This window comes from Mustela nigripes, chromosome 1, assembly GCF_022355385.1.
Source record: "Mustela nigripes isolate SB6536 chromosome 1, MUSNIG.SB6536, whole genome shotgun sequence".
NCBI lineage: Eukaryota > Metazoa > Chordata > Mammalia > Carnivora > Mustelidae > Mustela > Mustela nigripes.
This window is the reverse complement of record NC_081557.1, coordinates 4,138,118-4,278,814: the sequence shown is the minus strand read 5'-3', so window position 1 is coordinate 4,278,814 and position 140,697 is coordinate 4,138,118. Positions and strand designations below refer to the sequence as shown.

General features: G+C 54.8%; 3 protein-coding genes across 5 annotated transcripts; 1 reads left to right on the top strand and 2 right to left on the bottom strand.

Annotated features, from left to right (window-relative positions):
* The first annotated feature begins 26,167 nt into the window (after window positions 1–26,167).
* GAL (galanin and GMAP prepropeptide) lies at window positions 26,168–32,162 on the top strand. Its single transcript, XM_059381492.1, has 6 exons — window positions 26,168–26,414; window positions 26,680–26,760; window positions 27,415–27,469; window positions 30,211–30,297; window positions 30,650–30,727; window positions 31,944–32,162. The coding sequence occupies exons 2-6, from the start codon at window positions 26,680–26,682 to the stop codon at window positions 32,018–32,020; spliced, it is 378 nt and encodes a 125-aa protein (XP_059237475.1). The 5' UTR covers window positions 26,168–26,414; the 3' UTR covers window positions 32,021–32,162.
* Window positions 32,163–38,443: 6,281 nt separating this feature from the next.
* TESMIN (testis expressed metallothionein like protein) lies at window positions 38,444–76,132 on the bottom strand. Its single transcript, XM_059399561.1, has 10 exons — window positions 76,100–76,132; window positions 75,105–75,665; window positions 71,884–72,042; window positions 69,735–69,855; window positions 67,506–67,582; window positions 63,629–63,720; window positions 43,409–43,511; window positions 42,499–42,636; window positions 40,615–40,790; window positions 38,444–39,191 (listed from the first exon to the last, which is right to left on the bottom strand). Exons 2-10 carry the CDS (start codon window positions 75,588–75,590, stop codon window positions 38,999–39,001), a joined length of 1,545 nt encoding a protein of 514 aa, XP_059255544.1. The 5' UTR covers window positions 75,591–75,665; window positions 76,100–76,132; the 3' UTR covers window positions 38,444–38,998.
* Window positions 76,133–77,422: 1,290 nt separating this feature from the next.
* Window positions 77,423–126,803, bottom strand: CPT1A (carnitine palmitoyltransferase 1A). Of its 3 annotated transcripts, none has more exons than XM_059399414.1 (19): window positions 126,695–126,803; window positions 111,651–111,804; window positions 108,872–109,011; window positions 105,041–105,212; window positions 103,377–103,478; window positions 100,790–100,927; window positions 100,332–100,409; window positions 99,541–99,648; window positions 98,715–98,802; window positions 95,956–96,151; window positions 94,245–94,433; window positions 93,540–93,645; window positions 89,996–90,112; window positions 88,448–88,612; window positions 82,464–82,598; window positions 81,798–81,950; window positions 81,068–81,181; window positions 80,724–80,816; window positions 77,423–79,704 (listed from the first exon to the last, which is right to left on the bottom strand). In XM_059399414.1, exons 2-19 carry the CDS (start codon window positions 111,789–111,791, stop codon window positions 79,618–79,620), a joined length of 2,322 nt encoding a protein of 773 aa, XP_059255397.1. In that variant the 5' UTR covers window positions 111,792–111,804; window positions 126,695–126,803; the 3' UTR covers window positions 77,423–79,617. The 3 variants fall into 3 exon arrangements, with proteins under 3 accessions (XP_059255397.1, XP_059255406.1, XP_059255388.1); XM_059399423.1 differs by lacking the exon at window positions 126,695–126,803 and adding an exon at window positions 123,714–123,733; XM_059399405.1 differs by lacking the exon at window positions 126,695–126,803 and having other exon boundaries at window positions 105,041–105,209.
* Window positions 126,804–140,697: the final 13,894 nt, after the last annotated feature.

Sequence of the window (140,697 nt, the reverse complement as noted above, 5' to 3'; positions counted from 1 at the left end):
CTAGAAAGTATACAAAATATGGCCTCATGAAAGAAAATATGAATGACCAAAGAAAAGCATATATGCAATGATTATATGGCTGTGTGAGCATGGGGGAGCCACACCAGATATGATTTACCACATTAAGAGAACAAAGGGTAAAAATCATATGATCATAGATGCAGAAAAAACATTTGATAAAACTCAACATTTTTCATGCCTCTCAATAGGGGCGTCTGGGTGGCTCAGTCAGTGAAGTGTCCAATTCTTGATTTCAGCTCAGGTCATGATTTCAGGGTTGTGGGATCAAGCCCTGCATTGGGATCTGTGCTGGATGTGGAGCCTGCTTGAGATTCTTGATCTCCCTCTCCCTCTGAATCTCCCACTCCCCCATCTCTGTCTCTGTCTCTCTAAAAAAAAAAAAAAAAAAAACACCAAAAACCCAAACCCCAAAACTCTCAATAAATTGGTCATAGGAGGAATGTACCCTAACATAATAATGGCCATCTATGACAAGATAGGGTTTTCATTTCCTTTGGATTAATTCACCCAGAAGTGGGATTACTAGATCATAGGGTAGTTTTGTTTTTAATTTTTGAGAATCCTCCATACTGTTCTCCAGAGTGGTGCACCAGTGTGCATTCCCACCAATGGTGCAAGAGGACTCCCCTTCCTCTGCCTGCTCACCAACACTTGACGATCTCTTGTCTGCTTGGCGACAGCCATCAGAACAGGTGCAAGGTGACCTCTCACTGTGGATTTGGTTTGCATTTCCCTGATGATGAGTCATGCAGAACACATTTTTGCATCCTTCTTGGCCATTTGTATGTCTTTGGAGAAACATCTGTTCAAGTCCTTTGCCCACTGTCTAAGTGGGATTTAATTATTTTATTTTATTTTTGCTACTGAGTTATAGGAGATCCTTAAATGTGCTGGGGAGAACCCCTTCTCAGATATATGGGTTTTCAAATATTTTCTCCCATTTGTCAGTTGTCTTTTCATTTTGTTGGTTGTTTCCTTGGCTGGACAGAAGCTTTTTAGTTGTATGTAGCCCATTTTTTGTATTTGCTTTGGTCATTGATGCTTCTGGTGTCCTATCAAAAAATCCTTGCTGAAACCAATGTCAAGGAGCTTTTTTTTCTGTTCTCTTAACACTTTTTTTCTGTTCTCTTTAACACTAGAGTCTAACATTTAAATCTTTATTTCTAGGTGTGGCAGAAACACTTAAGACTCTCTGAATGTTCATGTGTTCCCCCCGCGCCCAGCATTTCTAGCCCTTTGGTGAAAGGTAAGACCATGTAACTTGCATCTAAGTTGTCATGTGCATGTCAAGTTAATGTCTGTGAGCAGCGTGAGGTAGGGACCCAACTCTGTTGTTTTACATGTGAATATCCAGGTTTCCCAACATGGTTCATGAGTGTTCTTGGTTGCCTTGTCAAATATTTGTTGACTGGATATGCATGAATTTCCACCATTGTTTTCAATCTATTTGTGTCTTTATATTTGAAATACATCTTTTGTATGTAGAGTATTGTCGCTTCTTATTCTTTAATTATTTTTTTAAGGATTTTGCTTTTGGGAGAGAGAGAGAGTGCACACAGAGGGAGAGGGGCAGAGGGAGAAGGAGACCCCCCCACACTGAGCTGAGAGTCCCATGTGGGACTCAATCCCAGAACCCTGGGATCATGACCTGAACCGAAGGCAGACGCTTAACCAACTGGACCACCCAGGCACCCTATTGTTTTTTAAAAAAATCTCATCCGGCAATGTCTGCCTTTTGATTAGAGCATTTAGTCCAGGAGCTGGCTAATTTCCTGTATTGGTTAACATTTCGGGATCGTTGGGCCAGTTTCTATCATAACCACTTAACGTTGCCTCTGGGACATGAAATCAGCCACAGACAGTAAGCGAATAAATGTGTGTGGCCGCGCTCCCATAATGCTTTATTTATAAAGATGGGCAGCAGGCAGTATGTGGCCTCCTGGCCACAGCTGGGGGACCTTTGGTTTCGTCCATTTATGTTGAACGTCATTACCGGTAGGATTAGATTTACTAACGTTATTCCTTTTGTCTCCCCTGTTTTTGGTTGGTGATGCTGTTCCTCTAACCCTTCTCCAAAGATCTGAGCAGAGGCTCACCCCCTGCAGCTCCCTTGTTGGGAAGGTCGATGCCTCATTTCCCAGCTGCTCTGCCTGTCCCGTACTCCGTCCCCCCGACACCCCAAGCCTCAAGGCTTCGGCCCTCTGCCACCCAGACTGTGCACGTGTTGGGAGAATGCGTAGACCCAAAAGAGTAGAAAACCCACACACAGCGCCTAGCACCGCTGTGTCCTTGAAGGGCAGGCTCCTCTCTCCTACCCACCTGCCCCTGGTCTCCTGCCGATGCGTGCCGTTTGGTTGACCACCCGGGAATTCGGGCCAAGCTTCCATCCATCCAGACTCTGCACTCCTCCTGCAGCGATCTTGTTTCCAGAATTTCTCTCCCCACACTTCCCGGTCCTCTGCCAACGCTGGGCTCTGGACTCTGCCTGCCCTGAGGTGGGCAGATGGAGGCTTTCCAGCACTGTAGCTGTGGGGCTGGGGGGAGTCCCAAGTCCGGGGTCGGGCTTTTATGCCCGTACCAGTCTGTTTCCACCAGCTGAGGGCACTTCTCCAGGAAAGGGGCCCCGGCAAGAGGTGAGCCACCAGCCGCTGGGGCCACCAGCCTAGGAGAGGGCATGCGCGCTGGGCACGTCGGGCCAGCACCCACGAGAGAGGCTGCGTTCTCCCTCTGCCTGGGAGATGGGTTGGGGCCGGTCTTCCAGGGATTCGATTGCTCCAAAGAAGCCCTGCTCTGCACGCCCCATCGCCTTCCTTTCTGCTTCTCTCTCAACAAATTCTTCTTAACCCCGGAGCGAGCCCATGATTTCTCTCTGCAAACGCTCCTGGGATTTCAGGCGCCCGAGCGGCAAGGACCGCCATGGGAAGATTTATTACGGAGGCTCTGACCTGCCAGCCTCATCTGTCCCCAGTGTTTACCTACGTCCTTTCTCAGGAAGGAAACCAAGTGCCAAGCTCTTGTTCCGCAGGAGCCAGCCAGAGCCTCGCACTGTCCCCAGGTCTCCTCCCTGCAGGGTGGGGGTGCGGGGGAATAGCCCCGGGCAAGGCTTCCTTGAAGGGGATTTTAAAGATTTGGCTTTCATAGAATTTCTGATGGTATAAAAATATATATTGATTGTTTTGCTTTCTTTAAAACACATACTAGAGGGGCGCCTGGGTGGCTCAGTCCCTTAAGTGTCTGCCTTTGGCTCAGGTCATGATCTCGGGGTCCTGGGATCGAGTCCCGTGTCGGGCTCCCTGCTCAGTAGGGAGTCTGCTTCTCCCTCTCCCTCTGCCCCTCCCCCTGCTTGTGCACTCGCTCTCTCTCTCTCAAATAAATAAAATCTTTTTTAAAAAAATTAGATTTTAGGGGGCATCTGGGTGGCTCAGTGGGTTAAAGCCTCTGCCTTCGGCTCAGGTCATGATCCCAGGGTCCTGGATTGAGCCCTACATCTGCCTCTCTGCCTACTTGTGATCTCTTTCTGTCAAATAAATAAATAAAATCTTTTTTAAAAATTAGATTTTAGGATATTTTTCTATCATATTTCTTGGGTAAATCTTGCCTCCAAGTTTAGAGCAGCTGACTCACCCCGACATTAGAGAATGTCCGTGTTCATAATCTCCAAATCTTAGAATGTGCTGGTGACTTTGGCGCTGACACTCTTTATTTTAAAAAACTAGCCAAATGGACTATTCGAGCCCAACCCTCTGTTCTCCACCTTTGAAAAGAGAACGTGGTTATTGAATATCAGGCAAATAGGGGATCCTTTGGAGAGAAATGGACAGCCTGGAGTCCAAATCCTGAAAGCAGACAGACTGAAAAGAGATGTAAAAACCCCTTTCATGGAGAAAATGACAGGCACCAGTGATGCTATTAGACGCCTGTGACTAATCACGGCTGGTGCTGGCTGTTGTCAATTAGCCTGATTAGCCGGATGGGGGGTGGCGGGGGGTGGTGGTGGCGGTGGGTGGTGGTGGCGGGGGGTGGTGGTGGCGCAGGATGGCCTTGCCGTCAGGCCTGCCAGCAGCTGTACATTTGCAAAGGGGGTGGAGTTTCCGAAATGTTACACTATCCGGAACTGAATCCTAACCTATACATTGTGAGAAATTTAGGAAAACGGGGCAAAAAAACCCATAAGCAAGCAGAGAAAAACACAAGGGCGATGAATGTTGCACTGTGATTTTCACGGTTATTTTTCTGTTTTGTTTTCTCCACTCAGTCCGAAGAGGACCATTGTATGATTTTTTTCCCCCTGAAATCTGTGAGTGGGAGGCAAGATTACTCACATTAGAATTCAGCCAAGACATTAAGTCCATTAGGGAGCCAGTGCGGCTCGTCTCCGGAGATCAGGAGAGGGGCCAGCCCGCCCGACCTGCCCCTGGGGCCCTGGGCCACCGCTTCCCCGTGGGGCTCCCTGCCTGAGAGCTCCGAGGCTCCAGGGACCGGTCCCCAGGCCTCCCCGGTGTGGATGGGGGTCCCTGCCGGAGAGCTGGAGGGGAACGGCAGGGGCTCACACACCCCCTGACCCTCCCCTGGAGCCCAGAGGGGAGAGAGCCGGGTCCTCCCCAGGGAGCTGCTGGGGGCCCAGAGTGCCCTGCTGAACAGGGTTGACTCAGACGGCCTGCCGCGCAGGGAGCAGGCTCCTGCCCTCTCCCCCCCCCCCCCCCCCCCCCCCCGGGGGGCGGCCCCCCCCCCCCCCCCCCCCCCCCCGCCCCTGCGCAGCGAAGCTCGACCCTGAACCCCCCTTGCTCACTCGGGCCCATTTCCCATCTCCCACCAGGGTGCATTAGGGGCCATTTCTGGGCCCCAGGCGTGGACCCGGCTCCGTCGCCACGTGCCTGCCCACCGAGGCAGGAGCCCCACAGCTGGATCCTGCATTTCCTCCTGGCACTTCTCTTGGGAGTGGCCTCGTGGATAAACATGGGGTTGGCAGTGCCTGGCGACCTTTGGCCTCACACCCCAGCTGTGGTCTGGCAGGGCTCTCGCAGCAGGCCCCGGGGACCCTTTGAGTCCCTGCACAGATGACCGTGCACGGGGTGATGGGTTGGAACACACGGAAGTCAGCATGAAACGCGGTGGGCTTGTCATCAGCTTGGAAGCACAGACCCGGATATTTGCAGCATAACCTAGAAACAACGAGGCTGTATTTTGTAAGAACACCCTCCACACTCCCGCGCCCCCACGGGGCCACACCCAGAGCGCCTCAGGTTCCCTTCCAGCCCACAGCCCTCCGGAGGGTAAACTGAGGCAGGGAAGATGGGAAGGGGTGCGGCCTGCTCACTCCCCTCGGGCTCATCCACCACCCCCGCGGCTGCGTGTGGTTCTCATTCGCGGGTTTCCGTGCCCCTGCAGTATTCCGTGAACGCAGGACCACAATGTATGTGGCGTTTGATGGTTATTTGTGTCACAGAAACAAAAAAATTGCCGCTTTCATACCGCGTATTTAGCCTGCTTCAGGATGCTGCGGTCTGATGTAAGGGTCCCCAAGGAAGACCCCCTTGATTTGAGAGCCCCAGCCAGAGTCACAGCCCACAGAGCTCTCCCTCCCCCCTGCTCAGCAGATCTCCACGCCTCCCTCCGGCTCCCTGCTAGGGTCCCATGTCCCAGGCCGGCTGCTTGGTCGGGTGGGGGGGTGCCCTGCAAGCGGGGATGCGGGAGACACGGCCCCCTGGGCACACTGACTGTCTTCCCCAGTAGCATTTATCCTACGAGGTGACATGTGAAGGCCCAGACACAATTTTTATCAAGTAAATGTCGTCGTGCTATACAGGAGTTTTGTGGTCTCCTGCCTCGTGCCTGCTGGGGACACCGAGTCCCAGAACAACTTGCTCTGTTCCTTCTGCTGCCTCATGTCACGGCCCGACCTCTGGAGAGGCTGCTCTGGAAACAAGGCTTAGTGGGGAGGCACTGGGAGGGATTTTGGGGGAGAGTCCCTGCCCCTGCTGCTGGGGCGGACTCAGCAGGTCTGCACCCTGTGCCTGCGGACCCCAAACCAGAGCTACCCAGGACCTTGGCAGCCCTGGTCACTGAGGGGCCTCTGCCCACCGACCTCTGACCTGGTCTGAAGTGTGTGTCCCCCAAGGCAGGAGCAGGCGACATTGATCCCTCTCCTGGGAGGAAGTCCCCACGCTGGGCCCCGAGGGTAGCTGGTCCATCCACCCTCCAGGGCATGTGGTCTCTGCCGAGGGTGCAGAGCCGTGTGGCAGCCCCTCCCGTCTCCAGGCCTGGCAGCAGGTGCCGTGACCGCCTCACGTCCCCGCAAGGGACCAGCGAGCCTGCGGTGTGAGCGCTGGTCCTGCGCACTGGCTTCGGGCTCCACGCTTCTGCCCCGCTCCCGTGTGCCCCCCACGGCTCTGGGGCCAGGGACCCCATCACCCCATCTCGGCTGGGCTGCGGCTGCCGAGTCGCTCCTGCATGGTGACGGCGGTGGGCACAGGGACAGCCACGTGCGTTTGCACGACCATGTCCCCCCATGGAGAGGTTCAAGCCCACAGCCTCACAGAGCTGAGTCCTGCCCGCGGCCTGAGTGAATGTGCGGCCGCTGCCCGTCGGGGCTGAGCCTGCATTTTGATCGTGGCCCTCGGGCCAGAGTTCCATAAAGTTTTACTGGCACACGGCGGCACCTCTCCGGGCACACTGGCGTCAGGCTTGCGCGATTGCGGCTGCCCCGGGCGCCCCACGACCCCGGAAACAGACCCTCCCTGACCCCGACGGAAGAGCTGGCGGGTGCTGGGCTTGGCTTGCGGTGCGCCCCCGGCCGGTCTCCCCGGGATTGGAGCCTGTGACCCCTCAGTGCCCTGAGCCCCTCTGTGCACAGAACTGCGTCAGGGCCTCCCGCGAGCTAGCCCTCGCTCCGAAGGATCAGTTCTCTAGAACATTCTCAGCTCAAGTTCTTAATTCTGGCAAATGGTCTTGAAATGTGTTTCTGATAGCTTCAGATGAAGCTCAGATCTTGTTAGGTGACGTCAAAGCAAATTCAAATATAAATCTCCATTTGCCTTAAATGTTTTCAGATATTAAAGTCACCAACAGAGTGGCAAGTAAAGGAATAAAAATGCAAACGAACGCGAGAGACTCGCTCCCAGGCGGTGGCGGTGGGGGGCCCTTCCCCGGAGTCTGGCCCCCGCGGCAGCCGGTTCACCGGGTCCGAGGGGAAGCGTCCCGGCTCTGCCCGAAGGAGCTCGCATCTCGTCTGCGAACACATTAAAGGAGGAAAAATCCAAAATATCACCACGGAAGCAGCTCCTCGGAAGAGCTCATCTTTAGTCAGTGTTCAGGAAAAGAAGTCATCTGCCCATGAGCTTCGATGGCCCAAATTGCTGATAATTTCAGCATAAATTAGGCCATTACGTGCTGCCCCAACTGTTCTCTTCCCTGCTGATGAAAAGTGAGGGCTGAGTCTTACTCTCCTTTCCAGGCATGAGGGGTGTGGGCTGGGGAGGGGGTGTCCCTGGCCGGGGCCCCCTGGCTCCTTCTTGCCCTGGTGAGACCCTGGGCCGACACCCCCCGTGGGCCCCAGGGGCCAGTTCCAAGACGCCTTCGAGGGACGACAGAGCAACTGGAGAGAGGCCCTGAGCCCCGACAGGACGGGTGGAGCCCGTGGCGGGGCCCCTGTCCTGTAGGGGCCTCTGGAGTGCCGGCCCCAACACACAGATGAGGCATCCGCTCGGGCTGCCTGGGCTTCTGGGGGCACAACACAGGGGCAGGAAGGGCGAGGGTGCCACAGGCCGAATCTGAGTGTCCCCCAAAACATGTGTCAAAGCCCTAACCCCCACCACAACCACGTGACAGTGTTCGGAGGCGGGTCTCTGAGAGGTGGTTAGGGTCAGTCGGGGTCCTGGGGTTGGGGCTGGGCTGAGATCCGTGTCCTTGGGGGAAGGGACCCCCCGTAGCTTGCCGGCGCTCTCTGCGGGCTGGCCTCGGGCGAACACATAGCGGGAGAAGAGGGCTCTGGCTGGACGTGTCCTGCCGCCCCCTTTCTCGGGGACTTCCAGCCTCGGGGACACAGGGACATAACTGTCATTGCGGCTGCCCTGGCTGACCTGGGCACTGAGCCTCAGGCCAACCACGGGAAGGGCATCGCCGGGAAGGAATGCATGGGCAAAGGCATGCGCGGCAGGACATGGGAAGCCCGGGTGTGGAGGCGGCCCCGGTGGGGGGGTGGGGGTCGCGGGGACCTGAAGCCCAGGCTAAGGGGCTCAGCTTTTAGTTTCTGGGTGGCGGCCAGCACCGAGCCATTTTTGGAGGAAACATGCAGGGGCTGGCGGTGCTGTAGCAACGGATTCCAGCGCCGCGTGGATCCGTTCTCGCCGCCTGCCTCTCCCCACAGTTTCCCACCCGCGTCTGGCATGTCAGCGGCAGGTACACCCCCTGAGCACCCCCGCCCGCTGGACAGGCTGCCCAACCACAGCCCGGCGAACGTGGGGGCCACTTCTGGTCCCCGCTTGATGGAGATCGGCTCACCCTCTCCACGACAGCCCGGGGAGCTGGGGACCCTGCTCACCCGCTTAGACAGCCGTGTTGGGCGAATGGGGTGAGGGCACCCGCTGGCCGCCCCGGGGAAGAGCCCAGAGTCCGAGGCCCACTTTGGCCACCAGGAGACAGAGGCTAGAGCTCCCGGAGACCGAGTCGGGGACAGCTGCCAACCGGGGACTGTCCCGAGAGCCCACCTGGCCCATCGAGGGTTCCCAGGTGGCCAGACCAGGCCCAGCCCTCCCGCGTGTGCGTGCGTGTATGTGCGTGTGTGTGTGCGCGTGTGCATGTGTGTCTGTGTGTGCCTGCAGAGGCGCTGGCTGTGGGCTGCCGGGAGGAGGCTTCCGGCCGCGTGGCTGCCCTGTGGTTCCGCCTCCGATTCCCTTCCCCTGTTTCCCAAGCTGGGGTTCAGGGCGGGCAGCTGGGAAGGAGCTGGGATCTGAGCTGACGGGGAGAGGTTCTCATCAGCCTCTCCCCTCGCTCGCTGCAGTGGCTGTCCCCGACCAGCAGCCCCGCCGGCCACCGCGGCCCAGAAACGCCCCAGATGCGTCCGGCCTTGCGTCGGGGGTGAGCGGGGCCCCTTCTGCCAGGAGAGCTGGCCCTTCGCAGCCAATGTGCCTCTAGCCACAGAGGGTCCTGCTGCTCTGAGTGACCAAGACCGTGACCAGGGAGCAGCCGGGCCCTGAGTGCCGGGGCGGTCTTCCCCGCTAAGGAAGGGGCTTGACCAGCCAGAGGAGAAGGCAGCAGGAGGCTCTCCACCTCAGAACACTTTCATGGGGTTGGTTGGCTTTTAAAGAAAAGTTCATTTACTATACATTATTCAATTAGGAAACTGCCAGGCTCGTTGAGGTTTTTTAGAAACACCAAAAATAACCCAATCAAGTCAAACTGGATCGGCGAACGGGACTGTATGATTGCCAGAGTGGACGCCGGCGCGGCTGACAGCAGGAGCAGGGACAGAAAGGCGGGGCGGGGCGTCCCCGAGGGCCTGGAGCAGGGGCGTGAGGCTGAGGCGGGAACAGGACTCCCGGCAGGGTGGGCAGATGCCCCTAGGCCGGGCAGGGACAGGAGAGGTGGGCCCTGTGTCACCAGCTGGGCTGAGGACAAGAGCCACTCAAGACGGCAGCCTCGTCCCTCCCTCGGCAGGTCCCTGCTCCGGGGCTGGAGCTCAGGAGGCGGACAGCGCGGCCGGTGGCACCTGCTTCCTTTGCCGTGAGGACAACCAGGGTCTGTCACCCAGAGGCAGCAGAGGGACGTCCGACAGCCAGGGGGAGGCAACCGTGACCCAGAGCTCAGGTCATGCTCAGAGACGTGTGCACACTCTCACAGACATGCCTGCATACTTGGACACTGGCGCACGCGTGTGTGCACACTCACGGGTGTGGACGCTCACACACGCGTCCGTAGCCGTCGGTGCAACAGTGTGTGTGTGTGCACACTTGCACACAGAGCAGGCACGTGCTGGTTCGTCTGAAATGACCTGCTCGCTGAGCAGACGCCTTGCCCCTGTCGCCGGGTTTTACTGGGCGGGGAGCTGCTGGGGCTTCAAACACACACACACGTTCCCAGAAACGACAGGAACTGCTCCTCCCCGAGGTCGGCCTGGAGGCAGCCTGGGACTCCGCGGGGGGAGGACTCCTGGGAGCTCCCGGTGAGGAGGTAGGGGTGGGGGATTGGTCTGAGGGAGAGGCAGGTGCGCGCGGAGTCCGGTGACCCCCAGCCGGGGCTGCTTCAGACCTCTGTGTCTCCGGGCCAGGGGTGGGGCCGGCCTCAGCTTCCCCACCTGTCACGCGGCCTCTAGCAGGCTCCCAGGGCCCTACAGCCTGGAACAGTCTAGAAGTTGGAGCAGATGTTCCTCCCACACTGGGGGCTACGGTGCCCCATGTCGGTGAATTGTCTGACATCGGTTCTGGGAGTGTCTGGTCCAAATCAGTGGCTGTTCCCAGGCGGAACAGAGTCTGCAGGGACTGTCACTTCCCCTGTGGCTCTGGCTTCTGGGGCGGGCGCGGGGTGGGGGGGGGGGCAGGCGGCCGGGGCTAAAGCAGTGGCTCCGGACAGGTGGGGGGTCAGCCTCGTCCCTGGGCCAAGAGGAGGGGAAGAGCAGGGCTCCGGCGGGAGGCCGACCCCTGACGGTGAGAGCCGGGAGAGAATGCTATGGGGCGGTCGCCCTGGCCTGTTCACGGGGGCCCAGCTGTCCTCGCGCTTGAGGGCCCAGCTCTGGAGTCCGGGGGACCCGGCTTCGGTGCAGGCTCTTCCCTTCCTGGCTGGAGGACTTACCCTTCTCTGAGGCTCTCTTTCCCCCCAGCTGAAGGAGGTTAACGATTTCAGCTCTGAGTCACTCAGGAGTTTTTGGTGAATGTAACGGAAATCAGCTTGAGATGAACGACAAAGGAGAATCCATTCAGGGGCAAGAGAGCCGCTGGGCGTCAGGCAGCCCTGCTGCGTGGGCCCGAGGACTAGCTGCCCTCGCGCTGCCCCTGGCCTCTTGCTTTCCCCCGCCTTGTGGCTCCGTTTCTGTCTCTCCTCCTGGCCTCCTGAAGGGCAGGAAGGGACATTCCTAGTAGGAAGCTTTCATTCTTCAGCCCTTGAGAGGACTCTTGCTTTGTCCCACATTCTGAGGGAGGAGGTCTGACTGACCCAATCTGAGTCAGGCGCCCGAGATACCCAGACTGTTCCCATAGTTCTTGCGGGGGGACCTCCTGGTACAAAAAGGCTGCCAGGAACCGGCCCAGACAGATAAGGAGGGAGGATATGGTTGCTGTGAGCTGGTGGGTGGCTCACACAAATGGTAAGATTCAGGACTTGAGCCCAGGTCTCAGTAACTCTAAGCCCTTGGTTTTAAACTCCTGCCCTAGGTTGGGTTCCCGTCAGCAGAGCCTGAGACGGGGTTGTTCTGTAAGTGGATTATTGAGGGAGGGACCCCAGGAGAGGCCTTTAAGGAAGGGAGGGAAGCAGGGCAAGGCCAGAGAGGGAGCGAGGAGAGTGCCAGCCTGGTCCTGTGGGAGCCCCGGGGCACTTCTGGCCTGAGCTGGGCAGGTCCCAGGGCAGAGGGCAATCCGGCAGGATGGGGGCAGTGGGGAACCCTGAGCGCTTGGAAGGGCTTGGGATGCCCAGGGGGCTCTGGGCACAGCACAAGGATAGCCACTACGCTCGCTCTGCTCCCCGATCTGGGTGCCGCAGACAGTGGCTGATGGGCAAGGGCCCGAGTGTGGTCAGGGACCACAGATGGATGGGTCGGTGCCAGAGCAGGAAGGCGAGAAGAGGGGAGGGGTCCCCGTGCACTCATGTCTGCCTGCCCCCCAATTCCACCTGCTCCCCAAATCCCTAGGGAGAGCCATCCCGGGGGAATGGCTCGTAACCGAGCCCACAAGGGCAAACCACCCCCAGAAAACAATGACCCACACCCCACGCCATGCGCCGTCCGTATCCCGCCGGATTTCCGACGCGCGAGAGGCACGCGTTCTGATCTCAACTGTGGTCCGCATTCACGAGCCCTTCCATTCTGTCACGATGACCCAGAAATGCGTCCCCCAGAAGTGGGGATAATGCCATCCAAGGGGTCACGCCGCCCTCATGGTTCTCTTGACAGACACAAATTTATATAATAATCAGAAAGCGTTTTCGACATTAAGGGGCCCAGCAGCCCAGCCGCAGACGTCTCGGCCGACCGTACCATTAGTCACGCCCGCCAGCCTGTCACCTTGTCAACGAGGCCTCCAGCCTCCCCGGGAACACAGCCCAGTCGGGAAGCTAGCGGCTGAAAACGCGTCTCCCAGATTATTCCTTCTCGGGGGAGTTTGTAAGGAATTACATTACTTTGAGGATAATCATGGTCTCTGGCCATTATTTTTTTCACATTTTCAAGACAGTGGTAAAATGTACGTGACATAACATTTGCCGTTTTCTACGTTCGGGGTGCAAGTCATCGGCATTCCCTATGTGCTGGGCAACCATCGCCACGGCGCATTTCTAGAAGTTTTTCCTCTTCCCAAACAGAAGCTCCATCCGCTGTTAAACACCAACTCCCTGCCCTTCCCCCGGCCCCCGGTGGCCTCAGACCCGCTTTCTGCATCAGTGGATCCGACCCACCTGCGTGGAATTGCGCAGTATTTGTGCTTTTGCGACGGGCGCCTTTCCCTCGGCCTCGTGTCCTCAAGGCCACGCACGTGGCTGCAGGTGTCGGAACGTTCTCTCTTTCTAAGGCTGGAGGGTATCCCGCGGCACGGACAGGCTGCAGCTGCTCACCCTCTCATCCACTGGTGGACACGTACATTGCCTCTTGTGAGTACTCCTGCTGTGGACACAAGTGCACACACCCGCTCATTTTGGCAATAGAAGGTACTAGAATGAAGTCGGCGGGGGGGGCTTGCCCCTACAATGGCTCAGCCTGTGTCTCCAGGCGGAGCCCCAGGAAGAGGCAGAGGCTTCGCAGAGCTTTGCACCACGAGATGAAGCCCCACAGGAGTGAGGACACGAGTCACAGCTTTCGAGAGTCTTAACAATACTCAGACTGTTTGATGGTAATTCTGTTGGGAATTTGTGCCAGGAGAATCAGGAGAGACTCCGAGAGGCGGCTCGGAGCTTATCGCCAGCAGAGGTGCTAGGGACATTAGTTAAGAGACAAAAAGAATTTCTTCTCTGCAAACCAAGCTGGAGGGTGGATTCAGTTTCCTCCCCACTGTGTCTGTAATGATATGATTTAGATCTTTCCTAATCTGACCTCTGTAAATCGAGTAAGAGAAAAGCATCAGCTAAAACCGATAAGCCTGAGGGAGAAGAGGGGAGGGTGAAAGCCATATGGGGCGGCAACAGTCAGATTCGGGGAGCCCCACCCTGTGCTTGCGCCCCTCCCGGCTTCCCCCTCCCCCATCTTCCCCTCCCCCCACGGCTGTGCCCCGCAGCGGGGGGTCATAGCCCAGCCATCTGCTCTGAACTCCGGTGAGTCAAGACCACCTCCCTAGGGGCTCGTCTTCATGGACCCCCACCTCCCAGCACCCCTCTCTGACCTGGAGCCCCCCGCATCCCGGAAGAGGCCTGCCCACCCTCTCTCCCGACCTGGAGGCACTCTGTCAACTGAGAAGAAACATTTCTCCAAAGCACTACAAATGGGAACCCCTCTCTGTGCCAGGAAGAAACACTTCCCGCATTTCTTGAAGATCCGCACGCTCACGTCCCCTGGGACCGGGAAGGGGGAGGCAGCCCCAGCCCACAAAAGCTCCCTCCCGGCCTGCAGGCTCCCAGCCTCCGTGTCCTCCGCGGGGCACCCGGCCCCCCAGCCCCACTCCACGGGGCAGGGCCAGCCAGCGGGGCCATGGAGGGGGGCTCAGAACCAGCAAGCGAGCCCCAGATGAAAGTCCCTGTAATGGACCCTGTCATGCTCCACGGAGGCGGGGAAAGTGACCAAAGGAAGCAAATTACTGTATTTCAGACACAGACACAGACACAGGCGAGAAGCGGCCTCTAATGCGACCGGGGAACAGCCCCCGAGCGGGAAGTGGGTCAGCCCTTCCCACTTCAAGCAGGACAGTGGCTTTCATCTGTCCCCAGGCTCAACTGTTCGCCTGGGGACTGCTGCTCTCCTAATGGGCCCCTGCAGGCCCCCTCCCCTCCTGTCCCCACCGCCACCCCCACCCCTGCTCCCACCCCTCGGAGGCTGCTGGCTGCCCTGGGAGGCAAGTTTCATTGTCATTCGTTCTGCTTTTAAGAACTTTCCTTTCTGGACATTTTATTCTTGGTGAAAGTACGTCTTTATTTCTCTATACTGTTCCTTGGGAAGGGAACATTTTAAAACAGTTTCCAAATACCTTCTCAGTGAACTGCCTGTAACACAAACAGTCATTTTCCCGGAGGAACGAGTTTCGAAAGGAAAGAATAAAGCTGCTTTCTCCCTTGTCACAGTAGGAGACTTGGTGACTGTCTTCGTTAACCAAATCAATCACCATCCTTAAGACATGTCCTTCCACTGATCAACACCGTAACAGCGAGGTGAGCGTAACGACCCCCCGTCCCGTGAACCTCGCCACGTTTGGACCAGATGGGCGCTCCGGAGCCGGCTGGGGCTGGGGGCTTCCGGGGGCCCCGCCATGCCCGGGGCCCGACATGGCCAGGCCTGGCTGCGCGGTCCCTCCTGTTCCACCCTCAGTGGCCCTGATCTGTGTGACTGCTGGCACTGTTGGCTTTCTCCCACAGCAGGTGCTGAGCCTCAAGAGGTCACTCGCTGCCCTGGGGGTGGCGTCACCTTGCCAGGCATCCGGAGGGGTCCAGCAGCACCAGCCCCATGGGAGTGGGGTCAAAGGGAGTTAGGAGCAAGCCTGGTCCCCTTGCCATGCCTTGACCCACACCAGCCTTCTGACCTGCTCAGGGCTGAGAGCGTGACATGTCACCCCTGCCCTGTCCACATGGCTCCATGGGATCAGCCCTGTACGTGTGTGTTGGGGGGTTGGGGATGACGGGGGATTTCGCTGAAGGTGCACCTTCAGCGACAGTCCAGATACACTCGCAAATTCGGGAGCTTGTGTGGTGATTCCTAAACAGATGGCACACGACGGACCACGGGAAGAGACCCGGGGAAAGCCCTGGGCGTTTCTGCACTTACAGATAAGGGCATCTCACCCCCCCACCGGGTCCTCAAGGCAAAGCATGGTTCCTTCCCTGAACCAACAGATGGAAACAAACACAGTCAACAACATAAACCAGGACAAAACCAAATGCCGCACAGCAAGACTCTTCAGCAGGGGATGTGGTATTTATTAACGTGTAAAACCGTAAGACTTCACGCCTTTAAACAACAACCAGGTAGAAAAGTTTACGGGAGAAGACCCCGTCACTGATGGAGCAGAGGAGGCGGAACAATCGGGATTACACGCAGCAAGAAATGGGTAAAAGCCGCGTGGGGAGAGCGTGCACGTCCACAGGGAAGTTCCCGCCACGACCCAGAGTGGCGGGATCCGTGTCAAGAAGACGTCGGCCACGTGCCTGGGTTAATTTACGTGTGTGTGAAATCCCGGTAAAATACCAAAAGGTTTTCTCCTGGAAAAGCTAAGTTAAAAGTTTATACGAACAAATAAACTGTGAAAACTCTAAAGGGAGCGGGAGAAATGAGCAGAACTTGGGGCAGTTCGCAGAAGACGTGACGGCGTACGGCAGCCTCGCGGCCAGGCTCAGAACCAGAGTCCGTGCCTTACCGAGGCTTGTACCGCGTCTACAGAAGTGAGCGGGAAATGACACGATGTCTGGAATTCTCTTCAAAATGTTCTTCAGAATGTCTTGGTGGGGAGGGGGAGGGGCAGAGGGGCTGGGCGTGGACAGTGATGGAAGTTGGGTGTTGGGGACTTCGGGGCTCATTGGACAGTTTTCTCCGCCGTGGCCGGGTAGAGTGGCCTCCAAAGATGCCCAAGGGCCTAATGCCCCAACCCAGGAATACGCTGTGTTGCCTGAGCAGTCGGACTTTGCTGATATGATAAAGTCACGGACCCTGAAGGGAGAGATGGTCCTGGCGTGTCCAGGTGGGCCTGGACAGCACAAGGGTCCTGCAAGACGGAGGCAGGGAGTGTGGCCGCGGAGGCAAAGGTGCGAGTGACATGCAGAAGGCACGCCTGTAGGGGCTGGAAAAGGCGAGCAACCGATCCTCCCCTAGGGCCTCCAGAAGGACCCAGGCCTGCCGACCACTGGCCTCCAGAGCCCCGGCCTCTGGAGCCGTGGGACTGTCCCTCCGCGGTAAACGGCTCAGTCTCAGGAAGTGGACGGCAGCCATGGGAAACTCACGCACTGCTTTTTGCAATATTTGGAAATTTTCCATAATACAAAACTTTGAAAAACACATTATTAGCTTCAATAATAAGAGCGCGGTTACTGGTCCACGAGCAGCCGGCCAGCCTGTAGCACAGGACTGAGCGTCTAGAAAAAAGCCCAGGTACACACAGAGAGCTAGTGGATGCGGCAGGTGCATCTCAGATGGTCGGGATAATCTGACCTTGTCAGAAAGAGGGAGACCACTATTAGATACAGTCAACTATAAAAAAAAAAAAAAACGAAAGAAAGAAAGCACAAAACGTTTTTAGAGGAAAACACGGAAAGTCTCCTTAACAGCCCTGGGGCGAGAAAGGACTTTCTAATGGATTCGGAATCTGAAAGTCATGAAAGATTGATAAATTCTACCACATGGAAGAAAACCAAGTCTCTGCATGCAAAACAGACAAGAGGAAGCTTCCATCAGCAGAGTCCGAAGACAGCCGGAAAACAGAAACCATCGTCACTCACAGCACGGGCCAGACTCCCCTTCCTCCTACAGAAAGAATTTCCCGAGGGAGAAAAATACCAGCATTAAAGCAAGAGGGAAACAGGCGGGCGAAGGACAGAGCAGAGTGGGAGCGGCCCGAGCGCGTGCAGACGCCCTTCCTCGCTCACAGTGAAGGAACGCTCGGGGCGCCCGGCTGGCTCGGCTGGAGCGGGAGACTCTCGATCTGGGGTCCCGGGATCGAGCCCCACATTGAGGGCAGAGATTATTTCAAAATGTTTAAAGGGGCGCTTGGGTGGCACAGTCGGTTAAGCGCCCGACTCTTGGTTTCGGCTCAGGTCGTGATCTCAGGGTCGCGGGATCGAGCCCCGTGAGGGCTCTGCACTCAGCGGGCGGCTGCGTGAGTTTCTCTTCCTCTCCGTCTGCCCCTCCTCCTGCTCTCTCCCTCTCCAATAAGTAAATAAATCTTAAATAAAATAAAATCTTTCAGAAGGAAGGAAGGAAAGCAAGCCAGCCAGAAAGCAAGCGCACCCCAAGCCTGTCCTGAGTTTGGCCTCTCGCCGGGCACTGGCTTGACCGCACTCCCCCGGGGAAACTGGGCGGGAGCAGATGGTGCGGCCCGGAGGAGGGTATTTTAGCAAAATCTATCAAAATGCCAAGGGTCCTCACCCGTGGACCCTGCCACTCCATTCCTGAGAATCTTCTACAAATTCCGCAGGGGTGTGTGGCGACCACGGGCCAGACCCGAGACGGATGCCGTCCACTGGGGGCGGGCCGGGTCCTCCCGACACGGCCAGAGCGAGGGAAGGACGAGCCGCCCTCCGCTCACCGCGAATGCCCCGGTCCTCCGGATGGGGACAGACGGCAGCGCACAGACCAACGTAGACAGGGTTTCCTTTCGTTTTTGCTCACAAATACACAGTCCTCTTTCTGTGTGTGCGTTCAGACTGTGCGTAGGCCGAGAACTAAAAACAGACAAACAAAACTAGAGTGGGGGAGCCCACAAACACCGGCATGTCATTTCCCGGACGTACACCGGAGAGCTGGCTGGGGCCGGGGGGAGAGGCCGGGAGGTTATTTTTGACCAAAACCTGAAAACAGAACGTGGTTCTTACGACCCAGCACTGCTAGCCTTAAGGAGCTGAGCCCAGCAAGAACGCATCCTGAGTGTCTAAAATGTCAGGTTCCCAGAACAAAGGACAACGTAATCCTGGAAAACATCGGACTCGGGCGTGTGCACCGGATGTTTGGGGAGGGATGCAGAGACGGTGCAGGTCAGACGTGGGAGAGCCCCAGGTGCAGGACAGAATGTTGGAACCTGACTCCTCCGTCAGGAAAGGGCCATCAGGTGCCCCCGAAGGAGAGAGCTGTGGTCGGATCGAAGCTCCCAGGGGCGGCGACAGAGCGGCCGGGACAGGGAAGGGCACACGTGGCGGTGGGCAGTGCACTGGGACCAGCCGTAGACACCCGGACCCTTGGCCCACGGAACGGCGGTCTGCGTCCCGCCCCACTCTTGCATCTGGGCCGATGCTGTGACTTCTCTGACCCCTGGGACGCGGCAGAAGGTCCAGGCCTCTCCTGCCTGTGGGAGCTCAGCTGCCACAGTGTCGGGGAGCCCAAGTAGCCACGTGGCCGGGCTCCGGGCTCCAACCGTGGGTGCGCAGCCCCAGGGAAGCCACTAGGTGGTGCTGTTCGCTGTTCGCACCAGAAATGAACTGTTTCCGCCAGATCCTGCCCCGACCGCAAGGCAGCGACCGGATGAGTGTTTTAGACCCCAAGCTTTGGAGGCAGTTTGGTACACGGTCAGGAATAGCTGAAACACGGGCCACTGGGAGGCTGGGATAAAGGGCTTGGCTGGACTCCATGGATGGACGCTTGGTGGGACTTGGCTGGGACCAGTGCAGTAGGCAGCAAAAGCCTGGGGCAGGTTCTACAACTGCTCCCGAGAGTCGTTTCCCGGGAAGATCACAGCCACCCCCTCCCCGGCCTCACCCCAGAGCCAGCAGTCCGTGGTCTTCCTGGCAATGCCGCCAGCAGGCTGGGGGGTCAGCTGTCAGGCAGGGGGGCTGCTCTCTGGGCACCTGGCAGGACAGCTGTGCTCCCCGGAAAACGATGGCCCTGGTGACGGTAATTGGCAATGTCCTTCCTTTGGTAAGTCAGCCTGACTCTTGAAATATAATAACAGGGTTTCAGAATTCAATTTTTTCCCCGTGCTCATGATCTGTTCCATTTTCAGGGCATGGCAGGGGAGGAAAGCTCTTCCCACGAAGGAACTGTCAACCTGATTTCCTCTTAATTACTGTTCATGCCTGCTATCCTATCCAATCTATGTCTTTTTAAAAAAATACAGAATTCGCAGAGGCCTTTTTGTTTTCCTCAGAGCCAAACGTGACCCCAAACTACTTGTCCGTGGAAATGAGGGAGCTGTCAGTCTTGAACAGCTCGTCCCGGTGACCGAGGGTCTCCGTTCTGAAGGACTAACCCCAGCCGCTAGGGAAGCCTGGTAAAATTTGAATTTCAGACAACAGCAAGTAACTTTTTAGCCTAACGTGTTCCACATAGCGCATAGGTCGGGCTAACACACAAAATATATTCGTTGCTCATCTAAAATTCAAGCTCAGCTGTGGGTCCTGGGTTTGTATCTGTTGGTCACACGTGAGTCAGTGAGGGGCCCCAGTACAGAGGCCGGGGGCTCAGTGTGGCTGGCGGGAGCCGGGACGGGGGAGGGGAGGCGTGACGGAAGACGCGCGGAATCCCGGCCAGCCAAGCCCGATTTTCAAGGAGGGAGAGGAAGCCGAGAAATGTGGGGATCGGGCGGCCAGTGGTCCCCCTTGGCCCAGGACTCCCCAGAAGCCCTTCAGGGTCATGCAAAGTGGGACGGTTGTTCGCTCTCAGCAGGACGCACGTCCTAGACCAAGGAAGCAGGACTTGCAAAATCATGGAGGTGGGTTTGCCTCCCGTCAATGGCTTCTGTCCACCCTCTTCCCCCGTCTGCCCCCACCCTGCAGGGCCAGCACGGGGACAAGGCGAGCCGTGGGGACAAAATGGCAGGGACACCACTAACACAACGGCCAAGATATTTATTTCTTTTTTAAGATTTTATTTATTTACTTGACAGAGATCACAAGTAGGCAGAGAGGCAGGCAGAGAGAGAGGGGGAAGCAGGCTCCCCGCTGAGCAGAGAGCCCAATGCGGGGCTCGATCCCAGGACCCTGAGATCATGACCTGAGCCGAAGGCAGAGGCCTAACACTGAGTCCCCCAGGCGCCCTGGAATACATATTTCCACGCAAAACTTAAACACAAAGTAAGTGTCAAAACACCCACGATGAACAAAATATCAAACATTCAAATAAAGTTCCTCAAAAAACTTCAATAATGAATTACCGTATGACCCGCCAGTGTTCACGGCCGCGTTGCTGGCAATTGCCAAAAAGGTGGGAACGACCCAGCGTCCATCCACGGACGAGTGGCTGAAAATGTGGGCTCGCCGTGGGATGAGAGAACACCTGGCCGTGAAGGGCCCGGGACGCTGACACCTGCTGCCCCGTGGAGGAAACTTACATTCTGTCAGTGAAAGAAGACAGACGGACAGACCGACAAGGCCGTGCATCACGGCGGCGTGATACGTGCAGACCAGGCACACGGGACGGTCTCCCCTCTCGGCTCTCAGAAGGAAGCAGCCCCCCCAGCACGTCGCCCTCGGGCCGCCAGCTTTTCCCAGCAGCGGCAGCAAATGGCTCCCTCTTGCCGGGCTGGCCAGCGCTCTGAAAAAAATTAACATCGGGAAATTCCATTTTGCTTTCTCTTTAAAAAAAAAAAAAAAGAAATCAAAATGGTTACAGGTGAGGGACCGGGGGCACCGGGATGGCTGGTGACAGAGTCAGAGCCACCAGCACTCGCGAATGTTGAGGAAGGATTTGAACCCGGCTGCCACCGGGTGACTGGAAGTGTTCCCAGCACCCCAGCCTCAAACCACTTGGGCCAGTGAGCCTCCCCAGGGTGGGGGCAGCTGACGCCGCCCGCAACAGGGACCCGCCCTCGGGGAGGGCGCCGTCCAGCCCTGAGTGACTGAATGAAGGCGGTGACGAGGCGATGCTGCCGACAGCCCGCTCTCCCAGGGACATACTTCGATAGTGACTCTCAGGGCCCAGTGCCTTTCAAGCGACCGAGTGGACTCCTATCCACCTATGAGCTGGCCACCAACTGGACTCTGTCACCCCCTGACCGGCTCAGGGCAGCGGCTGCCTCACGCCCCTGATTTGGGGTTTTCCGGGACACGAAGCAGCACAGGGCAAGAGCCCACAGACAGGCGGGGGGAGGAGGTAGAGCCCGCGGAGTCCACGGTCATCCAGGGAGTCCCTGCCGCTGGGAGTCTGGCGGGGGACCCCGGGGAGGAGGGTGGCGGGCGGCGGGCGGCGGCAGCAGGGGCTGGGCGGCCGGGGACCTGGGCTTGTCCCCCCTCAGCTGGGGGCTGTGACGCTGCAGGTTTGGGCTGACCCTCAGCCAGCTGGATACTCATTTGCGTCTCTTTTTGTAGGTGGTTTACAACTAAGGTTTTAAAAATAGTTACCGCTTCGAAGTCTCTTACAGTATTTGGGGTCCCGAGGCTGCTTATCTGCGTAGCTCAGGCCCCCGGGGGGAGATGCCTCCTCGCTTCCGAGGCCGGCCTCCCTTTAGCCCCCAGCTGCCTGCCGTCTCCCTCGGCATCCCCGTCCTGTGAGCCAGATGGGCTCCCACATGGCCCTAGGGGTGCTGCCCGGGGGCCAAAGGACCAGGAAACAGGTGCAGCTGCCTGGGGCTGAGTCACCAGGCTCCAGCCCCCCGAGGGCAGAAAACCAGCTCTCCCCTTCCTCCAGGGTGAGCACCCGAGGGAGTGAGTCACTCCGGGGCCCAGATGGATTCTCGGAGCCGAGCCTCTGACCAGCAGCTACATCCTGGGTACCAGAATCTCCCCAGATGGGCTGGCCGTGGACGAGCCACCAGGTGGCCGAGGCCAGGCGGGGGCCCCCAAGCCTGGAGAGGGGGGACCGGCCAGGGGAGCAAGGGCCTGCGCGTCCAGGGCAGTGGTGGAACCGGCCACAGGAGGGGAGGTGGAGGCCGGGAGATGCCGGGGGGGATTAGGGGAGAGGAAGTCTCTGCGTGGGGAGCCAAGGGTGGCTCCGGCCAAAGAGCCCAGGACTTGAGAGATGCGGGACCATCCAGACCAACCCCCAGCGGCAAGGTCGTGGTGGTGTCTGTAGGTGGTGACACCCTGTGTCCTTTTGCCATCTTGTCTTCCAAGCCCGTCCTTTTCAGGAGTCCCTCTTGCCAGTGTTTGCTCCCTACCAGCACTGGAGGGGGCACAGCCCTTCATTGTTTTGCGCTCATTAATTTATTCATCAAACATTTGTTGACTGCTTCGTGTAAGACACTGGGTTAGTGAGGAGTCATTCCAGCTGCCTATAAGAGAAAACCCCCAAATAACGTTGGCTTAAATAGGAGAGATGTTCATTTCTCCTTGTTGTGCAGTGGGCATGAAGGACAGTGGCCTGAGGACCTGTGCTCCTCCAGCCTCGCTGCTGTCCAAGGTCATCACCTCATGGTACAGAACGGCTGCTTGACGTTAGCCCTTGCGTCCACATTCCAGGCAACAGAAGGACCAAGGGAAAAGGACCTGAATGTGGGCTGACCCCGGGACCCCTCCACCTAGAATGGGCTGCGCCCTCCCTGGACAATCCTGCCAGCCCGTCAGGTCAGGCTCCCTGAGCCCACAGACCTCTTCCTTCTCACGATAATGGGGTGGTCACATATAGGACTGTTTTGCGCACGGGTCTCCACTGGACTGTGATCTCCAGGCGGGCAGGCCGGGCCCCCGGGTAGGCAGCTTCCCTTCCTGGGGGTGCAAGCGGGGCTCCGGTGCAGGCCACGGCCGAGGTTTTTCTGGACCCTTGCTCTTTTTGCTTGTCAGACTTGGGCCGGTTTTTGGTGGTGGTGGTGAGCAGGGCTTCTGGGGGAGGATGGGCCCGCTCACAAGGCGGGGGTAAAATTATGCTTTCGGCTGGATTTCCATTACCCTAATGGTGATCCATTTTGTCTGCCACACACTGGGCCGTCCTGAAGATGACAGGTTGACAACGACTCCCACTGGGTCACTGCTGAGCACACGGAGCCCATTACATCGCTGGCTGTGGGTTCCAGCACAGCCTGTGCCGGCGAGCAGGCACCTGTCCTCTCAGGGGTGCTGTGTCTCCGTCTGAACGCATCCGCCGGCCTCGGCCTCGGGAAGCCACAGCATCTTCACGCCACGGCCCTGCTCTGCCCGCAGCCTCCCTGGGCGCACCGAGGTCTCCCGGGCCAGGGTCCCCGGCCCCCTGCCAGGATGGGGGCAGAATCCCCTCCCCCAGGAGGGGTAAGGGAGGAGCAGCGACAGGGGGGTGTCCTCCCATGGGCCCTCTGGTCAAAGTCCTGACCGGCTTCGAGGAAGCTCATTTGCTCTGAGCTCACGTCTCCAAATGAGCCGTTGGTGAAGCCTGCTTACGTTCCCTGCTGAGTTTTCCAAGAGATCCAGGAAAAGTGGCCAAAGGACAGATTTTTTTTTTTTTTTTTTTTTGAATGTTCGTGTTCTCAATCAATGATCCGGTCAGCACCCCCTTGGGTGGGGGCCCGGCATCCCCGCTGCAGCCCCGGGCTTCCGCCTCCAGGAAGGTCCGGGGGCTGTTACGTGGATGCACATTCTGACGGCCCCCCGGGCACATGGCTTCACAAGGGTGACACGGGTGTCCCATGTGCCTGCAGGGCCGCCTTCTCCCCGCTTTGCGACCTGAGTGCTGGCTCCCTGGCCGGGGTGTTTTGGTCCCCAATTCGCCGGTGGCCACGTTTCCTTTAGGGTCTGGGCAGACGTACGAGTCGCGTGCCGGGGAGTTGCGAGAATGATGACTTAGAGGCGAAATGTCTTATTAATGAAGGCTTTCTTGTCGGGAAAACTACTGGAAAGTTGCTTTCAAAGTAAAAGCAGTGGGGGGCCTGGGTGGCTCAGTGGGTGAATCGTCTGCCTTTAGCTCAGGTCAGGACCCCAGGGTCCTGGGATCAAGTCCCCCGTCAGGCTTCCTGCTCAGCGGACGCCTGCTCCTTCCTCTCCCTCTGCCTGCTGCTCCCGCTGCTTGTGATTTCTCTCTCTCTCTCTCTGTCAAATAGATAAAATCTTTTTAAAAATTAAGTAAAAAAGGGACAAAAAGAGCACACCAGCCCAAAGGAAAGCAGTGGGAAGCTGAACCAAACAGGCCTCACCTGCCAGCCCGTGGGGGGATGGGCTTGGGGTCTGTTTTTTAATTAGGGCCCAGGACTTTGGTTTATAATTTCTGCTTCTTCAGACAGACAAAGCAAGTTGAGAACAGAAGGGCCCTCGAGCTCTCGTCACCAAAGGAAGATGCGGGAAGGCGGGAATCAGCCAACATGTACCATGCGCCGGGACGCGCTCCTCCGAAGCAGAGGGAGCGTTCCAGAAGGAAAGGGGTCTCTCCAGCAGTCGTCCGAAGGTGGTGGCACCTCTCAGGTACCCAGGCACACCCGTGGCCTGGCATGTGCCCACTCCCCAAGCCCTCAACTTCCGAGCGCACAGGGTGCATGAGGGTGTCTGACGACCACTGACCCAAGCAGCCAGGGCGGCAGCCGGCACCCCCTCGCCCCTCCCCGGGTCAGGCCTCCTGCCCCTTAATCTTCTTCTCACCCCAGTCTGCTGAAATAGGACTGACAGGAAGTCAGGTGTGCCCTTGAGACCCCCCTAAGACCCCCATCACAGCCAGGGGTCTGACAGGGGACCCCTCGCCAAGTCAGGTCTCCGAGACAGCGCCCCTCCTCGCCCTCCGGTCAACCAGGGCGGGCACTGAGCACCCCAGGTTAGGGCCCTGGTCCTTCCTTCCCAGCCAGCTGGCCTTGACCCCCGTCCTCCAACGCCCCTGCGTCCTTCCCCGTCCAGGCAGAGGCAAATGGCCCTCCCGCTGTGTGTAGGAAGGTTCTAAGACTAAAAGTAGGACACCCGCCGGGTGGGATCCTCACGGTCATCTGTCCTGTGTGTTGTTCACTCCAGGGTCCCCAGTGACGTCAACCAACCTAATGTCCTGCTTGGTGCGTGGGGAGAGGGTTGCGGCTCCCTGGTAAGTAACGGGGGCCTCCAGGCACCTACAGGCAGGGGGCCCCCCCGGGTCGGCCACTGCCCAGGATTTCAGTGGCCAGTGAGGTCCTGCCGGGTGGCAGGAGGAGCTCCGGCTGGTTTTCAGCAGGTGGCGTCATCCTTCCTTGGGAGCCTGGAGGTTCCTCTCTCGTGTGTGCGCCCCTTGATGTCTATGAGCAGGGAAAGGACAGTCTGGGCCTGGCGCAAGCTAAGGAAAGATTCACGGACTACGCCTCGAAGGTCCTGGCTCCTGCGTGCTTTCTGTGCCCCCTGCCACAGGACAGTCTCCTCCGGCTGCTCTGCCACCCGCCCGCCCCTCCGCTGCCTCTAGGGGCTGGGGCTTGTTCCCCAGACCAACACCCCGCCCCCCAAACAAGGGCTCCACCACTACCCGACCCTGCTCAAAACAGCTCTGTGTCCAGGACCAGGGAGACACGGGGAACATCGCCAGGGACTGTTTCTGAGATGGCATGTCGGGGAGGGGGACACCCTCCATTCCCAGGCTGGAAGTCAGTCAGCCCCCCCAGGAGACAGCCCATCGGCCCTGGCTGGTTTGCCGCTTCTTGGCAAAACAGGGCAGGCCACTGGGCCCCCGAGGCAGGGAAGCGAGGCCTGAATGGCTTCCGAGGCTGAACCCACGCTCCAGCCAGGGCGCACCTGTGAGGGCAGGGGGCGCCTGCTCCATACCCCTCCCCCCAGGACCACCCCAGGGGGCTCATGCTCCAGGGCGGTGTGGCAGGGGAGGACCCTGCTCTCAGCTTTTGCAGCAAGAGAATGCAGTGTGGGTGGGGGCCTCTCCCTGGCCAGGACCTGGGTTGGGGGTGATGGGCCTGGGGTTCACTGACTTAGTAATGACTTGGGCCATTGAACCCCCCCCCCAGCTTTTGGCATTTCCCTGTGTGGGCCGATGGGGGCTCCCTATTCAGTGTATGGGTGATGGAGGCCATCTGCGGGGTGATGGGGGCGGGGCCCTACCTGCAGGGGTGATGAGAATTCTCCACAGGGGTGACGAGCACTCTGCAGCGGTGATGGGGGTTCTGTGGGGTGACAGGCGCTCTCTGTGGGGTGGTGGGAGGCTATCTGCAGGGGTGATGAGAACTCTCTGCAGGGGTGCCGGGGGGCTCCCCCGCGGGGTTTGGGGTCTCTCCGCCGCCCCCGCCCCTCCCCCGGTGCTCACGACCACCGCGCAGCCGCCCCCGCCGGAGCCGCGCTACCGTCCCTCTCGGGGCTCTGCTCGGCGGGGGCGCGGGGGGCGGGCGCTGAGCCCGGGGACGGTGACGCGGCGCGCGCTCCCCGCGAGCCGCATAAATAGCGGCGGCAGCTCCGGGCCGCGGACACGTCGAGGGAGCCCCGCCGCCCCGCTTCCTCCCCGTGGTCCTGCGGCCGCGCCATGCGGTGAGCGCCCCGGCCCGGCCAGACCCGACGGACCCGACCGGACGCCCGGACCCGCCGCCACCTCGGGACCCCCCGCCGCCCCGCGACCCCCGCCGCCGCTCAAGGTACGGCGCGCCCCGGGGGGGGCCCCGGCGGGCGGCGGACCCCTTCCTCCCGCCGCTCCGCGCCTCGCCCGCCCCGGGACGTTCCCGGGGGTCCCTCACCCCCGTCCCGGCTCGGTCGCGGGGGCGTCGCACGGCGCTCGGTCGGCGTCGCCCCGGCCCCTGCCGCCGCTCCAGCCCCGGGCAGCGCCGGCGTCCGAGCCCCCGCCCGAGCGCGCCCCGGGGACGCCGCCGCCGCCCCACGGCCGCGCCCCGCCTTCCCCCGCAGATGTCCGGCGGCGGCGCCCTCCTGCTCGCCGGGCTGCTCCTCGCCGCGGCCCTTTCGGCCTCCCCCGGGCTCGGGTCACCGGTGAGTGCGCGGCGCGTGTCCCCGCTGGGGGGGGGGGGGGCGGAGGGGGGGGGCCGGGGGGGGGGGGGGGGGGGGGGGGGACGCGGGGGGCCGGGGTCCTGCAGCCCCGGGGGTGGGTCGCCCTTAGACGCTCCCGGATCCTCCTGGCCTGGCCCCTCTGCCGGCCCGTGACCGGCTCCGGATCTAAACCAGGAAAACCAGACGCATCCGCAGCGGGTCCGTGACCCCGGGAGGGAGCCCCGGTACCCGCCGGTGCCCTGAACGCCCCAGCGTCCTCACCAGGGCTCAGAAGCAAGTGGGCGCCCCACATGTTTGGGGGTTGAGTCTAGTGTGAATTCTTTGGGAAAGCAAGCGGTCCTGTTTTCCTGTGGAATATAGCTTATCTGGGGGCAAAGCTGAAATTCAAGTGGGCCGGGGCATGCGAATGCCCGTGTCATGCCTGGGAAGCCTGGTGAGCAGCCAGTCCTGTCCATCTTGCTCTCGGGGTTTACGTCACTTGCCCATTATGTGACAAGAGTATTAAAACTCTGTGATGTAAATTCTGTGAGGATCTGAGCTGGGCAGCAGCTTCCCAGACCACCGGGGTGGGCTATGCAGAGGCAGTCTTCGAGGCTTCTTGGAGCCCCGGGAAATGACCCTTTTCTCCCCTTTAAGGTGAAGGAGAAGAGAGGCTGGACCCTGAACAGTGCCGGCTACCTTCTCGGTCCACGTGAGTGACACACGGGCCCTCAGAGCCGCCCCTGCTCGTTGCGCTGAGCGTTTGTGTGAATCCTGCTCTTACGACATCTGCGCCGCCAGTCCCCACGCGGACACGCTGATAGTCCGGGTTCAGTTAGGTCAAGGGCGATGGGGTGGGGGGCATGAGACTCAGGCAGGATGGATTTCCATGGAAGTTGGGGATCAGTGAATTCAAAGCCTTGCCACATCGGTTGGTGGCGCCCTTTCCCGTGCCCTGCCCCCAGCCTCCCCTGAGCCCTTACCCCTCACTCGCAGCAAATGGGCAGATTCCTGGGTCCTACCCCCCCCCCCCCCGCCATCTGTCCCTCCCAGACTTGCTCTTTCTTGCTCAGGGATCTGTGTGGCAGAGAGCAGGACCCAAATGCCCAGGGCAGGAGGAGAGCAGCGAGAGGGAAAGGTCTGCGGGACGTGGATCAGTGGGGTCAGGTGACGAACATGGGACAGTCCCACTGGGCAGGACTGAGCCTGGGTCCGGGGCTAGGGGCAGGGACTCGCATCTGACCCCGCGGAGCATCAGGAGGAGCCCACACCCCTCACCAGGGCCTTATGCGGACACGGGTCAGATGGCCTGAGTCCTGGGATGTTTCCAGAAGGGACCTGTGTGCCACTGTCAGCCTCATTAGCACTTTCTCTGCTTCAGAAGTTCAGATGTGGGCGGTGTGGAATGGGAGGACACTGTCGCTGACTTGTCATAGTCCCACGGGGTCCCAGACCCCCCTGGGCCTTACCTCTGTGCCATGAATCTACCAGCTGGGAAGTATAGCTGGTGGGGGGGGGGGGGTGCGTGTGCACGTGCGTGTGTGCCAGCGTGCAGAACCGGAGTGTGGGGTTTCACCGCTGCCGTCAGTTCCCAGACCTTGCCAGCCTGTGGGTGGACTGGGACTTGGCGCCCTGTCCTTGATGTGACACTGTCCGGACACAGTGTGACTTTAGGGCTTTCACGGCGCGGAGAACCCCGTGGGCCGAGCGATCCCCAGGCTGGCGGCGGCCTGGAGACCAGCTGCAATTCTTAGTAAGGGCAGGAGGCAGCAGGAATTAGGGAGACGGTGTGTGCAGACAGGTTACGCCTCCAGGTGGCCCAGGCCCTGAAGGGGACAGTCGGGGGCCCCATGGGCTGTGTGTGGGCGCCTCCCCCTCCACGCTCCTTGCCGGCACTCGGCTTCCTGTTCGCTCTGTCCTGGCACCTGTAGAGTTTAATTGTGTTTAATTGTCCTAAAGGAGACCACTGGGGGGGGAGGGGGACCATTTACTTTCCCTTCCAATTGCTTTCACACTCGCAGCTTTCAAGCTTGCAGGCATGGCAGGTTTGGGGACAGTCATCCACCCTAAAAGGAAACACAACAAACCCTCCCCTGTGTATTTACTGCCTCCTGCACCAGGAAAGGAGGCATGTTCCCTTCCCACTAGCAGGGCGTCGGGGGCTCTGGTCTCAGGTCAAAGGCAAGGCGGGCCCCACGCAGGCTGTCACTGTGAGTGGAGTGGCCTCGCCTGCAGGAGGGACAGATGTGCTCCAAAGGCACACGTTTTCCCGAAGCCTTGGAACCCTGAGCTCTGTCCCTCGGAAGGCGTCTCCTCTCTGCTTCTGACCCCAAAGAAAGAAGGAACCTTTAGCAGAGACACTTCTGTGACTTCGGAATACTGAAGGCACACACAGTCCTCGGGAAGACAGGGACCCGAGTTAGAAAACAGGCTCTCGTTTAGTCTCAGCCTTCCGTCCGTCAGGCTGGGTCAGCAGAGGCTGTACGTGTAGACGAGCTCATGGCGCGCTTTGCGAGGTGCCGGGGTCCGTCGGTGCGGGATGCGGTCCGACGGCGGCTGCGGGAGTGTGACTGCACTCGAGCCATGGCAAGGACCGCGGTTCTCCCCGGGGGCCGTGCGTCCCCCCGAACTCCGGCTCTGGGGAGAGGGATCAGTGTTCTTTGGCTTAGCCTTGCAGATGCCAGTTCCCCAGGCGAGCGGCCACGAGCCCCGAGTCACCCTGACCCCGTCCTGTGGCCTCATCTGCTTCATCCCCGAAACACCCCAGATTGGCTGCTTCTCTCCCTGCCGGGCCCCTGGGTTAGGGCCTCATGCCTTCAGGCTGGGTTTCTCAAGGGACCGCTCGGCTAGCAGTCACGATTCCCTGCTTTCGCGCCAGCTGACACGCGCACGAGCACACGCACGCGCAGGTAGGTGCACACGCACTTAGCCCCCTGCTTGCCTTCCTCCCTGTCCCCCGCCGTCCCGCTGTCTTGGTCTGTCTCCGGCTGGCTCCAGGCCATCTCCCACACGGCTGCCAGAGGGGTCTTGGAAGAGGACGTCTGATTAACCCTAACCCCTGTGGTCTCCGGGAGAGGCCCCGCTCAGACGCCAGCACCTCTGGGACCTCAGTCCCCGGGGCCCGGGCTGCTCTGCTGAGCGCCGCGCTCCCTCTCGCTCACCTCCTTCCTCTGGCGGAGGCCCAGCAGCTGTGGGGATCCACGCCTCTGGCCCTGACACCAGTTCGTGGTTCCACGAAGAACGATCTGCTTCTCTGGTTTCCCTGTGGTGAAACTCTTATTCTTATCCTTATTATATTAATAATATAATAATAGTAATTATTATTCTTACAGTCCAATCGTGCGTGCGCTCTGTTTATCACCAGCCGGGGTGTCTCTCTTTGGGAGAGGGAGGGTGTCCCAGTAGGAGGAGGAGGACACTCAGGTGCTTCCCTCTCATTCCTTCTGCAAACAGATGCCATTGACAACCACAGATCGCTGCACGAGAAGCCCGGCCTCGCCGGCAAGCGGGAACTCCCTCCTGAAGACGAGACAAGGCCAGGTGAGCGTGCCTGGGTCACCTCCCTGCCCGTCACCTTCAGGGCACACACGGTGGTGGAGTATCAGGCCCCTGCACACCTCCCACCTCCCGGCCTGAGCCGGGCCCGGCCACGTCCGCCGTCTGCTGGAGGGCCCAGCGTCGGGGCCCAGGGCGGCCACAGAGGTAGAGTCACTAGGCTCAAGGCCTCAGAAGAGTCTGGTCTGACCAGGTACCCCCCAGCCCCCGCTGTGCTAAGCAGGGCCCTGGGGAGGGGTCCTGGCCAGTCCCCTGGCTTCCGGATGCCCCGGCCGCGGATGAGGCTGAGACCCAGAGCGCGGTGCGGCAGGCGACAGACACCGATTCTGTTTCCTAGGAGGCTTGGCCGGGTCGCCGGCGGAGAGCGCTGCCATGCGCACCATCATAGAGTTTCTGACTTTCCTGCATCTCAAAGGTACGTGACATGTTACCAATTTTCAATTCCACTTCTGAGAACCCTGCCCACGTAAAAAGCCTGTCGAAGAAGGATTCCGTAGAATTCTCCGGATTCTCCTGGGAAGTAACCAGCCTTCCACTCCAATTCCTCCAGTCACCACTGCTGCGTGGGGAGCGGCCGAGGGGCGGCGGTCGTAGCGGGCCCCAGCACTGGCCCTGGAAAGGGTCTTCAGAGCCGCAGGGGAACCAGGGAGAGAGAGGGCCTCCGTCCCACTCCGTCCGCTGGAGCCCTTCCTCCTGGCAGGGTAACATGTGCGGGGGTTTTCGGGCCACCGCTCCCCGTAGGTCCTCGTACGCCGTGACTCGAAAGCACGTCCGCTAGCCCGTACTACAGACGGGTCGCTGGAGCCCTCCTGGAGAGCGGGCCGCACGCCTGTTCCACAGCCTCTGTCCTAGACCTGGTGTCTTCCGTGGACACGCAGACGGGCGAGGCCACCCGCGGCCCGTTGCCACCCAGCACCTCTGCGCGGTGCTTGTCGTCTGGGCCACGGAGGGAGAGAGGTCGGACGGAGGCCGCAGTGCCTGGGAACCCTGGGAACGGAGCACGGGGAGACGGGGACCGGGGACGGCGGGGGAGGGGCGCTGGGATTCTCCAGGAGAGACCTCTGTTCGACAAGTTTTGCACTTTACAATTTTTGTGTGACTTTGGCAGAGCCGAGACTAATTCCCGGGTTCGGTTTTGATCCCCGCACTCTGCTGGCTGGACCTGCCGCCTTGGGGAAAGGAGCTGCGGGTGGTTGGGAGGGGGGAGGCCGGAGAGATCTCCGAACCCATACGCAGGTTCCCTGGGCCGGAGCCCTGCCCAGCCTGCGGCGAGCTCCCTGCTGGGGAGATCCACTGCGGACGCTTCCCGCGACGGGCAGACCGACTCCCCCGGTTCCTGCTCTTTGGTTAGCTCGGTGTTCTACTTTGTAACACGGAGCTTCTTTCACTCGGAGATTCTGATTTCTATCACTCCAGCAGGAATTACACTTCTGGTAGTTTCAAACGCGTCGTAAGTGGGAGACTTGAGTCATCAGGAGTGAGACACAGGAAGGGCTGCTCTCGATTTCGGGGCTGATCCTCGGGGAGACCCTCAGGGGGGCGAGCTCAGGGGCTCCGGCGTGTGTGCCGGGGGCTGTCACCGTCGCTGGTGCAAACGTCAGGGCTCTGCTAAGAGCATTCCTCCGTTGCAGAGGCCGGAGCCCTGGAGTACCTGCCCGACCTGCCCGAGCTGCTGCCCACGGCTTCTGCAGAGGACGAGCAGCCCTGACGACGCTCTCGGCTGGCTCCTCTGTTCCCCGGCGCCTACGGTCAAACTTGGACCTGATGGAAAATCTTGTGCCAACTTACGTAGAGTGACCAGTCCTGTCCCTTCTGCTCTGATGCTGTGTTGTTAGGGTTTTGTTGTTAAGACTTTCTCCCCCTTTGGTCATTCTTTTGAGCAGCAGAATAAAAAAATAGCAATGGCTTTCGGTTGTCCTTTCCTTCCATGTGTCTGTCTGTCCCCACTGTCCTCAGTGCGAGTTAGCAGGTGCAGCTTGATTAAAATCCTGTGCAGCAGCCGGAAGTCTTCAACCCGCATGCCATCCTCCAGAGCAGGTCCCAGCCACTGTCTGTGGGCGTAACTCAGTCCTCAGGGAGTCGGACGCAGCCACGGGCCTGTTTCCTCTCTGGGTCTTTGGGTGTGATCTCTGTTTTGCTTGTGTTGGTGACGGACTCCCCCTGTCGTGGCGGCGTTTGACCGGCGGTTTCTTTAAAAATGAAACATGTAGCTACCATTCAACCCAGCAATTACACTCCTGGGCATCTAACCCAGGTGAATGAAAACTCACCTTCACACAACATCCTGCGCATGAATGTTCACAGAAGCTTTATAAAAGCAAAACACTGGAAACAGCCAGATGCCCTTCAGTGGGGGAATGGCTAAGCGGCCACACATCCACACCACGCACCCACCACCCAGCAAGAAAGAGTGCCGGACTCCTGAGACGTGCACCAACCCAGGTGAATGGCTGGAGAATTCTTCTGAGTGTACAAAATCCTAGAAGGTTGCATACTATGAATCCATTTACACAGCATTCCGGGAATGACGGAGTACAGAAATGGAGACGAGGACAGTGGCTCCCAAGGCTAGAAAGGAATAGGGCGAGGAGGACAATGCGTGCGGCTCGGGGTTCCTCGAAGGGATAGAACTGCTCTGCCTCTTGACCATATCAATGTCAGGATCCTGGTCGCGATACTGTGCTAAAGTTTTGCAAGATGTTACCGTTCGGGGGAACCGGATGAAGGGTACGCAGCGTCCCTCTGTATCATTGATTACAAGTACTCGTGAATCTACAATTATCTCAAAATGAAAAGTTTAGTTATTTAAGCTATTAAAATATATTTTAGGGCTTTGATATGTACACAAGTGAATTCTACCAAATATTTAAGGAAAACATTATTCCAACTCTACAATCCCTTCCCAAAGATAGAAGCAGGGGGGACATACTAACTCATTCTAGGAGGCTAGCATTATCCTAATACCAAAACCAGAGACATTATAAGAAAATCACAGACCAATATCTCTCATAAACATAGACATAAAATATTAGCAAATCAAATCCAATAGCATATAAAAAGAATTACACACCATGACCAAGTGGAATTTAACCCAGGTATGCAAGTCTGGTTCAACATTCAAAAATCATTTAATGTAATCATCACATCAACAGGCTAAAGAGGAAAAATCACATAATCATATGAGTCAGTGTATCTAACTGAGCTCTTTCTGTATCCAGAAAAAGCATCTGGCAAAATCGAACATTGATGGTAATTTTCAGCAAACCAGGGGTAGAGGGCAGCTTCCTCAGCTTGAAATGGAACATCTACCAACAAACCCTACAGCTAACATCATACTTAATAATACAAAAACAAAAGCTTTCCTGCTAAGATCAGGAACAAAGCAAGGATGTCTTCTCTCGTCCTTGGGGACCTTGTAGTTGAAGTCCTAGCTAATGCCAGAAGACAAGGGAAAAAAAGGTGTATGAATTGGGAAGGAAGAAATAAAACTGTTTTTGTTTGCAGATGACATGACTGTCTGTAAGGAAACAGAAAATCAACAATAACAACAGTGCGCCTGGGAGGCTCAGTGGGTTAAAGCCTCTGCCTTCGGCTCGGCTCGGGTCATGATCTAAGGGTCCTGGGATCGAGTCCTGCATTGGGGGGGTCTCTGCCAGGCAGGGAGCCTGCTTTCCTGCCCCCTCTGCCTGCCTCTTTGCCTACTTGTGATCTCTGACTGTCAAATAGATAAATAAAATCTTTAAAAAAACAAAAAACAAAAAAAACCCTAATAACAACAACAATAAAAACTCCTGGAACCAAAAAGCAATCATAGTGAGGCTGCAGGATGGAAGGTCCATATACAAAAGCTAATTGCTTTATGGAGCCTGGGTGGCTCAGTTGGTTGGGTGACCGACCCCCCACTTTTTTTTTTTTAAGATCTTATTTATTTATTTGACAGAGAGAGATCACAAGTAGGCAGAGAGTCAGGCAGAGAGAGAGAGAGAGAGAGGGAAGCAGGCTCCCCACTGAGCCAGATGCTAGATGCTAGATGCTGCAGGGCTCGATCCCAGGACCCTGAGACCATGACCTGAGCCAAAGGCAGAGGCTTTAACCCACTGAGCTACCCAGACGCCCTGGGTGACCGACTCTTGGTTTCAGCTCAGGTCATGATCTCAAGTGTCCTGGGATGAAGCCCTGGGATGGGCTCCCTGCTCAGTGGGGAGCCTGCTTGAGAGTCTCTCCCCACGCCCATCGCAGCCCTTCCCCCCCTGCTCTCTCTCTCTCAAATAATAAGTCAATATTTTAAGAAAAACCCAAAAGTTGATTGAGTTCCTATACAACACCAAGGACAAGTGACATTTGAAATTAAAAATATATCATTTATGTTAGCACCCCCAAAAGTGAAATACATACAAAATCTATATAAGATCCACATGGGAAAACCACAAACTCTGATGAAAGAAATCAAAGAAGAGCTAAAAATAGAAATATCCCATGTTCATGGATATGAAAACTCAGTATTTTCAAAATGTCCATTCTTCCCAGCTTGATCTATAGAATCAATGCAACCCCAATTAAAGCCTCTAAGAGTTATTTTGTGGGTGAAACAGTTTCCAAGGCTTATATGGAGAGGCAAAAGACTTAGAATATCCAACACAATATTGCAAAAAAAAGAACAAAGCTGAGGGACCGACAGCTACCTGAGTTTAAGACTTACCGTAAAGCTCTAATCAGGGCAGCGTGGTCTTGGCAAAAGAAAAGATGAACAGATCAATGGAATGAAACACAGAGCCCAGAAACAGACCTACATATGACAAAGGAACAAAGGCACCACAATGGAGCAAAAATAGTTTTTTCCAAGAAAAGCTACTAGAACAGCTGGACATCCACATATGACCAAAAAAAAAAAAAAAAAAAAAAAAAGGAATCCCGACACAGACCTTACACACTTCACAAAAATTAACTCAAAATAGACCATCTACACAAATGTAAAATCCAACACTATAAAACTCCTATAACATAGAAAATCTAGACAACTGAGCACGGCAGTGACTTTTTAGATATACCAAAGTCACGATCCGTAAGAGGATGACGGATGACGTCATTAAAATGTGAGACTTCTGCTCCGCGAAACCACTATGGAGAGGATGAGAAGAAAAGGTCCTAAGAGAAAATATTTGCAAAATACAGATCTGATAAAGGACAGTTATCCAAAAGACACAAAGGACTCCTAAAGCTCAGCCACGGGAAAGTGAACAACCCAGTTAAAGATGGGCGAAGGCCTGGACAGACCCTCACTAGGAAGGGTGCACAGAAGGCGAGCCACCACCTGAAAATGACGTCGTACGCCGTCAGGGAAGGGCCAAGCTTCAGCCCACGGACAGCGTCACGCTGGTGTCCCACTCAACTCCGCCCACGGGCCTTTGTAGGGAGAGTGTCTGCAGAAGGCGCCGCCCCTTCATCCAGGGGTTCTTCTTTTCCCCAAACTGAAGCCCCCGCACCATCTTCATCTTCGAAGAAACTTCCATCTTCCGTTCCCTAAACCATGCTTGTCTGTTGCGATCTTCAGCCGTATCCCCACTGGGGCTGGGCAGGACTTGAGGTGACTAGCGCAGGGCTGTGTGAGGGAGGAAGAGCTTCGGCGCCAAGAGGAGGACCACAGACAGGCTCCTGCTGATGTTTGCCGGGCGGCAGAAGGTTCTGTCTTCAGGATGATTCACAGGTTCCCAGTTTTCTGCATTGTTTCCAAGCTCGTGGTTAACCGAGGAGAACACTTGCAGCTTGTGTAACATAGAAATACGGATTTGGTCTCCGCACTGGTTCCTGACGGGGCCCCTAAAACACTTGTAATTTCTTGGGTGGCCAGAGTGTCTTTTGTTCTAATGAGGGGACTCTGGGTGGGCTCCTGGCTGGGGGCTGGTCACCAGAAAGACCGAGGCACCTGCTCTGGGGAGGGGAAAGGGGCTGGAGATCGAGCTGGTACTTGTTTGTGCCTCTGGCGTGAAGCGACGACCGTGCACAGCCCGACAACACAGGGCTCCGAGTCTCCGGGCTGGCGACGACCACCTGCCAGGACGGTGGCACCCCAGCTTCCCAGGGACAGAGCGCGCTCCCGATCCTTGCCCTGTAGCCTTCTGCACCCCGCTCTTCCTCTCATCCCCTAACAGCCTTTACGATCCGTCGGTAATAGTAGGCCAAGTGTCCCCCTGAGCTCTGTGAGCGGTTAGAGCAAAGCGGCAGACTCGAAGGCGGGTCCTGGGGACCTCCAGTGGCAGCCAAGTCAGACGGAAGTGTGTGGGTTCCCCCGGGGGCCCAGTACTGGCAACTGGTGTGCGAGGTTGGGGGTGGTCTGGGGGGACTGAGCCCTCCCCTGGGGACTCCGACACTGACTCCAGACATTCGGTGTCGGGACTGACGGAAGGAGTAACAGGACATCCTGCCGGTGTCTGAGAAACGGAGAATGCTGGGCGGAAGGGAACTGCCACATGTGATGTCAAAGTGTCCGGAGGGAACAAGCAGTTTTCTTTCAGCACGTCATGTGTTAGGACTTTCTCTCAGATTCTTAAAAGGGCAAGGTTTAGGCTAAGCTGTGTTTGGGGAAAAACCAAACCAAACCCCAGCCCCAAAAACCCAACCGTCTCGCCCCGATCACAGAGGTGGTCGAGCACAGAGAGAGAGAGAGTCACTTTGCACAGCTACAGCCCGAGGTGGGGACACGCTGTGTTTAGTTTTATGTAGTTTTCAAATGGCATTGGCTCTTCACCAGCAACAGAAGAGCTGTTTTCTCTCTTTTTAGTCGTCTATGTAGCTGTCACCTCTGGGCAATACACACTGGCTTGATACACAGCCCTACTTGGCCTTCCCTTCTCATACTGAATTTCCTCCAAGCTGTATGGGCTGGCGAGAGACTCTCCAGGGGTCGTGCCCTTTCCCTAATTTTCAGGCTTCGGCTCAGTATCCCTGGCTGCAGCCAGAGTCTCCTGGCCCGGCCGTGCAGGTCCCTCGCCCCACGTGAGCCTGGGCTCCAGGCAGCTCCGGGGTCATGCCGGTCCCGACCCCAAGCAGATGCTCACCTTCCTCCTGGCCGGGACATTCTGCCCGTGGATCCGAATAGTTCCGGAGAATCCTGGCCGGGACATTCTGCGCGTGGATCCGAATAGTTCCGGAGAACAGCATTTCCTTTGCTCCCTCCACACCTGCGCCCTGCAGCTCCCGGTGTGTGCTGGGATGTGGGTGTAAAACGCGTGCTGGTTTCCAAAAATTTGGTGCATACCAAAGAACGCAGACGATCCATCGTGCTTATTTGATTGCATGTTGAAATGACAGTAGCTAAAGGATAATCAAAATAAATTTTGCCAACTCCTTCTCACTTTTTAAAATGTGGCTCCCAGAAAATGTTAAATTTCCGGCATGGTCTGCAGACATTGCCGCTGGCAGCTCTCAGGACAGACGCAGAGGGAAAGCCGCCTCCCAGGAAAGGGTCACGAAGCCCTGTTTCAGGACCCCCACCCCCCACCCCAGGGGTGATGTGGACGCGGCTCCTCTGGCAGGTGCACGTGGGTCCCAAAGCACAGCCTGGCAGACCCCCCCTCCCCATCCAGTGCAGGGCTCTGCCTCCGGCTTGCCGCCACGAATCTCTATCCAAAGGAGCCAAAGGGGGATTGAAATGGTGGAGAATTAAGTGTTTTTCTTCCCCTCCGTGGTTCCCCGTCAGAATTTGCTGTTCCAAACACAGCTCTAGGAAATGCCAGTGGCCGCGGGGCTCCGTGCTGACCCCGCTATGCTCCTGAGTGAGCGTTCTAAATGGGCTCTAAGGGGCGGGGGCGATTCATAAACACGGAAACATGACCGATACGTTTCAGCTACTAAGTTAATTACAACAATGGAAGACATTTGAAGCTTTTAATCCTCTTTGCTTTTCCAATAGAACCAAAAGAGAGCCAACTTAATAACTAATCTTACCTGCTGGTTTCTGCAAACTCGTTATTTTAACCATATTTTAACAAACAATAATAATATTAGAACAGTAATTAGGGAGAAATTAATTGGACAGTAGAGCTTTCCCACACTCAAATGAAAACACATAAGAACCGAGGTCACTGGCAGGCACAAGCATGAGCCCGCTGCCCGTGTTTCAGGGTGGCCTGAGGGGAGCGGAGAATTTGTGTGACTCTGGGAAAACGTCCGCACTTGGGAATTCCTCAAGGTTTTCTGTACTTTTCTGGAGATTTGAAGTTGTATCTTAGCAGCCCATCTGGAGAATTTATTTCAAAATTCTTTTAGTGAAAAATCATTATGCTTTTTAGGAGGAGAAGCCTCCAGAGGAAAATTTCCAAGACAGGGTGAAGGCGAGGGAACGGGCCGCTTCTTCCCCAGAGCCTGCCGGCACGGGCAGTGTGGACAGTGCTCCCAGAGTCGCCGGGAGCCGCTCTGTCCCCAGGGCCAGACGGCCACCGTAAGCTGCGTCCCGCACTTCCTCCAAAAGTGGGCCTGTGATCGCTGAGACCCTCACCGAGACCCTCACCGAGACCTCTGAGTAGATCCCCCCGGCCCCCGGATGCAGAGGGAAAGCCTGACCTTAGTGACACAGCTGCTGACCTGGCCCGGCCTCGTGTCCCTCCAACAACCTTTCTAAACTACGCATCCCTTTCTCTCAGAACATTGAAACGAGACCTGCGCGCATTCCACCGTCCCCACACTAACTCTACTCAAGCTTCAGGCCTTTGGACTTGAACTCGATGCGGAGAATCTGCGACAGGCACCTCCCGAACTCCTCCAGGATCATCTGCTCCGCCAGGCCATCGGGGCAGCGCGCCTTCTCCGCCTCTTCGCCCTGGGCCAGCAGGCAGGCGCACGCGGCCTCCACCACCTCCCGGGAGATGCACGAGGACGAGCGCCTGGCGGGAACAGAGCAGTTACAGGCCGGGCCCCCGTGCCACGCCTTAAGTACCTGATGGGTAAGGGGACGTCCTGGTCACGGGATTTACAGCGGGTCACCGGTGAAGTCTAATGCCAGCTTCCTCGTACCGGAAACCTTGACCATACGCAGCATTTTGCCTTTAGGAGTGACCCGTCCACCTCTCGACTCCCCCGTCACCGCAGGGTCTGAGGACGGTCCGGAGGAGATTACTTGCAACCTGCAGGGGCTCCGGGGTGACAGTATCCAGCTCGGGGTCCGGGCAGGGGTAGAGGCAGGTCTCTTGGGTAAGACAAGGTCCTAGAGAAGCGCCGGGCAGCCTGCTCCCAGCTCCGGCCCCGGGGGCACCTGAGCCCTCAGAGGCCAACCGCCCTGAGGACTCGTCCCCGTGGAGGGGTGCTGTCGGCACAGTCCCCCCCCCCCCCCCCCCCCGAAGGCCCCCCCGGGGAGCCCTGAACAGCAGGACTCTGTCGTGCAGGACTGGCCGAGGCCCCTCTGAGCTCGAGGGGCAACGTGGCTTCGCTCCACGGCTGCCCACATCGCGCTCAGACTGCAGGAATTCAGGAAAACTTCCCCAAGTGCTGGCAAGTGTTGGAGGACGAGAGCAGACACGGGGGTTGGGATGGGTTAGAACCTCTCTGTGCAGACACGAGAGAACATGTCCGCTCGCCCGTTCACAGACGGTGAGGCCGTGTCCGGTGGACTTTCACTGGTGAGGACCCTGCACGCCCAGGGACGAGTACCTCTGGTGTCTCTGACCAAATAAGCACGAACTCGGCTTGGCAAAATGATATGAATTCGAGACATCTGGTACTTTATCATGAGAGCACTCAAGGCATTGAATTGAAAGGAACTTTTTCAAGTGGATAAACCAAATCTAATACATAGTAAAATTATCGCCCAAGCTTTGAGATCCGCTGGGCTTATAACGTGGCCTCAGCCCAACTCAGTGGGGCGCTACCCACCCAGTGTGAGGCACTTCACCGCCCCCGTGGGAAGGAGCGCGGCGGGCAGGCTGTCTCCCCACACGGCCGGCAGCCGGTCAGGTGCCTGCGGTCCAGAGATCATGCCCTCGCTGCCCGGGAGCGCTGGCCCATCGGCGATCCCCACAGGGCCCCTCTGCTTGTCCACAACGTGGGTAGATCTGTCCGTGAGGACAGACAGCACAGAGCGGTCTCCGTGGTGGGGGCCCCCGTGGAAACAGCGAATAGAATCTCAGGCTGGTCCAGCAGGGGAGTTGTCACCTCGTCCCCACCGCTCCTCCCCTCACAGACAGGCAGACAGACAGACAGACACACACACACACACACACACACACACACACGCTCTTTCCAGTATATAGACTGACTTTCTCAAATTAACCTCTGTTTCCCCTCTTCGGAGGGTGGGTTCACAGTACCTACCTATCTTGTCTGAATTTTGCTGGTCCTGAGAATTCAGCTGGTGACAACTGATGGCTGCCTTCAGACCCTCCAACCTCCATAGAGTTGGGCATGTTCATTAGGGTTTTCCGTTCTGGGCTTTCTTCATAATTTTTGCAACCAATGCATTTGCAAATAGAAGAACACATAATTTTGGCCTGGTAACATAAAATGCTTCAATAAAATTAGACCGCCCTATAAGTCACTAAAAAACAACACATTCTATTTGGACCTTAAAAAACTCTGTGTGTGTGTGTGCGTGTGTGTGTGTGTTTAATCTGCAGTTTTCATACAGATGTGGGGAGGGGGTTTGGAAGGCTGGCGTGCGAGTGTGGGCGTGAGTCCCGAGCAGAGGGGGGTCAGCGCGCTGCCTGGACTGGAACACGGGTCCTAGGATCCCAGCAGACAGCTCTCAGCTCACCCCCTTTACCGCGTTTCGCAGATACTGTGTTTCCACACATGGGGGGCTTGTGCCCCCCGTGCCGCATCCAATAAGCCCGTTGGCACAGGTTTTCCAATGGTCTTTGCTCACTTCGTGGCTCTGTGTCTCATTTTGGTATCGCTCTCAATATTTCAAACTTTTCGTCACTCTTATGTTTGTTCTAAGATCTGTGCCCAGCGACGGCAACTAAGGTCATCAGAGGACGCTCAGTATTTCTGATGAGGGAACGTGTCTTGTCTCTTAGACTTTGTGCCACTGCACGCCCAGCGGAGTCCAGCGTCCACACACCTGCACTGGACCGGCTTGAATGCAGTGTTTGCTTTCTTGCGGTGCCCTGGACCCGAGCCCATGTCATGTCCCAAGGGGGGCCTGTGTCCTGCTGGCTCTGCTGTTGCAGGGGATGTGTGGCTGGGGAGAGTCTGAGACCCACCGAGGGCCTGCCTTGCGTGGCTGTCCTAAGGGAGGCCCTGGCCACTTGCTTGTGGGGGGAACTCGGCTTCTTGGCACAAGGCAGCGTGTCTGGAAGCTAGGGCCTCCCCCTGGCTCAGCTGCTGGGGGAGGGGTCCCTCAGGGATGCACATCAAAGGGTATCTCTTGTGTTTTACTCTGCCCCCTGGATTTTTTGAGCAAGAGGCCCTTCAGGATTTCCAGTGGACTCTCAAGAGCACAGGACACCCACCCCTCATGTGGGCTGCTGCCTGGCAGAGGCTCAGCCTCCGGAAAGTGGGTGAAGATCAGGCAGAGACGCTGCAAGACCATCCGAAGCCTGCTCCGTGGTGGGGGGGGGGGGGGGCACTCACAGCTTGAATCCTGTATCTTGGCATGACTTGGGCCGCATTTCCAAAACCCTAGCTGGGGGGAGGCTGGGCCTGCTCACTCAGAGCTTCCAGCACATGTCCCCAGAACCACGAGGACTCTTCTCAAGCCTGACCGTCTGGGACAACCTTGTCCAAATAAAATTCACAGATCGCCCTCGAAGACCGCAAGCACACCAAGGGAGAGCCTTTCAAGGAAGGGCCCTCCCGGCCCTTCACTGCTGGGGCCTGCGGGCTCTTTTCTCTGTCCGTCCCTCTCCTCCAACACCAGGAATGGAGAGGGAAGCTGAAGGGAGAGAGTGAGCCCCTGCACGGCCAGTGAGTGTCCGGGAAACTCCGGCCTGGGAACTGCCCTGCCCTGCTGTGTGCTCAGCCTGGAGGCCCTGCGGTCCACTGTGGTCTCGGAGCACCAGCCTGGGGATGAGGCTCCACACGGAGGAGGCAAGGCCCACCTCTGGGAGCCCCCGACCTGCTGCCACGGAGCGGGCCGGGCCACGGGGCAGGAGCCTCTGCTGGGCGCTCATGGTGGGCTTGAGGCAAGCAACGGGCTCCTGAAGGGGCCCCGGAGTTATCAGCAGGTGCCCCTGCGCCCGGGCCGGGGCATCTCACCTCGTAGCACTCACAGTAGTTCTTCAGGCAGCCGGAACGCCGGCAGTTACAGCCCTTGTTGTGCCGAGGCTTCACGTCTCCCAACCTCCCTTTCCCGATTTTTGGTTGGAAAGCTTCTGGATTCCTATCAAGACATGCCTATGAGACAGAAAACACAAAACTCCATCAAAATGTACTTTATTATGTAAAAATCTTGCTCAGTGAAAGGTATCTCCGTTGTCTGCTACGTTAATCCATCTGTAGCTTTAGGATTCGTCACAGGACACAAAGGACTAATACTCAGCCATCGAAAAGGACGACATCTCACCTTCTGCAACCATTTGGATGGAAAGAGAGGGTGTTATGCAAGCGAAATAAGTCAAATGCAATGATCATATGATCTCACTCCTATGTGGAATTTAAGAAATAGAACAGAGGTGCATAGGGGAAGAGAGGGAAAAATAAAATAAAATAAAATAAAATCAGAGGAGGAGGCAAACCCTAAGAGACTCTGAGCCCTAGGAGAGCGACTGAGCGCTGCTGGAGGGGAGGCGGGTGGGGGCTGGGGTCACTGGGTGACGGGCACGAGGGAGGACACGAGATGTCACAGAGCACCCAGATGAGCACTGGCTACTATACGCAACTGGCAAATCCCTGACCTCTACCTCTGAAACTAGTAATATATTATTTGTTGATTAAAGAAACAGAGGGAAAGCAAAAAGAGAGAGAGAAAGCATGAGTGGGGAGAAACTGTAGCAGACTCCCCACTGAGCACAGAGCCTGAGGTGGGGCTCGATCTCTCGACCCTCAGACTGTGACCTGAGCCGAAACCAAGACTTGGACACTTAGCCAACCGAGCTCCCAGGCACCCTGTATCTCAAGCACATTTAGACACTTTTAGAATGCATGTATTTAGTGGAAAAAATATTACCTTAATGGCCTTGAACCGCTGGATTTCATGACGTAGGTTGTTGCAACAATTGTTACAGTTGCAGTTGTTGCAGAAGTCCCCGCTGGCGAAGCAGTCACAGTACCTGGGAAACGACAGCACAGCGTGTCAGAGGCGCGGCGCGTGGGGACAGCAGCACGCGTGGGGACTCAGCCGGCCAGTGCGCTGGAGGCCGCCGCAACTCTTATTTAGAGACTCTGACTCCTTTCGTGTGAAAGCTAGAGCACCTGGGTAGATGCTGTCCTGGGACTGGCGGGGAGAATGAGAAACCAGTTCAAGCCCCAGCCGCGGCCGTCCACTGTCCCCTGCGCCTCGTGCCCACGGACACTCTCCCCAGAGCGCCCCGCCGGCCCTGGCCACCCACACACGCCCAGCCGAGCCCTCTTCTTGGCCAGACCGTGACTGTCCATGGAAACGAATGGGGCCTGGAGGCCGAACCTGGCTTGGGTTCGATCTTCCTTCCACTCCCTGTCGGCCTGCGGAGGAGGAGACGAATGGGGAGAAACCGCGTGCGAGGCCACTGCTCTCCGACTCTCTCATCGTGAAAGGGTTGTTTGTGAATTCGGAGTCTACAGAACAGCTTTTAGCCCAATCTCTCCCCAGACATGTCCACTGTGCCCTGGGATTCCGGAGGTCCTAAAGGCACAGAATGGGTTTTCCCGGAAGACCTGTCAGAGTCTGTGGCTACGACACCTGCCCTTGGACTGTCCAGGAGGGGTGCGTGGAGACCTGTGGCTTACGCGGGTTCAGCATGGGCGAGGATAAGACACTTTCCTCAACTCACGTGTAACTTCAACGTTGAGACAAGGACTCCCAGTACTTTCCCTATAACCTGCACCCCAGAGAGGCTTCCGGAGTTCATCGGCCACTCCGCACTCCCGCTTGTGACAGGACAAGACCCGCGCCGCTCTCTCGGGAGGGCATGAGTCCCTGAAGGGAGCTTCAAACCAGGCCCCCATGTTACCTGACAGAGGCGATGTGTCAGCGTCCTGAGCTGGAACATGGAAGTCGTGGCATCTAACCTGCCCGTCTCAAGGGTCGCCCAGGGGAGCTCGGGACATCACACGGATGTGTCTCCGGTACAAGTGTCGTGTGACGCCAGGAGGGCCCATGGCTGGCAACACGGTAGACTGCACGTTTGTAGAAACCTCACTGTTACAGAATTCCTAAACATTTTTCTTTCAATATTTATTGTCTGAATTCTTTTAAATAATAGAGTAAAATACATGTCAAGCCAAGAGGAAAGCAAAGGAGATTGTCAGAGATGAAATAAAGAAGAAACCGTGAATCCAAAGGGGAGAGTTCTGTAGCTGCCAGTGTCATCCTGGGGCGCCCGCCGTTCCCGGTGACCAGAGCCCGCTCCTGCGGGAGCAGAAGACCAAGTCTGGGCTACCGAAGGTGAGAGTTGCACCACATAAAGCAAGGATCCTCAAAAGACAACTTCCCCACAAATCCCCTTTGTAGAAGCACTGGGGATACATGCCCCTCCCAGGCACAGGGGGAAACAGGAGAGCAGCTCAGAGGGCTTCCGGAGCAGTAGGATGGACAGTGGGATGGGCAGAAGCGGGAAGAGACGACAGAGGTTCAGAGGCTGGAAAGCAGAGGGGAGAGTTATGGACAGCAGACTGAAGTGCCCCGAATCCTGGGCTAGTGGGAGAGAGCAAGGAAGCAGCTCGGAACACTCTGGACTCGGTGGTTCCAGGCTGCTCTGGAGTGGAGTGGGGGAGGGTGGGAGAAGAGAACTGGTTGAAATTCTAATGAGGAGGGAGCAAGCCCCCAGGTCCTCCCCTTGCCAGCACACTCCTCTCCACCAGCCCCTGCGGCAAGAGACTGAAATGACTCTCTGGGGCAAGAGGACTGAGGGCGGCGCTATCACAAGGAGCCCCAGGAGGAAAGGTGACTGTTGAGACCCACAGCTTTCTTCTACTTGGCCCCTGGAATCCTAAGGCTGCATTGCAAAAGCCTTCCCTGGGGATGCCGACCAGCCCAAGAGCGAATAGAGAGAGGAGTCCCACAGTGAGGTTTCCCAACAGATGGCTTAGTCTTACCACCAAGAGTCCGTGGGAAGCTTAAGTCTCGTTCTTAAATGTGAGCGGAGTGACAGCCAGAGATCCACAGACATTTCGGGAAACCTGACATAAAAGACAGAGGCCTAAAGAAACAGACTGTCCAGAGAAAGGAAACTGCTGGACAGATTAAGAAACAAGAAAATGGTACTTTACAAAACAGAGTATAAAAACGATGTTCTGGAAAATAAAAAAGTAATCACAGAAAGGATTATCTTAACAGAGGATGTGAAAACTGGAGGAAAGAAGGAGGTCCAGAAAGATACAATTTTGAGAAGTAAGGGCAGAAGATGATTGAGGAACATTTCTCAGAACTAAAGGGCATGAGTTTGCAGAGAAAAAGGACTGCCAAGCGGCGAGAGAGTCCCAAAGCAAGATACTACTGTCCAGTTTCAGAGCACGGGGAACCAAGACAGGCTCCTCCTATCGGTTCCAGATAGAATAAAACCTGCTTCACACAAGGAGCAAGAACAAGAATTATGTCAAAATTTCAATAGCAGGGGCGACTGGGTGGCTCAGTGGGTTAAAGCCTCTGCCTTCGGCTCAGGTCATGATCCCGGGGTCCTGGGATCGAGCCCCACATCGGGCTCTCTGCTCAGCGGGGAGCCTGCTTCCTCCTCCCCTCAAATAAATAAATAAATAAAATCTTTTTAAAAAAAATTCAATAGCAGCACTGGAAACTAGCAAACTCTTCAAATTTCTGAAGAAAAATTCAGCATTCAAAGCTGAACTGAAATTGGAAATCCAACTATGCAATCCAAAACAAATGGGATCCAGGCACCAGGCAATCGAACTTGGGAAGGAAGCAAAGGAAGCCCTTGGTGTGGTGGCAGAGGGAGAGTCCATGGTCGGGGCTGGTGTGACAGCGTCTAGACGGGGACAGGCGCGCAGCTCTGAGAAACACTTCCTCCATCAATACAACTGAGTATGTAGCAGGTCTGAGCGTGATGGAAAAACAGCTGTCTACCCAGAGGGCAGTTTAGGGTTAAATTAGCGTCATGCACAAAGGAAACCCAGTATCAACTATGACCTCCAGGGAAACGATGCAGGAAAGTGCAGGAAAGGAAATGAATCACGGTCCAGCAGGAACGGTCCAGCAGGAAGTAGCGTTTTCCCAGTTGTGATTTTCCCAGTTGTGAAACAGAAACACTTACTACTGATCTAACCACATGTGTCTGATGTCTGGGGTGGGAGATGCGTGGGGAAGGGACAGCAAAGCCCGCGTCTCCCACGGTACGAAACCAAGAGAAGATGCCCCCACTGAAAAGTCAAGAAGGTAGCAAAGCAGGCTTGTTATTTACATATGTGGAGACAAATATTAAAAGAGTCTGTTTAAGGGGCGCCTGGGTGGCTCAGTGGTTTGGGCTGCTGCCTTCGGCTCGGGTCATGATCTCAGGGTCCTGGGATCGAGCCCCGCATCGGGCTCCCTGCTCCGCAGGAAGCCTGCTTCTCTCTCTCTCTCTCTCTGCCTGCCTCTCTGCCTACTTGTGATCTCTGTCTGTCAAATAAATAAATAAAAAAAAAAAAACTTTAAAAAAAAAAAAAAAAAGAGTCTGTTTAAAGAGTTGAAAATTCCTGGAGATCAGAAAATAAGGGGCAGTTGTCAGGGAGCTACCATTCTTTGTGACAAGTCTTATATAATTCCTTGGCTTTTAAAACTGTGTGAGGAGGCGTGTGGCTGGCTCAGCTGGTGATGCATGTGACTCTTGACCTTGGGATTGAAATTTGAGTCCCACGTTGGGCGTAGAGATTATTTAATACTAAATTCTTTTAAAAAGATAAAAATTAAAAAACTCTTTGTGTGTATTATCTGGATAAGAATAACTAAATTAAAAGTGAGAAAGGATAAACTGAAAGACAGAGAAATCAGATCAAGGCACATCATAAAAAGATGAAGAGATTAAAAACACAGAAAAGAGGTTAAGAGGAGCGGTGCACAGCTGGAGGGGCTAGCACACGGCAGATCAGCATTACAGGACAGAAGAGAGAAAAGGGAAGAGGCTGTGGAATGAAGATACCTGTGAGTGTTGAAAGTTGTGGGCCCTCTGACTTCAGAAGCATAATGAGCCCCAAAAAGATAAATACAAGGAAAAAAGACAGAAGGAAAATCTTAAAAGCCCCAGAGAGGAAAGATAGCTTATCTAGACTGACAGCTTACTTCCTGCTAGAAATAATGGGAGGGATGCCTGGGTGGCTCAGTTGTTAAGTGTCTGCCTTTGGCTTTGTCATGATCCCAGAGTCCTGGGATCGAGCCCTGCATTGGACTCCTAGCTCAGTGGGGAGCCTGCTTCTAACTCTGCCTGCCTCTCTTCCTGCTTGTGCTCTTTCTCTCCCTCTCTCTCTGACAAATAAATAGATAAGATCTTTTTAAAAAGAAAGAAAGAGAAATAAAGGAAGAAAGGAAAAAAGAAAGAAAGAAAAAGAGAAAGAAAGAAAGGGATATAGTAAAAACAGTATCTTCAAAGCTCTGAGAGGAAAACCAACAATCTAGAATTTTATACCCAAACTATGCTTATTTACCGAGGTTCACTCCAGACACATTTCTTCTCTTGTTCTACATACTTTGGTGATTGGCTTGATTGATTCACACTTGCCCCTCTACTTTTTTAAATTTTATGTTGAAAATTTTTAAATTGCGTTTGCCAAACCTAGTCTGTCTTCTACCCTAAAATGCACATTTTCTTCTTCCACCAACGCCGGGAAAGATGATCTACATCGGCTGCTTATCCTTCCTCGTCACCCATCACCCTTCCTCCTACTGCACCCCGACCTTCTTCTCTGCCCCACCGGCTCTCAGAGGCGACCGATGACCTCCTTGCTGGAGATACAAGGACCTCCTCACTGCACGTCTGTCTCAGCAGCTGGGACTCTCTCCTGTTCCAGAACCACAGTCCCAGCTTCCCGTCAGACATTTCTACCCCCAACTCAGCATGTCTGGCCTTAACTTGTGATCTCCCACTCCACTCTGCTCAAGCCGGGCTCCCTCTCTGCGTCCGTGGTGCCGTCCACCACTAACAGAATCCCAAGTCCCTTCTGACTGTTACCACCATTCTCTCTTCCCCCATACCTGAGGAGCTATCAAGTTTACCAATTCTGGCTCAGAAATGTCTTTTTTTTTTTTTTTCAATTTTAGCTTTATATAAGTAAATCACATTTGTTGAATAAAAGTTTTAGATATAAATTAGCAAAAAGAAAAAAAAATTACAATCACTCAGAATCCCACTCCCTAGAAATGATCATTTGGTGAACGTACTTCAGATTTTTTCTCTAAAACTATACATACTGAAATAAACATATGTTGTTTGATTATATATTATATACAAACAAAAACAAGATCATATTCTAAACATTGTTTCAACGTGTTTTTATTACTTGTCAGTATTAGTAATCACTCTAACAACTGATTTTTATTACTTATCACTATTATGAGTGTTTCCCATGTACATAGATGCAGACACTGTTTCAGTGACTGCACAGTGTCCCCTTTTACAGAAGCAGCATAATTCAGTTAATAATTCTCTTCACACTGAACATTTAGATTATTTTATATATTTTGGAATGTAAACAATATTACGCCAGTGACATGGGCCTCCTTTCTGTTCCCAGAAGCCTGTACCTTCCCTCTCTTGCCACAGGGCCTTTGCATGGGCCGTTTCCCCTGTCTAGAACATCGTTAGCCACCCACTTTCAATCTACCTCCACCTGATTAACTCTCTGCATCCAAACACTCCTCCTTAGGAAGGTCTTCCCTGGCTTTCAGACTTGGTCCTCTACCCCTCCCCCTCCCCGACACCCACTATCACTCCTTTACCACATTTTCCATATCTCCACTCTGACCTTTACCTATATGATTGTTTTATTCATGTCCATGTCCCACTTAGACTGTGAGTGCCAAGAAGGCAGAGACCATGACTATCTTGTTCATCTCAGTCTTTCTCATTCCTGAAATCACAGAAATTAAGAAATATTTGTGGAATGAATGAGTAAATGTATATCTGAAATAATCTTAAGTCTCTGTTTTGGTCTACCATCCCTGCCTCAGTTCAGGTCTTTCTCGCCTCTTCTATACTCTTGTGATAGCCTCCTAATTCACCTCACTTTCAACTTCCTCTACCTTGCCATCATTGCTAAAACATATATTAGCAAAAAGAAGCAAAGAAAAAACTAGAAACAGAAAACACAAAATAGTGATTCCTGGGTGGCTCAGTGAGTTAAGTGTCTGCCTTTGGCTCAGGTCATGGTCACAGGGTCCTGGGATTGAGCCCTGCATTGGGCTCTCTGCTCAGTAGGGAGCCTGCTTCCCACCCCCGACCCCCACCTGCCTCTCTGTCTACTTGTGATCCCTTTCTCTGTCAAGTAAGTAAATAAATAATCTTTTTAAAAAAAATTTGAAAAAAAAAAAAAAGGAAAACACAAAATAAGACTGTGCATTCCTGGTGAGAATGAAAAATGGTATAGCTGCCATAGAAAACAGAGTGGAAGTTCCCCTAAAAGTTAAAACACGAGGGGCGCCTGGGTGGCTCGGTGTGTTGGGCTCTGCCTTCGGCTCAGGTCAGGATCTCAGGGTCCTGGGATCAAGCCCCACATCGGGCTCTCTGCTCGGCAGGGAGCCTGCTTCCCCTTCTCTCTCTGCCTGACTTTCTATCTGCGTGTGATCTCTCTGTCTGTCAAATAAAATAAATAAAATCTTTTAAAAATTTTATAAAAAAAACAAAACAAAACAAAACAAAAAAACACGAACTCACTATATGATCCAGGGATTCCATTTCTGGGCATCTCTAACCAAAAGGATTGAAAGCAGGGACTCGAAGAGATGCTTGTCCACCAGTGCTCATAGCAGCATTAGTCACAGGAACCAAAAGGTGGAAGCAACCCACAAGTCCATTACCAGAGAAAGGGCTAAATAAAATGTGGCCTGTATGTACCATGGCGTATATTCAGGCTTGAAAAGGAATGATATTTTGACACATTTTGCTACAGCAAGGAGCAACCAGGATGCTGGGTGAAAGATGCCAGACAAGAAAGGACACATGTTGTACAGGTTTTCTCATATCACGTCCCTAGAGTAGGCAAATTCAGAGACAGAAAGTAGGACAGAGGTTGCCAGGGATCGGAGAGAGGACAATCGCTACTTCCTGGGTACAGAGTTTCTAACTGGGATGGTGAGGAAGTCCTGGGAACGGTGGTGATGGCTGCGCAGCCTGGTGGGTGTAATTAATGCCCTGAATTGTACATTTAAAAACTGTTACAACGGTAAATTTTTTGTTATGTACATGTTACAAAAAAACCAAAAACAAACCAAACATGAGGTGTACAAAGTATGTACAGAATGCCACCATCTGACTGAAAAAAAAGTTATTAAGTTATTTATTAACTTAAATAAATTTTAAAACCTCAAAAAGATAAGGTGGTACAAACCAGTCCACATATATCAATAATGACAAAAGGTATGCAAAATGGATGAAAGAAGTCTATTAAAAGACCTGGATTATTAGATTTGCTTTTTAAAAAGCCCCCCACAGTCAGCTTACGGAGGACATACGGGAACTAAAAGCAGCACACAGAACGTGTGTGCAGAAAGAGGCGAGAGGGAGCGCGCCTGCTAACCCCAGCCCGAGAAAACACGGCGGCAGCGCGAGTATCAGCCAGGGAAGAACTCGAGGCCAAAAGCAACAGGAGACACAGGTGTGTCACGGCTGATGGAAGCGTTCACCACCAAGACACAACAAGCATGGGTCTGCGTGCCCTGCACCACAGACCCGATACATGTGAACCAAAACAGAAGTATAGGGAGACACAGGCAAATCCCAATGAGTCAGTGGTCTGAACACACTTTTGTCAAAAACAGATAAATCACACAACATCTAAAGAGCATTTATGAGATTTAAGAAACAAAATGAACAAATCTGACCTAACGCACAGTAAATACATCCAAGACATAGAGAATATACATGTTTAAGTTAATATATCTTAAAAATCTATTGAACATTAAGTCATAAAAAAGAAGACTTCATTAATTTCGAAGCATCCATATCCTATAGACCATATTGTCTAATCACGATGTAATCAAAGTAAAAAATTAACAATTAAAATGTCATTTCAAACATATATCTACATACATATCTGATACTGGGAAGTGTGACCTGAGCAACCCGTGGGTGAAGACTGAGTGACAGCAAAAGTGTCTCATACCAACACTTGTAGATGCATTAAAGCAGTGCATGGGGCTAATCTAAAGCTTTACAGGAATTTCCTAAAAAATAAAAAAGAGAATAAATAAGCATTAGCACAAAAAGCGAGCAAGACAATAGAGTAAAATAAAACAGGTGTGCTGGGGAAACAGTGAAGGGCAAACCTTAATATACCTCTGAAATGGGAACCAGAAATCTTAAGCAAGAAATCCAGAAAACCAAAAGCAGATGCCCTGAACAGACTGACAGAACAGACAGAAATCCCATGGAGAAGATCAAGAGAGAGGAAAGAGAGAAGCAATGACAACAGAAGCTTGGAAAGCGTGCACGGCTGTAACCGCTGAGAGAGACGATTTTTTAAAGCAACATACGAATATATAACAGGAATATACAAGTAGATTTAAAAACTTAAGAGAATTCAACAATCTTCAAGAGAAATGCAAAATATCAACATGGGGTGCACCTGGGTGGCTTAGCCAGTTAAGCGTGTGCCTTCGGCTCTTGTCATGATCTCAGGGTCCCCGGATCGAGCCCCGCGTTGGGCTCCCGGCTCAGCTGTTTGTTTCTCCCTCTCCCTTTGCCTCTTGCCCTGCTCGAGTCTGCTTCTCCCTCTGCTCCTAACCCTGCTTGTGCTCGCTCTCTCTCAAATAAATAAGGAGAATCTTAAAAAAATATACCAACATGGACTCCAGAATAAATAAAAACTTAGAAAAAGCAACAGCAAAGAGAGAAAGTGACTGGGTAGCTCATCCCCGTCTTCTCCAGCCCACAAAGACACCCGGCCCTGGTGGTTTTACAGGCAGTGGGCGATCACCCTTCAAAAAACAAACACGGGCTCCCCTGCCCAGACTTTCTCGGAAGCGCCACAGAAGAGGCTGGGGTGGGAGGAGGGAAGCCTGACAGCGCACTGGATTGGGCAACACAAAACGCTGGTATCGATACCACAACCACATTCTCGACATGTGGGAAAGGGAAATCGTAGCTCTACCCGGCTCCAGAAAAGTTGCAAAGTCCTAGGCAGAATATTAGAAATCTGGAACCAGATCTTGCAGTGTTTACAAGGTAAAATTGGTACATCGTGATCAATTTGGGTTCAATCCCTAGGCTACAGGGTGGATTAGCATTGGTATATTTATTGTAATAGAACATATTATAGGATTAAAAGGAAAATAACAGCGATCATTTCCATAAATGCAGGAAAAAGACTTTGATAAAATTGACCACTCACTTACATAAGGATAAAGCAGAATGCCTGATTAGGAACAGAAGGACGTGGAAGGAAGCCTCCTCAGCGGGAGGCAGGTTTGTGGCGGAGAAGCAGCCCTTCGGCAGGAGCTACTCTCCCCGGACTCCAGCCGAGCACGTGGGAGGCTCCACTCGGGGACATTCCCCAGCCTCCCACCCAGCCTGGTCTGAGCACAGCATGAGGTTCTGGCCTGGGCAGTGTGAGTGGAAGTGATTCGGGCAGGTTCTGGTTATGCCCTGGAAGGGGAGACGCAGGCCTGCACCCTCTTTTCTCTTCCTCCGTGGCTGGAACGGAGGCGAGGGCGGGGGCTGGGGAAGCATCGTCCCCCCGGGGGCGGTGGGGGACGGCAGAGCAGCCGACGGGACCGACACACGAAGGAGATGACTGTCGGTCACAGTCTTTGTCCAACAGCCTCTAAAAGCATTAAGCACAGAGGGTCTCTCAAAAACCTACTGCAAATTTCTCACTTCGGGCAGGGCAAGGGAAGGTTAGAAGTATTACCAGGAAAACCAGGAGCAGCCTGGCGAGCGCCCAGCATGGCAGAGGCTGCGGGAGGGGCCGTCACTCTCAGGACCAGGAAAAGAGGACAGAGATGCGGAAAGAAGTCCTGGCCCCCTTCGCAGTCAGGTTGTCAAATACGATGGTGCAGGACGTCCACACACGAACCACTGAGAAGTGGGGTCCATCGTGGAACAGCGTCAGTTCCCCAGAACCAGACCCACCCAGACATCAGACCCTGAGAGCCGACAGGGAACGCGCTGCACATCGCTGCGACGATACTGGTGTTCTGCGATCAACCGTGCCGGGAAATTAGTTGTGTATATGGGGGAGAAAATGAAATTCGATGCCTCCCTGACGCCATTCATAGAAATCAACCCCAGGTGCACAGAGGCCGCAAAGGAGAAAAGCAAACTCTAAGACTTCGGAACAAACTCGAACAGCACGACCGTTCAGACCCGGGAAGTGGCTGGATTTCCTGAGCGAGAAGCAGCAATAGTGAAGACAAGTGACCATTCTGGCTGCATTAAATTTGAAACTTCTGTCCACCGAGAGTCACGCTCCCCGTCAGCCGTGTGTACTGGGTGCCCAGCAGACATCAGATCTTGGGCGCGGTCCTCATCTTCGTGACAATTCCAGCTGTCTGTGCCCTTTCCTCGGGGGCAGAGCGCTGTCTAAGTCGAAAACCCCTGTGCTGGGGCAGGACATACAGCGTGGTCCCTGAGCGAACTCCCACTCCCTTTCTTACCACTACTGTGGACTTGCCCCACTCTGTAAAATGGCCTTCCTCTCCGAAAAGGCCCAAACTGCTCTGTTCATGTTGGCAGCAGCAAGAGAGCTCGCGGAGCACCGTCCTCTGTGGTCTCGGGCTCCCATACTCCACGGACTCGGTGGACACAGACCTCAGGGTTCCAGGTCTCTGGTGGCAGAAAGTCTGACTACCAACGAGCTGAGGGATCAGCATGGATGGTGACGTCTGGGAACACTCTACAGTCCACGCTTTGTTAGATCCACTGTACGCAGTCTACGTGTTCTTGCTCAAGGGACGTGCACTGTCCCCTTCCGCAGTCCACTCCTGCCATTGCCTAGGAGACCACTGCCACTGCCACCACATGAGGTCTGGTGGCCCCTCTTTTGTCTGGAAACACACTGAAGCAGCATGACTCTGCTAAAGGCGCTGTCCTCGAGGTAGAGCGCATTTCAGGGCTGGCAAGCTGGCAGCATTCCAACCTCTGGGTAATCGCACTCCAGGGCTCAGCAGGAAGGTGAATGTACTGTCCACTGTCCACGCGTATGCCGTGGGCCCAGGCACGCTGTGTCCTACAATTAAGTCTTACTGTGTTTGAAAAGACCTACGACGACGTGTGTTCTAATCTTAGTCTTAACTCATTGGCCATCATGACAACTTCTTTAAAACGCTTTAAAACATGGGTATTAAATATTTAAGACCTTTCGAGATGCATATTTGAGCCTGTAAAATATTTAAGGAAACCCCTTCAAGGCCAAGAAATAAAAGAGAAACAGAAGATCAGAGGAGTGAGCCACATCGAAGCTGAGGCCGACAGCCGTCTTCGGCATCTGCTGACCCCAGCGACCGTTGGCTTTGCTTTTAGCGGCTGCACGGGGGCGGTGGAGGGAGCGACACCCACAGGGATGGCAAACCCTTCTAACAAGTAGACTGTGCCAGCCATTGCTCTAAGTGCTTTCCGTGTACCCACCCGAAGCCTGGAGCCCGCCCAGGCAGGGGCTCGGCTCCAAGAGCTGCCCGTCAGGAAGAACAGTGGAAGGTCCTTACCCGATGGTAAGTGCTCTAGGAAAACCTGTCCTAGGTAAGCAAATGCATCCATCTGGGCACTGGCTGGGAGGAGGGGGCCCATTTGGGTTTGAGAGATCTGAATTCATGCTGTGGGTCCTAAAAAAATACCTTAGGGAAACTTTTGAGTTGTCCAGATTGGAAGTGCCATCAAGGCCAAGCAGTGGCAAACACAGTTTCTCTGCAGGAACGCACCCTCGGGTCAGCCTGGGAATTCCCGCATAGCAAGCCCCAGTGACTATAACTTACAATTTTTAAAAATTCACAAAATACATGAGGTAACAAACAAACATAATGAGTGAAAAATCAAGAGAAGAAAACACCAGAATCAGACAAGCAAAGACTTTAAATATTAGAATTACACGCTACTGGGTATGAATTAAGTATTTAATATTTTTAAACATCAAAGAAGGAATCGAAAGCAGAAGTAAGAATCAAGAGACTAGACAAAATGATCACCCAGCTTTGACCTTCTAGCCCCAGGATTCTGGTTAATTAACCTGTTTAATCAGAGACAAAAGGCCATTTGAAAAACCAGTATTAGAGACTGCCCGGTCTATGATTAAAATCTTGATTTAGACTTGATCAGAGTGAAGACACTGTGGGTAATATAAGCCTCCTGACAAGTCCCGCCCAGTATCTCAGCAAAAACGGAATTGGAACGAATACTTAAAGAACTTTGCTTGGATTTGCTAACATATTTCAGAACCAATTGAAACTGTCCTGGGAAACATCGCACTCGTAGAGCCGGTGCCTCCTCCCAGAGTCTCCCAGCGTGTGCCCATGGCACGGGAAGAGACCTCCCTCCGGCCCTAGAGCACTCCTCCGCACGCTGCGAAGTTATGCCCAGAGATCTGGCGAACCATACCTATGTCACGGCCTGTACAAGAAAATCCTGTTACGAAAGTGGCTGTCACAATCAGTGCTTTCATAAACTAATTACGAAGCAAATCCATGTTTAAAGTGTATAAAAAATGTTAAGACTCTCTCTCTCTGCCTGCCTCTCTGCCTACTTGTGATCTCTGTCAAATAAATAAACAAAATCTTAAAAAATAAATGTTAAGAAAGTCCTATGTAGTGGCAGCGGAAAGACAGAAGAGAACTGCTTGAAAAATCTTTAAAAACTTTTTAAATACTGGGCGCCTGGGTGGCTCAGTGGGTTAAGCCGCTGCCTTCGGCTCAGGTCATGATCTCGGGGTCCTGGGACCGAGTCCCGCATCGGGCTCTCTGCTCAGCAGGAGCCTGCTTCCTCCTCTCTCTCTCTCTCTGCCTGCCTCTCTGCCTAATCTCAAATAAATAAATAAAATCTTAAAAAAAAAAAAAACTTTTTAAATACTAAGTTTTCAATAAAAGATAACAAATGCTTATCTACTTTTTTATTAAGTTTACATCAATACCATTTTCATTACACAGACTAATTTCATTGCTTCAAAATAATTCCCAGCTTCTGCTGACTCAAGACACCACCAGAAAAGCTGCAGTCCGTTATCTAATGCTTTAGTGGGACGGGGGTGGGGGGGCGGGGAGCAGCCAACCAGGGCGGCTCCAGCTCTGCCTGGAGAGGGAGGGAGGGACACGGGTCAGAGCGAACACTCTCTCTACGGCAGTGACAAGCTGGGAGATGACCCCCCCGAAAGCCTGAAGACAGACGTCATTAAAACTGTCGCTTCGAGGGAGGAGTCCAGAGAATGGGAGGCAGGGGCCAGCGCTCGGACGTCCCACTCAATGTGGCTGCATCATTGGTGTTACCCGTGTGCACGTGTCACAATAATGAGTTTCTCTCTCCGTCGATGGTCAATTAATAGTCACCCCTCTTGACCTTTATCCTATAGATTCTCCCAATAAAGCAGGACAATTAACCCTAAGAAAACTATATTCCATCACTTTAAGAACACAATTTAGTTCTGGGGAGATGAAGAGTAAAGAAATCCGAAGGCTCCTCCTGGTCATCACGCACGTGCTCACGGAGCAAGCGATGGACAGTCCACTCCCGACACCTGCTCCCCGCCAAAGCTCCCAGGCACTCGCACACAGACGGCGGCCGTGTTGTCGCCAGCACACTCTGCCACCGAGAGACCTCGCGGCAGGCTCTGCTTGGGCGGGGGTGGGGTGCGGTGACATCACCCCCTCCTCAGCTTTTCCGCAAACAACTTTCCGGAGATCACTGGGTCCTCAGTGGTTGGCTGATGCCAACAAACCCCGACAGGCTGATCGGGACGCCCCGGGGGACTTTCTGGGAACACTCACATCCTTCCAGTGCCCACAGCGCTCCAGGCCCCTGGCTTCCCAGCACAGAGCTACCGAGGAAGCTAGAACTCTGGCCCGATGGTGCGGCGCTGAGCGTGCAGTCGGAGGTGCGGGTCCCCAGGTCTGCCGCGAGGGCACTAAGCCTCTACTGCGGCCCGGGCGCTTCTCTTGAGGCGGAGCCCGTGGCCCACAGAGACGGCGCCTCCTTCCTCCGGACAGCGCGGGCCGCACTCCGCACCTCCTTTTCCTTTGTTCCAACGCTGACCACGCCCGCCTGGGATGACTGAAGAGTGCGTCAGGCACCTGCTCACCTGGAAAGCGGCTCCTAGGCCAGTAGCGATCTCCGTGGCCTTCCATTGTGGGGTCATCAATAAGTGAGACCCTTCTTGGAGCCCCACCTTACTTCTGAGTCCTTGGGGGGACCTCTCTCCACCCCCCAGTGACTGTCTGTACCCTGCTCTAGGCCTCACCGGTCTTCTGGTCTCCCCAGTCCCAAAACACAGCTGCACCTCGGCAGCCCCGTTGGACAGGACCTGCTCCCCTCCTGGCTCCGTCCTCCCGACACGCAACCACCTTGTCCTCCGCCGCATCGGTCGTCCCCGGCTGGGCGGGCCACTCGGGCTCGGCAAGGTCACGCGGTCCAGGCTTCGCCCTCTGTCTTCCTTCCTCCTCACCGGAGCCGCGTGTTAGCGGAGCAGGCGCGCCCGGCGTTCAGAGAGGCGTGCGGCTCGCACTCACACACTAAGCCAGCGACCGCTCAAATGCTTTCACACAGCCAAGCCTAGTTTCCAGCATTGCTTTTTAAAAAATGAATGTGTCTTTACAGTGAACCGAGTTTCTCAGGTTTCTGGATTTGGACCCACTTGTGTACCCCCAAGTCCCTGTCCCATCAGTGGAGCCCTCAGTGACTTCAGCAGGACTCTGCAAGGGAAAAACCACGTGGAGACAGTGTTAGCCATCAGGACGGGGATGTGTGCCCCCTCCAACTGTCCCTCTAAAGCTAGGCAGGCCCTCAGGGCAGACACCTGGCAAAGCGGAGAGCCGGGCAGACGACACAAACAGCGCCCCCGTGTGGCAGGCCCGGAGGGGTACGGGGGCCACCTCCTGCGTCAGCCACACCGCCCACACCCCCGCCCACAGCTCTGCCACAAGGCCAGCCCCACCATCCCCCCACCGTCCCCCCACCGAGCCTCCTGCGAGCCGGCATCCCTGGGGGAGAACTTTTCTGAGAAAATTCACTGCTGAGTGAATATTACCAGTCCACCGAACTGGTACAAACTAGGATGCGGCAATGTCCCAGTGAACGCCCTGGAAGGGTGCCGCGGTTAGCACCCATCCCAGGGGCGGAGATGCAAACCCAAACCCAAGAAAGTCACACCACGCGAGGGGCAGGCAGGGTCCTTTGCTAAATTAGTCGGTCAAGAGAATCCCAGGAGACCCGAACCAGGCTTGGGCAGAGGGCGCAGCGTCTCGCTGCTCTGGCCGGCGGGTCTCAGCTGTGGCCCCGCGCTGCTAGCCGCTGATGCTCATCTCAACTGTGTACCACTTACTGACTTCTAAACAACCTTATTTCTATTTAATAATGAAGGATTTGTGATTACTTACAATTTCAGACACTGGGATTTGGTACAGTTACATGGCTTTTTAGACTTTGTGTCCCATGAACTAAGAGTTACTCTATAAAGATTAAAAAAGAAAATATTCAGATCGTTACTCTTTAAAAGGGGAATTAGCTAAGCATCTGGTGTTTTGAACAAATACTGAAAAATCTCAGCACCAGGCGCTCATAGGTACTACTTATCGGCGCCCAATCATGAAACGGACTTGCTGTGTGTATTACCACCCGGTGGGAGGCGCCCGGCCGAGCCCAGCTAGCACGCCCACAGTCCCCACAGGGTGCGCAACAGGACCCGACTGCTGTCCCCTCCCCAGGAAGCCTTCTGGACGTTCTTCCCTTGATCTGTTTAAACCCCTATTATGTGGGGACCCTCATGCCAAATAGCTCCTTTAGTTCAACCTTTTTGCATTTTCCCCAATCTGAACACTAACGGATAATAGAACTTAAATCGACCAATCGTCGTCTTATATCGTTCGGGCAGTGTCAGAGCTGTCCACGCTGCAGAGCTAGCAGCAACGTCAAAGCAAGTTTCCAGTGGAGGCCTAATTGCTCTTGGGATTAGCCCAGGAGCCATCATGGGGGCATCAGAGGGGGACAGATGAGCAAGTCATAGAGGCTGAACATGAGGGGCAGCTGGGGATTAAAGTCGGGGAAGGCTCCCAAGCGCCGCTTTCCAGTACTGCTTGCGGAGGGAACTCCGCATCCTCGTTTTGTGAGACGTTTACTACGCTACGGTGAAAAGAGGGGACAAGTGCCCAAAGACAATGACGGGACGGTGACAGGGCTCTGCTGGGCCCCAGGGATGCCGCTTGGTCTGGGGGGTCCCTACAGAAACCACAGGGGACCTTGGCACACAGGTAACGTTTGCCAACAGTCTCCTGTCGCCGCACAGAGCGCGGAAGCACTGCGTGCCACCTGTCCTGTGGTTCTGATACAAATGCCCCGAAGACGGTGTGCCAGGCGGGCCCCTTTGCCTGTGCACTGCACACTCACACATTCAGCTCCCTGGAGTCCAGACTGGGGGAACCCTAAGTCCCAGCTCGGCCCGTCGTCCTCTGTACGTGGACGGTGGGTTCCTCTTGCGTGGGCGTGCTTGCCTCAGCAGCCTCCAGCCCAGCCCCACTGTCTGCGCTTCTGTTTAGCGACATCTCCACCCCCGCCCCCAAACACACTTGGCACCTGACTCATGCACGAGCTGCTGACTCTTACTTTTGGAGATTCTCTCATTTTAAGATAATGTCCCCAAACGATGTCACTGAATGCTGTATTAATTTATTATTCGTCTAGTCTACTTTTCCCCTTTGTACCTAGCAGAGTGACAGCTTTATGTCCCCTCAGGTGCCCAGAGGTGTGCCTTGGAGCAGACGTGGGCTTTCAGAGGAGGGCGCGTCTCACCTACTTCTCTGCTCTTGTCCTTGGCCTCTCAGACCTCCCCCTACAGTGGGACACAGGGTGGCCTGGCACTGACTATCCAGAGGAACCAAAATTCTTTCCTCTAAAAAATGGGGGTGGGGTGCGTGGAGACATTCCAGGCGTGACCTGCCACGACTGTGGGAGGGCAGAGGACAGTTCAATGAATGTCCTGTGTCAGGAAGATACCAATCGGCATTTCCTGAGAGATCCTCAAGTGGTCAGGACGGTGATAAGAGCTTCAGGGGAAAATCAAAAAATACACATATAAAAATTTATAGTCAGTCCAGGAGGAATCCCGCAAAGAACTTGGGAATGAGATATATAAATATATAAATATGAATGAGATTGAAAAATTGGAGGACAGAAGATACGGTAAAATCAGCTGTCAGGTTATTTGATACTGATTGGTAATGATATAAAATCCAGAAATAGTAGTTTCATCTGGATGGAAGAAGCTAGACTACTTTCGAAGGAGCTAGAACTCGCCACCACCGGTTAGGGCTGTGAGACTCCCTGTCCACCCCAAGGCGGTTTCAGCTGAGGTAGCCGCATGAGCTAAGGCGCCATAGGGGCGAGCACAGGGCACCAGGGCGGGAAGAGACGGGAACTGAACCGGGGACAGTCCCACGGCTCTGCGGACACTGTCCACCGTCCTATGCCAGTCCGAAAACTAAGGGCTCGGGAGAGATCCTCACAATTCCGCCTCAGGAAAGCACGAGAAATAAACTCCACCGCACGAGGTATGACCTCATCTTTACGAAAAAAAAATGTTCAGAGAAGCAGGCTCGTGAGTGTCCTTTATTACGACGTTCATTGCGCTACAAAAGTCATAGCGTCAGCGCTGTGTCAGAACTCACATTAACACCTGACTGAGGACAGGATGACGAAAGCCATACGGACGGAGTGACAGGACACGAAGTTTTACTGAAAGGGCATTTTCAGGAGTATGATAAGCTAGTTAATAAGTTAGCCGGTTCCCCACCCAGCTCTGGAGAGCGAGGACACGGTGAGTGGCACCTGAGGGCTACGGGCCCCGAGGCTCCGCTGACCGTCACTGCGCTTCTTCTTCTTTTTTTTTTTTTTTTTTTAAAGATTGTATTTATTTATTTGACAGACAGAGATCACAAGTAGGCAGAGAGGCAGGCAGAGAGAGAGAGAGGAGGAAGCAGGCTCCCTGCTGAGCAGAGAGCCCGATGCGGGACTCGATCCCAGGACCCTGAGATCATGACCTGAGCCGAAGGCAACAGCTTAACCCACTGAGCCACCCAGGCGCCCCGTCACTCCGCTTCTGTGTCACCCGCGCGGTTAGAAACCTTTGAGCCATACTGAGCCGACAGAGCTTCCTTTCTGAGGTCTACAGACCTAATCTGACCTTGTTATCTCGTGGCAGTCAACAAGACAGCTAATGGAGCACCGAGGGAGGTGACGGGGGCGGCCAATCAGTCGCAGTGGGAGGTCACACAGGACGACCCAAGAGCGAACGGGCTTCTGCATGCGCCCTTGCCACGAGGCACACGCTGCCAGAGTCCGTTCACCGTCAGTGCTGCGGTGCCGAGATCAAACTCACGCGGCTGACTCAAGGCAGTGACATCAACTCAAGTGATTCTTTGCAGCAAAACCCCACAAACACAAGGCTCATGTTGTTCCTGGCGCTTCATTTAGAAGAGAAAAATGTTTTTTAAGACCCGCGTAATTACACCAAAATAAAGAAAACTGTGTGACCGAGAAAACCGAGGCGAGCCTGGGTTCAAGGCGGAGTGACACGACACGGCAATCCTTCCTACTGCTCGCCCACGAGGACCCGGGTCAGCCGTGCCACGGAGAAGCCGCAGGTCGCGCCGGGGCTCCGAGAGAGCGCACACTCGGAATGAAGCGTGAGAAGCGCCAGATTCCCGCGGCTGCTCCGGACGCTCACGCACACAGCGATCCCGCACTGCTGGCCCGATGCTCCCAGATCCCACGGAAGAAAAAGGGGTGTCTTCTGGATGGTGACATCTTCGGTCGCACAGTGTAACCAAAGACGGGGTCGGGGGAGGACCTGCCAGCAGGATCTAGCAGTGACTTATGTGGCGTCTGTTTGGTCCAGAAGTGGGAAGAGCCACGACGGCAGGACCGAGTCCAGTACCAGCAACGACCTGCCCTCCCTGATCCGTGCCCAAGAGAGTGGGCAGGATCCCGTTAAACGAACCGAAAGTCGCCTGCTGAGCCTCCGGGCGACAACCGCCGAAAGACGGACTGATAAAACAGCAGCAGCCGCAACCCACGCGAGCCCCGCGGCGCACCCCGCGGCCACGCAGCGGGGAGACATCAATGCCTGCCAAGTGGTCCTCGGGGCCTTTCGCGCGGCCCCCGGACAGCCCTCCTCCCCCTCACCGACGCCACAACCAGCACCGCGGGGGCCTGGCGCGCCCAGAGCCCACAGTGGACGTTTCACAGACGGCTGGAGCCGAGGGGGACGTCCGACCACTGCGTGCCGCAAACTCACGGAGGCGGGAGTGGACCGATCTCCATAACCACCTCAAGGACCCACGAGTGGAAAGGGCTGCCCCGTCCACCGTTCGCACGTGAAAGTCAACTCAACAAGGAGTTCCAACCAGCTTGGTTAGTTTAATTAGTTACAATTATAGATACGACTTTCAAATGTTAAGACAAGGCCCCAGCTAAGGGCAGCCCACATCCTCGTGGAGACCGCGAGCCTCGGCACCGGCCTCCGAATGCGGGCTGACCCAGCAGGGCGCGGCCCGTAAAGGCACACTCAGACCACAGTCAAGGTTAAGTGGCTGCCACATCATTACTCATGTTGATGATCGTGAGAAAGAATCAGAGCGTTTCTGTTTAAACTGATGTGAGACCAAGACAGAGCTCTGGATGGCAGTGAGCCTTCCACCGGCGCGGACAGCGGACAGTGTGGAAGCCCTTCCAGCCACAAACCAGACACACACAGCGACACGGCTGGTACCACTGCTTCATATAAAATACAGTTTTTAGAGGTCACGAAGGTTTACTGGTAAAGCTGATTCTAGAACTTAGAAAAAAACCACCACAGTACCCAAAAGCCTCTTAAACTCTTCTACTAAAGTAAGTGACAACTGATTGCTGTTAATCCTTACCCAGCCAAGGTTAGCTTCGGGGGTCCTGGAAGAGCAGATCCCGAAGGGAAAGCAGACCCGTTGACTAGGGATGGTAAGGCTCCGTTTTCAAGCTGTGGAAAGTCAAAGCAAACATATTTGTCATTAGAACGTGTTTCGTAAGTTCTGTCCAGCCAACATCTAGATCCAGACAGAAATGACTGGTTTTCTTCTGGAGGTTTATATCACAATGGCCTTGTCACCACGACGGTTCCCCTTGCCCTGGAGTGGGCTCTGGCCCAGGCTTCTCTGCAGCAGTGGGCGAGCCCAGCCCAGTGTGTCCCAGAATCACCTGGCCACTCCAGCCCAGGGAGGGGAGAGTCCTGCCTGTGTGGACCAGGGGTAGAGGGGTAAGGACTCGGGGCCCATCCGGCCACACACAGCTGTTGGGCACTGGCCGTGGACACTGGAATGGACAGTTTTTTCCATTTTATGACTACAAACTGTGAGTTAAATTAAATCACAAACTTCTGTACACGGAAACTGTTCTTTGATTATGATGACATTCCTGGTATAACGTAAGAGCCCTGGACATCTCAAGTCTTGTCAACCATTGGTGTCTCATCTAGTCAAAAAAAAAAAAAAAAAAAAAAAATTTGTCGTCAGTTTCAACAAGTCCAAAAGCCATGTCACAACCTCTGTCCCCTCCGTGTCCTTTGCTTTCCGGGCTCTCATTTATCTTTCTATTACTCGTTAGCTTGGCTCACAGATGATCGTCCCAAGAAAGGGAAAGTGCAGCACAGTCAACAACGACCTCCTGCTCTTCTGAGGGAAGCCTGGAGACACGCCAAGAGTCGCATAGCTTCAGGCTGGGAGATGATTTGCCGATATCACACTTCAGTTCCCTATCCTTGGCCCTCCCTCCCCCGAACACTTGAAATTTCAGTCCGTTTTATATAGAAAGTATGGTCTTGGCGGACGTCTGGCCTGCTGAGCCGGAAGGGCACCTGACTCTCTCAGAGTCATGAGTTTGAGCCCCACGTTGGGCGTAGAGATTACTTAAATAAGAAAAACTTAAAAAAAAAAAAAACCTACAGTTTTAGAAAAACAAACATTTTATTCATTCTATTTATTCTCTCTCTTCTGCCTCTTACTGTGTGTCATCACTGCCTGTGGGACTTGAAGACCCTGAGAAGCCACCCTGGGTCCACGTCCTTGAGCACTAGGCCCCATCCCTCCAGGGATCCCCATCCCTCTGGGGAGCCTCACCCAGGAGCCCCTCTCTTCTGCTGGGGGCTCTGTCCTCCTCACTCAATGTAAGGAGGCCAGTGTCCACAAGTTACTCGAAACCGTCTCTTCCCCATCACCCAGACATCAGTGGGGCCCATGTTCCCAGAGGCGGTCTGGAGTTTGGGATTCCTTTTGAGAAAGGATTTCACAGCTCTCAGGATTGAGGCAATCCTTCACATAAACCAGGGTACAATTTCTCCTTTCCCCTTTGCTTATTTAGTCCCAAAGTAAAGCCGAGAAAAAGGGAGGACCTCAGGACGGCATAGGTAGTTAATCTAGAGTGACTTTATGCTCGAACCCATGACCTTCTTCAGCAAGCCTGGCCTCTTAGGAGCAGGGGCGGAGACTCTCAGGCAGTCTCCTCAGTCACATCACCTGGGCTCTTGCTAAAACGAAGATTCTGGGTCGGTGAGTCTGGGGCAGGACCTGAGATCCTGCCTTCCTGCCATGGTCCCAGATAACGCCCAGGCTCCTAGTCCGTGCGCCACACTGTGAGTTGCAAAGTGCGACTCTTGATCTCACAGCTGTGAGTTCAAGCCCCATGTTGGGCGTAGAGATTACTTAAAAATAAAATCTTTAAAAATATACAGAATTGGGAGTTTGGCAAGGAAGCAGCAAACATATGGCTAAAGGGATTGCCTCAAGGTCACACCGGGTAGAGGTCGGGGCAGCCAACACCGGGACAAGAACAACACAGCCAAGACAAGACAGGGAGCAGGTGGAAAGCAAGGAAGCTGCGGTCCGAAACAGCACTTCGAGGGCACGGCCTTAGCGGAAGAGCGAGTCCAGTGTGCGCCTGCCTGGTTGGGGCTGACACGGTGGGGAAGGAAGCGGGGAGGAGTGGAGGCGGCCAGGAGGCCGGAGGCTTGTGTGCAGGACCCGCGAGAGTCTGCCTCGGGCGCCCGCAGGGTCACAGCTCGGGATCTCCCGCACTGACCGATGCAATATTGAGAAACAGTTACTGACGCACTGGACAAACATCCGACTCTGCTTACACCTGCTGCCTCACGGGTCTCCTCTGGTCTCAAGGCCTTAAATGCCATCTACGCCCTGGTGACTTCTTCCCTCCAGCCCGGACCTTCCTCACACTGATCTCCGGGCCCACATGTCCCACTCCTGCGGGCCACTGTCACTCAGATGTCTCAAACGTGACACGTCAAGGCCAGTGAACTCCTAGTCTCCCTCATAAGACGTGTACTACCCTCAGCTCTCTGGATGGAAGCACCATCTTTCTGTTCGTTCTGGCTGAAACTGTGGGGGCATCCATGCTTCCTCCCAATCTCTCTCTCTCCCCACACCCAGTCCGTCACAAGCCCTGCCAGCCTGTAGGGGATCTGGACAAGCTGTTTCTGCTCCGCTGGCCCCGCTTGGTCGGAGCTGCTGTCATCTCGGCCCTGCCCCCCCCCCCCCGCATTACGGGACTCTCCCGGTGGCAGGGCCCCCACACCCACTCGGCCCCACCCTTCCCCAGCCCCATGCCTGCTCCTCTGCCACCCCCTTCTGCTACCTTCCTCTTGCTCCCTCCATCCCCGCCCCCTGGCCGCCTCCTCACTGTCTCTACAGCAGGTTGACCCTGTATTGTGCTCTTCTGCTTGCCTGGAATGTTCTCCCCCGTGATGGTCACGCAGCTCACCCTCTCCTCTCAAGATTTTGCTCAACCGTCACCTTCTCAGTGGCACAACCCGTGGCTGGCTTCCTGCCTTGCCCCCGTGGAAGCTCTGTGCCCGATGCCTGTCCTCTGCTCTCCTGGCACACAATGTAATTACTACATTTGCCCAAGTTGTGTGTCTCCCACACTAAAATGTGGCTGCAGGGGGCAGAATCACATGTTTTCTTTTGTTTTGTTTGGGGACATCACTTAGCATTGGCTCCCTGATGTGGTCCGAGTGCTCAGACCGGCACCGGCCCTACAGAAAGTCACTCTGTGTGAGCGCCCTGTACGTGCCAGGCTTCGTTCCAGGTCTCAGTTTACAGCGACAAACTAGGCTCACAAGATCTCTACTCCTGCGGACCCGGCACACCCGTGGGGAGATGCAGACAAATAGACAAACCAGGAAAACGCAAGACCGTGACAGTGCTGGGCAGAGAAGCAGACAGGTGCAGTGACAGCGACTGGCTGTCCACACTGGGGAGTCACGGAAGTCTCTTCTGGGGTAGTGACCCTTCATATCAAGACTTAGGGAAAATAACACATTTGTCTTATATTTAGTATGTGCATATTGTGGTACAATCATAAAAGCATTTTAAACTCTAAAAAAGCATTTCCATTCTACTGAGGAAGGTAAGGAATGTTCTACACCAAATGGGTGGTGTGTCCTGCTAGATGGACAGCAGGACTGCAAAAAATGAGCTCAACAAATGGGGTTTCGGAAGGTTGGTTGGTCTGACGGCTGTAGGAAAGTGCAAGAAAGCCCAAAGGGTTGGCCCAGAATTGCCTTGAACCTGTGCCACTGCCTCCCAACCCCCAGTGTCTGACCCAGTAGTGAAGGTATGGAACACATGGTAAAGGTTTCACTGTAGATTTTAAAAGAGGATAAATTATATTTCCTGAGTAATTCCAACTTCAACAATTGAAATTTTAAGAGAAAATAGTGCCCAACTGTAATTTTTTATTAAAACAATGACTCACTTGTTGTGTAATGAGATTTAATTTTGCTGGTACTGGCAAAAATCTTCCTACTAAAGTAGTCATTGGTTTAGCGACATCTGTAAGGAAGACAATTAAAATTAATCGATACCATATATTGTTCCTTTTCTACCTGCACATGGAAGAAAGTACAAAAATGATCATGTGTCATGATTTATCATGTGCAAAATCATTTAAACTTACCTTGATCCTATTTTTTTAATTCTGTAAAAACTTTTGAGTCAATATTATTATTATTATTATTATTACATATTACATCTTTTTCTTGGTCTTAAAGCTGCTTAATTTAAGCTTCCAGGGTTAGTCTACTATGCTAAAAACGAAACGAAGCGAAACAAATCTGTGGCTAGTGGCCAAGTTCCCACGCTGTGGCTCCGTGCAGGGGCCCCTGGGAGCCCCAGCCAACTCGCCAGGGAGGCCCTGGATCCGCCCCACTTTCAAGGAAGGCACAGCGACATCTGTCGGACATCGGGTGAACTACTTTCAATTTATGTGTGTTCTTTTTTTCAAATGGTTACTAACTTGCTAGGATGTAAATACTTATTGGGCTCTTTGGACCAAACTATTTAACTAATGGAATGGATTTGTATATCTTTGGTGTAAGTGTGCTGTGGAAAACATTCCTGACACACGGAAGGCTCTGCAAACCTCAGTGCCGGTGAGCAGAGGCAGAGGGAGAAACGTGTCTTAGCGTCTTTAGTCACTGATCAGCTGAACACATTCCCTGCTCCCGGCTCACGCATCCTTTGAGCGATGATACCTTGACACTTCGGTAACCAGGATGTGTTCATCTCATACTGGTATTTCATACGTCCATGGTGACAGGGTTATGATTCTATGACAAGGAAGTATGTTTGAAGAACACCATATAAAGCCTTTCCTTCTGTGGATCTAAAGGCATTAGGATCGGGTCATGTTCCAGAAGGAGGGGAATTAGGAAAGAAGCCTTCCCTGCTTGTGCAGAGGATCAGAGGTCGCTCTGACTTACAGGAGATGGAGCCAGAAGACCGTGGTGGGCATGGACAGAGGGCTTCTGGAAGACTAAACTCCAACCCTGATTCCGTACCACAGAAAAGCAAATGTCTTGAAGGCATTTTATCTGTCCCTAAATAAAGAGACTATCAGTTTGGAACAGGAGTTACAGTATTTCCTCTAGCCCTGAACTCTGTAGTGCCACTGAAATGACATCTGTATTTAATATTGATTTAAATTACTGGCAAGTACAGCATGGGGAACCCAGTCAGTAATATCACATCAACTTCGTGTAGCAGCAGATGGTAACTAGACTTACTGTGCTGATCGGTTCCCGTGTACACAAACTTCAAATCACTGTTGTACAAACGAAACTAATACAATGTGGTAGGTAGATTACACTTCAACAACAACAAAAACAAAAATAAATAAACCATTGATAAGATCAATAAAACATCTGATAATTTAAATATTCTGATTAACTCGAGATTTAGATTAACATGATTATGTTAATCTAAAGAGATTAACACACAGAGATACCTAGTTTTCAAGAATTAGGGTCTAACTTTTCTAAATACAATCCTAAGGCTCTGTTACTTATTCTTTCTTTAGTCATTTAAAAGTAATTTGAAAATAACTAAGGACTTCTAGGCCATATATTATTATTATGTCAGTTTAAAGATGTTTCTGAGAGAATGGCAGAGAAAAACCAGCACTTGATACATTTTAAAACTCAGTGATGATTAAAGTGTACTCACAGTTCTCGCTGATTACATGAAAATGTCTCGTATATATTGTATATTAATATAATTAATATATAAATTAATAGTTAATTAATAATATATTAATTAATAATTAAGACTGTATATTAAACTGTATACAGTGTGACCACACCTGAACCGCCAACCCCCTGCCCAGCCTAGGAAAGGCTGACGGCCCAACCCAGTCTCCTTTCGACACATGCACATGTCGTAACAGCAGTCACCTGTTGCGGTCACACGCTCTCTGCAGCTAGCCAAGTAGAGGACAACTATCCAACAACACAATGTACGTAAATTAGTCTATAAAGATTTTTATTTCTATTCTTAGTTCACTTATAAGGGCAAACAGATTTAGCAAGTTGCCTAGTTAACAACCTAACCACCTACTTTACTTTTACTCTTTATACAAAGCCAAACATAATCACTTATCAGCTTACATATGATATATGACATAAGTTTTTATTAATGTACTCTGTACCTGACTGTAGATAATTATTTTGGTCTTGATACTGAGGAACCAAATGAAGTGCTTTTAGTTCTCTTGTGCCAGAATTGTCTATACACAGCATTTGTGTACCCCCTTTCAACTGACATATCACCTAAAATGAAAAATAATGATCAGGTTTCATTTTTAAAAGATATCCAGTAATACGAATCTAGATGAACTTAAATCTGAGAAAGTAACTTTAATCTAGAATTTCAGTTTTAACGCAAAACGGCAAGCTAAAATCTGTCCTCCATTTCTTACTCCACAGTAATATGTTCTCTGGAGGAACCACAGGGCAAACCCCCCCCAGGAATTGTTTTGTGAGATGTGTTCTGTGTGTGGATGCAAGTTCCTGCTCGTGCCTTCCTCTACCGGTGTCAGCCCGTGGAGGTTTAGGCCTCGGCGACCTTGCACTGGGCTGTCTTCACCATCCTTACGCCCCACTGTCTGCCTCAACGAAGAGTGCGGTGACCTGCCCCCCCAGCCCCACTAGATCCGGTCAACTGGAGGAAAAGGCTCCGTCCCCGACTCCACCTCTGGAGTTGGTCACATTCTTAGAATAGTCTTATATTTTATGAGGTATTTTTCCTGCTCCCACACATTATTATTTTACACGTGGGGTTCTTATTAAACATCCATTTATTATATTTCCTACAAGTACAGTTTAGAAAGGTTAATCCAAGAACTGGAAGGTTCTAGGAAGCCATGTCTGTCATCCTGGGCCTGACTGGCACTCTCAGATCACCTCATTGGATTCTGACCATAAACGATTCCTCAGTGAGCCAGGTGGGTCTGTGAGTCAAAGACACAAGTCAAGCAAAGCACAGATGGAACCTTCCCAGGGTGCAGTCCTGTCCCAGGCCACGCAGCATGCATGTGAAGGCAAGAGAAATCAGAGTTTCTGCCCAGACAGCTTCTAATTCTGATGGTCAAACCACGGATACCCAGAGAAACTGTGGTTTCCAACTCTAGGTTGCCTTTGGGTTTCCCAGACAGGAAACCCCAAGTAAGCACCCAGGATCGATGTTAGCAGAATGACACCTGTAGAACCTGTATTAACAAAGTCACTGGCTCAAACCTTCACATCACCCTGATGTTGGATAAGAGGCTAGTATTCATGTTTGGTTGGCATTTTATTTGAAGTCTGAGGATAAAGTTATAGTCACACACACACACACACAGAGGTACACAAAACTGGGAGAAAGAATGGGTTCTCCTGGGCTCTGCCATGCCCTCTCCGGCAGGAGCGTGTGCACGCTACTCAGTAGCCTGGTGTAACTACAGGAATTATCCTGCTCACCTGCTCCAGGCATCACGGACAAGCTCTGCTCTCCCAACCCACACACCCAAGCAGAAGCACAGACAGACAGGCAGTACTGGTACACGCCACAGCTAAGCCGAAGTTTGTGATGAGCTCATTTTTAAGTTAACTCCTAGTTAAAGGATGTGCCTTAGAGCTTAGGTCACCCTTCTTGGGATAAAGAGCTGCCAGGGAAAAGGCGGCCTCTGGTTCTTTGGACTGTTCGCTAGAGGAAGAGTCAGGGCTGCTTCTCCGGCTCGCCTCCTCCCTAGTCCTCACTCACCACACTCAGACCTGGGGTCCCAGATGCACCACCTACAAGCAGACCATGTAACATCTCTCTTTTCTTATCCATGAAATGTAGATAAAAATAATGGCTAGCCTACAGCGTTGACAGGAGGATTAAATGAACCACACAGGTTACAGACTATGTCACGCGAGTGTCACTTGGTATTATTAGGAATTTGGAGGCAGGCAGGCAGGGAAACAGCCACAGAACCCCAGCTCCCTCTACCTGCCCACCTGCCAAACCACATCGTTCTAAAGGCTGCCTCAGCCCAAGGGGACTTGGGGCTACCCTCCTTAGCAAGGACCGCAATGTCCTAATCTTTGTTTGGTTTGCTAAGACCCAGGAACTGGGAATTCCAGAGGTGAGTGGAGCATTACGGTTTTAATTATGTTCCTCTTTTGATAGATGAGGCACTCAGCACTGCAGACTCAACAAGGAAACAGAACGGAAAACCAGTGACCGAAATCGACGAGTCCTATTGAATTAGCAATGATCAGAATCAAACATTTAAGATAATGTCAGTCAAGACACATTTTCTTTGGCATCATTACCATTGGGTTAGAGTCCTTCTTTTGAGAGCAGCCAGAGGCGTCCTCGGCTTCTTGCGACGAGGGGAACTTGCAACAGGATTCTGGACCAAGAGGGTTCTGAAAAGTTGCTTCCTCAGGATTGTTACTTATAATATTACCACCTGCTTCCTTTATTTCCACCTTAAAAACAAAAAAGGAATTGTTATTTTAGAAACCACATTGTGGACACCGGTTTTCACGGATGCATACTGTTTGCAAAGGGAAGAGCCCCCTTAGCTTTACTTCTCTCCCTCTCGTTCTCCCTATGTGGGAGCAACGAGGAGTGAGCAGTTATCTGACCAGCCTCACAGGGAAGGAAGGACCCTGAGGACCAAACCCCTCTGCCCACGAAATATGCAGGTGAACCTTCCACGCGGTGCTCATGCTGCTTCCAGCACACGGCATAAGGACCTGAGGAGATGCCCCAGCTGGCCGCGTGCCCCTCAAGGGGCCCAACAGCCCTCCCTTCTCTAGGACCCGGCAGACTGGAGGGATCTTCCTTAACCTGGCCTCCAAGCTGGCCCTTTCTCACCGTTCTTAGTGTGCTCATTAAGTTGTATGAAACTTAATGTTGATTTGTTTTCTTTCAAGAAGCCTCCGATCCTTGCCGACATATCAGATTTAATATTGATCGTGTATTTATAGCAGAGCTCACCATTACAGAACAGCGGTGTCCTGACTGGACGGCAGGACTGTAACAAGTGCTAAGGGCATGGGGAACAGCCAGCTTTGTCTCTGAGCCATCTTCTGCAACAGCTGCCAACTCACCGACTCACGGCAAGGTCACCAGCAAGAGGGCAAAATGCCAGTGATGCTGCTGAAAACTGGTGAAATTTAAAAACTAAAGACTCGATGGTTAAAAAAATACCATCAGACTTGAGGGTTCCAAAATTGTGAGGATTCTTTCTACATTTGCTAAGAATGCAAGGAGGATTGGGATGGCATCGGCCGACCCCTCCTGAGCCTCCATCGGCCCTAGAATGCCCACTGCAGAGTGCAGGGGCGCTTGCCAGAGGCCAGGAGGCAGGTCCTTCCAAGAAGACGGTGATTCTAGGGTAACAATCTGAAGACCTCATTTAAAATCACAGCATGGGGGCGCCAGGCTGGCTCAGTGGGTTAAAGCCTCTGCCTTCGGCTCAGGTCATGATCTCAGGGTCTTGGGATCGAGCCCCACATCGGCTCTGCTCAGCAGGGAATCTGCTTCCTCCCTTCTCTCTCTGCCTGCCTCTCTGCCTACTTGTGACCTCTATCAAATAAATAAATAAAATCTTCAAAAAATAATAAAAACAATAAAATCACAGCACAGATCATGATCTTTCTAGGTGTGGCTGTGGACGCAAACTTGGAGATGTCCAACAAATAGTGAAATCAGCGACCTGCACAGATAATAATTACTGGCAGTTTCCTTATTAGCACAGCAGACTGTCATGAAGGTATCAATCTTTAAAAAGAAGAAGGTTTAGCTGTGTTTCAAGTTTGGCTTTATTTCAATAATTCACATTTTAAAGAAAGAGAAAATTTAAAATTTTCTTCTGCTTTCTGCTTTGAGGAACTTGCCAGGCAGGTGCCGTCAGAGTTTAGATTGAATTTCCCACCCTATGATTAACACGTACTTGCACAGCAAGTGCTGCAAGCGACTATGATCTGAACTACTTATACTCAGTGAATTCCCATTTTTACAGAAGAGATATGAACAAAGGTCAATGTGGGAATGAATTTCTAGAAAAAGGAAAGTAGCAATTCATCCTCAATATTTACTTTAAAATAATCCCATTCTGTTTAAACGATAAACATGTCCATGCTGGATCTTTTTCATTTTACTAGTTAACTAGGAAATAGGCAATAACATTTTCTAAAAGCAAAAAAATATCATCCAAATAGCCTCTCCTTTATTTTGTCCAACCTACATTTTGTTAAAATTGGATTACATTGGAAAAGAATGTTGGGCACCTGGGTGACTCAGTCGGTTAAACTGCTGCCTTCAGCTAGGTCACGATCCCGGAGTCCTGGAATCGAGCCCCGCATCAGGCTCCCAGCTCCACAGGGAGTCTGCTCCTCCCTCTGACCTCCTACCTTCTCATGTTTTTACCTGATCTCTCAAATAAATAAATAAAATCTTAAAAGAGATTGAGAGAGAGAATGTTATGATTTTGAGACGAGCCAGTTCTGTTCCTGTTCTGGTGAATTCTCACTGAGTCCACTTTGTAAAGCAGTCGTCCTAAGACGCCCAACAGGCAAAAGGTGCCAGGAACCCCAGTCTGGCCTGGAAGCCAAATGGAGTGGCTGACACTGCAAGCCATCCGAAGAAGAGTCAAGGAAGACCTCTACTGCGGGTGATGGCTGGTAGGACCGGGTGAGCTCTAGGGCTCCCGCGTGTAAGCGAGAGGGCGGTGGAGGCTCAGCCTCTCCTCCCCATCTTTCCTTTACACTAAGGAGCAGCAGCTGCGCCGAAGGGAAACCAGAAAGTCAGAAATCCAAGCTCTGGAGCTATGACTCCTGACACACGAAGTCAGGCCACCCTCATCCCAATACCAGCTCCAAACTGCTCCTCAGATGCTTAACAACTTACTACAGTGATTTAAGGGCTGAGTGCTCTAGCTTTTCAAACTCGATCCTCTTGGGCCAGTACCCATTTCCTTGGGATCCCGTTTCCTTTAAAAATTGATTTGTTTCATTCCGGCAAGAACAAAGCAGAAAAATCACCAGTGGCGACAGCAGAAGAGGGCCGTTAGTCCAGAATCAGCAGGAATTTATGGAGACTGAGTTATGTTGCTTATGCTGGAGGAACACGCCCTAACTACCAGCGAGAAGCTCCCGCGTCTTGATTTCAGGACTATGTGAAAACAATCACACTGCATCCCCCCCCCCCCCAGTACATTAGCGATTCTAACATAAAGGGGGCGGGGGACTCTCCTAAAGCCAGTGATAGCAACAGGCGAGGGCCACACACTTCCTTGCTCTTTCCCTCTTCTGCTGTCAGCCCCCCAGGATCTAATTCTCCTGCAGGGAGAATGGCCTGGCTGGGTGGGCGCAGGGGGCTTCCAAAGGGAGGTGCGCAGTTGGAATGAGAGACTCCAACCCAGGATGCTACTGACCCCGGGAAAAGGCTTGTGAGGGAAATCTTGGCCCGGGCCAGCGGTCTCACGTCTCTGCTCCGCACCGGGTGACCGAGGTCCGGCGCCTGTCTCCCACATGGATCTTACTGGAATCACCCGGACCCCCGGGTGGGCACCTCCTTCCCTGGCCCAGGCGCCCAGGGGCACGACAGCAGGACTCCGGTGCGAGGCCAGCAGCGAGGACAGGAAGTGCACGTTGTAGGCCTGCGGCTGCGGCTGCGGGGCCACCACCGGCAGCGCGGCGTCCTCCAGGGGGCTGAGCTCGGGGAGACTCGGGTACTCCGGGAGCATCTCCTCGGCGTCGCTGCCGTCCACCGCGAGCTCCACTTTCACTTGGCTGTCACAGTCCACGTGAAGCGGGGGGTTGAACGCGTGCAGGAGGGGCTCCTTGGGGTCCGCGGAGCTCAGATACGCGTCTTTAAACACGTGGAACTCGTCCTCCTCGTGCTTCACCACCACCGGGGTTTTCAGGGCAAGGTTCTCCGAAACGAACGGACTCTCTGCACTGAAAAGGTCGGTCACCATCTCCTCCTCGGGACCGGACATCCCTCCGAGCAGGGGCGCCTCTTCCATGTCCGCTGAGGGGACCTCGGGCCGGGCATCGCCACGCACCCCTCGCCACGCGGATTCCGGCCCAGAGCCGAGCACCTGCAAGGACGCGGCCAGGTGAGGCGGGCACGGCCCCGCCCCGGCCCCGCCCCGGCCCCGCCCCGGCCCCGCCCCGCCCCCGCCCCGCCCCGGCCCCGCCCCGCGCTCCACGGGGGGTCCCCGAGCCGGGGGGGGGGCGGGGGGCGTGTCCCTCCACTCCCGAGGGTCTCCCGGGGCCGGGGTCCCTCCCTTCCCGAGGGGCTGACCCGGGGAGGGAGGGGGGGTCCCGCTGCCCTCGAGGGCCTGACCGGGGCGGGGGTCCCTCCATTCCTGAGGGCGTGCCGGGGCGGGGGTCCCTCCACTCCCGAGGGTCCGACCGGGGGACCCACTGTCCCCCTCCCCGCCTGCAGATCCCTCGGCCGCGCCCGGAGACCGCGGGGACACCCGACGGCGGCCGGACGGACGCGGGGTCAGGCCTCCTCAGGGGCACACACCTGCGGCCGCCGCGGCTGCCGGAGCGCAGAGCCAGGAGGCGGAGCAGGGGGCGGAGCGAGGCGGCCCCTCACGTGCCCGCGGCCGTTGGCGGTTAGGGGCGGGGCGGCGGTGGGCGGGGCCGGTCTGGGGCGGGGCGGGGGCGGGGCTCGAGGAGAGCCAGGTGACCCGGGCGGGGGCGGGCTGCGGCGGGGAGAAGGTCCAGGAAGGACGCTCCCAGGGTCTTCTGCTCCAGCGTCACATGGGGCAACTGAGGCCCCCAGACCAGCCTGGCTTCTTCCGATGAAAATTAGAATAATGTTTTTCTTTCATTGGCTCATAAACTCTATAGCGGAATATTTAAACATTACAGATAGAGCCGAAGTTCCCTTAAGAAACAGGCCGTCCCCCGTCGTGCTGCCGGCCAAGGGGGACACTGCAGTCAGCTGTGATCACCCCAGCCCTCGCAGGGCCTCGCCTACAGATGCGCGCGTAGACGGCCTTTAAGCTTATGGCTGAAACAGTCTCATCAGGGTTGAAGTCCGTTGAGTTCAGGGCAGGGCGGAGCGAGCAGTTTGGGCTCCCCGAACTGCAGGCAGCCCACACACACTGAAGGGCCCTCAGGAAAAAACGTCTGACCAGCTTGAGCAGCCGGAGCAAGAACATCACCCGGGAAGACTCTCAGCATTCCCGCATTTTCAAGCGGCAGCTCCCATGCCATGGGAGGCGCAGCCACCTCACCTGGGCGAGTCACAACCTAGCCAGACTCGGTGGCTCAGGACCTCTGGGACACTCCAAAATGCTCTTCCAGCCAGGATCAGCTGACGCCAGCTGTGTCGTGACTGAGGCCTCCCCTCAAATCAGCCGCCCCTCGAGGCCAGCTACCTCGGCCCACACGTGATCCTCTCATCTGCCTTGGGACACTGGAGATCCTCAGAACGGCTGTCTTGGTTCTGTCCTCCTCCTCCCACCGGATTTGAGCTCCACCACAGCCAGAACCTCGTGGGGTCCCCGCTGTACCTAGCAGAGCTTAGCACACAGTAAGTGCTCCAAAGACTACCGAGAAAACGGAATTCACGCACCCACTTAGCAGATACTTGAGAACCTACTACGTGTCGGACACTGTTCCGGGCGTGGGAGCAGGGAGAGAATGCATAAACACAGAGTGGAAACCCACAGCCCATCTCGGCAGCTGCCCTTCTCAGCCAGGTCAGTGAGTCTTGTGAGGTCCACCCTGCCCAGGCTGGGCCTCCTGTGGTCTCTCTCCAAAGGTCTCCAGCTCCTGGACTTCCAGCCCTGACTTATAACCTCCTTATTCATATTACAAAAGAGCCAGGACCAAAGGCTGGGATTAATGTTTTATTAATGATAACATTCATACCGCAGTTCTCAGATTTACATCCAAAAGAGCATCTGTATTTACATGTAATGGACAGTCCAAGATAACAAATTCAAACCACAGCTCCTTTAAGACTATGGCTTATTCCACATTAAATTAAATACATAATACTCTTCCCTCCTCCTTTCAACATGTACAATAAAAACCACTCTTCCTTCCTTTACGAAATATAAAATTGCATTGATAACTGCACTGGTTAACAACAATTAATTACATTTGAAATATTTAAACCTGAGAGACGAGCCCAAATGTGTTTGAGTGCTACACGGTGACACTGGAATTCACATGGGAATGCTAAGGTCAGTGGTCAGTATTGCAGGGTTGGGGTGGCTCTGATGGCGACGGATGCCAGCTTTGACTGGAAGCCACGCCTGCCTACCCCGGGGGGAGGCAGAGTGGGTGATTGCCCCCCACACCTCCTTCACTATGAACCATGAAGGAAGGAGGGGGTAGGGCTTGTTACTGTAGATGTTGGTCTTCATTTTAGCTTTTTTGTGTGTGTTTTCATTTTTGCTTTTAAGAGGAAAAAAAAATCTTTGGCCCATTTAGGTGGAATTTTGACATCACATATACATAAACAAAACACGCATTCGCCCTGTAGCGAGCGCCCGTCTCCTCCGACAGTCCAGCCTGGTCATCGTATCCTGGCAGGGCACGGCTCTTACAGAGGCAAGCCCCACCAGAACAAAGTGGTCAGAAAAATAAATACAGTTTTAAAAATGGACAGCTAAGCTGGTCGTTATGGCCGTGGAGCTTTCCCATTCCATGATCCTTTATTTTTTACATTAAATCCTGGAGACGACTCAGTGCATAATTGCTTTTTGGTCGATCGGACGCTTCCAGATGAAGGCACGCCCACCGGAAGTGCAGGCTGTGTCAGACCCAGCACCCGCGACACTTCCGTCTGTCACGGAGATGACGCGGCCTACGGGTCTCTATCGCCCTCCATCTCCCCTGGAAAGGACAGTGGTTCTGTCTCTTGCCAGCTGGGACTGGAAAGCACTCCTGGGGCCTACTGGCCCTACACTCTCCTGACCATTTCGAGGTTATTCTTCCTGTCTCTCAAGCTTTGTTCCTTTGTCAGTGGTAAATGTCACGCCCTGCCTTTGTTGTCAGCTTGGGTGAGCAGCTACCCAGAGGCCCAGCTCACGCTTTCTTCTCCAGACACATCACACTTGATCGTGACATCTCTTGCTCCCCATTTCTCTCTCTCTCTCTCTTTCTCACACACACACACACACACACACACACACACACACCCTTTCTTTCATTGCTTAATGATGCAAGGAAGGCCGTCTGATGCGGGGGCATCCAGCCCAGCGGCCCACAGGAGGGAACTGGTCTTTCTAGGGGCAGGGAAACCACAGGAAACACTTAGGGTTTCAGTTGAGAATAGTAAGACACAATTCCCACCTGAAGACCGACCCGACCCAGGATATCTTTCCCGCGGTCTCCCTCTCGCTCTGGGCCTTCCACTTTTAAGGCACTGGGTTTTGAAGACTCGCGCGGTCAGTAAAAGTAGAGATGAGGTGGAGGGCATGCTTCCAACACGGAGAGGCCAATACGGGCTACCAGATGACGGACGGTGACGGAGCAACCCACAGTGACAAGAGCTATTTCCAGAAGCACAGTGTTTCCGTTAGTGCATTACACGCGCATCAGCTACAAACGGTTAACATCTCCAAAACTCGAACGCGTTCCTCTCTGAACAAAACGAGCTCCGGTAGGAGTAAACGCCCATGAGTACCAGGTGCCCGGTCGCCCCCCTCCCCACCGAGGAAACGTGCCATTTGCGCTCCCAATGCATGAAGTCACAAGCCCACCAGTCCCTTCAATAGCTCAACCACAATCTCATCCCTCAGTCACCACAGGCAGATGCAAACGCTTTTTGGGGGCGGGGGGCAGAGGGACACTTGATGAAAAGATCCCCAAAGTCGGGACCTGCCAGGAAGTAGTGGAGTCAGACTTCACGTGGTGGAGACCTGCTGTTCTATAAGAAGGAAAACACCAAACCCTTGGCGGAAGGAAAACTGAGTTTCGTGGGGCAATTCTGCATCCGGAGCTACACTCGGGATCGGACAGCTACTCTTCATTTGGTTTTGGCGGCTGAGCTCGTTCTGCTTCGCGGCGGCTCTAATGGAGTTACTTTTTGGAGTTGGCGCCCAACCCAAACAAACCGATGATGTCCGTCATCGCCCGTCTCAGGTGCTTCCCAAAGCGATGCGAGTCCTTCCGCGCAAAGACAAAAAACAAAAACGCACGTTACAATGTTGAAATCCCTACACTGGGGCCTTGAACCTGACTCGGGGGACAACGCGTTACACAAAGCGCGACAAATAAATGAATTCCAATCCTCTCTGCTAGCGGCGAACTTGGCCGTGCTCTCAGGGGATCCGCCATGCGGAAAGGCAGAAAAGAAACTAGGATTCAGTGTGCCACGCTGGGAAGGAGGTCACACGTTCCACTCCCACAGAACACCGCAGACCCTGCTTCATCTTATTATTATTATTTTTTAAAGATTTCATTAATTTACTTGAGAGAGAGAGACAGCAAGTGAGAGCGAGCTCAAGCAGGGGGACGGACGCAGGAAGAAGCAAGTTCCGCACCGAGCAGGGAGCCCGGTGTGGGACCCGATCCCGGGAGCCCAGGGTCATGACCCGAGCAGAAGGCAGCCGCTTCACCAACTGAGCCCCCCAGGCCCCCCCACCATCATCTTGTACTCGTCTTCCTTCATACACGCACGCTGACCTCCATCTACCCTCTGATATTAGGGTCAGAGTCACGCGAGCACTCCCAGAGTAGGATTTAAAGCCAGCACTATAGGCAAAGAAATATTTGCAACCAAAGAAGATCATTTCTTTAAAATTAAAAAGGGGCGCCTGGGTGTCTCGGTGGTTAAGTGTCAGCCTTCAGCTCAGGTCATGATCTCAGGGTCCTGGGATCGAGCCCCACGTCCGGCTCTCCGCTCAGTGGGGAGCCTGCTTCCCCCTCTCCCGCTGTCTCTCCATTCATGCATGCACATGGCCTCGCTCATTCTCTCTCAAATAAAATCTTAAAAATAATAATAATAAAATAAAATTAGGTGAAAGAGTTTAAAAATTCTTTTCTCTCAAAATGTCCAAACCGAGTAAAAAAGCATGTTGTTAATCTGCTACTTCCTGTCAAATTCAGGAAGAACATGTCTGTCAAGTTAAAAAGAAAATGGCAAAAATATGCCTTTAGGAAAGGCAACTTGGTTCTGTACTTACGGTCTCGGGGCTGGAGAACTTGGAAGATATGTGGAAATTGATGAGGTTCTCTCCCACGAGGATGTAGGACACGCCATAACCATCGTCAGCGACCTACAGGACCAGGTAAGCCGATGTTTAACCTCGGGGAAGGAGCCGATGAGGAAACAGGACTGTCTCACATTCCACATACAAGACAGCAAAAGCCCCTGCACTAATCATCTGCAGAATTCCTGGTGGGGCAGGGAGGGACCCACAAGGTACCAGGGAGTGCTCAGGGTCCAGGAAGACCCCAAGCGGAGGCGGGCGGGCACGGCCGGTCCCCGGGCACGCAGCTCCGTGCCCACCTACCCTCAGACACTTACCGGCCCGAAGCCCCCTCCGCTGGACACGTACTCCGGGTTCTTCTCCAAATCAAACAGCTCCACCTGCTGCTGCGGAGTCTGGCTGGTCGATAACCTCCACGGCTCAGATAAGACCTGCGGCGTCAAACACGGACATTCTCTAATGACACCCTTCCCCGCACCAACCTCTTCTGTCCCTGCACAGCAGCCCCGGGGGGCGACAGGGAAAGTCTCGCCGGGACTCGGGTAGCTCAGACGCAGGAGGTCTGCGTCCCGGAAGGCCTCTTGCTGACTCAGGCCAGTCCGTGTGCAGAGAGGGCATCTGGACCAGGGGGGCTGACACCCCCCAAAGGGGGCAGACATACGAACTAAGACTCAGGAAGGGGACCGTGCTGGGCTGAAGCTAATTTTCAGGAATTTTTTCAAGCTGCTTGATCAACACAGCATTATTATAAGTTAAATTTCACACCTTTAAAAGTAAATAAACTGTATTAAAAACAAGACTGATAAATACTCGGCTCCTCATGTCCTAGTCACCAGCGTGCACCTTACTATGGTCCGAGCTGGAGGTCGGGAGGGTATGTGTGACGCACGGCGTTCCCCAGAGGCTGAAGGGAGGCGGCACTAAGGCCACAGCTCGGATGGGACACGGTGATGACAGCGGAGCCCCAGGACCCATTTGGCGAGGCCCCGACTTCGTCCCGGCTTAGCCAGCGAGCCGGAAGAGCTGCCGCCGACCGTGGCAACTGACCTCCTTCAGGAAAGGGGACTCCACGGCCAGGTATTTGGACACCACGTAAAGACAGAAGAGGTGGCGGTCGATCCCGGAGCCAGTCATTGCCAGGCGGTACAGATGCTGGTGCTTCTCGGAGGCGATCTTGAACAACTTGAGCCTCTGCTCAACCTGAGTAAAGGGGCGGGACAGTCATGCCATGCAGGACGGACCCCACAGGCTCTGACACGCACGTGAGGGGCCCTTCTCCACAGGGGTCCAATGACACCATTAAAGCAAGCGGGAGGGACGTGCCAGAGCGGAAGCCCCCCTGAGGGGCTGCCCCCTCCCCAGATTCATGCTGCCGATGGGGCCACCCGAGGGAAACCCAGAGCCCCCAGCCTGTGCGGGCATCGTGGGTATGGGCAGCGGGCTCCGCTGACCCCAAGTAGAAGGTTCTATGGCACGGTTCCAGGCTTCTCACCCAGACCCCAGCTCCTTGGATTGTCCCACTGCACCAACTCCCGTGCCTCCCTGTGCTCTGTGAGGTTCTAGACTCCTAGGGAGTCCATGGGATTAACGCTAACCTCTCTGCACGTGTCCTGACCACGTTCAGCTCCCCTGAAAGGCAGCAGGGAGAGAAGCTGAATACGACGCCCCCGGAGAAGGCATGCGCGAGGTCTCCGCGGCCTGGCGCCTCCTTACCGTCTGGGTGGGGTCCACCATGGCGAGCACGAAGTTGCATGACTCCATGGTACAGGAACGCACGGTCTCTGTCCTCCCCTCTCGGAAGAGCCGGGTCATGGAGGCCTCGTATGTGAGGCAGAATTTGCCCATGTCCTGTAGAGGAAAAATACTTTAATACAAGGCACGGCCCGCTGATGGACTCTAACGCACAAGATGGGATGGGTTATGGTCAGCTTTAGCTTTTAGTCATTATCAGTCTTCACACGGGGTTGTGCAGCAGGCAGATGGAGACGTCATTAGCTTTGGAAAGGCCCGGGGGTGGGGGGTCAGTTTCTGGGTAGCCCAGGGTCCATTTCCAGATGCAACAGATGCCACGGCACAATTTCCTGAGCTTCACACACCTATCTGAGTGCAGACACACTTATGGAAGGAAGACATGACAAGGAGATGGCCATGCAACAGTTGGAAATTATTAAAAGACACAAGGTGTTGGCAGGAAATGTTCCACGGTATTTGGATGACAATGAGGATGGCCTGGGAGAGGAGAGACAGGTCAGGAGCAGTGTCCCCCGGCAGGAGGGCCGGTGGCCAGCTGCCCCACTGGACAGGAAGGGAAATGAAACAGAAGGGGTAGCCATGGGGGGAGCGGTCAGGAGGTCTCTTTGGAATGCTCTCGTATTCCCGCTGAACCAAGAAGGCGGCTTGGCCTGCTGAGGCTGGAGAAGCGGGGAGGGGCCGGGAGCTGGAGAGAAGCCAGAGAGAAGGCGTGGGGAACCGGCATGGAGGGGCACAGAGGGGGCTGCCCGAGCCAGAGCTCGGTATTTTGAAGTGGAGAAATCAGTCTGAATCCAGCCACTCCAGCCTCTTGGGTACGGGGCAGAGCAGTCCATGCCCAGTGAGGGGTGGGGAACCAGACAGGCAGCGGCCCCGTAGGGTCTAGGGACTGACTAGAAGGGGGACAGGAGGACAGAAGAGGCAGCACCTGAAGCTGAGACCCTGCAGGTGACAGGTCAGCGGGGGCTCCAGGGAGAAGCAGCAGGAGGAGCAGGACAGGGTCCGAGAAGCACACGGCGTCCCGTGCATGCGCTGTGAGAGGCAACACCTGCAGACGCCCCTGGCCGCCAGGCCGACCCCGAGATGCCAGGTTCCCCGTCTGGACGGGAAAGTGGCCACGGCAGTCTGTGGACCCCAGTCGTTCCTGTGGACAGTGCCTCTCGGCGTCCGGGCCCCACTGACCCCAAGGAGACAGAGGACACCCTGCCACCAGCGGACACCGTGAAGCAAAACCCAGCGCCAGAGTCAAGGCTGAAGTCCCTGGCGAGCGGGCCATGCCTGTGAGTGGCCTTCGGGGCTCTGTCCCTCCCCCAGTCCTGCCTGTAAAGTGACGAGGCGAGCAGGCCACGGGGTGAGGAACACAGGCCAGGAGGTCTGCGACCAGCCGCCGCTCCCTGCCGTCCACCTGCGGTGCCCCCGAGGGAGCCTCCACGCTGCCCCGACACCAGGCGCAGGAGCCGCCAACTCACCGCACTTCTTCCACACACCAGTCATTCCTTTTGCCTGGAGTGGGCTCCAAGAGGGGCTCTACCTCCCCATTCTGCTCTAAGCAGAGTAAGACTAAGAACAGAGCAGGTAAGCAAGGGCCCAGGTCGGTCATCAAATATGCCTGGGAGGAGTCACAGGGGCTCGTGACAAGGCGGGAGGGAGGGGAGAGGAGGAGCTACAGGAAGAAGGAGGAGTCTGGCATTTAGGCATTCCGTAAACGTTAGCTTGGGATCTCGGATGCACTGGTTTATGCGAGGTCCACTCTCCAACACCAAACTTTGTGTCAGCGGTCAGCACGGTCATGCAGGATACCCACGGTTTGTAAACGATCGTCTGGAAACCTCTCGGCAAATGCACTGCATGTTAGGGTGCTCGGCCCCCCGAGAGCCAAGCAGCCCCACTCCACCTGCTGCAACCAGCCGCCATCCGGAGATCACCTCCAGTGTCTAACGAGCTGGATCAAAAGACACGGTCGGTGGGGATACGGACATGCATGGTGTGAGAACACAAACCTGTCACACCCGGGGATGGCTGCCCCGGGGCTCGGGGTTCAGGCTGATGGTACCTGGGGGAGTTTTTCACCTCTAGCTTCTAAATGAAAAACAAACATGACCCAAAAGCAGGAAGCGAATGGCTGTGGACTAAAATTAAGACCTCTACCAAGTGTCTTCACTCAATTGGTCGTGGCTTATTTACCAATGCCTATCGACCCCTCTGTGGCTAGCACATTCCTGGCACTGGGGACCGATCATGTTTCTGCCCTCAAGGGGCAAAGGTTCTAACAGAAGAAGTGGGGATACAGGATATTACACAGTGACAGGGGCATCAAACAGGAACAAGGCAGGGTGACAGAAGAGCGAGGGGGCAGGAGCCCTTTTAAATAGGAGATGGGGGCCTTGAGCAGAGACCTAACCAACCACACCTCAATCTGGGACACAGCAACTACTGGCGGAGAACAAGTGCAAAGGTCCTGAGGTAGAAAAGAGCTGGACGTATCTGAGCACAGCGAAAAGGCCAGTGTGGCCAAAGCTGAGTGAATGAGACCAGGTGTGTTATGAGAGGAGTTTGGAGGGGCAGACAGGGATCAGACCAACAGTCACTAACCTTTGGAACATGTTAACTCGGAAGGGAAAAATAGATACATTTTAATTTCTACTAACCTCAAACTGAAATACAGCATGTAGAAGCACAGCCAACAAACCACAGTAATTACCAACAGTGCAGTGACTTTGAAGAGAAAATCATAGCTATTTGCACAACAAATTATGGTTGCTGCAGATGTCCCAAAATACCATCTATGCTTATCACGACTTCAAAATTACAGTAGTCATTTGCTCTGCCACCCCAAGTTTAGTGCATAATTACACTCACTGTGCTACAAATTTACATTTAATATTCTGGTGTGCATTTTTATTAACTGATTATCTCCGTAACCCCACGTAGTTCCTTTCATGCTTTATACACATTATGCTGAGATGGGATCCCCAAGGCTTTCCCAAACTTCCTGCAGGGTCCAGGGCACAGCGAAGGGTCAGAAGCCTGGAACGGAGACCTCCCCCCAGGACACACAGGACATCTGCATTTACACAGAGCCAAGGGAAGGCTCTGCAGCTCTGAGCTGAGCCAGGAAGGGTCAGAACCACAGCTCCACAGAGTCGTGTCCCTAACACAGCTGGTCCTCTACAGGGCCTGCACATAAGAACCTCTGCATGGAAAGATCTGCCTTATATTTTTCATTCGTTGTACGTGGCATCTGCTCAGTCCACTCGAAACACCCGTGGACCATTCGTCTGACTGAACACTAAGCAAACGGCCTCTGTGAACACTGAAATGACATGTGATATACAGATGTACGAGACAGCATTCTTCTGTTTTTTGTTTTTGGGGTTTTTTTTTTCAATTATTAACAATACAACAGCATTCTTAGCTCAAGGGCCACGTGAAAACAGGTGGAGGCCGGGAAGGGGGCCGTGGGCCACAGTCTGCAGATCACCATGGTAAAGAAATAAAACTTTCACATGATGCCGATGGCCAAGTGTGTTCACAAAACACACCACAGACACATTTAACGGACACACAATCGTCCGTTGTACAAAAATACGATAATCTAACATTTCACACTGATAACCTTTTTGACGGATTCAAACTTTTTTACTGAGGGGCCTGTTTCAGCTCATCTCTGCGAACCGGGCCTTAGAGAGTACGGTTCTCCAGGAAGAGTTTGCCAGGTCAGGGTCACACACGTTTCCCTCTGGAAGAGCCTCACGCTGGAAGAGCCTGCCGCACGCACGCTTCCCTCTCTAAACTGCCCCAGTACAAGCACGGACTTGAAAGGCCTTTGCAAATCACAAACATGCAGTCTTACTTACGCTGCATTTATGGGCTTCCTAGCAAGACTAAATTTTCCACGTACATTCCCCGACAACTTGTAGTTTTCTGCTCTCGTGAACCACTACCCTCTGCTGACTCGGTTAAATCCTGCACCTATCCCAGAGAAGTGCCCAGGAAGACACCTTACTCATTCCTAAACTCTTCCGATTTCTACATGTTAAAAGAAACAATGTCCACCTCGTTACTTTTATTTTTCAGAATGTTACTGGTTATTCTCAGATGTCACACCTCCTAAATGAACTTGAAAATCAATCGCTCGAGCTCCCTTCAGAAAATCACCTCCAGACCTCAGACTGTGTCGGCACTGGACGTGTGAACTGGGCACACTCGCCTCTGCGGGGTCGAGATTTTCCAGCCAAAACCACAGCCTTGTTCCTTTTGGAGACTGTCTCTGCCTTCCCAAAGTCCCAGCTGTTTTACCAACGTGAGCCTGGACCCCAGACTCCTGTCCCTGGTTCTCATTCCCCTGGCCTGTTGTACTTTCTACTTGGCCAAGCGCTGGACAAGGAAGATACTGGCCTTCGTAGAATTCTGCACCGGGCTCCTTCCTGAGCACACTCCTTCATCTCGAAAGCTTCTCTGCTGCCTCCATTCCCACCAGATGTACTGATCCCTCTCCCGCCCAGTCATCCCATGAGCTGTGCTCACTGTACTTATGGGAAAGCCTTTGAGGATGCTGGACCTGCTGGAGTGGGGGCAGCCTCATCCTCTCCTTAATGGGGCTACTCACCCATTCACCCTTCAAGCCACATGTCGGCTACTGATCTGTGACGCTACTTATCATGTTAGGGTAACAGCTCCGCTTACTTAGAGCCGTTATCGGGAATGCACGCCAAGATTTTAATGTCTTTCTAGCATTTGTCGAGAGGACTGTCCTTTTTCTTCTCTGATCTAAATAATAGTTTAATCTGTCTCCAGGTTTATTAATACCAAACCGTACCCCTGGCCGCTGGCTCCATAAGCTGCTGCTTTTACACGTTTCCCGCACTGCACTGCTGGATTCTCGTTGCTAATATCTTACTTAGGTTTTCTGCGCGTTTGTTCATGAGCAAAACTGGTCTACAGCTCTTTCTCGCCATCCCTCCAATTAAGACATGAGCTCCAGAACCAGCCTGCCTGGATACAAGCTCAGCCATGGGAGTTCTCCTGCTCCTGAGAGAGGCAGAGATCAGCAAGGCCTTCCCCAGGGGCTCTGAGGATTAACGAGTCCCCCCCTCCCCCGCCGAGGCACTCCGCACCCACTGGGCGGCTCTATCCAGCTCCGGATCGCACCCACTGGGCGGCTCTATCCAGCTCCGGATCACGCCCAGGGTGAAGCTGGTTGCGAGCGGCCTGCCCCTCTCAGGAGCCTCCGGAACCCTACGCTCGTCCAAGCAACGAAGCCACTTCGGAGCAGGGTCCCGCTGCTGGGCAGGTCTCCGACTTCTGACTTTCATCATGGGGACTGACCTCCTTCTGGCTTTTTACCTTGTCTCGGGTCAGCTTCACTAACTTCTGTCGCTGCAGAAAATCGTTTCGAGATCTGCACACGTATTACCGTGGAGCCTGGCGTCCCCTTACGAAACTCTGTGTTTGAGGCAGCGCCTCCCTTTATTGCCCAAACGCAGTACCTCTCTGTGCTCAGCAGTCTTTAAGGTCAAGCTTGCTAATTCCAAGATTCAGCTCCTCTATCTGGCTACTGGGTCTGTAAGTCCCTCGCTCCTTCAGACAAAGCGCCCCTTCCACGACGGCCCTTTCTGCCCGATGGCTCTGCGAGCACACACTTAAGTGAGTATGTCCCTCGGGGAAAGGAAGCTTCGTGACTTGATAGTCTTTGTGAACAACTACCGTAGAGTCAGCTGGAACTCTGACTCTGGCCTACCTTCTCCCGGTTTCTCTGATTTCAATGTTACCTCTTCTGCTGTCCTGCATCTGCGTCTTTTCTTGACCTGCCCCCACACCCACCGAGAGGGGTTCTGCTCACCGCATGCCACCACGCCTGCAAGGCGTCCGGCCTTCCCCACCCCCGGGGCCCGCGGCTCCCGGCAGGTGCGCAGACCGCGTGCTCACCACGGAGCCCCAGCCCGTACCTTGTAATGAGCCAGCTGCAGCGCGAGCTGGACGAAGGCGTCCGGGCTGGTCTTGCATTTCTTGATCAACCCTTTACCAAAGGTGTGGAACGGGAACGAGTGGAAATCCACGTCGTTTGCCAGAATGCTGGCGCTGTTCAGGGAAGTCTCAATCACCTCTTGACACTAGAGGAAAAAGGAGAAAGAGACGTGAGCCCGGGCTGCTGGCGTACCTCGCAGAGACGAGATGTCTGCGCAGCCAACAGAGCTGTTGCTTGAACAGACACACGTCCCATCCTCTTCCCGGTCCTCCCCGGAAGCGTCATCCTGGAGCTGCAGTCCGGGAGTGACAGGCCCCCCGCTCGCCCAGGAGTGCCGGGGGGACCCGAGCAGGAGGAAGGCCCGTGGGGGACTGCGGCTTCCTGGTCTGCACACGCCCCCACAGGGCATTCCGCACAGTCCAGAGTTTAGTTTTGTGAAATCCACTGTGGCGCCCCAGCTCCCAATTATAAAAAACGAATGGGCCATGTACGACCATGCCATGGAGATGAGCTCCCAGGCCACGGAAGGACGCGGGAGGAGCCCTAAATGCACGAGACCGAGGCAAAGAAGCCGTCTGCAGAGGCCAAGTTCAACAGGATTCCACAAACGGGACACTGTGGATGAGGCCAACTGTGGCGACCGTGACAAGACCTCTGGGTGCCAGGGGGGCGGGGGACAGGGAGGAACGGCAGTGCCCACATCTGGGCCGTGAAACCGCTCAGCGTGAGGCTGTGCGCGGACACTGGTCGTCGTACATCCGTGCAAAGGCCAAGAATGCACTAGGCCGACACTGACCCCGTGTCAGGGATGGGCGTGTGTGTGCTGGGTCGGGGGAGGTGGGCAGGAGGGATGTCTCTGGACTTCCTGATCCACTGTGCTGGGAAAACTAAAACTGCTCGAGAAAGTTAAACCTACAGAAACATTTTAAATACACGGGGACCGACTTGGTCAGGTACAAGGACCCCGAGCCCCTGCACCTCGGCAGCGGTGACACTGCTCTGAGGAGCTCACGCCGGCCCCTGGGGACGCAGGACGGAAGGCCTGGTGAGACGGCAGCCTCACGCGTGGCATTTTCTACTTCGAGAAGTGTTTCTCGGGCCCCAGGAATGCCTGCGTGGATCGGATGGGCAGAACTGCCCCAAACTTCCTTCCCCAAAACGCTTCCTTTTATCGAGTGGCCTCTGTATGAAAATCTTTGAGAAACAGAAATAGTTAAGTTAGTGATCTCAGAGTATTTCTACCCCAAAGGAAGTGACTTTGCTTTTTCCTTGTTCACTGCGCTGTCCAGCCAAATGGGAGCTGGAAATCTCGCCGACAATCTTTGCCAGAATGGGAAACAGAACCACTTCCCGGGGCCGGAGGCAGTAGGAGCTGTGGCGAGCAGCCCTCCGGCCCGTGTGTGGACACAAGTCTGTGTGTGTGGCCTCCAGCTGAGCCGGTGCCCACTCAGCAAGGACGCCGGGGGGGGGTGGTGGCCTGGGCTGTGGCCGCTTCCGTTCATCCCCATCCCAGGTCGCTGGGACTCACCTCCTCCGGGATGTCCCACTGCAGCCGGGTGGGGTACGGAATGTTCGGGTTGGTGTCGCCCTTGCAGTGCCCGTCCTCTGCGTAGCCCAGCTGAAAGCAGTCCGTGGCCAGGACATACTGTCGCAAACGAAAAGACAGACACGTCGGTCAGGGGAGAGGAGTCCGGTGAACCTTGTTACATAGAGCATCTTGGAGGTGACCCCCAGGGGAGACAGACCCTCGTCCTTCACGGAGATGTGATGAAGACAGCAGGGGCGCCTCCCAGGGTGTGCCGGCGGATGCACCCGACCCCCTCCGCGCAGCCACCCATCGGGAAAGCTATTTCCATTCCAGAGGGGAGAGAAATGGACGTGAGGAGGCTCCCCGGCTTGTGGGCTGCCAAGCAGCTCAGCCAGGACTCCGCACATGCAGAGCTCGCTTCCAGGTCCCAGGTGCCCGCTGGGGGCCACCCCCCATCCCCCGAATCTTTACAGAAAGCCCGGAAGGCAGGCCCCATTATTCCCAACGGCGTAAAAATGAGGAGGCCGAGCCACCCAGGGAGGAAGCCGTGCACCCCAGTCCACACTCCCCACGAGCCAGGCTCCGGGCCCAGCTGGGGCCTTCTCTTGCCCCTGGCGAGGACACGCACATTGATGAGTTCAGTTGTATTTACTGAGCAGCTACTATGAGCCAGCAACCCTCTGAGCACCAGTGAGAGGATGGGGAACAAAACAGACCAGAATTTCTGCTTTTCCTCAAGACGTTAAACCTGGCCATCTGACCTCCCCAGTCTCCTCCAGGGTGCACGCACGACAAATGAAAACACGCATTCGCCTAACACGTATGCGTGAACGTTTCCCAGGGCCGGTGCTTACAGTCGTTGGAGCATGGAAACAGCCCATGCAATGGCCAGAAAAGACAGCCCAAGAGATAGAAAGTAGATCTGTGGCTGCCTGGCGGGGGCGCGGAGAGAAGCAGGAGTTCCCTTTGTGGGGAAACATCTTAAAGTAGATGCCGGGGGGCGCCTGGTGGCTCAGGGGGTTAAGACTCTGCCTTCAGCTCAGGTCATGATCCCAGGGTCCTGGGATCGAGCCCCACATCGGGCTCTCTGCTCAGCAGGGAGCCTGCTTCCCCCTTCCTCTCTGCCTGCCTCTCTGCCTACTTGTGATCACTGTCTGTTAAATAAATTAAAAAAAAAAAAAAAAAAAAAAGTAGATGCTGGGGTTGGTGGTGTGACCACCGTGTAAATACCCGAAACCCAGCAGAATTGTGTACTTTAAGAAGATGAATTTTATGGTCAATTTTGTCTCCATAAACAGTAATAAAAAGATTTTGTAAAAAAAGGAATCCCTGCACTTGGGGAGCTTACATCCTAGTGGGGGAGACAAACACACACACACACACACACACATACCCCAAAACCCCCAACCCAGGTCTGGCTGGGGGCACTGCTGGGTGTGAGGGGTCGGGGCTCTAGCAGGGGGGTGGTGTGTGGAGGCGGCCACGTGTGTGCGTGTAGTCAGCGTCCACGCAGATCTGAGCAAGTGAAGGGGCCAGCCTACTTGTGCCTGAGCCGCTCCACATCTGAGACCCCAGAGAGCCCAACTAGCTTTAGAAATATATGGTTGGGAAGCAGGGTCCAGCTCTGACCAGATCTGCTCCTGACCGCCTCACCATGGGCAGACCGGTTCCCGGGCCTCCGGGACAAGAGAGTGCGTCGGTTCCCACCCCTGCGGGGAGCTTCTGGGGTCCACATCTGGCCCCTGGAGGCCCAGGCCATTCCGTCTGCTGGCAGGAACCCGAATGACTGCCTTGGGCTGTCCACGCAATCTCTTTACCTTTCTCTCCTCCAAAAGCACTTAAAATAGAAGATGGCCTTGTCAACACGCAGGTTTCTCCACCTGGCTAAGTCACCCTGTGCCATCCAGACTGCCCGCGGCTCGAGCGCGGTCTCCTTCACGGAGACCAGCTGTCACGCGCTCCCTACTCGGGGCGTCCCTGGAACAGGGGTCACAGGTCTGGACAGTCCGCTGTGTCGACGGACCCCTCTGGAGTCCGGCTGCTCCGTCCAGGGGCCGAAGATGGCTGAGTCTTCGTGCAGTTTCAATTGAAAGGATCGCTAAGCTTTTGTTGGCATCAGTAGACGGGCGGCGGCAAAGACCCTTCTGAGACTTGACTGCTTTTATCGTATGTTCGAGTCTTGGGGCCAGACCACTATCTGAGAGACTGTTCAGTAACACTGTTTCTTTCCCACACAGAGAACCTCACTTGGCTGAAGGAAGAGCGGGTTAGGTTTTGCCCAGACCCCAGCCAGGGGTAAGACGGTCAGGAGAAGTTTTGGAGGGGGCATCCGGGGCTCCTAACCCAGGCCCCGGAGAAGGCAGAGGGGCCTTGGGGGAGTGCAGTGAAGCTGAGGCCTGATGGGGCCAGGGGCCAGGGAAAGAGTGCTCGGGGCACAGGAGGGAGCACGTGCATAGGCCTTGCAAGAGACAGCACGACATGGCCTAGGATTTGTGACTCTGGGGAAAATATGGACAGATAAAATATTTTAAAAATAAAGATTGAGATTCAAAGCCTTCAGAGGAATTAAAAAAAGAAAAGAATGCGGTCATGCATTAAGATATCTTCACAAGTTCATGACGATTTCATCATGTCCGGTCCTCGAGTGAGCGCCACGGCCCATGAAGGACGGTGGGGTCCTCGGCCCGCTGTCCCGTCGTCCAGCTCCACCTGCCAGCGCAGCAGACTGCAGAGCACAGGCTGGGCTTTCAGGGTGACTTCAAAGGGCCTTGTTGCTTAACAAAAAACTACCTTGAGCTTCATCAAACCAGGATCATACAGAAATTTCTGGATCAGGTCCACTGTTGACAATCCTGGAGTTCAGAAATTTCTCCAAACAAGAACCGAGGAGGGTAAGTTAAGAAAGCAAAACCTTCTTCAATGGTTCGTGCCAAACGCAAAGAAGGTTCCAGCGCTTCAGGGAGAAATGAATTTTTTTTTAAGTTTAAAGCAGTGGCAGGGCCAATCCAACACCACATTTTAACAAGCTGGGCAGAGGGACCAGGTGGCAGGGGTTTGGCAGTTTTTAAATAACTTGGTAATTTTAAGAATTAAATGATGCGGCTGCGTTTTTATCAACCAGGATTTAATGCACTTGCTTCTAGTCGGCCTAATACCTGGCACATGGAAAGAGTCTCGAGAACACAGCAAAGAAGGGATGGTTTTGCTTCAGCTCTGCCCTGGAGTCCCTGCACGAGAGCCAGCCACCATCCCGTCACTTTGGTTCCACCAGAGACGGCATTAAATGTGCTTCTATTTAAGGAAAGTTAGTTCTAGGAAATGAAGACACGAAGGCCTTTGGTTTAGCTAAATCATGTTACACGAAGTGCCAATGTGTGTTACGAAGTCTTCTGTAAGCAGACGGGTACCGCACAATGAAACGTCGTCTGGGGTCGGGACTGGCAACAGTGCCATGCTCATGTCACAGCTGCACTCGCTCGCCTCCCACAGCTGCGTCACAGCTGCACTCACCCCCCACAGGTGCGCGACAGCTCTGCTCACTCACCTCCCACAGGTGCGCGACAATGGGCGCATCGGCCCAGGAGTGCTCGGCGTTCATGCCCATCTTCCCGTTCTTGTAGACAATGAACGTGAAAGACTTATCGAACCACCTACGTGAGAAAGGAAGGTTCCCGGGACTTAACTATTTCAAAAAGACCGAAAGCAACCGTAAATCACGTACTCCTTTTATTCGGGTTGGGCTCCTCTGCCCCCAGCCCCCAAAAGGCTGGCCCACACTCTTAAATCTCAGCAGAGTGTTGGGAGGGGCACACAGAGAACTTAGGTCAGTGGCTTCTCTGTTATCAGAGACAAAGATAAGCCCTTGTGAGCACACACCCTCCTCCTCCCCCCCACCCCCCCATCCCCCCGGGACTAGCCTCACCCCCACCTGCAAGGCAGGCAGGACAGATCCACAGATGAGGAAAAGGTGGCCACAGGAGTCCTGAGCTCGGGGAGCAGGCCGACCCCACACCCAGCTCAGCCCCGCCCACCGCCTTCTCCTGCCGGGTTCCAGGCATCCGCAGACACCCCTCGCCAGCACCTCCAGTCAGAGGTCGGCGGGAACAGAGAGGAAAGAAAGTCTTCCCCTGTGTGTGTGTGCGCATGTGTGCACATGTGTGCCATGCAAAAAGAGAACCAAAGCTGTGCTCTTATGCGAGCCTCATTCCTTCAGGGCAGAGACACCTGAGGCTGGGGGCAGCCACGTTACCTGTCGGAGCACTTGCCATGGAGGAGAGACTTGGCGTAGCTGTCCATGGACGCGTCCGGGTCTTCCTTCCTGTACCCCTGCTCGCTTTCGTCGAGCGTCACGAAGAACGCTGCCTTTTCCACGGCATCGAGGGACTGTTTGTTTTTCCCACGTCCAAAATAGGCCTGGCGACACTTGGCCCAGGGTACTCTGAAACAAGGCTTAGAGTCAAACCTACAGGAACGTGAGGACATCTCCTTACGTGCGGTTTTCAAAACGGCGGTTTTCAGTTTTGTAGGAATTTAAGGGAAACCGCACGTGTATGACTCTGTCTGCAGTGGACAGCACCATCGGCCGGCAGGCCTCCAGCCCGGCGCGCACCTCCACTCACTGGACGCTGGATGGGCCACGAGAATGCAGGCTCTGAGCTCAGCGACCGAGCCAGGGCTCCCCACGCCCGCGACCGTCCTGACGACGTTGTGGCAGGTGCTGTGAGCACGTCCCTCCTGCCCGGCTCCCCTCCAGCCCTTGTCCACGTATGAGCTCACTGACCAGCACTACATTCCCATCTTTCAGAGGGGGAACCTGAGGCATACCGACGTGATCACAGCTACTTTGTACAAAGAAGAACTTCCAACCCAAGCTGTCCTACTCAAGTCCAGGCTACTACAGCCAGAGGACACCTCGGGAAGAAGCGGCACCCCTGGGAATCCCAGGAATGGGATTCTTTTCATCCCACTTTTCGTGGGATACAAGGAGCTGACACGACACCCACTTCCTGAGAGTCACCGCAGCCACGGCTCCTTCGATGGCTGCTAGGACCGTCACGCAGGCCCTCCTCTGGTCCTTTACCCACCCACCGTTCCAGATCAGGGTCATCTGGCCTGTCTCCTGCCCTCTTCTCTCTCCGAGTGCTCGCCAAGGTAGCCTATGGTACCAACATCCCCAACAAACACCAGGTCCCCACACCCACCCAGCCGGGACCACTGTCTGCCAGGGCCACAGTGACAGCAAGGACGGTCACTAGTGCTGTGTGAAGGGACAAGAAGGTGACGGGGCCAGCACATATGCTCAGCGTCTATGGGAAGAGGAACCTCAGGGCCGGCCGCCCAAGGAGCCCCTCGGGGCAGGGGGTCCCAGGCAAGCCCACTCCTCAGCTGCAATTTGTGCCCACCTGCCCCCTGGGCCCCTGACGCTCGTGAGCACACGGGGAGGGAGCTCGTCCCCCAGACACACTACCCTCCGCGGTTCCTTCCAGCCCTGGTGAGGGCGCGGCGATGGCCTAACAGCCCCGGACTTCTGGGACGGGGCCTCCCCTCCAGCTCACGCTGCCTGTTCCAGCCTGCACTGCTCGAGGAGCCCCTGGACCAGAAGATTCTCATACACCTGCTCGGGGCTCTCAGGTGGGCCTTTTAAAGGGGTAGTCAAGCCCCAGTGTAGGCAGGCCCATGGGACCCTCTCTGCCGTTCCCAGCATGGAACATGCGGTCTACACCCCTGCGGCAGAGCCTGTGTCCTGAACTCAACAGGCCTGCAGCCCTGCCGCAGAGCCTCACTCCTGTCTGTCTTGAGCCCTGGCACTCTGGGCACCTGGATGGGCAGCCGGCCAGCAGGGGCAGGACTCGGACTCCACGCTCCAGCCCCGCCCCCCAGCACCGCTGCCCCACCCCCACGCACCCCTCTGGCCGTCCCAAGTCCACTGGCCAGACCCATGTCACGGAGGAGCCACACACCTTTCTCCAGCCGTGAGGGCCGCCAGCTTGGCCTCCCCCGGCTGAGGCTCAGAGGGGTCGTCCAAAATGCGCTGCATCTGCTGCTCGATCTCCCGGGGCTTCAGCAGCCTGCCGTCGTGGTACAGCCAGACCTTGAAGTAGCGCCCTTTGTGGAACACCACGATGTGCTTGCTGTCCCGGACGTGCTGGATGGTGTCTGCGGCGGGACGCGGAACCCAGAGGCGGGGGTTAGGGAGAGCTGAGCATGGCCCTGGCCCCCCGACCGTCCTGCGGCCCCAACCCCGCCCCCCGCGTCCCTCGGTGGGCCTCGACCGTCCAATTCCTCAAGAGTCTATAGACGGTTCGGTACAGATCAAAGCTGAGAGATTTGACCCCGTCTCAGCTCCGCTCAGCCACTCACTGCCCCTATGATCTCGGGCCAATGACTTCGGTCTGCTCAAGGCTTTCTACAGAAAACTACGGCAAACACGCCCTTCGAGCCTTCATTCAAAGTCAGATATAAGAAGCTGCACACTAGGATCACTTCCACTCAGACGCTACACCAGGTCCTGGCCAGCGCACGGTCAACTAAGAAAGAAGAATCAGGGATCCTCTGATCAGGGAAAGATACAGGGATGGGAACACAGGCCTCTTGCAGCCGCGATGAACCCCAGAAAACCCAACCGGCTGTTGAAATTACTGAGAGCACAGCTGGGTAGCCACTGGGGGTCCTCATTTGCCTTCCTCTCCCCTAGAGTTCTGGGCCTGGCTGAGTCCCTCCCACTCACATGCTTGGAACCCCAGCCCGCCGCCTTGGATGCGACTGTATTTGGAAACAGGACCTTTAAAGAGGTAATTCTATTAACACATTGTGATTAAGATGGACCTTAATCCCACATGACTGGGGCACTTGTAGGAAATGATCAGGACCCAGAGAGGCACGGAGGGATGACCCCGTGAGGACACAGGGAGAGGACGGCCGTCCACACCTGAGGTGAGAGGCCCCGGGGGACTCCCTGTCTGCACCTGCGTCTCGGGCTTCAGCCTCCAGGATGTGGGGACAGCGAATGTCTTTCAGCCCCGCAGGCTGCGAGGTTTTGTTACAACGGCCCCCAAAACTAATATATTCAGGAGCCAACAACTCAAAAATACACTTGAAACAAGAAAAACAGAAAAGGAGTTAGGAGTAACTAACGGATGAGGCACAAGACCTGGGCAGAGAAAAGTACAGAAGCACCCCGTGATCCGAGGGGAGGTGTTCAGAGACCCCGCAGATGCCGGAAGCCGGGGAGCACATGGACCCGCAGCCGCACGCCTGTTTTCTCCAGTCTACGGACCTGTGATCACGTCTGACTTACAAACAAGGTGCAGTACAAGGTTAACAACAGCAAACCCAGAGCGATTACATCCTGTGCTGACAGAGCTTATGTGGACGTGGTCTCTCTCTCAAAACACCTGTCCTGGCCCTTCTTCTCGTGATGACGGGAGACAAGTCGCACGGGTATGACACAGGGTTAGGCGGAGGTCATGGGGAATCACCAGGCTCCCACGCCGTGGCTGGTGGTGGGTAACTGAGACCACGGAACATGAAACCTTCAGTTCAGGTCATGATCAGGGTCCTGGGATCGAGCCCCACATTGGGTTCCCTTCTCTCTCTCTCTCTGACAAACAAAGTTAAATTAAAAAAAAAAAAATGTCTGCTTGAGATTCTCACCCCTTCTGCTCATCCCCCGCTCTCTCTCTCTAAGTACTTCTCTCTGAACTACTTTTAAAAACTTAAAAAAAAAAAGTTTTAAGCATGCTATTATGGTCCCAACTGTCCCCGAGCTGTTTTTTGCCAACTCATTTGCTTTTCACAAAAATCTGGCCACGGATCACTAGACCCCAGACTGAGAGAGACAAAGGTTGACTTTCGAGCCAGAAACACGCAGGCTGGAGTGAGTTTTCAGAAAGCCTCTGGGTCCCAGATCCTAGGAAAGCTGAATCCGCTTCCAGAAGCTCAGCCAGAGGCCGGTTCCGGTGTCTGAGGACCCCCACGCCTACCACCACAGGACAAGTTCCCACCTGGGGCTCATAGTCCAGAGGTACCCACTGTAATGAAACCCCCAAAAGCCAGATGAGCTCGGGACTCTATACAATCAGCTTCGAAAGTGGCAGTGGGTTAAAACAAATAAAAAAATAAAAAGCAGCTGTGAGTTCATTTTAACACCCACCATAAGGGCTCAGACAGCGTCTGTTTTGTCTCTTGGCGAGTGACCGGCGTTTGCCACCTACAGGGCGACCCGGAGGCTCACAGGTGGCTCAGCCTGAGCCCTGGCTGGCCCGGCACAGTCCCAGGCGGTGACATGTCTCTCCCTCTCGTTCTCCAGGGCGTCCTGGCTCAGATTACGTGGCCTCCTGGCGAGCGACCGCCGGGGGTGGGAATCAGCTGCCCCAGGCCAGGCCCGGCCTCCTGAGCACAGGCCAGCATGTGTTACACCAGAACCCTGACTGTGGGCCAGAGCGACACTCCCAAGGGAGCCAGATGAAGAAAAGAATATTCCTGGCCAGACCTGGGAGGAACACCCCAGGAGACAGCCTTCGGCCAAAGAGAAACTGATTCTGAAGATAAGTCACATGCCCGGGCCTAGGAAACACCGGGGAAATTCAACAGAAGGAACGTTCCTGAGCCTCAAACTTCACTCTCAGGAGGGGTCAGCGCGAAGCCGAGTGCTGCCTGTCCATGACCCCGTGGGCGGCGAGTACGGAGCGAACGGGCTTCTCCAAGGGTCCCCACTCACCCGTCTCCTCGCCTGGGATCCGCGATGTGTTAAACATTCGCTCCCACTGAGCGGAGCAGAGCGGAACCGTGGATCCCAACAGAAGGATCTACAACAAAAATGCATTTCAAACAAACAAGCATTCCTTGAGGGGGGCGGTGAGGGAGGAGCAAAAGAAACACTGATCTGTCTTCGGAGCACACAGTGCCTGACGCGTCTCCTCTGAACTGAACTTGCTGGGCCGCCGACCTTGGCCGCTAAGACCCGCCGGGCGCGGCTGGGGCTTGGGGCGCAGGCGGGGCTCTGAACCCCCCCTCCTGCCCAGAGGTCACACCTGCTAATGGATCATTTGTCACCTGACGCTTACACCACAGACCTCTTCCAAACCCACGCTTCAACCAAAGGGCTATCTAAAGAAAGAAATGTCTTGTTCTCCTTCACTAATTCACCAGCTCAATTGTTTTCTTCCAAAGGTAAACGAGAGCTTCTTCCGGCTGAGATCACGGGGTGACGTACAGCAGGAATTTAGAACACACCAGGAGCATTAAATCTCACGGTCATTATGGAGAGTGAAAGAAGCGAGACCAGAGAGAGCGAGAGAGAAAGCGCGCGCGCATACTGCACGGTTTCATTTGCATAAAGCTTTGAACAGTACAAGTGACCCAGAGACAGAAGGCACACGCGAACTTTTGGGGGTGACGGATGTGTTCACGCCCTGGACCGTGGAGACAATGTCGGGGGTATGTTATATAGATATGACAGGACCTATCGAAGGAGGCCTCGGGCACGTGCATGACGTCAACAAAGCCGTCAAAAAAGAAGTTTCTAGAGCAGGGAGCTGGCGTACCGGCTTGATCTCCTCCCGGTCCAGGCGTCGTCTGTAGAGCAGGATGGCGTGGATGGCGTTGCCCGCTCTCGCGGCCTGGATCTGGGTCGGCAGGATGTACAGCAAGTCCTGAGAAGGTAAACCCGTGTCGGCACAGAGGACGTCCGTGGGCAAAGCCACGGTCACTTACATACACCGGAGGGCGTTTCCGCACTGCTAAAATGTTTCCGTCGGTGTGAGATCACCCCCGCCCTGACAGAAAAGAAATTGGAACTGCACTTCCTACACTTGGACAGTTTTGTCCTTTACAAGCAAATAAAAGTGACAAACAGGAAGAAACAGGACAAAGCATGAGGCTGCCCCGTTATTAAAGCTAGTAAATGCCGGTGACCAGAACCCCAGCCATGAGGCTTCCAACGAGACAACGGGAAGAGCCCTCCCAGGCCATCAGTGCCGCGGAAGACAAGAACCTCCTGGCGTCCCAGGGCTGGGGGAGCCACGGCCACCTGTCGCCACGCTCTGTGGAGTGGCGCAGACACAGCCCACATGTCACCGCGGCATCACAACGCAGCGGCCAGCTGTGATGACAGGCGGAGAGACCCCTGATGGCCTCGGGAGTATTTCTGTGGCCCTAATCTCTCGGCAGTGGCTCGGGGCCAACACAAAGGGACAGCCACAGGCAGGCTTTCAGGCGAGGCAGGCAGGGGCTGGGCCCGGGCAGAAAGCCTGAGTCAGCGGGAGCCAGGGCAGGAGCTTCCGGGGTGGCCCGCGGCCCCGTGGGGACGCCCGCTACGCCCGCCCGGGGCACTCACCATGGCATAGTAGTTGCTGTTCACCATCAGCGGCCCCCGTCCTCGCAGGTAGATGTACTCCTCCCACCAGTCGCTCACCTGCAAGGGGCCCAGGGGACAGAGCACCGGCGAGCTCAGCGGGAGCCCCACGGGCTGGCGGGGCCCCTGGGATGCAGGACAGCTCACAAGTGTGAGTGTGTATGTGCGACACGCGCCACAGCCCACGTGGGAGCTGAAGCCCAAGTGCGAGCTCAGCACACCCCTGCAGCCGGCGCCTGATTTAAACGGCACGCGCACCAGCCCACCTCCAGCGCCGGCTTCTGGCTCCCTCTAGTCACACTGAACACCTCCTCCTGCACCCCACCTCCTACGGCCCACCAAGGGGCTCCTCTCGCCCGCCCCACGCGGAGAGGCCCGGCGGGTTCGTGGCACAAACTGGCATGCGAACACATCAACGGACGGCGAGCAGGTGCACTTACGTAGTTAGTGGCCCACCAGGATTTTAACTTCAGGTACCACTGCAGTTTGGGCCCAAGGGTGACCGCAAATTCTTCTGCCAGAACCGTCATCCGTTTGAAGTCGGAATCCTTCATCAGAGGCTTCACGGACTCCAGATACTAGGGTTGACACAGAGCACACCCGCCAAGTTCAAACACAGGCCCCTTATCTGTGTCTTAGGAAGAATGTAAACATCTTTACAAGATTTAAAGATCTTCCCCAAGTAGGGATGCCTGGCCGGCTCAGTCGGAGGAACACACAACTCTCGATCTCAGGGTCGTGAGTTCAAGTCCCACATTGGGAAAGGAGATTAATCAAAAATAATTTAAAAAAAATTTTTTTGATTTATTTTACACAGAGAGAGACAGCAAGAAAGGGAACACAGCAGGGGAAGTGGGAGAGGGAGAAGCAGGCTTCCCCCTGAGCAGGGAGCCCGATGCAGGGGCTAGATCCCAGGACCTGGAATCCTGATCTGAGCCAAAGGCAACCGCTTAATGACTGAGCCACCCAGGCGCCCCTAAAAATAATTTTTTTAAAAGGTTGATTTATTTATTTTAGAGAGAGAGGATGAGTAATTGGAGGGTTGCATAGAGGGAGAGAGAGAATGCCAAGCAGGCTCCACGCTCGGGGGGAGCATGATACGGGGCTTGATCTCACGATTCTGAGCCAAAACTGAGAGTCAGTCATTTAGCAGACGGAGCCACCCAGGCTCCCCTTAAAAATAAAGTCTTAAAAAAAAAAAAAAAAAAGGAACAACTCCACCAAGCTGGTTTTGCAGGTCCTTAAACTAAGTTAACCAGACGGCTTTACATCAGCAGCAAAGACACAAACACACTCCTTTGTCCCTCACTGACCTTCCAGCTCTCCAGACAAGCATCCCCAGGATCCCCGGAGTGACAAGATCACGGCTCGTCCAGCAAGGATGTCTCCCTCGGCTTTACCCATCATTTGGCCCTTAATGAAAGCCCTGTTCCCACCTACTCAACAGTGACTCAAGACAGGGCTGGGAAGGTGTGTGGGGCGAGGCCGGGATACCAGGGCAGGAATGAGGAGCCAGAGACCGGGAAGGCCAAGCCCCGGGTCAAGGCCAGGTCTTCAGGGACAGGGCTGGGGGGGCCCCTGACTTTGACCAGCCCTGCCCTGAAGTCAGAGAGCCTAGGTGGCAGGTCACAGATAGGGAGGTGGGCTTTTGAGACCATCGTCAACAACTGCTGCCACGCACACAAGCAATCTAGAAAGTAAGGCCACCGGCTTATCAGGAAATGCATACACAGCCAAGTCTGTCTGCTATGAACACAGCTTTGGGGTGGCAGGGAGCTCTCCAGGACCCCTCCCTGAATGTTTAAAAGTAGCCGCCATTCCTGAAACAGAGCAACTGCTCAGGTTTTCAAGTTGACTCAAAGTGAGACGCACAGGAGTAGGACTGGACATCACATTCCGAAGCACGTCAAGCCGGGTGCTGGGCTCCGGCAGGCAGAGCGGCAGGTGGCTTGGCCGCCCTCCCACGGGATGGGGCTCGTGGCCGTGGGGCCACAGGTGAGGAGGGCACAGGAGAGCAGACATGAGAGGGAACTTGAAAAGGTCAAGAGGGAGGAAATAACAAGGCTGGGATTCAAAAGCCAAGACATGTCCCACTTAGGTTTTAAAATGGGGCCACAGGACAGGCAGAAACGGCCGCCCTCGCCAGCTGCAGTGGAACGTGTGTGCTGTGGGGCTCAGCCTGGCGGGTCCTCCCACGCATGAAGCACAGGTCCCGTCAGACCCCAGGGCTGCGCGTTCCAGGCTCACACCCAGCACAACGGCAAGCAGGTCTTGAACAAAAGCATTCGCAACAGCCCGAGAGTGGAAACAACTGCAGTGTCCAGCAACAGGTGACTGCATGAATGCGGTGGGGTCCGACCGCCCAGTCGGGTATCACTCGGTCGTTAAAAGGCAAGATACACGGACAGACACTACGGCAGAGACACAGCCTCAAAACAGTCTAAGAGCCACATGTCGCGGGATTCCAGGTACTGGAAACATCCAGGAGAGGCAAACCCCCAGAGACAGAGAGCAGGCTGTGGGTGCCGAGGCTGAGGGGGGGTGAAGTGGGGCGTGATGCTGACGGGGGTGGGGTTCGGGTGATGGAAAGTTCTAGAACTAGACGGTGGTGGAGATGGCACTATGAGACTGAATTCAGTGCCACACAATGGCACCATTTAAAGTGGTTAAAACGGTCATATTCGTGTTACATAGGTATACACCGCAATTTTAAACTAGTCACGTGACATACCAAAGACTGTTGAATCGGATGCTTCCAGGAACTGTATGATACGTGAATTATATTACAATGAAGCTGTGTAAAAAAATTGTGCAGAACTATCAAATGTGATGCTTTTAAAGAGAAAAAACAGCTCATGTGTGCCGATATGTCCGAAAGGAAGAGATCTCTAACAACGGCCAGACGAGTCCACTGTTGAGACCTAACACAGCCAACGGACAACCGGCCGCCATCGGGTCAGCAACCCTAAACCCCGGACACCTGGTGGCTTGGAGGGGGCGTCCCAGGGAGCTCGAGGCCACACCTACCCTGCTCACGGTGTCCTTGACGGCTGGGACCGGCAGGCGTGGCAGCGACGTCTGGAAGCTGTACAACATGGGTTTTCGGCCCGAAAAGATCTTGACCATACTCTTAAAAAAAAAGCACGTTTGAAAAGGAGAGACCATGTTAAAGACGTAGAGCCCGTTCCCGACCTGCTGACTCTTTCCCGATTATCTGTGCTTCGCGTCTCCCTCTCCGGTCCGCTCTCCACCCCGTACCTCACAGGCCTTTGCCAACAACCAGGTGACCCCACCCAAAACCACCCCAAGGCTGGCGGAAGCTTTGAGATGCCCCGGCCAGGGTGGGCCCCTAGAGGTTGCCGGCTGACTGTGCTCCCGCACTCGGGCCAAGATCCCCCCCGCACCTCTGCCAGGCTCCGGGTTTGAGGACCGGCTCCAAGCCCTGGCCAGGGGGCAGCGCAGGGGCCGAGCTGGGAGGCTGCACCTCAAGCCAACCCCAGGAGCAGCAGCCGTGGGGCCCGTCCCGCCTAGGGGACAGCGCACATGTGTCTACTCTCGGCCCTTGCTTTCACCCCAAAGGATGGAGACTTGGTGCTAACCACGGGTCATCTCTTGCTGACCAGACCTCCGGGAAATTCCCCGGGCTCGCAGGGGGCAGCGGGGGACTCAGCCAGGAATATGCCCTCTAGGGGAACGTGTTAGCACATTCTGTAGAAGGGGTCTGGGCGCCCCCGCAGACCCCCCTGGGGACTGATTCTGCTTCTCTGGAAACCAGCCGTCTGACACCCAGAGGAGCGCGGGGAGTCTGCCTGGGGGTGAGCGAAGCCCACGGGTGTGTGTGGGCCCCAGGCGTGCGGGTGCCTCTCACAAGCAGCCCCCAGGAATGGTGGTCAGCCCGGAGGAGGAGTGGTCACTGGGGGACAGTGGGACAAGCCTCCACGCACACGGCAACCAAGGGACCCTGAGGCTGCAGTGGAGCCGAGCCCGCAGAACAGCGAGGGACACCACGGAAGCCCCGCCTTGGGGCCAGTCAGAAAAGCTGCGGCACGAGTGGCGCCGCCTTCCTTCGATGGAGAACCTGGACAGCAAGCCCAGCAGGCTCCCATATGCCGCGTTCAAAACACCCCAGTGGCGTGGAAGGAAAACACTCCTCGGCCTGCAGTCACGGTGACTCAACCCCCCCCCCCCCGCAGCTCTCAGGTCAACCAACCCCGTGTGCAAGGGGAGAAAAGTCCCTGAGGATCCCCCTTTCAAAGTAAAAGCCACCCACATAAGAGCCGGTGCTGAGCGAGACGAGCCAGACCGGGAAGGGCGAATACGGTGGCGAGGGGGTTGGCGGCTGTCGGGGGCACGGGGCTGCTCGGTGGCGAGGGGGTTGGCGGCTGTCGGGGGCACGGGGCTGCTCTGGCGCACTTAAGCCTCTGCTAAGGTGGCACATCTGACTTACGAGCCCTCACCACAAAGGAAAGGCGGGGTGGGACACGAGGAAGCTCTGGGGGAGGGCGGGGAGCTAAGTGTGCAGCGCTGATAATGGCCGTGGCTCCCCATGTGCGTACTGACCCCCAGGCCCAACCCGCCGTGCACGCCACTACCAGCTGGGCGGCCTGGCGCGCACCAGGCGTACCCCCAAAAAAGCACTCAGAAACCATCCACAGCAGCTGGGTGCCACGAGCACAGCGGGGATCCCTTACCATCCAGATCTTGGTGGCCCGGCTCATCTTGCCGTGCTGGGCGAACATCCAGCCGTGGTAGGACAGCAGCACCTTGAGGGAGTAGCGCATGGTGACGATGAGGGCCACCCACAGGCCCGTGCCGAAGAGGAGGCCACTGACCACGTTCTTCGTCTGGCTGGACATGCAGCTGCTGGGGAGACAACACGAACCGAGCCCACGTTAGTGGGGCCACCCCACGCCGCCAACCGGAACAGCCTTCCCTCCACACGAGGGGGACCGAGGGCTCCGAGTCCAAGACAGGACGCCACAACCCCTGAGTGCCAACCCGGCTCTCAAAGGCTCAGGCACTGCTCTCCCGTCCTTGGGGCAAACCAAGCGTCCTGCATCCTCGGGGGGAAACGCGCAACTTCCTCCAGCGTCTGGGGACGGGGACGGGGACAGGGGACGTGTGAGGTGGTGGGCTGTCCGCGGTGAAACCCACGGCCCGGGTCCACCGGCACGGCCCAGGTCCACCAGCACACTGCCTTAGCTGGGTGTCCACCGCACCTCTGGGCTGTTCCCTTCCTGCCCCTCCTTCCTCCAGCATCACTTCGGATATGGCCAGGACTCACAGATGCTCTGGTCACTCGGGAAAACCAGTGCGGCTGCTTCTACCAAAAGAGCCTGATTTGGATCCAGGCGGGAAAGAAACTGATGCTACAAAATGACCATTTATTTTATAATAAAAATCAATAAAATCAAGATTTTATTGATTTGGGGTGCCTGGGTGGCTCAGTGGGTTAAAGCCTCTGCCTTCGGCTCAGGTCATGATCCCAGGGTCCTGGGATGGAGCCCTGCATCGGGCTCTCTGCTCGGCAGGGAACCTGCTTCCCCCTCTCTCTCTCTCTCTGCCTGCCTCTCTGCCTACTTGTGATCTCTGCCTGTCAAATAAATAATAAATAAAATCTTTTTAAAAAAAGATTTTATTGATTTATTGAGAGAGAGAGCGTGAGCAGGGGTTGGGGGAGAAGGAGAGAGAGAGAGAGAATCTCAAGCAGGTCCCTGTTCAACACAGAGCCCCATTTGGGGCTCGATCCCAGGACCTTGAGATCACAACCTGAGCTGAAATCGAGAGTCGGACACCAACCGCAAAATGGTCATGTAAGTAATAAACTTCAAGAGAGACAATCCTTCACTTGCTAAGGAAAGAGACACGCCGTATGGGAAAGACGGGACCGTACAAAGCTCTGTGGTCTTGTTTTTCGTTCCAGTTGTTTTAGAAACCACAAGCTAGTTATAAAATAAAAGGGATTTAAACACCAAATGTTGGCAAAATAGGGAACCTTCAGGCACCGCTGGGGCAGCCGCCATGGAGAACAAGATAGAGCTTCCTCAAAAAAACTAAAAACAGAACTGCCCTATGATCCAGCAACTCTACTTCTGAGTATTTATCGGAAATCAGTCTCTCTCTTCTTTTTTTTGAAAATTGATTTGTTTAATTTATTTGACAGAGAGAGAGATCACAAGTAGGCAGAGAGGCAGGCAGGATTCGGGGGAAGCAGGTTCCCTGCTGAGTAGAGAGCCCAATGCGGGACTCGATCCCAGGACCCTGAGGTCATGACCTGAGCCGAAGGCAGAGGCTTTACCCCACTGAGCCACCCAGGTGCCCCAGGAAATCAGTCCCTTGAAAACACACCCGCATCCCCAAGTCCATCTGGCAACGTCCACAACAGCTGAGACACGAAAACCACCTACGTGCCCACTGATGGGCGCACGGACTAAAGGGCATTACACCAAGCGAAGTAAGTCCGACGGAGACAGACGGATCCTGTAGGATCTCACTTATATGTCGAATCTGAAACAAAAATCTAAATTCCTAGATCCAGAGAGTGGGGGATGGGCAAAACGAGGCAGGTGGTCCAAAGGCACAAACTTCCAGGCCCGGCCGGCTGGCTCCGTTAGGACTGTGCGCGACACTTGATCTCAGGGCTGTGAGTTCACGCCCCAGGGTGATTACTGAAAACATAAAATCTTGAGAAAAATAAAAGGGTATAAACTTCCCATTATAAGACCAAAAAAAAAAAAGATTTAGGGATCATGCTAACTATAGTTAGCAATAACATAATGCATATTTAAAACTGCTAGGAGAGGGGCGCCTGGGTGGCTCAGTGGGTTAAGCCGCTGCCTTCGGCTCAGGTCATGGTCTCAGGGTCCTGGGATCGAGCCCCACATCGGGCTCTCTGCTCAGCAGGGAGCCTGCTTCCTCCTCTCTCTCTGCCTGCCTCTGCCTGCTTGTGATCTCCGTCTGTCAAATAAATAAATAAAATCTTAAAAAAAAAAATAAATAAAACTGCTAGGAGAGGAGATCCTAAAAGTTCTCATCACAAGAAAAATAAATCTGTATGTACATGTGGTGACATCACTTAATTACTTGTGGTAATCAGTGTGAGCTCCGTACATCTACCAGATCACTATGTTATATGCCTAAAACTAATATAATGTGGTATGTCAATTACAGCTCGTTTTTAAAAATTATTTTGGCGTGCTTCAAATTATGAAAACGACCAACAGACGTAGCCTAGAGATACCTCCCATATTTAAAAACCACCAAGTTAATACCTTCCGATAGTTAAGTAACACTGAAACAAATGGTCTTCAAAGTAAAATACTTTTGCTCCAGAACTTACTTGTCAAATCCCGTGTTGTGACTTTTTTTGGTAATAGACACATGGGCGCATCAATGAACAGTATTAGCACAAAAAAGAAAAAAGAAAAAGAAAAAGAAAAAGCTTTCTTTTAAAGAACACGTTCCTTCTGAGGCTGCAGAGCCTGGACGGACGCAGAGCAAACCCAGCCAAGTACGTCTGCATTCGTGAAAACAGCCACCTGGGGCAGTCGGCAGGTGCTCTCCAGAGAGACGGTTCCAGAATGACCCTTGAGCCTGGGAAGACGCTGACCCCTAACCTGGTCTTTCTAAATTTGGGCCAGGCATGGCCCAGTTCACCTCAGTTGGTTTAGAGGGACAAAGAAACAAATCGTATAAAGACCCAGATTATAAAGGGCTTTAAATAGCCAATACTTCTAAGCATAATCCAGGGCTAAGAGCCCATGGTGGACAGTAAATTAAAACTGTGTTAGATGCACCAGAGTCTGAAAAGCACGCAGAAACACCACGACCGAACGCACGGCCACCCAGCTGTCTGCGGGGCTCACAAGGACAGGAGGAGCAGGGTTTCCCCGGAGTGTCAGGGTCCCTGCCTCGGCCTCCCTGGCCTCCAGGCAGAGCAGGGAATCTGGCAGGGGTCCAGCCCAGACACGCTTCCCCTACAATGATGGAATTTTTATTCGAGGCCTTGCAGACGCTCATAAAGCCACAAGCCAGTGCTCTCAAGGCAGCATGGAGGCCACGAGCAACTCAGCCGGACTGGAAATTCTCAGGAGCACAGGGGTTCCCACTGGGGTTCTCAGCCACTCTGACAGGGAGCTAAGGGGCTGAGGTCCCCCAGAGCAGTCAGTTCTCAGGGTCACAGACGCCAGTGCAAAGAGCTGATCATGTCCAGGACCAGCTCCTAGAGCAGAAATTCCTTTTGAGGATTCCCCAGCCAGGCAAAGTGCACTGACCACAACCGTGGGTCCTGACACGACGTCCCAGAGCAGCCAGGACCAAGGCCATCTTCGGGGAAAGGGCCAGGAGGGACCCCAAACTCCCTGAGGGCCTTATACACAGAAGAAAGCCTACAGGAGAACAGCCAAGCAAGCTTCAAATGGAATCAGCACAGTAACGGTCCTTATATTTGAAAAGACATAAAAATACCAGCAACAAAAATCGCTAAATTCCTAGACAATTGGAGATTTGAAAAGAGTACTTACGTCGTGTCCAGGGTCCGATTGATTTTTGCAATTATCCCCAGCGAGGGGTCGACCTTGACATACATGGTTGACATCACCCCCACCACCACGATAAGCCAGCTGGAGGGGCTCGCCGGGTACACACCAGTGATGATGCCATTCTAGAAACAGAACACAGACTGTGAGTACTGTCCCACCCATGAAGTCCTCGGGCCCTGGTGATGGGGGCAGTGGCATGACGGCAGTGGCTGGGAGGCCTTTGTAGCTCACCATGACTAAGTGACCACTGTAGAAGGTCTTCCCCACAGCCTCCAGCCCCTTCTCTTCCTCTACTTCTGAGCCAAATCCCTCCCTGAAGCAGATACCCTGAGAGTGACCCCAGGACATTTGAATCATCTGATGTATGAGTTTAACATAGATTCCTGAGCTCCACCCAGACTAATTCATGACACCTTTGAGTTAAGGATGTCACTAAACCAACCATGAAGTCCTCTCCCCAGTCAGCTACACTTGGGATGCCCCAAGACCCCCAGCCTCCAAATACCCCTCCTGCCACTCCTGAATCAAGAGGCTTCTCAACACCCAAGTATTTTCAGGAGACCGCTCTCCACATTAAGAATTTGCTGTTTGGGGGTGCTTGGATGCCTCAGTGGGTTAAGCTTCTGCCTTCGGCTCAGGTCATGATCTCAGGGTTCTGGGATCGAGCCCCACATCAGGCTCTCTGCTCAGCGGAAAGCCTGCTTCCCCCTCTCTCTGCCTCCTGCTCTGCCTACTTTTGATCTCTCTCTGTCAAGTAAATAAATAAAATCTTTAAAAAAAGAAAAAAAAAAAGAATTTGCTGTACGATCCCTCAGCCAAACCCCCCTACTTCCCAACCCTAAAAACCACAAAGAAGTGGCAGGAGCAGAAGGCAGACATGAAACAAAATTCTGGAACCCAGGTGAGCCTTGGGGCTCCTTATTCTCTTCATTTCTGTGTTTTAAAACCTCTAATTTAAAAAAATTCTTTTTTTTAAAAAAGATTTTTATTTATTTGAGAGAGAGAGAGCATGAGAAGGGGGAGGGTCCGAGGCAGAAGCAGGGATGCTGAGCAGGGAACCCAATGAGGGACTCGATCCTAGGACTCCAGGACCATGATCTGAGCCAAAGGCAGTCGCTTAATCGACTGAGCCACCCAGGCACCCCCCCAAAATATATCTTACTAAAGCCATCTTAACAAGCAATCAATTTGACCAAGACAATGGATTTTAAAACTCTCAAAGTTTATTTGAATTCTTTTAGGAGCTACGGGGACCCTCACGTGTCATTTCCCTGGATTTCCTATTGCCTAGAAGTGTAAGAAAGACATCTTCTAAAAAGTCGGAGTTCTCCTGGTTTCTCTGATAGACACATACACCTACTCTGTGATGTTACATTAAAGTGGAGGCAGGAAGGGCCCAGATAAAAGGTCTCCCGCTCCCCCCAGCCTCCCCCTGCAGCCGCTCTGAGCTATGAGCCACGCAGTGCTCTGTAACCACTCGGTCAGGCGTGGCTGTGAACGGTTTATCTTTTCTCTTCCAGCCTACTGGTCTTGCCCCCTCAGCCTACCAACGGATTTTTTTCTTTTTAAAGGAAAGTTGCTAAGAGTGTAGATTTAAAAAAAAAATTTTTTTAAAGATTTTATTTATGTATTTGATAGAGATAGAGATCACAAGCAGGCAGAGAGGCAGGCAGAGAGGGAAGGGGAAGCAGGTTCCCTGCTGAGCAGAGAGCCCGATGCGGGGCTCGATCCCAGGACCCAAGGATCATGACCTGAGCCTAAGGCAGAGGCTTTAACCCACTGAGCCACCCAGGCACCCCACAACGACAACATCTTTAAATGAGCATTTCCAGTGGCTTACAGGGATTGACGCCACAGCTCTGTACCGAAGTCTCCCTTTTCCAGGATCGGAGGGTAAAAAGGATTTGCTCTGGGCAAGGTCAGGTGGCAATGCGGGCTTCCTCCTGTAGGTGGCGACTCCTCCACCGCGGGGGCCGCTGTGGGGGCCACCAGCTGCGCGGGCAGCGCCTGTCCAGCCGGCCGGTTGCCCAGGGCCTGTCCCCCTTCTCTGACTCACTGTTCCCACCTATTCTGGCTCCTCCTCGTAGCCACGAGGAAACTGGAGAACAATTGTAGTTTGCTGTTTTCCTCATTCCCCGGGCAGGTAACGCTGAACTCTCTCCCCCACTGAATTCCTTCTAAACCCGCCTCTTCCTCCTTCTGCGATTTTCAAAGTCAATTCAACGACGAACAAGTGGAAAAAACGAGACTCGTGCTTGATTAAAAACTGTGAAAACAGCCTTTCAGGGAAACAGAACTGAGAACTGAGAACAGGGGAAAGACTTTTCAGTCTTTCAGGGAAATAGAACTGAGAACAGGGGAAGTTGCCTCTGCTTGGATGGACGCCGGGATTTCGCCATCCGGCGGTGTTATCAGCGAGGCACCTGTTAGATAAGGTCCCGCCTTCCCCCGGCTGGGAGATCGTCCTCTTTCTAGAAGGCCTCAAGAGTTCTGGACCCAGAGTCATGGGTTCTAGTCCTTCCTGCGCTTCTCTGAGCAGGTCACTTGCCCTTTCTGTGCCCTCACTCACCCCCAGAGCATGCCGACGCCCCGGCCCGCCTTACAGCACTTCTTCCAGAACTCGGGCCGCGGGCATGTAAGCGGAAGCGTGTCCTAAGTGCCCTGGGAGTATCGCCCGCAGGACCGGCTCTCCGAAACACGCCCACCGCGCCAGCGCCTGCCCCCGTGAGCCCCGCACAGACTGAGACAAGCGCTGGCCCACCTTGAACCTGATGAACTTCTTCTTCCAGGAATGCAGTCCGGACAGATAGATCTGCTTGAGGGCTTCGTGGCTCAGCCGCAGGTCGATCCCGTCCGGGGTGACCGTGAACTGGAAGGCCACGGCTTGGTGGGCTTCTGCCATCTTCGGCAACGTCCTAGGAGGAAGAGGAGGGGCGGAGAGTGTGACGGGGCCGGCACATGACGGGACACTAGGAAACCCCTCGCCGGGACCTGAGGTTCGTCCCGCGTGACGTCTTTCCCGGCCGTTTCCCAAACCTAATGTTCCACTCACAGACCCAGGTCCGGTACGATGGGCCCCGCCGCCCCCTCCCCGTCCTGTCCAGCACTACACAGCCCACTGTCGCCTCTGCTGGGAGGCCGGGGGTGGCCAGCAGAGTCCAGGAGTGGAAACCCCCCCCACCGCCACCACAGGGCTCCAGGCCCCAGGCCCACGCAAACCCCCATGCCCGGCCCCAGCCGTCCTACCGAACGATCCCCCCAGGACAGCAACCCTGGCCACACCCAGCCGACGCTGGGAGCTGGTGGCCATTTCACTGGTGGCCAATCTCATCCCCACCCACCAGCCATCTGGAGGCTGGCGCAGAAGAAACCCAGAGGGTCCCCAGATGAGTCCACGATGGCTCTGAGCCCCTTATCTCCAGGCAGGAGCACTGGGGTGCGTGTGGGGCTCTCTGGACACCATCTCAGGCACCACAAGACTCCATGGAAAGGAGACACGTGGAATCCTCAGGAATAGGTGTTTAAGGGTGTCTCCGGACGGAGCCAAGTCCCCTTCCTCCTCCTCCTCCTCGGAGGCTGTGACGGACTTGGGTCAACAACCCATAGGGTGGAACCTTAACTAGGGGGGCATTAACCCCCTGTAAGCAGGCCCACTTGGGCTACCTGTCCCGCCCCAACGACTAGAAACGCGTTTCCTTTCAACAGCTTCAGAGCCGGGTCTATCCCCGTGCCCCTCCTCAGGGCTCCCGTCTTCTTCCTTGGGGACTCCCGAACACCTCATGGCCTCCCTCCCGTGAAGCCGGCCCCTCTGCCACCTTCTGGAGCCGTGGGACCGAGCCGTCTCTTGCTAAACTGTGCCGGAGCGACCCACCATTCGAAGGAAGCGAGCAGAGTGGGTAGAAGCTTCCAAGAACCCTAACAAAAGTCCACCATCGTGTGTGTGTTTTCTGATCTCCAGCTATGCCTCCCGTTCTCACCTGCCGACGCCTGCTGGGCGCGGGCGGAGGACCCCCCCCACACCAGCAGGTGCCGCGTGGTCAGACACGCCCAGTAAAAAAGCCAAACTTGCTTCGGCCATTGGAACAAACGCCCCATCAGAGCCCCGACGGGCACACAGCCTACATTCATTTGCTCCTTCCGCAAGCGAAAGCTCAGAGGCAGCCGGGGAGGCTGCTGGGTTTTACACCAAAGGTAAAGGAGAAATGTCCAAGGGCTTTAAGTTACTATTTCTGCTCTCATCATGTCCACTCTGGGGGCGCCTGGGGGGCTCCGTCGGTGACACGTCCCGCTCTTGGTGGCGGGGCTGTGAGATCAGGCACCGGGCTCCGTGCTCAGTGGGGAGTCTGCCTGGATTCTCCCTCTCGCCTTCCCTCCTGCCCGTGCGCGCTCTCTCTCTCTCTCTCTCTCTCTCTCTCAAATAGATAAATCTTTAAGAAGAGAAGAGCTCTCTGGCTGCAGCACGGCTGATGCCAGGGCAGGGAAGCAAGACAGTAAGAAGCAGAGGCCGCCGGTCCTCCAGGAGACGGTGGCCCAGAGTGACATGAGTGGGGACATGAGGAGGACAAGCCACACCAGACAGGCTTTAGCAGCACCCTGGGGCTTCTGGCTAGAACCGTCCGCTCAGGGGAGCCCCTCCCCGACACAGGAGAGTCGCTGCGTGGGGAGGACAGGTGGGGTGTGAGAGGGGAGAAGTGTCGTGTGGACCCACCACATCTGACATTGTTGGGGGCAGAAGGAGAGGCTGGGGTGGGCAGCCCTGGGCAGCGTCCGCACACAAACCTAGGAATCCACTTTGATCATTACGAAGGGAAGAAGCAAGTCAGCCAAACCGCAATCCGCTGGGAATAACCTCAGCTGAACGGGACCAGCAGTGTGTCCCCGGTGACCCAGGTGTGACTCCGCAGACGTGGGGCCCGTCGCTGTAGCCCGGCCAGCGTCGTGGAAATGGATCCCAAGCCTGAAAGCAGCGAGACCTCCAAGCAAATGCCTCCTGCGGAGAGTTCAGGATGTAGAAGAGGGCACCCCAACAGCTCTGAATCCTTTTCTCGAAAAGCTACCCAAGTGGCTCAAGGATCATGCCGGGGCCTCTAGGTCCACCCTGGACCCCTCTCCACATGCTGCAGGAGCTGGGCATCACAGGGATGATTCTGCCGAAGAGGAAGCCGAGCAAAGTTATGGACTGGCCACCCTTTTGATGGTCCTTAAGATCTTGCAAGGGCTTTATATGAACACGAGGGATTATTAGCGGCAGGAGAGAGAACTTAAACAGAGCGTCTGCAGCGATTCGATCCGAAGGCACGGGTCCGGTACTTGCTCACGGGTCCAGTACTCGCTCACGGATCTACGCTCTGCTGGGGACCGTGGGCGGGCGGGGGATGTGTAGCCTCCCTTCCGGGAGTCAGTGGCCTTATCAGAACCCTGACTTTACTAAGGATTTGCTCGTTTGGATTGGTTCACAGTAAAAACCAAAGATAAGAGTCCTAGATGGACAATCTTCCTCTAGTTCTGCAGTAGGCAAGCCACTGCCCTGCGCCGGCCTCCGCTTCGAGGCATCGCGGTCACTAGTGAACCGGCTGACAAAGGTTTGAAAAACTCCCCCTGCAAATCTAGCAGAGGGAAAATCCCACCCCTTTCCCAGCATCCACAGCCCACGTTTAAAAACATTAGTGGTTATAGGGGCACCTGGATGGCTCAGCCGGTTAAGCATCTGACACTTGATCTCAGCGGGGGTCTAGATCTCAGGGTCACACCTTCACGCCCCACGCCAGGCTCCGTGCTGGGCATGGAGCCTACTTAAAAAAAAAAAAGAAACAATCTATGCTTATGATGCGCCCTCCTGTAGCCGTTGGAGAAATGCAAATCAAAACCAAGGCCAAATGCCACCACTAGCCCACCAGGACGGCCAGAACCCATGAGACTGAGAGTAACAGGTGCTGGCGAGGCCGCGGAGAACCCGGAACCCCCACGCACCATGGGTGGGGATGTGCGATGGGCCGGCCACGCTGGAGACTGGTCTGGCAGTTTCTCAAATGGTTCTGTTAGCACACAGCCCCGCGCTTCCACTCCCGGCTGCCCAACACGTATCCGCTCAAAATCCCACATGCAGAGGTCCATGAGATGCCATGACACACAATAGCCAAAACACAGACAGCCAAAACGTCCTTCCCCTGACAAGCAGCTGATAAAACGTAACAATCCACCACCGGACAGAGCAACAGAGTGTTCTTTGACTGTAACTAAGGAACAAAGCATGTCACAGGAGACTTGAGCCTCAAGAACCTTCTAGTACGGACAGGCCGCCTGCTGCACGCGTCCATGTACACGGAGTGTCCAGAACAGGGGGGCTGGGGCCCACAGGGCGGGGAGGGGTGTGGGCACCGTGATGGACAGATGGCTGAGGGGAGGGATGGCTTCTTTCCCGACCACAGTGCTGGGTGCCCGTCTGAGAACAGACTCACGACCTCGCATGCGTGCACTTAAGATGGGCGTTGGATGGCCCGGTAAGTCGCATCGCCATAAGAGCTGTTACTGAAAAAGAAAGCTGCCTCCTGAAACTGAAGTATTGTCTATTGAACAGTAACACACCTTAACCTTCTCTCTGCAAATACATAAGGCAGGTGGGCGGGGCCGCCGGTGTCCCAGGCAGTGAGGACTCCCTGCTCCCAGCCACTGTCAGCTCGCGGCGGCGTCCGAGGAAGACGTTAAAAATTTTTAGGGGGTGTGGGTGCCTGGGTGGCTCAGTGGTTAAGCCGCTGCCTTCGGCTCAGGTCATGATCTCAGGGTCCTGGGATCGAGTCCCGCATCGGGCTCTCTGCTCAGCAGGGAGCCTGCTTCCTCCTCTCTCTCTCTGCCTGCCTCTCTGCCTACTTGTGATCTCTGTCTGTCAAATAAATAAATAAATAAATCTTTTAAAAAAAAAAAATTTTTAGGGGGTGTAGGATATGGTGGTTATTTGCTAAAAGACCTGCACATAAAGGGGCGCCTGGGTGTCTCAGTCGGTTGGGCGTCTGCCTTCGGCTCAGGTCATGACCCCAGGGTCTTGGGATCGAGCCCCGTGTGTCGTGTGTCGTGTCGGGCTCCCTGCTCAGCGGGAGTCTGCTTCTCCCTCTCCCTCTGCCCGCCCCCTGCTCGTGGTCTCTCTCACTCACTCGCTCTGTCTCGCTCGCTCAGTCTCTCTCAAATAAGTAAATAAAATATTTAATAAAATAAAAGAGCCACCATCTTTTAGCAATGCACACCGAAATACGTATCAACACAATTTCATCCTTCGTCCCGTGCAGGGTCTGCTTCCAAACCCCTGGGTGTGGAGGGACAGAGGCACGGACTGGCCACGCGTGGGAACTGGTTAAGTCGGGCAGTGGCCATATGGGGGAGGGTTGTCTGTTAGGCTGGTCTCTTTTCTTCTGTAGGTTTGTGATCCTCTCATAATCATTTCTTTCTAACATTTTTTATTCATTTGCAGGCAGAGAAGAAGGCAGAGAAGGGGGGGCGGAGGAAGCAGGCTCCCTGCTGAGCAGAAAGCCCGCTATGGGGCTTGATTCCAGGACCCTGGGATCATGACCTGAGCCGAAGGCAGAGGCTTAAACCACTGAGCCACCCAGGTGCCCCCCTCATAATCATTTCTTAAAATATGTTGAACAAAATAAAACAGCTGTCCGCTGTAGCTCAGTGCTCCAACCGACACTCGGGAGACTCACTTCCAAAGCTTCCAGACCCTTTCAGGGCTTGGCAGTGGCCGCCTTTCTGGGCACATCTGCCCCCGGCGAGCCCCACAAGCCACACAGCTAAGTACAGAACCGCCGCTGTGGACAGGCCACGCGGACTGGACGCTGCCTGGTCTCCAGCTCTCTGTTCCCGGGTGGAGTCCCTGGCCAGGCCCGGCTGTCCCGCCATTCTGTCAGCGCCGCTGGGAAACCCAGCGCCCTGAGGACGAAGAGGAAGGGCCCTGGGCCAGCTGGCAGGCCAGGCCTGCGTCTGGATGCAGGCCGCTTACACGGGACGGCCTCTTCTCTGTAACCCTTCAACCTTGCAGGACACAGCGAAGGCCATGGCACAGCAGTGCCCTGGGGGGGGGCCCTGGCGAGCAGGCAGCACCCCCTCCCTGCCTCCTGGGGCTGTCAGGGGGCTCCGCCACGTCCCACCTGACACCTGCGGGGCAGAGCTGAACCGTTAGTCTCTGTCCTCTTCCTCCTGGATAAGGTGACCCGGCACGGCACGTAGAGTCTCATAGTTTCTCGGCTCCGGCCGCTCCCCCCACGCCAGGATTCTCAGGATTCTGAGCAGGGGGTCACCAGCTCCTCTTCCAGCCCCTCTGCACCCCAGGAGTCAGCCCCCCGCCAGAGGCCCCTGCTGGGGCTTTCACCTCCACCGACACACACGGCATGCGCGTCTCCACTGACACCAAAGCGAACGGACTGCTGAATCCTGCCTGCTTCACACCCCTCCCCGCCGCGGCTTCTCCTGCTGGGACACCGCCACCAGCTGCCAGGCCCAGACACACACAGGCTGGAATGTCCTCGCTCCACACCTCTCCCCCGTGCTGGGCGTAAGCAGCAGCAGAACCCGGTCATCTGGAAAGGTACGCTGTCCCCGCACCACCCCACCCCTGCAGAGCACCCAGCTACCTAGGCGGACAGAAGCGGCTTCTCCGGGGACCAAGTGTACACGGCACCCCCGCTGGGAGCCACCTGTGCCCCGAGTTCTCAGACGGCTGCAGAGAACATGGGTAAGAGAAGCAGAGAAGACAAGCGGGAGGCAGAGGCGGCAAAGAAAACATTTGCAAGGGGAGCTTAAGTCCCCTTTCGGTCACTCATTTCTTCCCTCGAATCATCACCGAGGAGCAACTATCGCTGCATCAGAGGCTTTCGGACAAGAAATCTGAGTGGGAGGGAACAGACTGCCGGCAGAAGCACGTTCCGGGAGCGCAGGCTGGCTGCTGGGGGAAGGCCCCTGGGGGACTTCTGGATGGAAGGCCACCGCTTACTCTGCACCTGCCAGTCACGCTGAGGGGTAAACTGGAAGTGGCTGGTTGAGGCAGCAAAGCCAGGACGTAGGGAAGAAGACAAAAAACCCCCCCGTCTGCATGGTCTGGCAGGCCGTGAACCTGCTGCTTTTCAGGGGTCCTGCAGACATCCCCTCGGGCCGCGTCAGGTGCTGCGTGCCCCCCTGGAGTCCCGGCCGAAGGGGGCCTCCACAGATCTCCTTGCCGGCAACACCCCTGGGCGACCCACCCCCAGGCTGAGCACAGCGATCTGTGATCTTGCGACTCTAGGAATCACGAAGGCCACTACAGGGGAGAGGTTCCCCAAGGTCTGCCCCAGAAGGTTTAAGCACCTTACCCTAATCCGCTCTCGGACAGACACCAAGATCCAGCACAAGGCGCTCTGGTTCAGAGCAACGACCTATTTATCGCAAGCTTCATGCATTCACATGGCTGGTCTATTCTGTGGCTGTTCCTACGGCTTCCCAAGCCCATTCCCCGCCTTGGGCCAGCCCCACACCCCACCCCTCCCCCACCCTGACCATGACCAAAGGGCCTGCTAACTCCAGCCCAGGGCAGGGATGCCTTCTGCTCTTTTTCCATCCCCCTCCCCCGGCTTCACACCTAGCTCCAAACTCCTCTCCCGCTGGAGCCCCTGTGCCCGGAGAACGGATTTCCACCAGCTTCATGGGGTGATTCTCCCGGCCCTGGCTGGCAGGTGACTTGCAATCCATCCTTCATTGAATCTCCCAGCGGAAGTGGGGGGCGTCTCCAGGACACGACGCCTTCTTCCACCCTGAATCCAGTGAGGAGCACGGACAGTCAGTCTCCAACACCAGATGCTGTGTGAAGGATCTGGAAGGGGCGACGTTACACCACCTTGTTGCATTTCAGTAAGATGAATTTTGAGGACTCTGACCAATGCCACTCACAGGATCTTTGGCCAATAAATTGGTCTGTTTTCCAGAGGAGCCTGCTTTGTCCTTCCGTTCTCCTCCTCAAACAACTCTTTTTCACCATGACTCTTTGCCGACGAGGTCAGCGGCCTGCCAGTCGGAACACCAGCCTTCCCTGAGCCGGGTCCCCTGCCCCTCCAGGAGACGACTGGCCCGGCGCCACCCCCACCCCTCGGATCCTGCCACAGGCAGCAGGCTAAGGAATGGGGTAAAAGGTTGGCATGATGCAAAGTGCTTAGCCAGCTTCTAGAACAGGCCCGGGGAAAATTCAGATGTGGAAATCACCCCCGGAATAAACAAACAATAAAACCCGCATGTGACACCCAAGTGAAATATGTAATTATGGGCAGTCCCAGGTCTTTCAAACCGGCCTTAAAACCAACAGATAAGGAGAGAGGAAGGTAGGCAGGCAGATAGACAGATAACGGCACACAGGTGGTGTTCTGTGCTTTGAACCAGGAAGGTAAAAATACACTCCTCCTACCAAACTGTTTGGCACAGGCTGGACGAGGTGACCAAGGTGACAGGCGTCTCACCCCCGTGACCCACGTCACTCCCGCTAGAAGCCAGGGGATGCGCACTCGTTTACCAAGGAGCAGACCAGCGTGAGGGTGTCAAACACCTGCTCAAGGTCGTAGTCGGCACACCGCCGAGCTGGGGATCGGACCCGCGTCCAGCTCTAAACCCCACGTGCTCAACCCGCCGAGTTCAATGGTAGGGACTCTGGTAAAAATTCCACGCAGGAGTCCGAAAGCTACACAAATACAAAATTAGGTCACTCTCTTGTAACCGACACGATGTGACTGCAGTCAGCAATAAAACTACAGTAACTACAAACACGACGGGTGCCAATGCTAAAATTATTCACAGGCACCAGCCTCGCCACGAGAATTGCACAATTTACTCGCACGCGGGAGTGGGCCCTGCCTGCTACCAGAACCCGGGGAAGAGCGGCCCATCTCCTCTAGCAGGCGGCAGCTGCCGCGTGGGGACTGTGCTGAGGAAAGGTTCCCCACAGGAAGCAACGGCTTAGCACAGCATCAACACCAGGCAGGGTCTCCCGGAGCAGAACCTGGATCCCTCAGCCAGGGAGGAAGCTGGACGGGAGGATGCTGAGGCCACGGCCCCCGGAAGAACTCTCGGGAGGAGACACGGCGGGCAGAGCCTGCAGCCAGGTCCTTCCTGGAGGACAGAGACGTTGTCCTCGACACCCTATTCTTCGGCAGTCCAGCAACCGGGGCCTGGGACGGTTCTGCCCAACCGCACAGAGCCGCTTCTGCCTCCAGGATGGCTAACGTTCCTGCCAAGTAAGGCTACCGAGGTGGCACCCACGCCAACCTCAGTGTTGTTCCCCACGGCACTTCAAGGGAAATACCTGGAAGGTTCTAGAAGCTTATCGCAGAGCCCAGGGGTCTCCCCAGACCTGCATGTGGAGCAGGGCTCATGACTTTGCTCAGGTTCCTTCTTGCTCCTTTGGTATTCAGCATTCCTGCTATCGTGTTCACAGTTAGGGTGAGAAGTTAGGTACAGGCACAAATTAGCACTAACAGAAAGATACAAAAAAAGAGGCCCTCTCCACCTATATGTGGGCATATACACGCCCTAAGCTGTGTCCACACGGGATTCTCTGTAACTGTGCTCTTGTGTTTTCTCAGTAAGTGCTATACAGATACCCGTCATTTCCCTAACCTGACGGAGGCATCTTAGAACCAAGAATGTGAGACTCAAAACTCACTTGATGTCTCTGGGAAGGTTTCATGGACAAGAAAGGTACAGGAACGGTCTTTAAGGAAATGCTGTCTCTCTATATATATATTTTTTAAGATTTTGCTTATTTATTTGAGAGAGAACACAAGCAGGGGGAGTGGGAGAGGGAGAAGCAGGCTTCCTGCTGAGCAGGGAGCCCGATGCGGGGGCTCAATCCCAGGTCCCTGGGATCATGACCTGAGCTAAAGGCAGACACTTAACGACTGAGCTACCAGGTGCCTGTGAAATGCTGTCTCTTGAATATGTGACAGAGCATTCAATATTTGCATTAATTAACTGGGCATACAGTTCATGCATTGCGGTGAACTCTATCATAACACACCATTCACGTTTATGGGGCAAATATGCTGAGTCAAGGCAGGTTATAGAGGGAATTCTGATTCATTATACTCCGTTTTACAGCTCCAGGTAAAACGCAGCTTCTGCCCACTGAGCTACTATAAAAATACAGCAAGTTCAAATTTTCTTTTTTTTTTTTTTAAATTTATTTGACACAGAGAGATCACAAGTAGGCGAGAGGCAGGCAGAGAGAGAGAGAGGAGGAAGCAGGCTCCCCGCTGAGCAGAGAGCCCGATGCGGGGCTCCATCCCAAGACCCTGGGATCATGACCTGAGCCGAAGGCAGAGGCTTTAACCCACTGAGCCCCCCAGGCGCCCCCAGCAAGTTCAAATTTTCATGTGCTATTGCCCCACTTCAGTAAGTCAGGGCTGATCAGATAAATACTGAGAAACAGGAGCTGAGCCAGAACAAAGTATTCATGAAATGTTACTGGAGGTCACAGTTTTTTAAAACATTTTTATTTGAGAGAGAGAAAACACAGATGGGGGGGCAGAGGAAAAGGAGAAGCAGACTCCCCGCAAAGCCCCGACGTGGCTCGATCCTAGGACCCTGAGATCAGGACCGGAGACAAAGGCAGATGCTCAACCGACCGAGCCACCCAGGAGCCCTGCCAAGGGTACATTTTTATAAAGAACATACAGGACGTCTCGGCAGGCCCATTTCCTGCACTACATGTTCAGATCTTTTTCTCCAGTTGCATACTGGAGAAACACCTGCCTCCAGCCACACCAGTGGCTGTCGTCCCACGGCCAGGAGAGACCCCTGAACCGCACCTCGCACGAGGACATCATTCCCACAAATGTTCCTAAAACCAGGGGCAGGGTGGATGGCCCATGTGTGCCCTTCACCTCTGCACCCAGAAGTGCAGCTGAACTTGTCAAGCCCCAGGTCCAGTCCAGGGACTGCTGGGCTCAGTCGGGTCCCTAAAACCTGCCTGGGGCCACAGTATTATTTGCTAGAACCCACGACCATTTTGTATGCTAGAACCCACGACCGGATCTTTCCTCCTGTGAGACAGAATGACGGGGTCAGAGGCACCACTGGACAGATGAGGAACTGAAAATCGAGAAACACACATGGCTGATTCAGTGTCACATCCAGCCTGCTTGAGGGCCAGGGTGGGGCTGGGGGGGTGAGGGCTTGGCCTGCACCAGGGTCTGGGGAGGAAGCCTGTTAGAGGGACGGAGCACAAGCTTGGGAGAACGCAGATCTGGATGCAAATTCCAGCTCTGCCACTTACTCAGGCCTGTGTGTGTATGAGAGAGAGACCTTGAGCAAATGTCATCACCTTATCGTAAGACTGTTTCCTGGCACATAAAGCATGCAGAATGCCCACCCCTCGTAAAGTGATGGGCCCAACGCCACATGAGGCCTTTAAGGCAGGAACACACTGTACCTTCCCAAAGGCAGTCCCATGCTCCAGGAACGTGGGTTTCCGTGGGGATCTGCCCCCTCCTTTCCACCAGACACCACCCCCCCGCACCCCGCTCACTCTCCTGGCTCCCCCCACGCCCTCCGGATCTGATACCTCCCGGAGCATCTAACTTTGGCATTCAGCTTGTAGCAGTGCTCCTGGTTCATCTCTGGGATACCTTATTGTACCTCCCATGATGCAACAGGGCACTTTTGAAAGAGCAGAAAGAAACCAAAACTCTTCATGTTAAATCTTTTTAAGGGCAGTAGAGGAGCTGACATTTAGAAAAATTAGAGGCAGATGCATTATCTCATAAATGAGGAAGGCTTTCATAAAAAGTAGAGTTTGGGTTCTAGCCTAAGACAATTTCTTAAAGGCAATTCTGTGTTTGCTTTTAATATAAGCATGTGTTGCTTTTTAGTGGGGCAGTGGGAGCAGGAGGGAGGAACTTCTATATTAAAGGAATTAACCCCTAGCTTGACTCCTCAGAAACTGGATATCCCCGGTCCTCATGGGACTGATTTCCCACCAGGACATCCTAACAGAGCAGAGGTGTGTGCGCTGGAGATCAAGAACCCTGAACCCCAGAGGAAGCCAGTATACTGGTGGGTGGGAGGGTGTCACTGGTCCCTTGATGTGGGAAGGAGCGAGCTTTCAGGCCTCCGCCAAGAAACCCCCAGCCATGGTAACACCGTAGAGCAAGGGTCCCGAGTAGAAGAACCCAAAGGCTTCCTTCCTCTGTTCCTCGCTTCCCTTGAACAGCCCGAAGGACCCCACCGCTGCAGCAATGCCTCCGAGAAAGGGTCTCACACCTTCTTCCCTTAGATAAAATCTGAATACCCACTTTGGCTCCCAGGAATCAGGACAAAGGTGAGTTTAAGAGCCACATGGGAAGCAAAGGTAACAGGTGGGACTTGGGGACAGTCAGAAAGAATCGAGGGTGACACTCGGGTTCCTGGGACGGGTGGGTGGACCCCCATCCTGGGACTGTGGAGTCCTTTTTTACCTAAGTAACCTGGTGTCTGACAACTACTGGATAATCTCTCCCAGGGAGAGCAGCGGCCACCCTACATCCCAGCCCCAGTCCCCCACGTGCAAACACCACCAGAGCCTGGCCTACTGCAGCAGCAACATTTCTTTCAATGATTAACTTCCAAAAACATTCCTCAGCAGAAAAACAACCCAGACAACATTAAAGGTGGACATTCCCGAACACTGAGGGTCCAAATCACTTTCACACGAAAAGGTCAGTTGGCTTCCGCCCAGGGTCTGCTGAGAACCCAAGGTCCTCCCAGTATTTGCAGGGGGTAAAAGGTGAAGTTCAGAAGAGGCAACAGAAAGTCTGAAATCAACAGAACATACTCTCACCTGCGTTAATTAACAGACTTTGAAAAACAAACACCCGGCCCTGTACAGCCTAGAGTCCTCCTACGGGCATCAAAAGGGCTGTCAGGGCGGTGGGGTAGTTTGGGGAGCGGGGGCCGGGGCGGGGAGGCCACCTCTGCGCCTTGATGTCACTTCGGACCTGGCCTTGTGTTACTTCTCTTTTAAAACAGCCAAGTCTCCGCCGCAGAAGCCCAGGGGAGGCTCAGGCCATTCGGAAAAGAATTCCACCAGCAGCCCAACGCCGGCCCGGAGCCCCAGCCACGCAGAACGACGAGCGCTTTGGGCCGACAAAGGAAACACCGCGCGGATCCAAGTGCAGAAGCAGCCCCGGGCCGCCGCGCGCGCGCGCTTCCGCCCCCCGCCGCCCCCGGAGCTCGGGCTGCGTCTTTAACTGCTCGCCTGGAACGCGTCCTCGAGGGCACGGCCGGCAGCTGCGGCGGGCGCGCCCCGCCCCGCCCCCACCGCGGGCGTCACGTGACGGCTGCGAAAAGTAGGGGAAAGGTTACCGCGAGCCCCGCCCCCGGCCTGGTGCGTCCCAGGCGCTCAGATCCTGTTCCACCCGCCCGGCTCGGAGAGACCTTCCGGAGCGAGCTGGCGCGCATCGCCGGCGCTGCCGGCCTCCTCCCCCGGCGACACGCAGCGCCTCTCCGTGGGAAGGCCGAGCCCCGCGCGGCCAACCCTGGGGACAGGGAAGGGCTGAGCGCGCCCGAGGCCGTCCCACGGAGGCACCGCGGCACCGCGCCCCCCGCGCGCCCCAAGCGTGTCCGGAAGGGACTCGCAGGGAAGCCCAAGGAAACATTAACAGTGTTTCTATGAATGAGCACGAGGGGCCGGGGTTGCATAAGCGCGGGCCCTCCCCCGGGGCTCCCTGGAGGCCCAGGCTTGACCGCCGGTTCACCACGGGTCCAGGGTCAGGCCAAGGGCGGCAGCAGCAGGGACGCCAGGTTTATTCCCTTGGCCTCGGGCTTGGGCCACTTGTTTTCAGTACAAACTCGAAAGGTTATTTCGGCCTGTGCGTGAGGCCAGTTCTGCCACTCTGATCCAAAGTGTGTGCACGCCCAAAGATGGCCCTTTTCTGGGTTTCCAACAGACGGAGTTCAGCGCGCAAGGTCAGGTCCAACCGTGCATCACCGGAAGGAAACCGGTCGTTTCTGGCTGAAGAGGAGCCCCGAGGCGCGCGGAGGCACAACCCCCCCAAAACCCGCGGTCTGAGGGCTGCATCCAGCTCGGGAGAGACACGATGGCCCCACAGGACTTCCTACCGCGCACTGCCTCGCCTCCCGGTCTGCATTACCGTCCCCCTCCGCACGCCGCGCTTCCCCGGAGTCACCTTCAGTGCTCCGGGGAGGGGGTGAGATGCTTGCTGGCACAAAACGACCGGGGAGCTCGGCCATGTTTTAGTCACTGGGTTGGAGGTTCGGAAGAGAAGAAACGCGCCTGAATATCTGGAATGACCAGAAACCGGACGCCGGTGCCCGAAGGTGGTGTAACACGATACACGTCTCAAAAGGTTCAACGGATTTTCATTTTGCCCGGTAACTTACAAAGTTACCAGTTTCCCACAACAATCTGCCCTTAAAATAGTTTTCCAGCACAGGGAGCACGAGAGGGACCGAGAGCCTGGTGCAGAGTCCGGGGTGCCGAGGCTGTTCCGTACGGAACCCGGCCGATTCCTCGGGGCGCAGCTCGGCGTGGAAGGAGTAAGGCCGGCCCCCACCTGCGTTCCCGCAGCGGAACGCACGCCAACCACCAATTTACATCACAAAGACGCTGACCCACGGCCTTTCCCAGCAAAACGAAAGGAAGTGGCCCGGCCGTAGGCTCGCGGCGGGAGTGGAGGCTAGGGGCTGCGTCCGTCGGAGCCGGGGAGAGCCCGGGTCGCTCCGGCGCCCTGACCGCGCCGTCCGGGCTCGCGAGCAGAGAGGTAGCCCAGGCCTGGTCACGTGACGCCCCTCCCCCAGCCCCGCGCGGCGGCTCGGGGGCCCGGCGCGACCTTGGGCGGAGTGTCCGCGCCCACCTGCCCCGCACCCAGCGCCGGACCAGGGGACGGGGAGGGCGCTCGCAAGCGGAAACTCCGGCCGGGCGCCCCTACCTCGTTCCCGGCGGGCTCTCGGACCGCGCCGGGAGCCCCGCATCAAGGGCGTGTCCCGACGGCTGCAATGCGGGGGCAGCCCCGGGGAAGTGGGTGGACGGCGCACCTGGCAGTCCCGAGGCTCGAGAGTCCCTCTGGCTCCCGCCTGGGACCAGTCCGCGACCCCAGCACGGTCCCCCAGCCCCCATCCACCCCAGAGGGGGAAGGGATGCGGAGGGATCGAAAGGGGGTTGGTGGCGCCCCGCCAAGTCCGGGAGGCCGAGCATCCCCCTTGCAGCCTCAGCGACCCTTGGACGGACCCCCAGCCACAATCCATTCCGAAGACAGGGGTGGGATGAGAGGAAAAGGGAGCGGGCGTCCCTAGTAGCCCCAGGCCGAAGGCATCCTGCCAAATCCAGGGACCCAAGCATCCCTCCAGCTCCTGCACTGTGCCGGCGGGCGGGCCGACCGACCCTTGGACGTACCCTAGACCCAATCCACTCCTGGGGAGTGGGAGTCCCGAACTTGGCGCATCCTGCCAAGTCCGGAGAGCTGAGCATCCCTCCCGCTGCCGCACCAGACCCGCACGGGAGGCCCGCGAGCAGATCGGCTCCCGGGCGGACCCCACCCCACCCCCACGACCCAATCCACGGCGGAAGGTGGGGAGTTCCTGCCGCGCTCCCATTTCGGGCTCCTGACGAACCCAGCCGTCCGGGGAGGGGGGTATGCTAGGGGTTCCCTCTCCGCGCCGCGGCCCGCGGCCCCCGCTCCCGCCTGGGTCCGGGCCCTGGCAGTCCCCGGCCGCCCCACCCGGGAGCCCGCCGCAGCCCGCAGGCCCGCGCCCGCTCGCCCGCCCTCCCCGCGCGCGCCGCCAGCCCCGGCCCAGCCTTACCAAGTCAGCGAGCGGAGGCGCGGCGCCGGCGGCGGAGGCTGCGGCGGACTGAGCGCGCAGCGAGCGAGAGCCGGGGGCTGGAGGGCCGCGGGCGAGGCCGAGTGCACCCGACGCCGGTCGCCGCCGATTGGCTGGAGCGTGCGGGGCCGCGGTGCGGGCGGGGCTGAGACTCCCGGCGCTGGGCGGGCGGGCGGGCGGGGGGCGGGACCCGGGCGGGGCGGGGCCTCGGCGGCTCCTAGGGGAGCCTGTCAGGTGAGGAAACTGAGGCTGCGGAGGAGCAAGCCACCTCCGCCCCCTGCCAATACGGGGCCCCGGGCGAGATTCCTCACCCTGGAGACTCTGTTTTCTCATCTGAAAAATGGGCCAACTCATGTGGGCCAAGCCCATAAAAGCGCTCAGCACCGTGTCTGGATCCGTCTAGCCCTTCACAGCCATTGCCACCTGTAATCCTCAAAGCACCCCCTATAAAAAGTTGATCCCAGCCCGCGCTAGCGCACGACCACACAGCTAAGAGAATGGATCCAACGTTGGGGCCAGATCTGACTCCAGAGCCCACGCCGCAAATCGGACCCGATCCCCAGAGTGACCACTGAGGCGATCCCGAGGCCGCGTGGCGGGCAGAGCCAACACGCCACTGCGAATTCCGACGGTTCCGGGCCTCCTCCTCATCTAACTGGGAGAAAAATACCTCCCTCCAGGGCTTTGATGAGATTTGGTAGATTAATTATTCAGGCGCCTGGAGCATTCTACCTGCTGAGGAAAGACATGCCTGAAGGTGGGGACAGAATGACAGAGAGGCCCTTGTATGCGACACTGAACTCAGGAGAGGGGCCAGGAGTGGACACTGCTCACTGGCAGATCCCAGGAGTCTAGGCCGGGGGCACCGGCCACATGGCGCTCAGAGAAGAGCCGGCGGTGCTTCCCCTCCAACCTCACCCTCTCCCCATTTGTCTGAAATGTTCCCAGGCTCTAGCTGGTGGTCCTGCATACAGCAGGCGCTCCATAAATGCACCAGTTTTAGGAACAGAGACCCGGCTTTCCTAAAGGTCAGTGACTCCTTCTGGCGATTAAAAACCCAAGCTTGCCTCCATCTTTCGGTCTGCATTATTTAGTGGCTACCAGTGAAAGGTTTAGAAGAGAAAATGAAAGTTCTTTCTTGTTCCCGCCCCCCTCACTGCCACGGCCACGGTTAACTATTGGTGCACTGTCCCGGCTGTTCTAAATGAAGTCTCAGGATAGGTGCTGTTTGTAACACTCTTGTTTTCACTTGGCTTATGTCGTGCAGAGTTCCCTGTGGAGACAGAGATGATTTCCTCTTTCGCAGGGTTTAGCCCGCCCCATGGACGCTTAAACCCCCGGTTTCACCCTTGCAGGTATCAATAAAGCGGCACCGGATCGTCGCGAGCCCTTCTGAGCTCTGCTTTCTCTCTGTAGGTCCCTAGAGGCGACGCAACCAAGTCAGAGAGCAGGCTCCTGTGACATTTGGGTGACATACTGGTGTCCCTTGCTGAGCCACCCTCAGAAAAGCTAACTAACATCTACTCCCACGCAGGCGTGGGAATGCAGCCGGCTCCGGGAGTTGGTCCGCGCTGTCCGTCGCTCTCAGTTCCTTACATCTCTGCCCATCTTCTAGGAGAGGGCGGGAGATAACGCTCCTTATTTTAACTTGCGTTTCTTTGAAGTTAGAAATTGGAGATTTCCTGCCGCGGCGGCCTTGGGTCCGTTCCCCACCCCCGACCCCCAGCGGTCCCAGGCCTCCCCTCCTCTCCAGATTTCACCGCCCAAGAAAGCAGGTGGGCTGGGCCTGGGCCCACCTGCTCAGAGCGCGCGGCAGCCTGCACCTGCGTCCTCCGCTTCGCGATCCTAACACGGAGGCCTTCCTGGCTTGTGCCTTGGACTCTCACCCTCACCTCAAATGCCCTTCCCTCCTTTCCCCGGAACCCCGGCCATCAGCCTGCAGGTCCCGGCCCAAGGTCACTCTCTTCCTCACTGGAGTCTCGCCGTGCTCCCCTCTGGGATTAGTCCCGTGCCCTGTAGTTTCCCAGGGCTCTGCGGCCTTGACTGTGCACCCCTCCCCGCGCGCCGCCTCGGTGCCACCTGCAGGCCGGGTGAGGCAGGGACAAGGGCGGGACCGTGGTCCTGGGGGCCACCGGGTCTCCGGATCACCTGGCGAGCCCATCCTCGCCTGGCAGCAGCAAGTTACTTCCAGCCGGAGCCTAGAGGCTTCATTCGCCTGCCCGGGCTCGGCTCCCCATGGCATGCAGCTCTCCAGGGCGGCTTAGCAGTGGCTATTAATAAAAACCCCAGGAACTAGGCCTCTGGGGAGCTCCAGGCCTGTCGGATCCTGTGTTCCCTTTGGGCCAAAAATATCCCAGAGTTGGCCTCAGAAACTGGAGTAATCTTTCTCAAGCTCCGTTTCTGTTTGTTTGTTTGTTTGTTTGTTTCAATTCTTCCCCAGTTTGAATGGAACATAGTGTAGCAGCTGCCTAGCCTGACGATAGGGAAACTTTTTTTTTTTTTTTTTTAATGCACCTACTGTTGGGGCGCCTGGGGGGCTCAGCCAGTTCAATGTCTGCCTTCAGCTCAGGTCATGATCCCCCGATGGGGCATGGAGCCCTACAAAGGGCACCCTGCTCAGCAGGGAGGCCACTTCTCCCTCTCCCTCTGCCTCTCCCTGCTTATGTGCTCTCTCTCACTCACTCTCTCTCCAATGAATAAATAAAATCTAAAAAAAAATAAAGGCACCTACTGTCTTCATTATCATTAAGAAATCTCCTGCTTTTTTTTTTAAACTCTATAAATATCCTTTTTTGGAAAAAAGCAAGCATATAAATATTAACGAGATCAGTATCATGCAGTCTTGGATACTTGAATAAAACAGCTTCAACAATAACCAAGTGAGGATCAAACTTGTTTGTTTCTACCCCAGCCACTGCCTCTGGATTTCTTTAAAGCAAATCCAGAAATCCTACTGTTCTGTCCTTGCAATTTTTTTTAAATTTTCTTTTTTTGTTAAGATTATTTATTTATTTATTTGACAGAGAGAGAGAGAGATCACAAGTAGGCCGAGAGGCAGGCAGAGAGAGAGGGGGAAGCAGGCTCCCTGCTGAGCAGAGAGCCTGATGCTGGTCTTGATCCCAGGACCCAGAAACCATGACCTGAGCCAAAGGCAGAGGCCTAACCCACTGAGCCACCCAGGCACCCCTGTCCTCACATTCTTGAGTAAAGATGTCTAAAAGTTAAAGGTTTCTTTTAAAAAAATAACCCCCCCCACACACACACACAAAATATACCCTCAATGCTATTGTCCAACCTAAAATAGCAGAACAATTCCAATACAGAACTTGTAAGGCCCTCTTGGGCTGCCAAGGGCACAGCTGAGTCCCACTCTCTTGCCAGCCCCGTCACTTGCTGGCAGCTTCCAGCAGATTCTGATTTCAAAGCATGTAAGACCTCCTGGAACTCAGCTCTCGCTTCCCATAGGAAGCAATTTTGTAATCTCAGAGTTCTGTGCTTCTTGCTCCTCTCCAGAGCTTTGAACCCCTCTGAACTTGAACCTTGAGCTGCTGTAGGTACGGGGACAAATAGCAGCGTCCCGTGTCCAGTGGTGACAATATTTGCTCAGCCAGCGTCACTGGGGCTTGATGAGAACAGAATGAGGTCACGCAGATGCAAGCAAACTGGGCCAAGGTAGCTCGACCATGCACCAGCGATAGGAACTCCTAGCAACAGCCAAAGGGTACTCTTAATTCAATAGCTTGCCCTATGACCCAGTAATCCTGTCCCTGAGTATCCCCTGGGAAGAAATGAGAGCATTATGTCTGTGCAAAGACCCTGGTACAGGAATGTTTACAGAAGATTCGCTCGAAGGGACAAAAATCCAGAAACAACCCAAATGGCCATCAACATCGAACGGATAAATACCTTGCGGTTTTTCCATAGAGCAGGATTATAAGCGGCAAGAAAAAAGAGAAAGCCACTAACAGCCCTAGGGGACTGATCCTACAGATCTCAGGTTGTGGGAAAGCAAGCCAAACGCACACATGACATTTTCGTGCTGTATGATTTCTGTAACAAGAGGTGCCTCCTAACTGCCATGATGGGTCCTGACTGAGAGACACAGGAAGGAGCTCACAGGGGGCTCTCACCGGGGTAATGGGAAATGCCAAGGCTCCATATGCCTAAGCACGTGATCCCCCCTGCTATCTGTGTGTTAGGCCTCAATTTTAAAAATTAAAAATCTCAGGGCACCTGGATGGCTCAGTGGGTTAAGCCTCTGTCTTCGGCTCAGGTCATGGTCTCAGGGTCCTGAGATCGAGCTCTCTGCTCATCGTGCTCTCTGTTCAGCGGGGAGCCTGCTTCCCCCTCTCTCTCTGCCTGCCTCTCTGCCTACTTGTGATCTCTCTCTCTCTCTCTGTCAAATAAATAAATAAAATCTTTTTTTAAAAAATTAAAAATCTCGGGGCGCCTGGGTGGCTCAGTTGGTTAAGTGTCTGCCTTTGGCTGAGGTCATGCATGATCCTGGGGTCCTGAGATCGAGTCCCATATGGGGCTTCCTGCTCGGTGAGGAGCCTCTTCTCTCTCTCCCTCTGGACTTCCCCACCCCTGCACCAGCTCTCTCTCTCCCTCTCACTCTCTCTTTCTCAAATAACTAAATAAAATCTTTTTTTTTAAATAAAAAAATTTAAAAAGCTTTCAAGGTCAATGGGGCACTGGCCCTTGCTGGCAAGGGTGAAGCTATCCCGGGGTCGTGAAATGAAGAGGACTGACGAAGTTGTGTCACCCGGGGAGAAGACAGCGTTCGGGGGGAGTGGAGGAGAGGCTGGCTGCCAGCCTCTTGCTGGTGCAGGGGAGCAGTGGGGAGAGCACCGGGGACAGCATCCAGAGCCCGGGAGGCGACAGCGCTGTGTGCAGGAGTGCCAAAGGAGGCCTGCACACCCCAGGCCTTGCCTCCCTCCCCACTCCTCCTCCTGCTCCAGCTGCCTGGGCCTCCCCTCCAAGGCCAGGACTGCACCCTGTTCCCTCTGCACCTGGAAGGAGCCAGTGCCCTGATGGGCCTGTCGGGGGCACCAGGAAGGCCGGCCAAAGTTTGCCTTCCTGGGGAGTCATCTCAGTAAAGAAGAGCGGGGGTGCGGGAGTGGGCACAGCTGGCCACCAGCCTGGGTCTGGGTGTCCGTTCCCTCACCTACACGAGGACATGGCTCTCGGGCCCTAACACACACCCTTCTCAGTACGGCTTGGAGAAGCAGGAATTCTAATGGCTTAGGGGGGGTGAAGTCCAGAACCAGACATGGCCTGGGTTCAAACACTGACTCTGCCGCTCGCCTGGCTGAGTGATCTTAAGCTCTCTGTGTCCTCATCTGTAAAGTGAGGAGAGTGTTGATTACTCTCCTTGGAGAGTCTTAGTGAAAATGACGCGAGTAACTGATGGGAGAAGGGCTTAAGCGTCCCCAGAACTTGGTAGGTGCCATGAACGCGTTAGCCATGAGTATTAGTTTCCCTCCGTGGAGCCTCTGTTTTAAAAGCCTTTGTTTATAAACAGTAAAATGTGATCAATGAATAACTCATTTCCTGGTTTATTAATCAGAAATGCAGATGCGATCGCCAGCCAGAGCTCGCCATCAACCTGAGTTCCGGCCACACTTTCAACAGATGTTTATTCCAAAGTCCAGATTGCCAACACCTGATGCGTCGCCAACCATGAGCAAAAAAAAAAAAAAAAAAAATTGGGCCTTTTGAACCACACGGTTTCATTTCAAATAAATGAAACCTCTTCAGGTAAATGGACCCTCCGGAAACCATTTTATAAAGGTCAGAATAGTTCAAGGGCCACCACTGTGACAGCTCCCAGTCATCTCTGAGGTCCCCGCTAGCCCAGCCTGCCCGGAGAGTATGCACTAGAGGGACTGGGGTCTGAGCTTCTAGGTGTGACCAGAGCAGTGTGCTGGGCACACAGCAGGTGACAGCTCAGAGGGTACTCTGGGGAGTCGGCGGCTCGACGCGTCCCCAGCTGGAGCCGGGCCAGCCTGGACACCGGGACCTCAAGGGTGCCGAAGCGGTGAACATCCCACAGTACCTGTTAACAGCTGCCTGAGCATCCGGTTGGGAGCGCTGGCTGAAGACTTTGGTGTCAAGAAGCAAACCCCCTTCCCCAGCATCTTGCGTCAGTGGCTTTTATGCTCCCTGGGGAGGGTTCCTAATGAACATCTGCCCACAGCTGCAAATCTTTCCCCAGAAAAGTGCACGCACACAAGCAGCGGGAAATAATTTGTCTTCGACCTTCCCAAGCCCACTGACAAACGCCCAGCTCAGACGGGTGAAGAAAAATTGTCTGAAACTCAGAAATAAAGCCAAAGGATACTTGACCGTTCCTTCACGGGCTCATTATGTAACTGGGGTAGCGTATCTCGACCGGGCCCTGGACTCTAAGAAGTTACATGTTAACCAGTGGACTTTTGTCCAACAGAAATGTAAAGAATTTCTGTTGGTAGGGGGAAAAAAGTATTCCCCCAAATTATGATTTCATTGCCCTAAAGGATGTTAAGCGGTTTGGGACCTATTTAGGAAAAACTCGGATTTGTGTCCACCTTCCTCTGTAGGGGAAATGCAATTCTCCCTACAGTGTGTACTTTCCCCGTGCATCCCCTTTACTGCCCAGCAGAGCTCTTTGCTTCTGATACTTCCAGTCACCAAACCGCCACTGCCCAGAGAGCATCAGATCCTCCTGGTTAAGGGTTCGGTCCCACAAGATGCACCCCTATCCTCACCCCTTCAAATGACAGGGGACAGGTCACCTGTGTTCTGACCAACCCACTACGGAGGTTCCAAAGACCTCTCCTCGGGCCCGACGAATTTGCTGAAGTGGCTCTCAGAGCTCAGGGGAAACACTTACTTAGCTTTACTGATGTCTTAGAGGGTATGACAAAGATGTTGACGAGCTCTCTGAGGGCAAGACACTGAGACAGCTGCTGGGGGCTGGGGTGGGGGCACCCTTTTTGCCCATAGCATCCTTCTGCAGTGGTGCAACCCTGGGGGAGACCTTCCTGGGGAAGAGCCGGGGGCACCCACACGCATGAGCCTCCCCGGACCAGCAGAGGCCACCTGGTAAATCGCAGAACCGTGTGTGCAAGACCCACACTTTCTACAGCGCCTTTCCACCCACGCGGGCTCTTATCCTCTCGATTCCGATGCATTCTGTATTTTCTTTTTCCCTAAAAAAGCCCTAGGGTGACTGGAACTTTCAGGACCTGAGGAAAAGCACGGGCTCTACCCAGCCTGGTGCCACCTTTCTTTGGTTCTCATCCCAAGCAGGAAATAACTTCAAGGTTCTGGGTTCAGGTCAGAGCACGCATTTCTGCGTTCCCGCGGTCCACAGACCAAAATGGGCTCCAAGTACTGCCCTGACTTCTGCCCCGGGCTAGTCCCTTCTTGTCCCTAGCAGGTCCTCCTTGTATAGAAAAGGAGGGTCCAATGACTCATCAGTGGAGACGTCTCCAGGAGGTGGGAGAACTTTCAAGCATCTATTGAGCACCTGCTGTATGCCAGGCAACAAGCCAACAAGAGCGTGACCGCAGAATGTGAGATCCTCTGAGGCCCCTCCCGCCCTGCTCCATCTCCTCTAGAACCCCCTCCTCCTCCTCCAGTACGAGTCCTCCCGAAGCTCACCAGTGACCCCAGTGACCCACGAGCCTCCTGGGCCAGCAGAGGCCATTTGGCAAGCCACATTTGCCTCTTTCCCTAGAACCCATCCTGTTGGAACCCTGTGCTGCATTTCACAGTTGCCTCATCTTCCCCTCCCGGGGCCTTCTCCTCTTGTAACCTGTGAGTCACCCTGGCCCCAGGTTCTCCTTCTCCCCTGGGACCTGTTCTCAGACTCCTTCCCTGGCTCACTTCCATCTGCCCTTCCCACACCAGATGTGGCTCCAAGCTTCTTGCTTTGGCCCTGCCTCGGTGGCCAGCCTTGCTCCCCTGGCAGCTCCCACGAGGCCACATGAGCACCCCCATTCTGATCCTCCCAAATCCTCATGATCGGGGGGCCCTCCTGAGCGACAATGATGGACTCACTTGCTTCCTGGGACTGAGTGGCCCACCAGGAGGAGAAGGCTGTCTTCAAGTGCAGTGGGGCAGGGCCACAGAGAAAAGTGTGTGTGTGTGTGTGTGTGTGTGTGTGTGTGTGTGTGTGTGTTATATTTTCTATGCCGCAGAAAGCAGCAGATAGTCACCAAGGGGAAAATTAGAACTTTGATGGATTATTTATGCTTATTTTAGTCTAGTATGTATTTTTTAAATTACATATGAGGAAGTCACCCTAATTCCTTTAGCAAATAAGGCTCTCAAAAGATCTGAATCTAGGGGTGGCTGGATGGCTCAGTCAGTTAAGTGGCCAGGTCTTGTTTTGGGCTCCAGTGATGATCTCAGGGTCCTGGGATCAAGCCCCGCGTCAGGCTCTGTGCTGGGCATGGAGTCTGCTTAAGATTCTCTCTTTCCCTCTCCCTCTGCCTCTCCCTCTCCCTCCCCCACTTGGGCATGTGTTCTCTTTCCCTTAAAAACAATCTGAATCCAGCCCTAGTCCTACCCATTTTCATTCATTTGTTCATTTATTCATTAATTGGACAAACATGTTCTGAGCACCTCCAGACTGCCAGGATTGTTCCAGGTACTGGAACCCAACAGTGCTAGAGCCTCAGGCCAAGCCCTGTCCTCAGAAGCCCACATTCCGGTAGGAGAGGCAGGCAAGCAGCAAATACTCTTTCATGGGAAAAGAAAGGGCAAAGGAGGAAGAACAAAATGGGGAGTAGAACTAAGGGTGCATGGCCTAACACGAGGTAGGCGAGGCTAGCTTGTATTTTCAATAGACCATGAGTTCCTAAGGGTGGAAACCCTTGTAACCTCACCTCCCCCATCATAGTGTCTCAGAAATGTGAGCTGGAAGATTGATTGATGGGTGAGTAGATGGTTGGGCAGATAGATGGATGGATGGTTGGGTAGATGGATGGATGGATGCTTGGGTAGATGGGTAGACAGATGGACAGGTGAGTGGATGGAGAGATGGATGGGTGGGTGAGTGGCCCTGGAGGATTAGCTTCCTCTTGCCCCTCCCATCGGGCCCTTCCTTTGTAGACCCTCAACCCATCACAAAGCCTTCTTCAGGACGCCCTGAACTTCACTCCTACCTGTTCTTCTTCACGGTGTGCCTAAGATCACCTTCTGAGTCACAATACCTTTGATGCACCCTGTGGCCTCAGGCAGAGCTAGCTGCATAATTTGTCGGGTCCAAGGCAAAATGAAAATGCAGAGACTCTTGTTCAAAAATTATTAAGCATTTCAAGATGGTGACAACTGAGCATTAAACCAACCACAGGGTCCTTCTAGAGATTATTGGCTCTTGTGACTGCGTGGGTGACACACCCATGAAACCGGGCTTGCCCTGAAGGTCTTCCTAAACACGCACTTGAAGGGCCATCCAGCCAGGGTTTAAAAGCCTCACTGACTTCTGTGCTCCTTCCCTCAAGACTTCACCCCACTCCCTGCCTCTGGGCAACTGTTCCCACTGTTCCTGCTGCCCAGGATGCCTTCCCCACCCACCTCTTGTCTTTGTGCTCAGCCATGGGCTAGATGTTAGGAAAGGAGATGGGGTCAATCAGACCTAGTCCAGACTCTCCAGAGAAAACGCTCAGAGGGCATCTGAGTTCTGATTCGGCTGTGGCCCTGCCCACCTGTGGGGCCCCAAGTAGGTTCCTGTTCCTTATTACAAAATGGGGCTCTGTTCACAGCCCTCCTCCTTTTTAAAAAAAATCTAAGATATAGGCTGCCTGGGTGACTCAGACGGCTAAGCATCTGACTCTTGATTTGGGTTCAGTCATGACCTCAAGGTTGTGAGATTGAGCCCCGTGTTGGGTTCTGTGCTCAGCACAGAGTCTGCTTAAGATTCTCTTTCTCCCTCTCCCTCTGCCCCCCCCCCCCCAGCCCTTGTGAGTTCTCCCACTTAAAAAACAAACAAACAAAACAAAACAAAACAAAAAAAAAACCAAGATATGACTCCCCTGTACTATAACACTCATCCCTGTAAAGGGTATAGTTCAGGGGTGCCTGGGTGGCTCAGTGGGCTAAAACCTCTGCCTTCGGCTCAGGTCATGATCCCAGGGTCCTGGGATCGAGCCCCGCATCAGGTTCTCGGCTCAGCAGGACCCTGCTTCTCCCTCTCTCTCTGCCTGCCTCTCTGCCTACTTATGATCTCTGTCTGTCAAATAAACAAATAAATAAATCTTTTAAAAAATGGAAGTGTACAGTTCAGTGGTTTTTAATATATACACGAGGTCGTGCACTCATCACCACAACGCAGTTCCAGAACATTCCCCACACATTTCTCCTTAAGGAACCCCCCTTCCGGATAGCAATGCTCTTCCCAGACCTGCAGCCCCTGGCAAGCACCACTTTACTTCCTGTCTCTACAGATTGGCTTGTCCCGGTGTTTCCGTGTTCCACGTGCATGGCACCCAGCCCTATGTGGCCTTTTGTGTCCGACTCCTTCCATGTTTTCACCCCTCAGCCATGTTGTAGCAGGTCTCAGGACTCTTCTCCTTTTTATGGCTGGATTAACAGTCCATTGTGTGTCCAGACTTCATTTTGGTGGCTGCCCACAGCACCCACACATCAGCTCCCCATGCCTGGAGGCTGCAGGTGCCCCCCTACCACTCTGGCCTTGACCCTGAAATACAACTGGTGGTCTTCCCTGCCTGGAAAATTTCCACTTGGCCTTCAAAGTCCAGTTCCAAAACCACCTGCTCCAAGATTTCCCTGCTTCAGATTTCTCCCCAAGAGCCGGATAATCCCCCTTCTGGGTCTTCCGGCAGGGCCCGGCTGCAGGACAGTCCGCCTTCCCTAAGACTGGAGGCGCCTCCCCGCCCCACTGCAGATCCCAAACGCAGCCCGGATCCCTCGGCAGCTCGCCGGAGCCTTTGTGGAATGGAAAAGAGGGAAATTGGCTGGACGCTAACCGGCCGCCAGATACCCTATTTCCTTGAGATCACTCGCTCTGGATGAGCGGCCACGGCAGGAGACAGGAGCCGGGAAATCCGGGGTGGGCTGGGGTGGGGACGCGGACATGACCGCGCGGAGGAGACGGGGCGGGGGCACGGACCGGAGGTCGCCGGCAGTTGCAGGACGGAGTTTCAGTTCCAAACGCCCAGTCGCGCTGTTCCCCGGAATTTGTGCTTTTCGCGCAGGAAGCTGGGGGTCCTCCTGACGCGGTGGGCCCCGGAGGTGCCCTGGGAGGGAGCGGCGGGGGCCGAGGGCGCCGTCAACGTCCCTGGCGCCCGGCGTGGCCCGGGGTGGGGGAGGGGAAGGGTCCCGGAGGCCGGGGAGGGGCGCCCGCCCCCGCTCGCCTCGGTCCCCGCCATCCGAGGCTCCCCTCGGGGCCCACCCACAGCCCCATTGGCGTCCCAGGGCCCCGCCGGGCAGCTCCTCTGCGCCCCGCTGGGGGTGGAGTGGGCGGGAGAGGCGGCCTGGGCCGGGGGCGAGGGATGGGGCTGCCCAGGCCTGCAGCGCCCGCGGAGTCTGGCGGGGACCGGAGCGCGGGGACCCCGCGCGCAGAGCCGCTGGCCGCGCAGCGGACCGGTCCCGCCGCCGGGCGCGCCAGGTGGCTCAGGTGCGTGTCCATTACGCTTTCCAGCGACACGGTGACTGCGCGTTCGTCGTGGAAGCACAGGAAACACTGAACGGTCACATAAAAAGCTTGGCGACTTTGGTTGGAATCTCACTACATAACACCGGGCGGCAGTTCCTCTCTCTGTGTGTATTTTGTTTTTAAGATTTATTATTTATTAGAGACAGAGCGCGCCCACGAGTTGGAGCGGCAGAGGGAGAGAGAAACTCAGGCTGACTCCCAGGGAGCCCAGAGGGGAGGCAGGGCTTGGACCCCAGGACCCTGAGAACCATGAACCGAGAGAAAACCAAGAGCCAAGTTGCTTAATGCACGGAGCCCCCCAGGCACCCTCCTGCCTTGCTTTCTAGGAATCTTTGTCCTGTCCTTCCCCGCTTGTCTACAAAATGCAACTTGTAGGGCATAGAAGTGCTTCTATTCTGTTTTTCTTGATTTGACGTCTTGCATTCTCCCCAATAGATGGCTTCTCTTGGGGACAAATGACAGCTGTCCCGAAGCCCCCTTGTCACCGCCCCTCCCACCCCCATCCCACTCCCCTCTGCGGACCTAACCAAAATTGAGTGGGCTGTATCTTCTTCCAGCCCTTTTCCACTTCTGACATCACACCTCATATATGTATCTAGAAATACATGGTTTTGTTTTAGGGAGATCAGACTTGGCTGTGTATATAGTTCCAGAACTTGCTTCCCACTCTCCCCCTTAACAGTATATTTTGGAAATCAGCATGTCTGGACCTACCTCTAGCTTAACAATACGCCACAGTCTGCACGCACCTTTATTCATTTCAAGGCTTCTCTGTTGTTCCTTGTGCTCATTTTGTTTCCAGTCTCACTCTGACCCCAACGTGCTTCGTAAGCACCGCTGTGTGCCACACCTTCCCAGCCTCACTCTCCAGAAGCGCAGTGAACAGGTACATCGCATGTGGGTGAAGACGGGATATTGTATTTTTTTTGAACAAGGAATATGCGCGAATCACTAATATGATTTGAATATCAAAGCAATATTTTTAAAAATATCTAGAGAAAAGCCACACCCCTGCGCCATCTAACACACAGGTAACCACTCTTATGGCTCTCGTATTATCCTTCCAGTATTTCCTTATAACAATATAAGGGGAGAAAAAAAACAAGCAAAAATGAGTACGTATGTTACTTATCACCAGGGTAACGCAAATCAAAAGTGCAAAGAGCTCACACCTCACACCTGTCAGAACGGCTCAAATCAGCAACACAAGAAACAACAGGTGTGGGGGAAAAAGAAAAAGAAACAACAGGTGTTGGCGAGGATGCGGAGGAAGGGGAACCTTCTTGCACCGTTGGTGGGAGCGCAAACTGGTACAGCCACGCTGGAGAACAGTGTGGACGTTCCTCAAAAAGTTAAAAATAGAGCTGCCCTATGATCTAGCAATCACGCTGCTGGGTATTTACCCAAAGGACACAAAAATACAGATTCAAAGGGCTACATGTACCCCCCGTGGATAGCAGCATTATCAACAACAGCCAAATTATGGTAACCGCCCAAGTATCCGTGGGCTGATGAATGGAAAAAGAAGATGTGGTACACACACACACACACACACACACACACACACACTGGAATATAACTCAGCCATCAAAAGGAATGAAATCTTGCCATATGCAACAGCATGGAGGGAGCTAGAGAGTATACTAAGGCAAACCAAGAAATAGACTCTGAGCTTTCGAGAACACACGGATGGTTACCAGAGGGGAGGTGGGGTGGGGGTAGTTGGCGGAAACAGGTGATGGGGATCAAGGAGCGCCCTTGTGATGAGTACCAGGTGACGTATGCATGTGTTGAACCGCTATATTGTACACCGGAGACTATGATTACACTGTAGGTGAACTACTTGGGATTTAACTAAAAACTTTTAAAAATCATGAACAACAACAAAAAAATGAGGAGGTGTGTGTATTTCCCTTCTTTCCTTAAAAGATTTTATTTGACACAGAGAGAGCGAGCACAAGCAGGGAGAGCTGCAGGCAGAGGAAGAGGGAGAAGTAGGCACCCCGCTGAGCAGGGAGCCCAATGCTGGGCTCATCGCAGTATGCGGGGGCTCCACCCCAGTACTCTGGGATCATGACCTGAGCCAAAGACAGACACTTAATGACTGAGCTGCCCAGATGTCCCCTCTGCCTTTTATTTTATTTTATTTTTTAAAAAGATTTTATTTATTTATTTGACAGACAGAGATCACAAGTAGGCAGAGAGGCAGGCAGAGAGAGAGGAGGAAGCAGGTTCCCTGCCGAGCAGAGAGCCCGATGCGGGGCTCAATCCCAGGACCCTGGGATCATGACCTGAGCAGAAGGCAGACTTTAACCCA

Coding starts and splice junctions, on each gene's coding strand:
- GAL (XM_059381492.1), top strand. CDS start 26,680: ATGTCCGGCGGCGGCGCCCTCCTGCTCGCCGGGCTGCTCCTCGCCGCG. Junction 26,761..27,414: donor CCCCCGGGCTCGGGTCACCG/GTGAGTGCGCGG, acceptor CTCCCCTTTAAG/GTGAAGGAGAAGAGAGGCTG. Junction 30,298..30,649: donor TGAAGACGAGACAAGGCCAG/GTGAGCGTGCCT, acceptor TCTGTTTCCTAG/GAGGCTTGGCCGGGTCGCCG.
- TESMIN (XM_059399561.1), bottom strand. CDS start 75,590: ATGGAAGAGGCGCCCCTGCTCGGAGGGATGTCCGGTCCCGAGGAGGAG. Junction 43,512..63,628: donor CCGAAGCTAACCTTGGCTGG/GTAAGGATTAAC, acceptor GTCGTTTCCCAG/GTACTGTGACTGCTTCGCCA. Junction 42,637..43,408: donor AGCGGTTCAAGGCCATTAAG/GTAATATTTTTT, acceptor TCTGTCTCATAG/GCATGTCTTGATAGGAATCC.
- CPT1A (XM_059399414.1), bottom strand. CDS start 111,791: ATGGCAGAAGCCCACCAAGCCGTGGCCTTCCAGTTCACGGTCACCCCG. Junction 100,928..103,376: donor TCAAGGACACCGTGAGCAGG/GTAGGTGTGGCC, acceptor TGTCAACCCTAG/TATCTGGAGTCCGTGAAGCC. Junction 96,152..98,714: donor GATCCCAGGCGAGGAGACGG/GTGAGTGGGGAC, acceptor GTCCCGCCGCAG/ACACCATCCAGCACGTCCGG.